This window comes from Pseudorasbora parva, chromosome 6, assembly GCF_024679245.1.
Source record: "Pseudorasbora parva isolate DD20220531a chromosome 6, ASM2467924v1, whole genome shotgun sequence".
Classification (NCBI taxonomy): Eukaryota; Metazoa; Chordata; class Actinopteri; order Cypriniformes; family Gobionidae; genus Pseudorasbora; species Pseudorasbora parva.
In genome coordinates, this window is record NC_090177.1 from 9,310,481 (window position 1) to 9,454,659 (window position 144,179).

Below are 144,179 nucleotides of genomic sequence, written 5' to 3' on the forward strand. Positions count from 1 at the left end.
AAAAACCTCAAAATACGACAGTGTATACAATGACATAAAAGTGAATTTATTCAATTATCACAAAAAGTAAAAATGGACAAAAACCTCAAAAAACGACAGTGTATACTATGACGTAAAAGTGAATTTATTCAAAAATCGAAAAATTCAAAATGGACAAAAACCTCAAAAAACGACAGTGTAAACTATGACGTAAAAGTGAATTTATTCAATTATCACAAAAAGTAAAAATGGACAAAAATCTCAAAAAACGACAGTGTATACTATGACGTAAAAGTGAATTTATTCAAAAATCTAAAAAATTCAAAATGGACAAAAACCTCAAAATACGACAGTGTATACTATGACTTAAAAGTGAATTTATTCAAAAATCAAAAAAATTCAAAATGGACAAAAAAACTCAAAATACGACAGTGTATACTATGACGTAAAAGTGAATTTATTCAAAAATCAAAAAAATTCAAAATGGACAAAAACCTCAAAATACGACAGTGTATACTATGACGTAAAAGTGAATTTATTCAATTATCACAAAAAGTAAAAATGGACAAAAATCTCAAAAAACGACAGTGTATACAATGACGTAAAAGTGAATTTATTCAATTATCACAAAAAGTAAAAATGGACAAAAACCTCAAAAAACGACAGTGTATACTATGACGTAAAAGTGAATTTATTCAATTATCACAAAAAGTAAAAATGGACAAAAACCTCAAAATATGACAGTGTATACTATGACGTAAACGTGAATTTATTCAATTATCACAAAAAGTAAAAATGGACAAAAACCTCAAAAAACGACAGTGTATACTATGACGTAAAAGTGAAGTAAAAATGGACAAAAACCTCAAAATATGACAGTGTATACTATGACATAAAAGTGAATTTATTCAATTATCACAAAAAGTAAAAATGGACAAAAACCTCAAAAAACGACAGTGTATACTATGACGTAAAAGTGAATTTATTCAAAAATCAAAAAAATTCAAAATGGACAAAAACCTCAAAATACGACAGTGTATACTATGACGTAAACGTGAATTTATTCAATTATCACAAAAAGTAAAAATGGACAAAAACCTCAAAAAACGACAGTGTATACTATGACGTAAAAGTGAATTTATTCAATTATCACAAAAAGTAATAATGGACAAAAACCTTAAAAAACGACAGTGTATAATATGACGTAAAAGTGAATTTATTCAATTATCACAAAAAGTAAAAATGGACGAATACCTCAAAAAACGACAGTGTATACTATGACGTAAAAGTGAATTTATTCAAAAATCAAAAAAATTCAAAATGGACAAAAACCTCAAAATACGACAGTGTATACTATGACGTAAAAGTGAATTTATTCAATTATCACAAAAAGTAACAATGGACAAAAACCTCAAAAAACGACAGTGTATACTATGACGTAAAAGTGAATTTATTCAAAAATCGAAAAATTCAAAATGGACAAAAACCTCAAAAAACGACAGTGTAAACTATGACGTAAAAGTGAATTTATTCAATTATCACAAAAAGTAAAAATGGACAAAAACCTCAATAAACGACAGTGTATACTATGACGTAAAAGTGAATTTATTCAAAAATCTAAAAAATTCAAAATGGACAAAAACCTCAAAATACGGCAGTGTATACTATGACGTAAAAGTGAATTTATTCAATTATCACAAAAAGTAAAAATGGACAAAAACCTCAAGAAACGACAGTGTATACTATGACGTAAAAGTGAATTTATTCAATTATCACAAAAAGGAAAAATGGACAAAAACCTCAAAAAATGACATACTATGACGTAAAAGTGAATTTATTCAATTATCACAAAAAGTAAAAATGGACAAAAACCTCAAAAAACGACAGTGTATACTATGAAGTAAAAGTGAATTTATTCAAAAATAAAAAAAAATCAAAATCGTCAAAAACCTCAAAATACGACAGTGTATACTATGACGTAAAAGTGAATTTATTCAATTATCACAAAAAGTAAAAATGGACAAAAACCTCAAAAAACGACAGTGTATACTATGACGTAAAAGTGAATTTATTCAAAAATCAAAAAAATTCAAAATGGACAAAAACCTCAAAAAACGACAGTGTATACTATGACGTAAAAGTGAATTTATTCAATTATCACAAAAAGTAAAAATGGACAAAAACCTCAAAAACGACAGTGTATATACTATGACATAAAAGTGAATTTATTCAATTATCACAAAAAGTGAAAATGGACAAAAAACTCAAAAAACAACAGTGTATACTATGACGTAAAAGTGAATTTATTCAATTATCACAAGAAGTAAAAATGGAAATTTGAGGTTTTTGTCCATTTTTACTTTTTGTGATAATTGAATAAATTCACTTTTACGTCATAGTATACACTGTCGTTTCTTGAGGTTTTTGTCCATTTTTACTTTTTGTGATAATTGAATAAATTCACTTTTACGTCATAGTATACACTGTCATTTTTTGAGGTTTTTGTCCATTTTTACTTTTTGTGATAAGTGAATAAATTCACTTTTACATCATAGTATACACTGTCGTTTTTTGAGGTTTTTGTCCATTTTTACTTTTTGTGATAATTGAATAAATTCACTTTTACGTCATAGTATACACTGTCGTATTTTGTGTTTTTTGTCCATTTTGAATTTTTTTGATTTTTGAATAAATTCACTTTTACGTAATAGTATACAGTCATATTTTGAGTTTTTTTGTCCATTTAGAATTTTTTTGATTTTTGAATAAATTCACTTTTACGTAATAGTATACAGTCGTATTTTGAGGTTTTTTTGTCCATTTAGAATTTTTTTGATTTTTGAATAAATTCACTTCTACGTAAAAGTATACACTGTCGTATTTTGAGTTTTTTGTCCATTTTGAATTTTTTTGATTTTGAATAAATTCACTTTTACATAATAGTATACACTGTCGTATTTTGAGTTTTTTGTCCATTTTTACTTTTTGTGATAATTCAATAAATGTAATAGTATACACTGTCGTATTTTGAGTTTTTTGTCCATTTTGATTTTTTTTGATTTTGAATAAATTCACTTTTACGTAATAGTATACACTGTCGTATTTTGAGTTTTTTGTGCATTTAGAATTTTTTTGATTTTTGAATAAATTCACTTTTACGTAATAGTATACACTGTCGTATTTTGAGTTTTTTTGTCCATTTTGAATTTTTTGGATTTTTGAATGAATTCACTTTTACGTAATAGTATACACTGTCGTATTTTGAGTTTTTGTCCATTTTTACTTTTTGTGATAATTCAATAAATGTAATAGTATACACTGTCGTATTTTGAGTTTTTTGTCCATTTTGATTTTTTTTGATTTTGAATAAATTCACTTTTACGTAAAAGTATACACTGTCATATTTTGAGTTTTTTTGTCCATTTTGATTTTTGAATAAATGCACTTTTACGAAATAGTATACACTGTCGTATTTTGATTTTTTTGTCCATTTTGATTTTTTTTGATTTTGAATAAATTCACTTTTACGTAAAAGTATACACTGTCGTATTTTGAGTTTTTTGTCCATTTTTACTTTTTGTGATAATTCAATAAATGCACTTTTACGTAATAGTATACACTGTCGTATTTTGAGTTTTTTTGTCCATTTTGAATTTTTTTGATTTTTGAATAAATGCACTTTTACGTAATAGTATACACTGTCGTATTTTGAGTTTTTTGTCCATTTTTACTTTTTGTGATAATTCAATAAATGTAATAGTATACACTGTCGTATTTTGTGTTTTTTGTCCGTTTTGAATTTTTTTGATTTTGAATAAATTCACTTTTACGTAATAGTATACACTGTCGTGTTTTGAGTTTTTTGTCCATTTTTACTTTTTGTGATAATTCAATAAATGTAATAGTATACACTGTCGTATTTTGAGTTTTGTCCATTTTGATTTTTTTTTGATTTTGAATAAATTCACTTTTACGTAATAGTATACACTGTCGTATTTTGATTTTTTTGTCCATTTTGATTTTTTTTGATTTTGAATAAATTCACTTTTACGTAATAGTATACAGTCATATTTTGAGTTTTTTTTGTCCATTTTGATTTTTTTTGATTTTTGAATAAATTCACTTTTACGTAATAGTATACACTGTCGTATTTTGAGTTTTTTTGTCCATTTTTAATTTTTTTGATTTTTGAATAAATTCACTTTTACGTAATAGTATACACTGTCGTATTTTGAGTTTTTTGTCCATTTTTACTTTTTGTGATAATTCAATAAATGTAATAGTTTACACTGTCGTATTTTGAGTTTTTTGTCCATTTTGATTTTTTTTGATTTTGAATAAATTCACTTTTACGTAATAGTATACACTGTCGTATTTTGAGTTTTTTTGTGCATTTAGAATTTTTTTGATTTTTGAATAAATGCACTTTTACGTAAAAGTATACACTGTCGTATTTTGAGTTTTTTTTGTCCATTTTGAATTTTTTTGATTTTTGAATAAATTCACTTTTACGTAATAGTATACACTGTCGTGTTTTGAGTTTTTTGTCCATTTTTACTTTTTGTGATAATTCAATAAATGTAATAGTATACACTGTCGTATTTTGAGTTTTGTCCATTTTGATTTTTTTTGATTTTGAATAAATTCACTTTTATGTAATAGTATACACTATCGTATTTTGAGTTTTTTTGTCCATTTTTACCTTTTGTGATAATTCAATAAATGTAATAGTATACACTGTCGTATTTTGTGTTTTTTGTCCATTTTGAATTTTTTTGATTTTTGAATAAATTCACTTTTACGTAATAGTATACAGTCATATTTTGAGTTTTTTTGTCCATTTAGAATTTTTTTGATTTTTGAATAAATTCACTTTTACGTAATAGTATACACTGTCGTATTTTGAGTTTTTTGTCCATTTTGATTTTTTTTTGATTTTGAATAAATTCACTTTTACGTAATAGTATACAGTCATATTTTGAGTTTTTTTGTCCATTTTGATTTTTTTTTTGATTTTTGAATAAATGCACTTTTACGTAAAAGTATACACTGTCGTATTTTGAGTTTTTTGTCCATTTTGAATTTTTTTGATTTTGAATAAATTCACTTTTACGTAATAGTATACACTGTCGTATTTTGAGTTTTTTGTCCATTTTTACTTTTTGTGATAATTCAATAAATGTAATAGTATACACTGTCGTATTTTGAGTTTTTTGTCCATTTTGATTTTTTTTGATTTTGAATAAATTCACTTTTACGTAATAGTGTACACTGTCGTATTTTGAGTTTTTTTGTGCATTTAGAATTTTTTTGATTTTTGAATAAATTCACTTTTACGTAATAGTATACACTGTCGTATTTTGAATTTTTTTGTCCATTTTGAATTTTTTTGATTTTTGAATAAATTCACTTTTACGTAATAGTATATACACTGTCGTAGTTTGAGTTTTTTGTCCATTTTTATTTTTTTTTATTTTTGAATAAATGCACTTTTACGTAAAAGTATACACTGTCGTATTTTGAGTTTTTTGTCCATTTTGAATTTTTTTGATTTTGAATGAATTCACTTTTACGTAATAGTATACACTGTCGTATTTTGAGTTTTTTGTCCATTTTTACTTTTTGTGATAATTCAATAAATGTAATAGTATACACTGTCGTATTTTGAGTTTCTTGTCCATTTTCATTTTTTTTGATTTTGAATAAATTCACTTTTACGTAATAGTATACACTGTCGTATTTTGAGTTTTTTGTCCATTTTGAATTTTTTTGATTTTTGAATAAATTCACTTTTTTTCGTAATAGTATACAGTCATATTTTGAGTTTTTTTGTCCATTTAGAATTTTTTTGATTTTTGAATAAATTCACTTTTACGTCATAGTATACACTGTTGTATTTTGATTTTTTTGTCCATTTTGATTTTTTTTGATTTTGAATAAATTCACTTTTACGTAAAAGTATACACTGTCATATTTTGAGTTTTTTTGTCCATTTTGATTTTTTTTGATTTTTGAATAAATGCACTTTTACGTAATAGTATATACTGTCGTATTTTGAGTTTTTTGTCCATTTTTACTTTTTGTGATAATTCAATAAATGCACTTTTACGTAATAGTATACACTGTCGTATTTTGAGTTTTTTTGTCCATTTTGAATTTTTTTGATTTTTGAATAAATTCACTTTTACGTAATAGTATACACTGTCGTATTTTGAGTTTTTTGTCCATTTTTACTTTTTGTGATAATTCAATAAATGCACTTTTACGTAATAGTATACACTGTCGTATTTTGAGTTTTTTGTCCATTTTGATTTTTTTTGATTTTGAATAAATTCACTTTTACGTAATAGTATACACTGTCGTATTTTGAGTTTTTTTGTCCATTTTGAATTTTTTTGATTTTTGAATAAATTCACTTTTATGTAATAGTATAGTCATATTTTGAGTTTTTTTGTGCATTTAGAATTTTTTTGATTTTTGAATAAATTCACTTTTACGTAATAGTATACACTGTCGTATTTTGAGTTTTTTTGTCCATTTTGAATTTTTTTGATTTTTGAATAAATTCACTTTTACGTAATAGTATACAGTGTCGTTTTTTGAGTTTGTCCATTTTGAATTTTTTTGATTTTTGAATAAATTCACTTTTACGTAATAGTATACACTGTCGTAGTTTGAGTTTTTTTGTCCATTTTTATTTTTTTTTATTTTTGAACAAATGTACTTTTACGTAATAGTATACACTGTCGTATTTTGAGTTTTTTTGTCCATTTTGAATTTTTTAGATTTTTGAATGAATCCACTTTTACGTAATAGTATACACTGTCGTATTTTGAGTTTTTTGTCCATTTTTACTTTTTGTGATAATTCAATAAATGTAATAGTATACACTGTCGTATTTTGAGTTTTTTGTCCATTTTGATTTTTTTTGATTTTGAATAAATTCACTTTTACGTAATAGTATACAGTCATATTTTGAGTTTTTTTGTGCATTTAGAATTTTTTTGATTTTTGAATAAATTCACTTTTACGTAATAGTATACACTGTCGTATTTTGAGTTTTTTTGTCCATTTTGAATTTTTTTGATTTTTGAATAAATTCACTTTTACGTAATAGTATATACACTGTCGTAGTTTGAGTTTTTTTGTCCATTTTTTTTTATTTTTTTGAATAAATGCACTTTTACGTAAAAGTATACACTGTCGTATTTTGAGTTTTTTGTCCATTTTGAATTTTTTTGATTTTGAATAAATTCACTTTTACGTAATAGTATACACTGTCGTATTTTGAGTTTTTTGTCCATTTTTACTTTTTGTGATAATTCAATAAATACACTGTCGTATTTTGAGTTTTTTGTCCATTTTGATTTTTTTTTATTTTGAATAAATTCACTTTTACGTAAAAGTATACACTGTCATATTTTGAGTTTTTTTGTCCATTTTGATTTTTTTTGATTTTTGAATAGATGCACTTTTACGTAATAGTATATACTGTCGTATTTTGAGTTTTTTGTCCATTTTTACTTTTTGTGATAATTCAATAAATACACTTTTACGTAATAGTATACACTGTCGTAGTTTGAGTTTTTTTTGTCCATTTTGATTTTTGAATAAATGCACTTTTACGTAATAGTATACACTGTCGTATTTTTATTTTTTTCCATTTTGATTTTTTTTGATTTTGAATAAATTCACTTTTACGTAAAAGTATACACTGTCATATTTTGAGTTTTTTTGTCCATTTTTATTTTTTTTTATTTTTGAATAAATGCACTTTTACGTAATAGTATATACTGTCGTATTTTGAGTTTTTTGTCCATTTTTACTTTTTGTGATAATTCAATAAATGCACTTTTACGTAATAGTATACACTGACGTATTTTGAGTTTTTTTGTCCATTTTGAATTTTTTTGATTTTTGAATAAATTCACTTTTACGTAATAGTATACACTGTCGTAGTTTGAGTTTTTTTGTCCATTTTTTTTTTTTTTTTTTTTGAATAAATGCACTTTTACGTAAAAGTATACACTGTCGTATTTTGAGTTTTTTGTCCATTTTGAATTTTTTTGATTTTTGAATAAATTCACTTTTACGTAATAGTATACACTGTCGTATTTTGAGTTTTTTGTCCATTTTTACTTTTTGTGATAATTCAATAAATGTAATAGTATACACTGTCGTATTTTGAGTTTTTTGTCCATTTTGAATTTTTTTGATTTTGAATAAATTCACTTTTTTTCGTAATAGTATACAGTCATATTTTGAGTATTTTTGTCCATTTAGAATTTTTTTGATTTTTGAATAAATTCACTTTTACGTAATAGTATACACTATCGTATTTTGAGTTTTTTTGTCCATTTAGAATTTTTTAGATTTTTGAATAAATTCACTTTTACGTAATAGTATACACTGTCGTAGTTTGAGTTTTTTTTGTCCATTTTGATTTTTTTTGATTTTTGAATAAATGCACTTTTACGTAATAGTATACACTGTCGTATTTTGATTTTTTTGTCCATTTTGATTTTTTTTTATTTTGAATAAATTCACTTTTACGTAATAGTATAGAGTCATATTTTGAGTTTTTTTTTGTCCATTTTTATTTTTTTTTATTTTTGAATAAATGCACTTTTACGTAATAGTATACACTGTCGTATTTTGAGTTTTTTTGTCCATTTTTAATTTTTTTATTTTTGAATAAATTCACTTTTACGTAATATTTACACTGTCGTATTTTGAGTTTTTTTGTCCATTTTTAATTTTTTTGATTTTTGAATAAATTCACTTTTACGTAATAGTATACACTGTCGTATTTTGAGTTTTTTGTCCATTTTTACTTTTTGTGATAATTCAATAAATGTAATAGTTTACACTGTCGTATTTTGAGTTTTTTGTCCATTTTGATTTTTTTAGATTTTTGAATGAATTCATTTTTACGTAATAGTTTACACTGTCGTTTTTTGAGTTTGTCCATTTTGAATTTTTTAGATTTTTGAATGAATTCACTTTTACGTAATAGTATACACTGTCGTATTTTGAGTTTTTTGTCCATTTTTACTTTTTGTGATAATTCAATAAATGTAATAGTATACACTGTCGTATTTTAAGTTTTGTCCATTTTGATTTTTTTTTGATTTTGAATAAATTCACTTTTACGTAATAGTATACACTGTCGTATTTTGTGTTTTTTGTCCATTTTGAATTTTTTTGATTTTTGAATAAATTCACTTTTTTTCGTAATAGTACACAGTCATATTTTGAGTTTTTTTGTCCATTTAGAATTTTTTTGATTTTTGAATAAATTCACTTTTATGTAATAGTATACACTGTCGTATTTTGAGTTTTTTTGTCCATTTTGAATTTTTTGGATTTTTGAATAAATTCACTTTTACGTAATAGTGTACACTGTCGTATTTTGAGTTTTTTGTCCATTTTGAATTTTTTAGATTTTTGAATAAATTCACTTTTACGTAATAGTTCACACTGTCGTATTTTGAGTTTTTTTTGTCCATTTTGAATTTTTTTGATTTTTGAATGAATTCACTTTTACGTAATAGTATACACTGTCGTATTTTGAGTTTTTTGTCCATTTTTACTTTTTGTGATAATTCAATAAATGTAATAGTATACACTGTCGTATTTTAAGTTTTGTCCATTTTGATTTTTTTTTTGATTTTGAATAAATTCACTTTTACGTAATAGTATACAGTCATATCTTGAGTTTTTTTGTCCATTTTGATTTTTTTTGATTTTTGAATAAATGCACTTTTACGTAAAAGTATACACTGTCGTATTTTGAGTTTTTTGTCCATTTTGAATTTTTTTGATTTTGAATAAATTCACTTTTACGTAATAGTATACACTGTCGTATTTTGAGTTTTTTGTCCATTTTGATTTTTTTTGATTTTTGAATAAATTCACTTTTACGTAATAGTATACACTGTCGTATTTTGAGTTTTTTGTCCATTTTGAATTTTTTTGATTTTTGAATGAATTCACTTTTACGTAATAGTATACACTGTCGTTTTTTGAGTTTGTCCATTTTGAATTTTTTAGATTTTTGAATGAATTCACTTTTACGTAATAGTATACACTGTCGTATTTTGAGTTTTTTGTCCATTTTTACTTTTTGTTATAATTCAATAAATGTAATAGTATACACTGTCGTATTTTGTGTTTTTTGTCCATTTTGAATTTTTTTGATTTTTGAATAAATTCACTTTTACGTAATAGTATACAGTCATATTTTTAGTTTTTTTGTCCATTTAGAATTTTTTTGATTTTTGAATAAATTCACTTTTACGTAATAGTATACACTATCGTATTTTGAGTTTTTTTGTCCATTTAGAATTTTTTTGATTTTTGAATAAATTCACTTTTACGTAATAGTATACACTGTCGTATTTTGAGTTTTTTGTCCATTTTGATTTTTTTTTATTTTGAATAAATTCTCTTTTACGTAATAGTATACAGTCATATTTTGAGTTTTTTTGTCCATTTTGATTTTTTTTTGATTTTTGAATAAATGCACTTTTACGTAAAAGTATACACTGTCGTATTTAGAGTTTTTTGTCCATTTTGAATTTTTTTGATTTTGAATAAATTCACTTTTACGTAATAGTATACACTGTCGTATTTTGAGTTTTTTGTCCATTTTTACTTTTTGTGATAATTCAATAAATGTAATAGTATACACTGTCGTATTTTGAGTTTTTTGTCTATTTTGAATTTTTTTGATTTTGAATAAATTCACTTTTACGTAATAGTATACACTGTCGTATTTTGAGTTTTTTGTCCATTTTTACTTTTTGTGATAATTCAATAAATGTAATAGTATACACTGTCGTATTTTGAGTTTTTTGTCCATTTTCATTTTTTTTGATTTTGAATAAATTCACTTTTACGTAATAGTATACACTGTCGTATTTTGAGTTTTTTGTCCATTTTGAATTTTTTTGATTTTTGAATAAATTCACTTTTTTTCGTAATAGTATACAGTCATATTTTGAGTTTTTTTGTCCATTTAGAATTTTTTTGATTTTTGAATAAATGCACTTTTACGTAAAAGTATACACTGTCGTATTTTGAGTTTTTTGTCCATTTTGAATTTTTTTGATTTTTGAATAAATTCACTTTTACGTAATAGTATACACTGTCGTATTTTGAGTTTTTTTGTCCATTTTTAATTTTTTTGATTTTTGAATAAATTCACTTTTACGTAATAGTATACACTGTCGTATTTTGAGTTTTTTGTCCATTTTTACTTTTTGTGATAATTCAATAAATGTAATAGTTTACACTGTCGTATTTTGAGTTTTTTGTCCATTTTGATTTTTTTAGATTTTTGAATGAATTCACTTTTACGTAATAGTATACACTGTCGTTTTTTGAGTTTGTCCATTTTGAATTTTTTAGATTTTTGAATGAATTCACTTTTACGTAATAGTATACACTGTCGTATTTTGAGTTTTTTGTCCATTTTTACTTTTTGTGATAATTCAATAAATGTAATAGTATACACTGTCGTATTTTGTGTTTTTTGTCCATTTTGAATTTTTTTGATTTTTGAATAAATTCACTTTTACGTAACAGTATATAGTCATATTTTGAGTTTTTTTGTCCATTTAGAATTTTTTTGATTTTTGAATAAATTCACTTTTACGTAATAGTATACACTATCGTATTTTGAGTTTTTTTGTCCATTTAGAATTTTTTTGATTTTTGAATAAATTCACTTTTATGTAATAGTATACACTGTCGTATTTTGAGTTTTTTTGTCCATTTTGAATTTTTTGGATTTTTGAATAAATTCACTTTTACGTAATAGTGTACACTGTCGTATTTTGAGTTTTTTGTCCATTTTGAATTTTTTAGATTTTTGAATAAATTCACTTTTACGTAATAGTTCACACTGTCGTATTTTGAGTTTTTTTTGTCCATTTTGAATTTTTTTGATTTTTGAATGAATTCACTTTTACGTAATAGTATACACTGTCGTATTTTGAGTTTTTTGTCCATTTTTACTTTTTGTGATAATTCAATAAATGTAATAGTATACACTGTCGTATTTTGAGTTTTTTGTCCATTTTTATTTTTTTTTATTTTGAATAAATTCACTTTTACGTAAAAGTATACACTGTCATATTTTGAGTTTTTTTGTCCATTTTGATTTTTGAATAAATGCACTTTTACGTAATAGTATACACTGTCGTATTTTGATTTTTTTGTCCATTTTGATTTTTTTTGATTTTGAATAAATTCACTTTTACGTAAAAGTATACACTGTCATATTTTGAGTTTTTTTGTCCATTTTGATTTTTTTTGATTTTTGAATAAATGCACTTTTACGTAATAGTATATACTGTCGTATTTTGAGTTTTTTGTCCATTTTTACTTTTTGTGATAATTCAATAAATGTAATAGTATACACTGTCGTATTTTGAGTTTCTTGTCCATTTTCATTTTTTTTGATTTTGAATAAATTCACTTTTACGTAATAGTATACACTGTCGTATTTTGAGTTTTTTGTCCATTTTGAATTTTTTTGATTTTTGAATAAATTCACTTTTTTTCGTAATAGTATACTGTCATATTTTGAGTTTTTTTGTCCATTTAGAATTTTTTTGATTTTTGAATAAATTCACTTTTATGTAATAGTATACACTGTCGTATTTTGAGTTTTTTTGTCCATTTTGAATTTTTTGGATTTTTGAATAAATTCACTTTTACGTAATAGTGTACACTGTCGTATTTTGAGTTTTTTGTCCATTTTGAATTTTTTAGATTTTTGAATAAATTCACTTTTACGTAATAGTTCACACTGTCGTATTTTGAGTTTTTTTTGTCCATTTTGAATTTTTTTGATTTTTGAATGAATTCACTTTTACGTAATAGTATACACTGTCGTATTTTGAGTTTTTTGTCCATTTTTACTTTTTGTGATAATTCAATAAATGTAATAGTATACACTGTCGTATTTTGAGTTTTTTGTCCATTTTGATTTTTTTTGATTTTGAATAAATTCACTTTTACGTAAAAGTATACACTGTCATATTTTGAGTTTTTTTGTCCATTTTGATTTTTGAATAAATGCACTTTTACGTAATAGTATACACTGTCGTATTTTGATTTTTTTGTCCATTTTGATTTTTTTTGATTTTGAATAAATTCACTTTTACGTAAAAGTATACACTGTCATATTTTGAGTTTTTTTGTCCATTTTGATTTTTTTTGATTTTTGAATAAATGCACTTTTACGTAATAGTATACACTGTCGTATTTTGATTTTTTTGTCCATTTAGATTATTTTTGATTTTGAATAAATTCACTTTTACGTAATAGTATAGAGTCATATTTTGAGTTTTTTTTGTCCATGTTGATTTTTTTTTTTTTTTGAATAAATGCACTTTTACGTAAAAGTATACACTGTCATATTTTGAGTTTTTTTGTCCATTTTGAATTTTTTTGATTTTTGAATAAATTCACTTTTACGTAATAGTATACACTGCCGTATTTTGAGTTTTTTTGTCCATTTTTAATTTTTTTGATTTTTGAATAAATTCACTTTTACGTAATAGTATACACTGTCGTATTTTGAGTTTTTTGTCCATTTTTACTTTTTGTGATAATTCAATAAATGTAATAGTTTACACTGTCGTATTTTGAGTTTTTTGTCCATTTTGATTTTTTTAGATTTTTGAATGAATTCACTTTTACGTAATAGTATACACTGTCGTTTTTTGAGTTTGTCCATTTTGAATTTTTTAGATTTTTGAATGAATTCACTTTTACGTAATAGTATACACTGTCGTATTTTAAGTTTTTTGTCCATTTTTACTTTTTGTGATAATTCAATAAATGTAATAGTATACACTGTCGTATTTTAAGTTTTGTCCATTTTGAATTTTTTTGATTTTGAATAAATTCACTTTTACGTAATAGTATACACTGTCGTATTTTGTGTTTTTTGTCCATTTTGAATTTTTTTGATTTTTGAATAAATTCACTTTTTTTCGTAATAGTACACAGTCATATTTTGAGTTTTTTTGTCCATTTAGAATTTTTTTGATTTTTGAATAAATTCACTTTTACGTAATAGTATACACTATCGTATTTTGAGTTTTTTTGTCCATTTAGAATTTTTTTGATTTTTGAATAAATTCACTTTTACGTAATAGTATACAGTCATATCTTGAGTTTTTTTGTCCATTTTGATTTTTTTTGATTTTTGAATAAATGCACTTTTACGTAATAGTATACACTGTCGTATTTTGAGTTTTTTGTCCATTTTGATTTTTTTTTTGATTTTGAATAAATTCACTTTTACGTAATAGTATACAGTCATATCTTGAGTTTTTTTGTCCATTTTGATTTTTTTTGATTTTTGAATAAATGCACTTTTACGTAAAAGTATACACTGTCGTATTTTGAGTTTTTTGTCCATTTTGAATTTTTTTGATTTTGAATAAATTCACTTTTACGTAAAAGTATACACTGTCATATTTTGAGTTTTTTTGTCCATTTTTATTTTTTTTTATTTTTGAATAAATGCACTTTTACGTAATAGTATATACTGTCGTATTTTGAGTTTTTTGTCCATTTTTACTTTTTGTGATAATTCAATAAATGCACTTTTACGTAATAGTATACACTGACGTATTTTGAGTTTTTTTGTCCATTTTGAATTTTTTTGATTTTTGAATAAATTCACTTTTACGTAATAGTATACACTGTCGTAGTTTGAGTTTTTTTGTCCATTTTTATTTTTTTTTATTTTTGAATAAATGCACTTTTACGTAAAAGTATACACTGTCGTATTTTGAGTTTTTTGTCCATTTTGAATTTTTTTGATTTTTGAATAAATTCACTTTTACGTAATAGTATACACTGTCGTATTTTGAGTTTTTTGTCCATTTTTACTTTTTGTGATAATTCAATAAATGTAATAGTATACACTGTCGTATTTTGAGTTTTTTGTCCATTTTGAATTTTTTTGATTTTGAATAAATTCACTTTTTTTCGTAATAGTATACAGTCATATTTTGAGTATTTTTGTCCATTTAGAATTTTTTTGATTTTTGAATAAATTCACTTTTACGTAATAGTATACACTATCGTATTTTGAGTTTTTTTGTCCATTTAGAATTTTTTAGATTTTTGAATAAATTCACTTTTACGTAATAGTATACACTGTCGTAGTTTGAGTTTTTTTTGTCCATTTTGATTTTTTTTGATTTTTGAATAAATGCACTTTTACGTTATAGTATACACTGTCGTATTTTGATTTTTTTGTCCATTTTGATTTTTTTTTATTTTGAATAAATGCACTTTTACGTAATAGTATACACTGTCGTATTTTGAGTTTTTTTTGTCCATTTTTATTTTTTTTTATTTTTGAATAAATGCACTTTTACGTAATAGTATACCTTGTCGTATTTTGAGTTTTTTTGTCCATTTTTAATTTTTTTGATTTTTGAATAAATTCACTTTTACGTAATAGTATACACTGTCGTATTTTGAGTTTTTTTGTCCATTTTTAATTTTTTTGATTTTTGAATAAATTCACTTTTACGTAATAGTATACACTGTCGTATTTTGAGTTTTTTGTCCATTTTTACTTTTTGTGATAATTCAATAAATGTAATAGTTTACACTGTCGTATTTTGAGTTTTTTGTCCATTTTGATTTTTTTAGATTTTTGAATGAATTCACTTTTACGTAATAGTATACACTGTCGTTTTTTGAGTTTGTCCATTTTGAATTTTTTAGATTTTTGAATGAATTCACTTTTACGTAATAGTATACACTGTCGTATTTTGAGTTTTTTGTCCATTTTTACTTTTTGTGATAATTCAATAAATGTAATAGTATACACTGTCGTATTTTAAGTTTTGTCCATTTTGAATTTTTTTGATTTTGAATAAATTCACTTTTACGTAATAGTATACACTGTCGTATTTTGTGTTTTTTGTCCATTTTGAATTTTTTTGATTTTTGAATAAATTCACTTTTTTTCGTAATAGTACACAGTCATATTTTGAGTTTTTTTGTCCATTTAGAATTTTTTTGATTTTTGAATAAATTCACTTTTACGTAATAGTATACAGTCATATCTTGATTTTTTTTGTCCATTTTGATTTTTTTTGATTTTTGAATAAATTCACTTTTACGTAATAGTATACACTGTCGTATTTTGAGTTTTTTGTCCATTTTGATTTTTTTTTTGATTTTGAATAAATTCACTTTTACGTAATAGTATACAGTCATATCTTGAGTTTTTTTGTCCATTTTGATTTTTTTTGATTTTTGAATAAATGCACTTTTACGTAAAAGTATACACTGTCGTATTTTGAGTTTTTTGTCCATTTTGAATTTTTTTGATTTTGAATAAATTCACTTTTACGTAATAGTATACACTGTCGTATTTTGAGTTTTTTGTCCATTTTGAATTTTTTTGATTTTTGAATAAATTCACTTTTACGTAATAGTATACACTGTCGTATTTTGAGTTTTTTGTCCATTTTTACTTTTTGTGATAATTCAATAAATGTAATAGTATACACTGTCGTATTTTGAGTTTTTTGTCCATTTTGATTTTTTTTGATTTTGAATAAATTCACTTTTACGTAATAGTATACAGTCATATTTTGAGTTTTTTTTGTGCATTTAGAATTTTTTTGATTTTTGAATAAATTCACTTTTACGTAATAGTATACACTGTCGTATTTTGAGTTTTTTTGTCCATTTTGAATTTTTTTTATTTTTGAATAAATTCACTTTTACGTAATAGTATATACACTGTCGTAGTTTGAGTTTTTTGTCCATTTTTATTTTTTTTTATTTTTGAATAAATGCACTTTTACGTAAAAGTATACACTGTCGTATTTTGAGTTTTTTGTCCATTTTGAATTTTTTTGATGTTGAATAAATTCACTTTTACGTAATAGTATACACTGTCGTATTTTGAGTTTTTTGTCCATTTTTACTTTTTGTGATAATTCAATAAATGTAATAGTATACACTGTCGTATTTTGAGTTTTTTGTCCATTTTGATTTTTTTTGATTTTGAATAAATTCACTTTTACGTAATAGTATACACTGTCGTATTTTGAGTTTTTTGTCCATTTTGAATTTTTTAGATTTTTGAATAAATTCACTTTTTTTCGTAATAGTATACAGTCATATTTTGAGTTTTTTTGTCCATTTAGAATTTTTTTGATTTTTGAATAAATTCACTTTTACGTAATAGTATAGTCATATTTTGAGTTTTTTTTGTGCATTTAGAATTTTTTTGATTTTTGAATAAATTCACTTTTACGTAATAGTATACACTGTCGTATTTTGAGTTTTTTTGTCCATTTTGAATTTTTTTGATTTTTGAATAAATTCACTTTTACGTAATAGTATACACTGTCGTTTTTTGAGTTTGTCCATTTTGAATTTTTTTGATTTTTGAATAAATTCACTTTTACGTAATAGTATACACTGTCGTAGTTTGAGTTTTTTTGTCCATTTTGATTTTTTTTGATTTTTGAACAAATGTACTTTTACGTAATAGTATACACTGTCGTATTTTGAGTTTTTTTGTCCATTTTGAATTTTTTTGATTTTTGAATGAATTCACTTTTACGTAATAGTATACACTGTCGTATTTTGAGTTTTTTGTCCATTTTTACTTTTTGTGATAATTCAATAAATGTAATAGTATACACTGTCGTATTTTGAGTTTTTTGTCCATTTTGATTTTTTTTTGATTTTGAATAAATTCACTTTTACGTAATAGTATACAGTCATATTTTGAGTTTTTTTGTGCATTTAGAATTTTTTTAGATTTTTAAATACATTCACTTTTACGTAATAGTATATACACTGTCGTAGTTTGAGTTTTTTTGTCCATTTTTATTTTTTTTTATTTTTGAATAAATGCACTTTTACGTAAAAGTATACACTGTCGTATTTTGAGTTTTTTGTCCATTTTGAATTTTTTTGATTTTGAATAAATTCACTTTTACGTAATAGTATACACTGTCGTATTTTGAGTTTTTTGTCCATTTTTACTTTTTGTGATAATTCAATAAATGTAATAGTATACACTGTCGTATTTTGAGTTTTGTCCATTTTGATTTTTTTTGATTTTGAATAAATTCACTTTTATGTAATAGTATACACTGTCGTATTTTGAGTTTTTTGTCCATTTTGAATTTTTTTTATTTTTGAATAAATTCACTTTTTTTCGTAATAGTATACAGTCATATTTTGAGTTTTTTTGTCCATTTAGAATTTTTTAGATTTTTGAATAAATTCACTTTTACGTAATAGTATACACTGTCGTATTTTGAGTTTTTTGTCCATTTTTACTTTTTGTGATAATTCAATAAATGTAATAGTATACACTGTCGTATTTTGAGTTTTGTCCATTTTGATTTTTTTTTGATTTTGAATAAATTCACTTTTATGTAATAGTATACACTGTCGTATTTTGAGTTTTTTGTCCATTTTGAATTTTTTTTATTTTTGAATAAATTCACTTTTTTTCGTAATAGTATACAGTCATATTTTGAGTTTTTTTGTCCATTTAGAATTTTTTTGATTTTTGAATGAATTCACTTTTACGTAATAGTATACACTGTCGTATTTTGAGTTTTTTGTCCATTTTGAATTTTTTTGATTTTTGAATAAATTCACTTTTACGTAATAGTATACACTGTCGTATTTTGAGTTTTTTTGTCCATTTTGAATTTTTTTGATTTTTGAATGAATTCACTTTCACGTAATAGTATACACTGTCGTATTTTGAGTTTTTTGTCCATTTTTACTTTTTGTGATAATTCAATAAATGTAATAGTATACACTGTCGTATTTTGAGTTTTTTTGTGCATTTAGAATTTGTTTGATTTTTGAATAAATTTACTTTTACGCAATAGTATACACTGTCGTATTTTGAGTTTTTTTGTCCATTTTGAATTTTTTTGATTTTTGAATAAATTCACTTTTACGTAATAGTATATACACTGTCGTAGTTTGAGTTTTTTTGTCCATTTTTAATTTTTTTTATTTTTGAATAAATGTACTTTTACGTAATAGTATACACTGTCGTATTTTGAGTTTTTTGTCCATATTTACTTTTTGTGATAATTCAATAAATGTAATAGTATACACTGTCGTATTTTGAGTTTTGTCCATTTTGATTTTTTTTTATTTTGAATAAATTCACTTTTATGTAATAGTATACACTGTCGTATTTTGAGTTTTTTGTCCATTTTGATTTTTTTTTATTTTTGAATAAATTCACTTTTTTTCGTAATAGTATACAGTCATATTTTGAGTTTTTTTGTCCATTTAGAATTTTTTAGATTTTTGAATAAATTCACTTTTACGTAATAGTATACACTGTCGTATTTTGAGTTTTTTGTCCATTTTTACTTTTTGTGATAATTTTTTTTATTTTTGAATAAATTCACTTTTTTTCGTAATAGTATACAGTCATATTTTGAGTTTTTTTGTCCATTTTTACTTTGGTATAATTCAATAAATGCACTTTTACGTAATAGTATACACTGTCGTATTTTGAGTTTTTTGTCCATTTTTACTTTTTGTGATAATTCAATGAATTCACTTTTACGTCATAGTATACACTGTCGTATTTTGAGTTTTTTGTCCATTTTTACTTATTGTGATAATTCAATAAATTCACTTTTACGTAATAGTATACATTGTCATATTTTGAGTTTTTTGTCCATTTTGAATTTTTAAAATTTTTGAATAAATTCACTTTTACGTCATAGTATACACTGTCGTATTTTGAGTTTTTTGTCCATTTTTACTTTTTGTGATAATTCAATAAATGCACTTTTACGTAGTAGTATACACTGTCGTATTTTGAGTTTTTGTCCATTTTAAATTTTTTTGATTTTTGAATAAATTCACTTTTACGTAATAGTATACACTGTCGTATTTTGAGTTTTTTTGTCCATTTTGAATTTTTTGGATTTTTGAATAAATTCACTTTTACGTAATAGTATACACTGTCGTATTTTGAGTTTTTTGTCCATTTTGAATTTTTTTGATTTTTGAATAAATTCACTTTTACGTAATAGTATACACTGTCGTATTTTGAGTTTTTTTGTCCATTTTACGAATTTTTTTGATTTTTGAATGAATTCACTTTTACGTAATAGTATACACTGTCGTATTTTGAGTTTTTTGTCCATTTTTACTTTTTGTGATAATTCAATAAATGTAATAGTATACACTGTCGTATTTTGAGTTTTTTGTCCATTTTGATTTTTTTTGATTTTGAATAAATTCACTTTTACGTAATAGTATACACTGTCGTATTTTGAGTTTTTTTGTCCATTTTGAATTTTTTTGATTTTTGAATAAATTCACTTTTACGTAATAGTATACACTGTCGTTTTTTGAGTTTTTTGTCCATTTTTACTTTTTGTGATAATTCAATAAATGTAATAGTTTACACTGTCGTATTTTGAGTTTTTTGTCCATTTTGATTTTTTTAGATTTTTGAATGAATTCACTTTTACGTAATAGTATACACTGTCGTTTTTTGAGTTTGTCCATTTTGAATTTTTTAGATTTTTGAATGAATTCACTTTTACGTAATAGTATACACTGTCGTATTTTGAGTTTTTTGTCCATTTTTACTTTTTGTGATAATTCAATAAATGTAATAGTATACACTGTCGTATTTTAAGTTTTGTCCATTTTGAATTTTTTTGATTTTGAATAAATTCACTTTTACGTAATAGTATACACTGTCGTATTTTGTGTTTTTTGTCCATTTTGAATATTTTTGATTTTTGAATAAATTCACTTTTTTTCGTAATAGTACACAGTCATATTTTGAGTTTTTTTGTCCATTTAGAATTTTTTTGATTTTTGAATAAATTCACTTTTACGTAATAGTATACACAGTCATATTTTGAGTTTTTTTGTCCATTTAGAATTTTTTTGATTTTTGAATAAATTCACTTTTACGTAATAGTATACACTATTGTATTTTGAGTTTTTTTGTCCATTTAGAATTTTTTTGATTTTTGAATAAATTCACTTTTACGTAATAGTATACACTGTCGTATTTTGAGTTTTTTGTCCATTTTGATTTTTTTTTTGATTTTGAATAAATTCACTTTTACGTAATAGTATACAGTCATATTTTGAGTTTTTTTGTCCATTTTGATTTTTTTTTGATTTTTGAATAAATGCACTTTTACGTAAAAGTATACACTGTCGTATTTTGAGTTTTTTGTCCATTTTGAATTTTTTTGATTTTGAATAAATTCACTTTTACGTAATAGTATACACTGTCGTATTTTGAGTTTTTTGTCCATTTTGAATTTTTTTGATTTTTGAATAAATTCACTTTTACGTAATAGTATACACTGTCGTATTTTGAGTTTTTTGTCCATTTTTACTTTTTGTGATAATTCAATAAATGTAATAGTATACACTGTCGTATTTTGAGTTTTTTGTCCATTTTGATTTTTTTTTATTTTGAATAAATTTACTTTTACGCAATAGTATACACTGTCGTATTTTGAGTTTTTTTGTCCATTTTGAATTTTTTTGATTTTTGAATAAATTCACTTTTACGTAATAGTATACACTGTCGTTTTTTGAGTTTGTCCATTTTGAATTTTTTTGATTTTTGAATGAATTCACTTTTACGTAATAGTATACACTGTCGTATTTTGAGTTTTTTGTCCATTTTTACTTTTTGTGATAATTCAATAAATGTAATAGTATACACTGTCGTATTTTGAGTTTTGTCCATTTTGATTTTTTTTTGATTTTGAATAAATGCACTTTTTTTCGTAATAGTATAGTCATATTTTGAGTTTTTTTGTCCATTTAGAATTTTTTAGATTTTTGAATAAATTCACTTTTACGTAATAGTATACACTATCGTATTTTGAGTTTTTTTGTCCATTTAGAATTTTTTTGATTTTTGAATAAATTCACTTTTACGTAATAGTATACACTGTCGTAGTTTGAGTTTTTTTTGTCCATTTTGATTTTTTTTTGATTTTTGAATATATGCACTTTTACGTAATAGTATACACTGTCGTATTTTGATTTTTTTGTCCATTTTGATTTTTTTTGATTTTGAATAAATTCACTTTTACGTAATAGTATAGAGTCATATTTTGAGTTTTTTTTGTCCATGTTGATTTTTTTTTATTTTTGAATAAATGCACTTTTACGTAAAAGTATACACTGTCATATTTTGAGTTTTTTTGTCCATTTTGAATTTTTTTGATTTTTGAATAAATTCACTTTTACGTAATAGTATACACTGCCGTATTTTGAGTTTTTCTGTCCATTTTTAATTTTTTTGATTTTTGAATAAATTCACTTTTACATAATAGTATACACTGTCGTATTTTGAGTTTTTTGTCCATTTTTACTTTTTGTGATAATTCAATAAATGTAATAGTATACACTGTCGTATTTTAAGTTTTGTCCATTTTGAATTTTTTTGATTTTGAATAAATTCACTTTTACGTAATAGTATACACTGTCGTATTTTGTGTTTTTTGTCCATTTTGAATATTTTTGATTTTTGAATAAATTCACTTTTTTTCGTAATAGTACACAGTCATATTTTGAGTTTTTTTGTCCATTTAGAATTTTTTTGATTTTTGAATAAATTCACTTTTACGTAATAGTATACACTATCGTATTTTGAGTTTTTTTGTCCATTTAGAATTTTTTTGATTTTTGAATAAATTCACTTTTACGTAATAGTATACACTGTCGTATTTTGAGTTTTTTGTCCATTTTGAATTTTTTAGATTTTTGAATAAATTCACTTTTTTTCGTAATAGTATACAGTCATATTTTGAGTTTTTTTGTCCATTTAGAATTTTTTTGATTTTTGAATAAATTCACTTTTACGTAATAGTATAGTCATATTTTGAGTTTTTTTTGTGCATTTAGAATTTTTTTGATTTTTGAATAAATTCACTTTTACGTAATAGTATACACTGTCGTATTTTGAGTTTTTTTGTCCATTTTGAATTTTTTTGATTTTTGAATAAATTCACTTTTACGTAATAGTATACACTGTCGTTTTTTGAGTTTGTCCATTTTGAATTTTTTTGATTTTTGAATAAATTCACTTTTACGTAATAGTATACACTGTCGTAGTTTGAGTTTTTTTGTCCATTTTGATTTTTTTTGATTTTTGAACAAATGTACTTTTACGTAATAGTATACACTGTCGTATTTTGAGTTTTTTTGTCCATTTTGAATTTTTTTGATTTTTGAATGAATTCACTTTTACGTAATAGTATACACTGTCGTATTTTGAGTTTTTTGTCCATTTTTACTTTTTGTGATAATTCAATAAATGTAATAGTATACACTGTCGTATTTTGAGTTTTTTGTCCATTTTGATTTTTTTTTGATTTTGAATAAATTCACTTTTACGTAATAGTATACAGTCATATTTTGAGTTTTTTTGTGCATTTAGAATTTTTTTAGATTTTTAAATACATTCACTTTTACGTAATAGTATATACACTGTCGTAGTTTGAGTTTTTTTGTCCATTTTTATTTTTTTTTATTTTTGAATAAATGCACTTTTACGTAAAAGTATACACTGTCGTATTTTGAGTTTTTTGTCCATTTTGAATTTTTTTGATTTTGAATAAATTCACTTTTACGTAATAGTATACACTGTCGTATTTTGAGTTTTTTGTCCATTTTTACTTTTTGTGATAATTCAATAAATGTAATAGTATACACTGTCGTATTTTGAGTTTTGTCCATTTTGATTTTTTTTGATTTTGAATAAATTCACTTTTATGTAATAGTATACACTGTCGTATTTTGAGTTTTTTGTCCATTTTGAATTTTTTTTATTTTTGAATAAATTCACTTTTTTTCGTAATAGTATACAGTCATATTTTGAGTTTTTTTGTCCATTTAGAATTTTTTAGATTTTTGAATAAATTCACTTTTACGTAATAGTATACACTGTCGTATTTTGAGTTTTTTGTCCATTTTTACTTTTTGTGATAATTCAATAAATGTAATAGTATACACTGTCGTATTTTGAGTTTTGTCCATTTTGATTTTTTTTTGATTTTGAATAAATTCACTTTTATGTAATAGTATACACTGTCGTATTTTGAGTTTTTTGTCCATTTTGAATTTTTTTTATTTTTGAATAAATTCACTTTTTTTCGTAATAGTATACAGTCATATTTTGAGTTTTTTTGTCCATTTAGAATTTTTTTGATTTTTGAATGAATTCACTTTTACGTAATAGTATACACTGTCGTATTTTGAGTTTTTTGTCCATTTTGAATTTTTTTGATTTTTGAATAAATTCACTTTTACGTAATAGTATACACTGTCGTATTTTGAGTTTTTTTGTCCATTTTGAATTTTTTTGATTTTTGAATGAATTCACTTTCACGTAATAGTATACACTGTCGTATTTTGAGTTTTTTGTCCATTTTTACTTTTTGTGATAATTCAATAAATGTAATAGTATACACTGTCGTATTTTGAGTTTTTTTGTGCATTTAGAATTTGTTTGATTTTTGAATAAATTTACTTTTACGCAATAGTATACACTGTCGTATTTTGAGTTTTTTTGTCCATTTTGAATTTTTTTGATTTTTGAATAAATTCACTTTTACGTAATAGTATATACACTGTCGTAGTTTGAGTTTTTTTGTCCATTTTTAATTTTTTTTATTTTTGAATAAATGTACTTTTACGTAATAGTATACACTGTCGTATTTTGAGTTTTTTGTCCATATTTACTTTTTGTGATAATTCAATAAATGTAATAGTATACACTGTCGTATTTTGAGTTTTGTCCATTTTGATTTTTTTTTATTTTGAATAAATTCACTTTTATGTAATAGTATACACTGTCGTATTTTGAGTTTTTTGTCCATTTTGATTTTTTTTTATTTTTGAATAAATTCACTTTTTTTCGTAATAGTATACAGTCATATTTTGAGTTTTTTTGTCCATTTAGAATTTTTTAGATTTTTGAATAAATTCACTTTTACGTAATAGTATACACTGTCGTATTTTGAGTTTTTTGTCCATTTTTACTTTTTGTGATAATTTTTTTTATTTTTGAATAAATTCACTTTTTTTCGTAATAGTATACAGTCATATTTTGAGTTTTTTTGTCCATTTTTACTTTGGTATAATTCAATAAATGCACTTTTACGTAATAGTATACACTGTCGTATTTTGAGTTTTTTGTCCATTTTTACTTTTTGTGATAATTCAATGAATTCACTTTTACGTCATAGTATACACTGTCGTATTTTGAGTTTTTTGTCCATTTTTACTTATTGTGATAATTCAATAAATTCACTTTTACGTAATAGTATACATTGTCATATTTTGAGTTTTTTGTCCATTTTGAATTTTTAAAATTTTTGAATAAATTCACTTTTACGTCATAGTATACACTGTCGTATTTTGAGTTTTTTGTCCATTTTTACTTTTTGTGATAATTCAATAAATGCACTTTTACGTAGTAGTATACACTGTCGTATTTTGAGTTTTTGTCCATTTTAAATTTTTTTGATTTTTGAATAAATTCACTTTTACGTAATAGTATACACTGTCGTATTTTGAGTTTTTTTGTCCATTTTGAATTTTTTGGATTTTTGAATAAATTCACTTTTACGTAATAGTATACACTGTCGTATTTTGAGTTTTTTGTCCATTTTGAATTTTTTTGATTTTTGAATAAATTCACTTTTACGTAATAGTATACACTGTCGTATTTTGAGTTTTTTTGTCCATTTTACGAATTTTTTTGATTTTTGAATGAATTCACTTTTACGTAATAGTATACACTGTCGTATTTTGAGTTTTTTGTCCATTTTTACTTTTTGTGATAATTCAATAAATGTAATAGTATACACTGTCGTATTTTGAGTTTTTTGTCCATTTTGATTTTTTTTGATTTTGAATAAATTCACTTTTACGTAATAGTATACACTGTCGTATTTTGAGTTTTTTTGTCCATTTTGAATTTTTTTGATTTTTGAATAAATTCACTTTTACGTAATAGTATACACTGTCGTTTTTTGAGTTTTTTGTCCATTTTTACTTTTTGTGATAATTCAATAAATGTAATAGTTTACACTGTCGTATTTTGAGTTTTTTGTCCATTTTGATTTTTTTAGATTTTTGAATGAATTCACTTTTACGTAATAGTATACACTGTCGTTTTTTGAGTTTGTCCATTTTGAATTTTTTAGATTTTTGAATGAATTCACTTTTACGTAATAGTATACACTGTCGTATTTTGAGTTTTTTGTCCATTTTTACTTTTTGTGATAATTCAATAAATGTAATAGTATACACTGTCGTATTTTAAGTTTTGTCCATTTTGAATTTTTTTGATTTTGAATAAATTCACTTTTACGTAATAGTATACACTGTCGTATTTTGTGTTTTTTGTCCATTTTGAATATTTTTGATTTTTGAATAAATTCACTTTTTTTCGTAATAGTACACAGTCATATTTTGAGTTTTTTTGTCCATTTAGAATTTTTTTGATTTTTGAATAAATTCACTTTTACGTAATAGTATACACAGTCATATTTTGAGTTTTTTTGTCCATTTAGAATTTTTTTGATTTTTGAATAAATTCACTTTTACGTAATAGTATACACTATTGTATTTTGAGTTTTTTTGTCCATTTAGAATTTTTTTGATTTTTGAATAAATTCACTTTTACGTAATAGTATACACTGTCGTATTTTGAGTTTTTTGTCCATTTTGATTTTTTTTTTGATTTTGAATAAATTCACTTTTACGTAATAGTATACAGTCATATTTTGAGTTTTTTTGTCCATTTTGATTTTTTTTTGATTTTTGAATAAATGCACTTTTACGTAAAAGTATACACTGTCGTATTTTGAGTTTTTTGTCCATTTTGAATTTTTTTGATTTTGAATAAATTCACTTTTACGTAATAGTATACACTGTCGTATTTTGAGTTTTTTGTCCATTTTGAATTTTTTTGATTTTTGAATAAATTCACTTTTACGTAATAGTATACACTGTCGTATTTTGAGTTTTTTGTCCATTTTTACTTTTTGTGATAATTCAATAAATGTAATAGTATACACTGTCGTATTTTGAGTTTTTTGTCCATTTTGATTTTTTTTTATTTTGAATAAATTTACTTTTACGCAATAGTATACACTGTCGTATTTTGAGTTTTTTTGTCCATTTTGAATTTTTTAGATTTTTGAATAAATTCACTTTTACGTAATAGTATACACTGTCGTTTTTTGAGTTTGTCCATTTTGAATTTTTTTGATTTTTGAATGAATTCACTTTTACGTAATAGTATACACTGTCGTATTTTGAGTTTTTTGTCCATTTTTACTTTTTGTGATAATTCAATAAATGTAATAGTATACACTGTCGTATTTTGAGTTTTGTCCATTTTGATTTTTTTTTGATTTTGAATAAATGCACTTTTTTTCGTAATAGTATAGTCATATTTTGAGTTTTTTTGTCCATTTAGAATTTTTTAGATTTTTGAATAAATTCACTTTTACGTAATAGTATACACTATCGTATTTTGAGTTTTTTTGTCCATTTAGAATTTTTTTGATTTTTGAATAAATTCACTTTTACGTAATAGTATACACTGTCGTAGTTTGAGTTTTTTTTGTCCATTTTGATTTTTTTTTGATTTTTGAATATATGCACTTTTACGTAATAGTATACACTGTCGTATTTTGATTTTTTTGTCCATTTTGATTTTTTTTGATTTTGAATAAATTCACTTTTACGTAATAGTATAGAGTCATATTTTGAGTTTTTTTTGTCCATGTTGATTTTTTTTTATTTTTGAATAAATGCACTTTTACGTAAAAGTATACACTGTCATATTTTGAGTTTTTTTGTCCATTTTGAATTTTTTTGATTTTTGAATAAATTCACTTTTACGTAATAGTATACACTGCCGTATTTTGAGTTTTTTTGTCCATTTTTAATTTTTTTGATTTTTGAATAAATTCACTTTTACGTAATAGTATACACTGTCGTATTTTGAGTTTTTTGTCCATTTTGATTTTTTTTTTGATTTTGAATAAATTCACTTTTACGTAATAGTATACAGTCATATTTTGAGTTTTTTTGTCCATTTTGATTTTTTTTTGATTTTTGAATAAATGCACTTTTACGTAAAAGTATACACTGTCGTATTTTGAGTTTTTTGTCCATTTTGAATTTTTTTGATTTTGAATAAATTCACTTTTACGTAATAGTATACACTGTCGTATTTTGAGTTTTTTGTCCATTTTGAATTTTTTTGATTTTTGAATAAATTCACTTTTACGTAATAGTATACACTGTCGTATTTTGAGTTTTTTGTCCATTTTTACTTTTTGTGATAATTCAATAAATGTAATAGTATACACTGTCGTATTTTGAGTTTTTTGTCCATTTTGATTTTTTTTTATTTTGAATAAATTTACTTTTACGCAATAGTATACACTGTCGTATTTTGAGTTTTTTTGTCCATTTTGAATTTTTTTGATTTTTGAATAAATTCACTTTTACGTAATAGTATACACTGTCGTTTTTTGAGTTTGTCCATTTTGAATTTTTTTGATTTTTGAATGAATTCACTTTTACGTAATAGTATACACTGTCGTATTTTGAGTTTTTTGTCCATTTTTACTTTTTGTGATAATTCAATAAATGTAATAGTATACACTGTCGTATTTTGAGTTTTGTCCATTTTGATTTTTTTTTGATTTTGAATAAATGCACTTTTTTTCGTAATAGTATAGTCATATTTTGAGTTTTTTTGTCCATTTAGAATTTTTTAGATTTTTGAATAAATTCACTTTTACGTAATAGTATACACTATCGTATTTTGAGTTTTTTTGTCCATTTAGAATTTTTTTGATTTTTGAATAAATTCACTTTTACGTAATAGTATACACTGTCGTAGTTTGAGTTTTTTTTGTCCATTTTGATTTTTTTTTGATTTTTGAATATATGCACTTTTACGTAATAGTATACACTGTCGTATTTTGATTTTTTTGTCCATTTTGATTTTTTTTGATTTTGAATAAATTCACTTTTACGTAATAGTATAGAGTCATATTTTGAGTTTTTTTTGTCCATGTTGATTTTTTTTTATTTTTGAATAAATGCACTTTTACGTAAAAGTATACACTGTCATATTTTGAGTTTTTTTGTCCATTTTGAATTTTTTTGATTTTTGAATAAATTCACTTTTACGTAATAGTATACACTGCCGTATTTTGAGTTTTTTTGTCCATTTTTAATTTTTTAGATTTTTGAATGAATTCACTTTTACGTAATAGTATACACTGTCGTATTTTGAGTTTTTTGTCCATTTTTACTTTTTGTGATAATTCAATAAATGTAATAGTATACACTGTCGTATTTTAAGTTTTGTCCATTTTGAATTTTTTTGATTTTGAATAAATTCACTTTTACGTAATAGTATACACTGTCGTATTTTGTGTTTTTTGTCCATTTTGAATATTTTTGATTTTTGAATAAATTCACTTTTTTTCGTAATAGTACACAGTCATATTTTGAGTTTTTTTGTCCATTTAGAATTTTTTTGATTTTTGAATAAATTCACTTTTACGTAATAGTATACACTATCGTATTTTGAGTTTTTTTGTCCATTTAGAATTTTTTTGATTTTTGAATAAATTCACTTTTACGTAATAGTATACACTGTCGTATTTTGAGTTTTTTGTCCATTTTGATTTTTTTTTTGATTTTGAATAAATTCACTTTTACGTAATAGTATACAGTCATATTTTGAGTTTTTTTGTCCATTTTGATTTTTTTTGATTTTTGAATAAATGCACTTTTACGTAAAAGTATACACTGTCGTATTTTGAGTTTTTTGTCCATTTTGAATTTTTTTGATTTTTGAATAAATTCACTTTTACGTAATAGTATACACTGTCGTATTTTGAGTTTTTTGTCCATTTTTTACTTTTTGTGATAATTCAATAAATGTAATAGTATACACTGTCGTATTTTGGGTTTTTTGTCCATTTTGATTTTTTTTGATTTTGAATAAATTCACTGTCGTATTTTGAGTTTTTTTGTCCATTTTGAATTTTTTTGATTTTTGAATAAATTCACTTTTACGTAATAGTATATACACTGTCGTAGTTTGAGTTTTTTGTCCATTTTTATTTTTTTTTTATTTTTGAATAAATGCACTTTTACGTAAAAGTATACACTGTCGTATTTTGAGTTTTTTGTCCATTTTGAATTTTTTTGATTTTGAATAAATTCACTTTTACGTAATAGTATACACTGTCGTATTTTGAGTTTTTTGTCCATTTTTACTTTTTGTGATAATTCAATAAATGTAATAGTATACACTGTCGTATTTTGAGTTTTTTGTCCATTTTGATTTTTTTTGATTTTGAATAAATTCACTTTTACGTAATAGTATACACTGTCGTATTTTGAGTTTTTTGTCCATTTTGAATTTTTTTGATTTTTGAATAAATTCACTTTTTTTCGTAATAGTATACAGTCATATTTTGAGTTTTTTTGTCCATTTAGAATTTTTTTGATTTTTGAATAAATTCACTTTTATGTAATAGTATACACTGTCGTATTTTAAGTTTTTTTGTCCATTTTGAATTTTTTTGATTTTTGAATGAATTCACTTTTACGTAATAGTGTACACTGTCGTATTTTGAGTTTTTTGTCCATTTTGAATTTTTTTGATTTTTGAATGAATTCACTTTTACGTAATAGTTCACACTGTCGTATTTTGAGTTTTTTTATCCATTTTGAATTTTTTTGATTTTTGAATGAATTCACTTTTACGTAATAGTATACACTGTCGTATTTTGAGTTTTTGTCCATTTTTACTTTTTGTGATAATTCAATAAATGTAATAGTATACACTGTCTTATTTTGAGTTTTTTGTCCATTTTGATTTTTTTTGATTTTGAATAAATTCACTTTTACGTAATAGTATATTTGAGTTTTTTTGTCCATTTTGAATTTTTGGGATTTTTGAATGAATTCACTTTTACGTAATAGTATACACTGTCGTATTTTGAGTTTTTTGTCCATTTTTAATTTTTGTGATAATTCAATAAATGTAATAGTATACACTGTCGTATTTTGAGTTTTTTGTCCATTTTGATTTTTTTTGATTTTGAATAAATTCACTTTTACGTAATAGTATACAGTCATATTTTGAGTTTTTTTGTGCATTTAGAATTTGTTTGATTTTTGAATAAATTCACTTTTACGTAATAGTATACACTGTCGTATTTTGAGTTTTTTTGTCCATTTTGAATTTTTTTGATTTTTGAATAAATTCACTTTTACGTAATAGTATATACACTGTCGTAGTTTGAGTTTTTTTGTCCATTTTTATTTTTTTTTATTTTTGAATAAATGTACTTTTACGTAATAGTATACACTGTCGTATTTTGAGTTTTTTTGTCCATATTTACTTTTTGTGATAATTCAATAAATGTAATAGTATACACTGTCGTATTTTGAGTTTTGTCCATTTTGATTTTTTTTTATTTTGAATAAATTCACTTTTATGTAATAGTATACACTGTCGTATTTTGAGTTTTTTGTCCATTTTGATTTTTTTTTATTTTTGAATAAATTCACTTTTTTTCGTAATAGTATACAGTCATATTTTGAGTTTTTTTGTCCATTTAGAATTTTTTAGATTTTTGAATAAATTCACTTTTACGTAATAGTATACACTGTCGTATTTTGAGTTTTTTGTCCATTTTTACTTTTTGTGATAATTTTTTTTATTTTTGAATAAATTCACTTTTTTTCGTAATAGTATACAGTCATATTTTGAGTTTTTTTGTCCATTTTTACTTTGGTATAATTCAATAAATGCACTTTTACGTAATAGTATACACTGTCGTATTTTGAGTTTTTTGTCCATTTTTACTTTTTGTGATAATTCAATGAATTCACTTTTACGTCATAGTATACACTGTCGTATTTTGAGTTTTTTGTCCATTTTTACTTATTGTGATAATTCAATAAATTCACTTTTACGTAATAGTATACATTGTCATATTTTGAGTTTTTTGTCCATTTTGAATTTTTAAAATTTTTGAATAAATTCACTTTTACGTCATAGTATACACTGTCGTATTTTGAGTTTTTTGTCCATTTTTACTTTTTGTGATAATTCAATAAATGCACTTTTACGTAGTAGTATACACTGTCGTATTTTGAGTTTTTGTCCATTTTGAATTTTTTTGATTTTTGAATAAATTCACTTTTACGTAATAGTATACACTGTCGTATTTTGAGTTTTTTTGTCCATTTTGAATTTTTTGGATTTTTGAATAAATTCACTTTTACGTAATAGTATACACTGTCGTATTTTGAGTTTTTTGTCCATTTTGAATTTTTTTGATTTTTGAATAAATTCACTTTTACGTAATAGTATACACTGTCGTATTTTGAGTTTTTTTGTCCATTTTACGAATTTTTTTGATTTTTGAATGAATTCACTTTTACGTAATAGTATACACTGTCGTATTTTGAGTTTTTTGTCCATTTTTACTTTTTGTGATAATTCAATAAATGTAATAGTATACACTGTCGTATTTTGAGTTTTTTGTCCATTTTGATTTTTTTTGATTTTGAATAAATTCACTTTTACGTAATAGTATACACTGTCGTATTTTGAGTTTTTTTGTCCATTTTGAATTTTTTTGATTTTTGAATAAATTCACTTTTACGTAATAGTATACACTGTCGTTTTTTGAGTTTTTTGTCCATTTTTACTTTTTGTGATAATTCAATAAATGTAATAGTTTACACTGTCGTATTTTGAGTTTTTTGTCCATTTAGATTTTTTTAGATTTTTGAATGAATTCACTTTTACGTAATAGTATACACTGTCGTTTTTTGAGTTTGTCCATTTTGAATTTTTTAGATTTTTGAATGAATTCACTTTTACGTAATAGTATACACTGTCGTATTTTGAGTTTTTTGTCCATTTTTACTTTTTGTGATAATTCAATAAATGTAATAGTATACACTGTCGTATTTTAAGTTTTGTCCATTTTGAATTTTTTTGATTTTGAATAAATTCACTTTTACGTAATAGTATACACTGTCGTATTTTGTGTTTTTTGTCCATTTTGAATATTTTTGATTTTTGAATAAATTCACTTTTTTTCGTAATAGTACACAGTCATATTTTGAGTTTTTTTGTCCATTTAGAATTTTTTTGATTTTTGAATAAATTCACTTTTACGTAATAGTATACACAGTCATATTTTGAGTTTTTTTGTCCATTTAGAATTTTTTTGATTTTTGAATAAATTCACTTTTACGTAATAGTATACACTATTGTATTTTGAGTTTTTTTGTCCATTTAGAATTTTTTTGATTTTTGAATAAATTCACTTTTACGTAATAGTATACACTGTCGTATTTTGAGTTTTTTGTCCATTTTGATTTTTTTTTTGATTTTGAATAAATTCACTTTTACGTAATAGTATACAGTCATATTTTGAGTTTTTTTGTCCATTTTGATTTTTTTTTGATTTTTGAATAAATGCACTTTTACGTAAAAGTATACACTGTCGTATTTTGAGTTTTTTGTCCATTTTGAATTTTTTTGATTTTGAATAAATTCACTTTTACGTAATAGTATACACTGTCGTATTTTGAGTTTTTTGTCCATTTTGAATTTTTTTGATTTTTGAATAAATTCACTTTTACGTAATAGTATACACTGTCGTATTTTGAGTTTTTTGTCCATTTTTACTTTTTGTGATAATTCAATAAATGTAATAGTATACACTGTCGTATTTTGAGTTTTTTGTCCATTTTGATTTTTTTTGATTTTGAATAAATTCACTTTTACGTAATAGTATACACTGTCGTATTTTGAGTTTTTTTGTCCATTTTGAATTTTTTTGATTTTTGAATAAATTCACTTTTACGTAATAGTATATACACTGTCGTAGTTTGAGTTTTTTGTCCATTTTTTTTATTTTTTATTTTTAAAAAATTCACTTTTACGTAAAAGTATACACTGTCGTATTTTGAGTTTTTTGTCCATTTTGAATTTTTTTGATTTTGAATAAATTCACTTTTACGTAATAGTATACACTGTCGTATTTTGAGTTTTTTGTCCATTTTTACTTTTTGTGATAATTCAATAAATGTAATAGTATACACTGTCGTATTTTGAGTTTTTTGTCCATTTTGATTTTTTTTGATTTTGAATAAATTCACTTTTCCGTAATAGTATACACTGTCGTATTTTGAGTTTTTTGTCCATTTTGAATTTTTTTGATTTTTGAATAAATGCACTTTTTTTCGTAATAGTATACAGTCATATTTTGAGTTTTTTTTGTCCATTTAGAATTTTTTTGATTTTTGAATAAATTCACTTTTATGTAATAGTATACACTGTCGTATTTTGAGGTTTTTTGTCCATTTTGAATTTTTTTGATTTTTGAATGAATTCACTTTTACGTAATAGTGTACACTGTCGTATTTTGAGTTTTTTGTCCATTTTGAATTTTTTTGATTTTTGAATAAATTCACTTTTACGTAATAGTTCACACTGTCGTATTTTGAGTTTTTTTGTCCATTTTGAATTTTTTTGATTTTTGAATGAATTCACTTTTACGTAATAGTATACACTGTCGTATTTTGAGTTTTTGTCCATTTTTACTTTTTGTGATAATTCAATAAATGTAATAGTATACACTGTCTTATTTTGAGTTTTTTGTCCATTTTGATTTTTTTTTATTTTGAATAAATTCACTTTTACGTAATAGTATATTTGAGTTTTTTTGTCCATTTTGAATTTTTGGGATTTTTGAATGAATTCACTATTACGTAATAGTATACACTGTCGTATTTTGAGTTTTTTGTCCATTTTTACTTTTTGTGATAATTCAATAAATGTAATAGTATACACTGTCGTATTTTGAGTTTTTTGTCCATTTTGATTTTTTTTGATTTTGAATAAATTCACTTTTACGTAATAGTATACAGTCATATTTTGAGTTTTTTTGTGCATTTAGAATTTTTTTGATTTTTGAATAAATTCACTTTTACGTAATAGTATACACTGTCGTATTTTGAGTTTTTTTGTCCATTTTGAATTTTTTTGATTTTTGAATAAATTCACTTTTACGTAATAGTATATACACTGTCGTAGTTTGAGTTTTTTTGTCCATTTTTATTTTTTTTTATTTTTGAATAAATGTACTTTTACGTAATAGTATACACTGTCGTATTTTGAGTTTTTTTGTCCATATTTACTTTTTGTGATAATTCAATAAATGTAATAGTATACACTGTCGTATTTTGAGTTTTGTCCATTTTGATTTTTTTTGATTTTGAATAAATTCACTTTTATGTAATAGTATACACTGTCGTATTTTGAGTTTTTTGTCCATTTTGAATTTTTTTTATTTTTGAATAAATTCACTTTTTTTCGTAATAGTATACAGTCATATTTTGAGTTTTTTTGTCCATTTAGAATTTTTTAGATTTTTGAATAAATTCACTTTTACGTAATAGTATACACTGTCGTATTTTGAGTTTTTTGTCCATTTTTACTTTTTGTGATAATTTTTTTGATTTTTGAATAAATTCACTTTTTTTCGTAATAGTATACAGTCATATTTTGAGTTTTTTTGTCCATTTTTACTTTGGTATAATTCAATAAATGCACTTTTACGTAATAGTATACACTGTCGTATTTTGAGTTTTTTGTCCATTTTTACTTTTTGTGATAATTCAATGAATTCACTTTTACGTCATAGTATACACTGTCGTATTTTGAGTTTTTTGTCCATTTTTACTTATTGTGATAATTCAATAAATTCACTTTTACGTAATAGTATACATTGTCGTATTTTGAGTTTTTTGTCCATTTTGAATTTTTAAAATTTTTGAATAAATTCACTTTTACGTCATAGTATACACTGTCGTATTTTGAGTTTTTTGTCCATTTTTACTTTTTGTGATAATTCAATAAATGCACTTTTACGTAGTAGTATACACTGTCGTATTTTGAGTTTTTGTCCATTTTGAATTTTTTTGATTTTTGAATAAATTCACTTTTACGTAATAGTATACACTGTCGTATTTTGAGTTTTTTTGTCCATTTTGAATTTTTTGGATTTTTGAATAAATTCACTTTTACGTAATAGTATACACTGTCGTATTTTGAGTTTTTTGTCCATTTTGAATTTTTTTGATTTTTGAATAAATTCACTTTTACGTAATAGTATACACTGTCGTATTTTGAGTTTTTTTTTGTCCATTTTGAATTTTTTTGATTTTTGAATGAATTCACTTTTACGTAATAGTATACACTGTCGTATTTTGAGTTTTTTGTCCATTTTTACTTTTTGTGATAATTCAATAAATGTAATAGTATACACTGTCGTATTTTGAGTTTTTTGTCCATTTTGATTTTTTTTGATTTTGAATAAATTCACTTTTACGTAATAGTATACACTGTCGTATTTTGAGTTTTTTTGTCCATTTTGAATTTTTTTGATTTTTGAATAAATTCACTTTTACGTAATAGTATACACTGTCGTTTTTTGAGTTTGTCCATTTTTCTAATTTTTTAGATTTTTGAACGAATTCACTTTTACGTAATAGTATACACTGTCGTATTTTGAGTTTTTTGTCCATTTTTACTTTTTGTGATAATTCAATAAATGTAATAGTATACACTGTCGTATTTTGAGTTTTGTCCATTTTGATTTTTTTTTTATTTTGAATAAATTCACTTTTATGTAATAGTATACACTGTCGTATTTTGAGTTTTTTGTCCATTTTGAATTTTTTTGATTTTTGAATAAATTCACTTTTTTTCGTAATAGTATACAGTCATATTTTGAGTTTTTTTGTCCATTTAGAATTTTTTTGATTTTTGAATAAATTCACTTTTACGTAATAGTATACACTATCGTATTTTGAGTTTTTTTGTCCATTTAGATTTTTTTTGATTTTTGAATAAATTCACTTTTACGTAATAGTATACACTGTCGTTTTTTGAGTTTGTCCATTTTGAATTTTTTTGATTTTTGAATAAATTCACTTTTACGTAATAGTATACACTGTCGTAGTTTGAGTTTTTTTGTCCATTTTTATTTTTTTTTATTTTTGAACAAATGTACTTTTACGTAATAGTATACACTGTCGTATTTTGAGTTTTTTTGTCCATTTTGAATTTTTTTGATTTTTGAATGAATTCACTTTTACGTAATAGTATACACTGTCGTATTTTGAGTTTTTTTGTCCATTTTGAATTTTTTTGATTTTTGAATAAATGCACTTTTACGTAATAGAGTGAATAAACAAACTCGAGCCGAAGCTCTCGCCGTGCTAGAAGCGCTGCGGACAGAGTTTTTCCTCACGCTTCCAATTCTCTCGTTCAGTCGCGCTGTCGCCGCGGACAGAGAATACTAGAGTGAATAAACAAACTCGAGCCGAAGCTCTCGCCGTGCTCATTCTACCGCCGCCGTGCTGAAGCGCTGCGGACAGAGAATACTAGAGTAAGTTAGACGAGCGAGCTCGGGCTGTTGGTTATGTCAAGAACAATGTCGCTCCGCAATGTGCCCCTTCCACAGCGCGTTGCTGACTAGAGCGCGGCTTACGTCATAGCACGCGCTCACTGTCAGAGCATAAGGGCGTCGGAAAATGGCTGCCAAGCTAAGCCCTTTTTTCACTCTATCACTTCCAGTCCCCTTTATTCAGGCGGCTGGAAAGGTTTTTACACTGTAGACAAAGTGTCCACTACACAGTGTGCACCCCTACATAAGCACTGTTAATTCAGCCTCACAAAATCACAAATAAATCCCGCCGCGGCCGGATTACACCATATAAAGTCAACTAGCCTTATTGCAGTCAACTAGCCTGTGGTCAAACACGCTTGTCTGCATGCGTGCTTTCAGTCTAGACTAGAGCATAACGGCATTGTGGAATGGCTCACATACCACCCGCACTTCCTTACATTCTCCCAGTTCCCTTAAGTTAAGTGACTGGAGATGAAATATTGCAGTCAACTAGCCTGTGTTAAACACGCTCGTCTGCACACTAATGCTGTGTGCGTTTACCCCTGTGGATTTGCTCACTGGTTTGCACCGTGGGTATTCTACGTAGGTTGTGCGCCACTGCACATTGTTTACACTACACACAAAAGAGCTTTCTATGTAGGAAATGTGCCCACTTTACAGTCTGCACTCCTGCACCCAAGCACTTTTCACAAAGTTCACTCTCGCACACACAATATAAATGTGAGGCGCGCGCCCACTGCAAAGCCTGCACCGCCAAAACTAACACTATCCCCACAGTGTTACAAGCAGTGTTACAGCACAAGCAACCCGGCTAACAGGCCCCTATTACTAAGCGGCCAGCCCCCGAATCTAATTCAACCCCTGGCTTTACGAGCCCAGGCCTGGCAGGCCATTCCTGGTATATAATATTGGGTGTTGAACATATAAAACGAGGTTCTCGCTACAGTTTTGCTCGCAGACCCCGCGATTCTAGCCGTGGTCGAGCCCTCTGTAAGAAGCAGTGTCAGTCACGTGCTTCTCGCTGAGGCATTGAGACTGTTAAAAGAGAGAGCGGCGGAAACAGTACACCCGACGCTAGCGAGTCAGGTTTTTACTGTCGCTAATTCCTCATGCCGAAAATGGGTGGCGGTCTCAGGCCCATTTTCCAGGCATCTGAACAAAGCACTTATGACACGCTCGTTTCAAGGTGCTGACGGTGAAACAAATCCTCGCGCACATTCGCCCCGGGGATAGGGTTTTCTCAATAGATCTGAAAAACGCATACTTCACGTTACGATAACCCCCCACCCCCACTACAGGCCATTCTTGAGATTCGCCTTCGAGGGGCAGGCTTATCAGTACAGTCATTGTCATAGACTCAAGACTCAACGAGCGTCTTACGGCATAAGAACCACCACGTCTTGATAATGTACATAAAATCGCTAGGGCAGCCGAGATCAGACTCTCTTCACTGCATGGCTAAGCATCTCCTTTTATGGGCAGAGCACAATCTGAGCTCCCTAAGGGCGGCTTACGTGCCAGGTATTCTGAATCAGGGTCCGGACATGTTATCCAGAGGACCCATGTCCCCAGGGGGATGGTCCCTTTACCCGCAAACGAGTCAGCTCGCACAGCACACGCTGCCCAATATTTTTTCTGCAAACGCAGGGATGCCCTGGCCCATGTTGGCCCAGACTCCCTCTATATGTTCCCTCCGATCGCGATCCAGCTGCAAGCCTGTGCTTTTTAATAGCCCCACTTTGGAAGAACCGCTAATGGTTCTCCAAACTGTTTCAGCTGTCAGACACAGCCCCATGGCCTTTTCTCTGACAAGTTATGAACACTATTTCGGAAGCTAGAGCCCCTGCTATCTGGCAGCTCTGCTTTGAAGTGGTCAGTGGTTTTCTAACCAATGTGCTACGCGAAACATCGACGCACACTCATGCGAACTGGCGGAACTGCTCGCTTTCTCCAAGAGCTAATGGATGCGGGTCGTCCCCCCTCCATACTCGGGGTGTGTGTCTCCGCCATAGCAGCTAGCCACGCTCCGATCGCAGCACATTCACTAGGGAAAAGTGATCTTATTGTGTGTTTTCTTAAAGGGGCCAGGAGATTTAGCCCGCCTTGCCCCTACCTCGGTCCCTATTTGGGACCTCGCCATGGTTTTGGAAGCCGTGAAGGGTTCCCCCTCCTAACCACTTCAGAACACGAGCTTGAAGCACATATCACTCTAAACCGTTTTTCTGCTGGCTGTGGCCTCGGTTAACCGAGTGGGTGGCTTACCTGCACTCTCCGTGAGCCCTTCCTGTCTTGAGTATGGGTCCAGCAACTTCAAGGTTGTGCTCAAACCGAGGCATGGTTTTATGCTGAAAGTGCTATCAACCCCTTCAGTATGCAGGTCTTTTCACTGCTTAACCCGCGTCTCAGAGAGAATAAGACGCAAACCTATTCTGCCCAGTCAGAGCATTGAGATTGTATCTAGAGCGCTCTGCCCCCTTCAGGCAGTCGGATCAGCTCTTCATTGCTTCGGTGGCCGCACTAAAGTTTGTGCTGTCATGAAACAGTCTCTCACACTGGATAGTGGATGCAGTCCCACTAGCATATAGGTCTAGGACCTAACCTGTCCTACAGGCATTTAAGCCCACTCCTCTAGAGGCATGGCCTCATCTTGGGCTTGGTCGTGTGACATTTCTTTGGAAGATATCTGTGCGGCGGCAGGCTGGGCCTCTCCGTCCACTTTTATCAGATTCTACAAGTTGGAGGTTCCAGCTCTACAAGCAGGGCTTCTCTCCATCTAGGCTCTATCTTGACCCTGGCAAACAGATTGCCTTACGTTTTGGCCTGTACACATTAGTCCTTAAGCACTATTCATTCATCATAAGATCCGACTATGTCCGATCAGCTGTTCAAACGAACCGACTCTTCCGGTTCTTCATTCCCCTTATAAGCCGCCTCTGTCGGTGTCTCGGGGGTTTATAACATGTGCTTTGGGTATACTGGGTCAGTCAGCACACACGGCGCTTTACATTGTGTTCCCATACGTAATACGAGGAACCTCTCTCGAAAGGGAACGTACTCGGTTACTTTCGTAACCTCGGTTCCCTGAGAGAGAGGAACGAGTATTACGTTCCGTGCCGTGTTTATGCTTCTCAGGTATCGCTTCAGTCGATCTTAAAACCTGACACCTATGGCGAATTAGGGTCTTATATAGCCTCCTGTATGCAAATATAAGCACCTTTTTCGGCGGGCTTCTGGAACGCCCCCCATTGGTTCGTTCCTCTCAGCCGCCTCACCATAGGTTCCTGCAGTTGCCGCGGCCCGGCCAATCAGAGCGCTCCTCGCGCTGGGCTATGGCCGTGCAGCTCACTGCGCTTTACATAGATACCTTTATTAAAAGTTTTGCTTCACATTCTCGAGAAAAGGAGTTTTTCCCATACGTAATACTCGTTCCTCTCTCTCAGGGAACCGAGGTTACGAAAGTAACCGAGTACGTTTGTCCATTTTGAATTTTTTAGATTTTTGAATGAATTCACTTTTACGTAATATACACTGTCGTATTTTGAGTTTTTTGTCCATTTTGATTTTTTTTTATTTTGAATAAATTCACTTTTACGTAATAGTATACACTGTCGTATTTTTAGTTTTTTGTCCATTTTGAATTTTTTTGATTTTGAATAAATTCACTTTTACGTAATAGTATACACTGTCGTATTTTGAGTTTTTTGTCCATTTTGAATTTTTTAGATTTTTGAATAAATTCACTTTTTTTCGTAATAGTATACAGTCATATTTTGAGTTTTTTTGTCCATTTTGAATTTTTTTGATTTTTGAATAAATTCACTTTTACGTAATAGTATACACTGTTGTATTTTGAGTTTTTTTGTCCATTTTGAATTTTTTTGATTTTTGTATAAATTCACTTTTACGTAATAGTATACACTGTCGTATTTTGAGTTATTTTGTCCATTTAGAATTTTTTTTAATTTTTGAATAAATACACTTTTACGTAATAGTATACACTGTCGTATTTTGAGTTTTTTTGTCCATTTTGAATTTTTTTGATTTTTGAATATATTCACTTTTATGTGATAGTATACACTGTCGTATTTTGAGTTTTTTGTCCATTTTGAATTTTTTTGATTTTTGAATAAATTCACTTTTACGTAATAGTACACACTGTTGTATTTTGAGTTTTTTGTCCATTTAGAATTTTTTTGATTTTTGAATAAATTCACTTTTTTTCGTAATAGTATACACTGTCATATTTTAATCAATTTTTTTTTGATTTTCAATAAATTCACTTTTACGTAATAGTATACACTGTCGTATTTTGAGTTTTTTGTCCATTTTGAATTTTTTTGATTTTTGAATAAATTCACTTTTACGTAATAGTACACACTGTTGTATTTTGAGTTTTTTGTCCATTTAGAATTTTTTTGATTTTTGAATAAATTCACTTTTTTTCGTAATAGTATACACTGTCATATTTTAATCAAATTTTTTTTGATTTTCAAGAAATTCACTTTTACGTAATAGTATACACTGTCATATTTTGAGTTTTTTTGTCCATTTTGAATTTTTTTGATTTTTGAATAAATTCACTTTTACGTAATAGTATACACTGTCATATTTTGAGTTTTTTTGTCCATTTTGAATTTTTTTGATTTTTGAATAAATTCACTTTTTTTCGTAATAGTATACACTGTCATATTTTAATCAAATTTTTTTTGATTTTCAATAAATTCACTTTTACGTAATAGTATACACTGTCATATTTTGAGTTTTTTTGTCCATTTTGATTTTTTTTGATTTTTGAATAAATTCACTTTTACGTAATAGTATACACTGTCGTATTTTGAGTTTTTTGTCCATTTTGAATTTTTTTGATTTTTGAATAAATTCACTTTTACGTAATAGTATACACTGTCGTATTTTGAGTTTTTTTGTCCATTTTGAATTTTTTTGATTTTGAATAAATTCACTTTTACGTAATAGTACACACTGTCGTATTTTGAGTTTTTTGTCCATTTTTACTTTTTGTGATAATTCAATAAATGTAATAGTATACACTGTCGTATTTTGAGTTTTTTGTCCATTTTGATTTTTTTTGATTTTGAATAAATTCACTTTTACGTAATAGTATACACTGTCGTATTTTGAGTTTTTTGTCCATTTAGAATTTTTTGGATTTTTGAATAAATTCACTTTTACGTAATAGTATACACTGTCGTATTTTGAGTTTTTTTGTCCATTTTGAATTTTTTTGATTTTTGAATAAATTCACTTTTACGTAATAGTATACACTGTCGTAGTTTGAGTCTTTTTGTCCATTTTGATTTTTTTTGATTTTTGAATAAATGTACTTTTACGTAAAAGTATACACTGTCGTATTTTGAGTTTTTTGTCCATTTTGAATTTTTTTGATTTTGAATAAATTCACTTTTACGTAATAGTATACACTGTCGTATTTTGAGTTTTTTGTCCATTTTGAATTTTTTGGATTTTTGAATAAATTCACTTTTACGTAATAGTATACACTGTCGTATTTTGAGTTTTTTGTCCATTTTGAATTTTGTTGATTTTTGAATAAATTCACTTTTACGTAATAGTATATATACACTGTCGTATTTTGAGTTTTTTTGTCCATTTTGAATTTTTTTGATTTTTGAATGAATTCACTTTTACGTAATAGTATACACTGTCGTATTTTGAGTTTTTTGTTCATTTTTACTTTTTGTGATAATTCAATAAATGTAATAGTATACACTGTCGTATTTTGAGTTTTTTGTCCATTTTGATTTTTTTTGATTTTGAATAAATTCACTTTTACGTAATAGTATACAGTCATATTTTGAGTTTTTTTGTGCATTTAGAATTTTTTTGATTTTTGAATAAATTCACTTTTACGTAATAGTATACACTGTCGTATTTTGAGTTTTTTTGTCCATTTTGAATTTTTTTGATTTTTGAATAAATTCACTTTTACGTAATAGTATATACACTGTCGTAGTTTGAGTTTTTTTGTCCATTTTTTTTTTTTTTGAATAAATGCACTTTTACGTAAAAGTATACACTGTCGTATTTTGAGTTTTTTGTCCATTTTGAATTTTTTTGATTTTGAATAAATTCACTTTTACGTAATAGTATACACTGTCGTATTTTGAGTTTTTTGTCCATTTTTACTTTTTGTGATAATTCAATAAATGTAATAGTATACACTGTCGTATTTTGAGTTTTTTGTCCATTTTGATTTTTTTTGATTTTGAATAAATTTTCTTTTACGTAATAGTATACACTGTCGTATTTTGAGTTTTTTGTCCATTTTGAATTTTTTTGATTTTTGAATAAATTCACTTTTTTTCGTAATAGTATACAGTCATATTTTGAGTTTTTTGTCCATTTTGATTTTTTTGATTTTTGAATAAATTCACTTTTACGTAATAGTATACACTGTCGTAGTTTGAGTTTTTTTGTCCATTTTGATTTTTTTAAATTTTTGAACAAATGTACTTTTACGTAAAAGTATACACTGTCGTATTTTGAGTTTTTTGTCCATTTTGAATTTTTTTGATTTTGAATAAATTCACTTTTACGTAATAGTATACACTGTCGTAGTTTGAGTTTTTTGTCCATTTTGAATTTTTTGGATTTTTGAATAAATTCACTTTTACGTAATAGTATACACTGGCTACAGCTGCCGGGACTGTCCCGCTGGGTCGCACGGACCATCCGGCTCGGCTATGCGATTCAGTTCGCGCGAGCTCCTCCCCGCTTCCGGGGTGTCCGGTACACCATGGTGGGGTCCAATGCCCCAGTCATGCATGCGGAGATCGCGGCCCTACTGGCGAAGGGCGCGGTCGAGCTCGTCCCTCCAGCCGAGATGAAGTCCGGCTTTTACAGCCCTTACTTCATTGTACCGAAGAAATCCGGTGGGTTACGACCGATCCTGGACCTTCGCGTCCTGAACCGATCCCTGTACAGGCTTCCGTTCAGGATGTTGACTGCAAAACGCCTTTTCGAATGCGTTCGTCCATGCGATTGGTTTGCAGCGATCGACCTGAAGGACGCGTACTTCCATGTGTCCATCCTTCCGCGACACAGACCGTTCCTACGGTTTGCGTTCGAAGGGCGGGCATATCAGTATGCCATACTACCATTCGGGCTAGCTCTGTCCCCTCGCGTCTTCACGAAGAGGCAGCCCTTGCGCCCCTCAGGCAGCAAGGGGTTCGCATCCTGAACTATCTGGATGACTGGCTCATACTGGGCCACTCTCGGGACCGGGTGTGCGATTACAGAGATCTGGTTCTCCACCACTTAGCTCGTCTGGGCCTTCGGGGAGAAGAGCAAACTCTGCCCAGTGCAGAGGATTTCTTTTCTTGGTATGGAGATCGACTCGGTTGCCATGTGTGCGCAGCTTACCGGCGTGCGCACGCAGTCACTGTTGACTTGCCTCCGTCAGATAGAGAGCAAGAGCGCGGTTCCACTGAAACTGTTTCAGAGGCTCCTGGGGCATATGGCATCTGCAGCCGCGGTGACGCCGCTCGGATTGCTTCATATGAGAGCGCTTCAGCACTGGCTTCGCGATCGAGTCCCGAGATGGGCATGGCAGTCTGGCACGCTCCGGGTCCCAGTGACTCGGGCCTGCAGACAGACACTCACCCAGTGGTCGAACCTCAGCTTTCTACTGGCAGGTGTGCCCTTAGAACGAGTTTCCCGGCATGTTGTTGTGTCAACAGATGCGTCCACCACGGGCTGGGGTGCCATGTGCAATGGACATGCAGCCGCCGGCTCTTGGTCAGAGAGCCAGAGCCGCCTGCATATCAATTGCCTCGAGTTGCTGGCAGTTCGGTTTGCCTTGCACCGCTTCCTAGCGTTGTTGAAGGGCCAACACGTTCTGGTCAGATCAGACAACACGGCCGTAGTAGCGTACATCAACCACCAGGGAGGTCTACGCTCCCGCCGCATGTCTCAACTCGCCCGCCATCTCGTCTTATGGAGTCAGAAGCGCCTGAGGTCCCTTCGTGCTGTCCATATCCCGGGGATCCTGAACCGTGCAGCCGATGAGCTCTCACGGATTCAGTCAATCCCTGGGGAGTGGAGACTCCATCCCCAGTCGGTCCAGCTGATCTGGGATCAGTTCGGGGACACACAGGTAGATCTGTTTGCCTCCCACGACTCGTCCCATTGCAGCCTGTACTATTCCCTGACCGAGGGCACGCTCGGCACGGATGCACTGGCGCACAGCTGGCCGCAGGGCCTACGCAAGTATGCGTCTCCCCCAGTGAGCCTTCTTGCACGTGTTCTGTGCAAGGTCAGGGAGGACAAGGAGCAGGTCATCTTGGTCGCCCCGTACTGGCACGGCCGGACCTGGTTCCCAGAACTAGTTCTCCTTGCGACAGCCCCTCCCTGGCCGATTCCTTTGAGAAAGGATCTACTCTCTCTGAGACGGGGCACCCTGTGGCACCCGCATCTTGGAACCCGATCTTTGGAACCTCCACGTGTGGCTTCTGGACGGGACGCGGCAGGTTTGAGTACCCTACCACCTCCAGTGGTGGCTACCATCACTTCCGCTCGGGCCGAGTCCATGAGACAGGCCTATGCGTCAATTGGTGCTCTTCTCGCCAAGAAGACCCCTGGAAATGCCCGATCGGGTCTGTGCTCTCTTTCCTCCAGGAAGGGTTGGATTGAAGGCTGTCTCCATCCACCCTGTAGGTTTATGTGGCCGCTATCGCCGCCTACCATGACCTCTTGGACGGGAAAACGGTAAGTAAGCACGACCTGGTCATCAGGTTCCTGAGGGGTGCGAGGAGACTACATCCTCCTCGTGCTCCTCTCGTACCCTCTTGGGACCTCTCAGTAGTTCTAAGTGCTCTGCAGAGGGCCCCATTTGAGCCTTTGCGGTCAGTAGATGTTAAGTTCTTGTCTGTTAAGACAGCGCTCCTGACCGCACTGGCCTCCATCAAGAGGGTAGGGGACCTGCAGGCATTTTCGGTTGACGAAGCGTGCCTGGAATTCGGGCCGGCTGACTCTCACGTTATCCTGAGACCCCGGACTGGGTATGTGCCCAAGGTTCCCACCACTCTGTTCAGAGACCAGGTGGTGAACCTGCAAGCGCTGCCTTTGGAGGAGGCAGACCCAGCCTTGGCATTGCTCTGTCCAGTACGCGCCCTTCGAGCTTACGTAGACAGGACGCAGTGTTTCAGGACCTCAGACCAGCTCTTTGTCTGTTATGGTGGGAAGCTGAAAGGGAAGGCTCTCTCAAAGCAAAGGCTGTCTCACTGGATAGTGGACACCATTGTTTTGGCTTACCAGCAGCAGGGACGCCCATGTCCCCTTGGGGTCAGGGCCCATTCCACCCGGAGTGTGGCCTCCTCTTGGGCTTTAGCACATGGCGCTCCGCTGACAGACATCTGCAGAGCTGCAGGATGAGCGACACCAAACACATTCGCCAGGTTTTATAAGTTCCGAGTGGAGCCTGTATCCGACTATGTACTCGCCTCTACAAGTGGGTGGTAATGGATTGGCTCAGGTGTCTTCGCTTGCTCGCCATTCCACTCCACGGACTGGATACATGCGATATTCTTCACAGGTGAGTTCCCTGAGAGCCCTGAGCTCCTCCAGCACTGACGACGCCGACGCCAGTAAGTCTACCCTTAGCCCAGACACTCGTGTCCGGCCAGGTGCCCCATGTGCATGGTTCCCCTTCGGCGACCCCCACATGTGTATTTCCACCGTAAGCCTCCCTGAGCGGGTGTATTCCCTTGGCAACCTTGCCTGGGGTTAAAAATCCACCTGCGGCTGGTACCCCAGTGATCTTCCGTATGCAGCCCCCCGGGGTCATACGTGTATTCCTAAGTCCTCCCTACGGGTAGGCATCTTGGTGCATATCTCCTCCTGGAATATGCCTCCCAGTGTACCTTGGTATTCCTGCGTTAAGTATAGGCCTTTGACCGTCCTAACTTGCATCAGGGTTCTCACGCTTGCACAGGGCACTGGAAGACAGCCGAGTGGCGTTATTGCATTGGGACCCCCATTCGTCAGTCACTGACGTTACGTCGGAGTGACTGAACGAAAGGGAACGTCTCGGTTACGTATGTAACCCTCGTTCCCTGAGGAGGGAACGGAGAAGTAACGTCCCGTTGCCACATCCGCTGTACCGCTGGAACGGAGTTCAACTTGGCTCCTCAGCAGGTAAAACATAATGCGATGATGCCAGCTACTTCCTTATATACCCACGTGGGTAGGCGGAGTTACGCATGCAATCTCGCATGCCCATGGCATTGGCACTGCCATTGGGCGCTTTCTAGTCTCGGAGATGATAGGCTTCTAAGCGAAACCCCCATTCGTCAGTCACTGACGTTACAGTATTGTTCAAAATAATAGCAGTACAATGTGACTAACCAGAATAATCAAGGTTTTTAGTATATTTTTTATTGCTACGTGGCAAACAAGTTACCAGTAGGTTCAGTAGATTGTCAGAAAACAAACAAGACCCAGCATTCATGATATGCACGCTCTTAAGGCTGTGCAATTGGGCAATTAGTTGAAAGGGGTGTGTTCAAAAAAATAGCAGTGTCTACCTTTGACTGTACAAACTCAAAACTATTTTGTACAAACATTTTTTTTTCTGGGATTTAGCAATCCTGTGAATCACTAAACTAATATTTAGTTGTATGACCACAGTTTTTTAAAACTGCTTGACATCTGTGTGGCATGGAGTCAACCAACTTGTGGCACCTCTCAGCTGTTATTCCACTCCATGATTCTTTAACAACATTCCACAATTCATTCACATTTCTTGGTTTTGCTTCAGAAACAGCATTTTTGATATCACCCCACAAGTTCTCAATTGGATTAAGGTCTGGAGATTGGGCTGGCCACTCCATAACATTAATTTTGTTGGTTTGGAACCAAGACTTTGCCCGTTTACTAGTGTGTTTTGAGTCATTGTCTTGTTGAAACAACCATTTCGAGGGCATGTCCTCTTCAGCATAGGACAACATGACCTCTTCAAGTATTTTAACACATGCAAACTGATCCATGATCCCTGGTATGCGATAAATAGGCCCAACACCATAGTAGGAGAAACATGCCCATATCATGATGCTTGCACCTCCATGCTTCACTGTCTTCACTGTGTACTGTGGCTTGAATTCAGAGTTTGGGGGTCGTCTCACAAACTGCCTGTGGCCCTTGGACCCAAAAAGAACAATTTTACTCTCATCAGTCCACAAAATGTTCCTCCATTTCTCTTTAGGCCAGCTGATGTGTTCTTTGGCAAATTGTAACCTCTTCTGCACATGCCTTTTTTTTTAACAGAGGGACTTTGCGGGGGATTCTTGAAAATAGATTAGCTTCACACAGACGTCTTCTGACTGTCACAGTACTTACAGGTAACTCCAGACTGTCTTTGATCATCCTGGAGGTGATCATTGGCTGAGCCTTTGCCATTCTGGTTATTCTTCTATCCATTTTGATGGTTGTCTTCCGTTTTCTTCCACGTCTCTCTGGTTTTGCTCTCCATTTTAAGGCATTGGAGATCATTTTAGCTGAACAGCCTATCATTTTTTGCACCTCTTTATAGGTTTTCCCCTCTCTAATCAACTTTTTAATCAAAGTACGCTGTTCTTCTGAACAATGTCTTGAACGACCCATTTTCCTCAGCTTTCAAATGCATGTTCAACAAGTGTTGGCTTCATCCTTAAATAGGGGCCACCTGAAAGTGTTTAGGCGAACCCGATACAGAAGCTTGGTTACATAAATATAATCTATTATGAAAACACCCAACATGGCATAAAGAACACAGACAAAACATATATTCTCATGATTGTTTGTTTATTTTCTTCAAATCTACATGTTATATCGATTTCTGGAATCTTTTTTTATGTCAGGGAGTTCATGGAATGTTACATGGTCTGCCTGTTCTGACTAAATGTGCATCAGTGCACCCTCAGGCTGTCTGCATGCACTTTTTCTGAATGTGAACAGCTGACGCTCATATTTTAATCAAAAGGTACCGATACCGGTTTTCATATTCATAACTCCTGACACATATTAACAAATTATGGTCACTATAAGATTTTGAGAATAAAACAGAGGTAAAAAAAAAATGAAAGTCTTAATAATGTATAGTTGGTCAAAGTAATTACTTAAGTAATTTTGAATTTAATCAAAGAAAGTCTAAGTGCGTCGACATCCTCGCAGGTTAACAGGTTAAAAAAATCTAGTTTGAATCAGACGACTGCCTCTTTTCTTTGGGTTCTTTGTAATCTGAAAGAAAAAAGCATGATGTTACTTAATAACATCAATTCAGTTGTCATAGTCACATTCAAGCATGTTAATATAGTACTAATCACAGAAAGTGATTCACTTAAAAATTATTATAGTACCATTAAATTAAGTATGTATTCTAGTTCTCTAAAATCTATTAATGCTTCTATGTCCATGTCCACACTAATATCTTTTCCTTTGAAAACGCAACTTTTTCTCTCCGTTTTGGCCTTCTGTCCACACTGAGACACCGTTTTAAGTCAACAAAAACTTTTTAAGACGTATTTTCATCGTAGCGTGGAATGTGAAGTTATTTGAAAACAACAATGCATGTTTAGTCATGTGATGCATATTGTACCAATAAATATGTATGTTTATACCGCTATTGTGCCAGTTATGAGCTATTCACTTTCCCACAGTTACTAAAATATGTTACTTTGAGCCCCACAGAGATTTCCATCACTGCTGTTCTGCATGACCCGCTCAGTGACTATTAGATAACACTGGGAAAGTGTGCCCTGGTGAAAGGGGCAACAGCGGAGCCCACATCGTACCCCGAAGGAGTTATGTGGAGTACAAAGCTGAGCCGAGGCCTGTCGAAGTGCGGGTGCCCTATCCCAGAGAGGGGAGGGCTCTCTCAAGAGAAAGTTTCCGAGAGGAGCAACCGTGCAAAAATATGTGGGATCCACGCAGGGTCACTCACATAGCCCAAGCCCAAAACCGGTTCTCAAGGATTCAGCGGCAAGGGGCCTGATGCCAGACACTCCGCCACGCCTGGCACCGAGGTGGAGGACTCACAGATTTTGTTTCTGGAGAGAACATAAGGTGCAGTGTCTGTGTAAAGGCTCACTGGGGAAACGCATATTTGCGCAGGCCCCAAGAATAACTGTGTGCAAGTGCATCCAGGTTGAGTGTGTCCTCGGTCAGCGAATAAAACCACTGCCAGTCAGATGTTTCTGGGGAGGCAAACAGGTGATGGTTGATGTATGCAGTGGTCACAGTTTTGTCCATACGGACCAATAGATCTTTGCCCTGTAACCGGCCTTCGAGGCAGCTCAGAGCACGATGTGCTAGCAACTCGAGGCAATCGATGTGCCAATGCAGGTGGCACACCTGCAGAGGCATCCGTGAAAACCACAGCATGCCTGGACATCTGTTCTAGAGGCACTCCGGCCTAAAGGAATGAGGGGTCTATACACGGGCTGAAGGTTTGGCGACAGGCCGGTGTGATGCTGACCCAGTGAGTGTCGCGTTGCTACGCCCATCTTGGGACTCGGCCGTGAAGCGTGAAGCCAAGGCTGAAGCGGTCTCATATGAATCAAGCCGGCGCTGCAGCCGGAAGACTCTGACCCTCCCTCCGATGCAGCAACGGACATCTCCTCATCGCGGGGAGCCCCGAAGGATACAAGGACGGCCTCGTATCCTCGTATGCACATCTCGAGGACGGCCTACCACGTTCCAATGGCAGCTCTACTGGCTGCGGAGTGCGGAAGGGGTGAGGGTTCCCCGGGGGTTGGTTCCCATCGAGGAGTAATGTCTGGCATAACCCTATACCACTCATCTCCGAAGCAAAAGCATAATTTTATGCAATCCCCTGTGTCTCATTTATACCTGCAGTACGTGGCATGAGCACTCGGTGCAATCATTGCATGCCAATGTGTATTTAGGGCCCTATAATTTCCGCGATCACGGAATCGCGGACGGAATCACGGAATTGGCATATTAACGCGGAATCTGCATATAAACACGGAATCTGGTGTTAACGCAGATTTCCCCGGAATTTTACATATTTGTAATGAAATTCTGTGTCGTGTGGGTTAAGAACGTATGTCTGAGGAAAGTGCAGACGGGGGGGAAGCAAATCTCCGCAACACAACCCCTCCCGTCATTTCAGCTCGCCCTTCAAAACAATGAAAGTATGGCGAAGTTGGTCTCCACGGCTCTGCTTTCGGCAGCGAAAAAGTTAAGAAACTCGACGCTAACGGCGGTTTCACACTGCACGCGCAGGCGGCGCAGAAGCTTTGCGTATGGAGAGTGGGAGCCGCGCGCTCGTTGTGCTCAGGCAGCATTGGTCACGCGCGCACCTGAACCGCGGCTCGTGTATTTGCCATATTGTCCATTCTGTCAGATTTTCCGATGTTCTGCTCGACCCCTGTCATCTCGTGCTTTGATTTATAATGAGCACATTAGGCAGCAATGCATATCTGCTGCAAATTGCATATGCATATCTGCCGTTTTCCCCTCTGTTAGTATGTTCCAAACATGCATTTAACATGCTGTAGCCTATGGGTAGTTTACATGATAAGTAACCTTAAAGTTAAAATTAAGCATCTAGTTTTAATAATTTAAAGGGGCCTTTGAAGTTGGGGGAAAAAACTTCAGGCAGTGTTGTGTTTTCGTGTATTTTTATTTTTCACAGCTCTGGATATCATAATGGTGATTGTTAAACACACAGAACAATTCACTAGGCTACATGATTTCATGGTGAAATGTGTTATTTTTTAATGTTAATTTTCAGCTTTAAATGTTTTACTTAATAGTTCTGTATGTAAAAGTAAAAGTACTGTATGTTCTTTTTAAAAAAAATTACTTGAAAGAAAAAGCTACTGGAGCACTTTCATTTTAACTTATATAAACTATTATCATTTATTTTACCGGAAAGTTTAAAGCTAATAACCATTAATATTTGAAGTACTTGAAGTGCAGTGTTATGTCAAATATCATATTTGTCCTAAAAAGTAAATGTGATGTTTGTTACCTCAATAAATTTAAGGTCATTCCTATTTTTTGTTTTATGTTCTATTATATTAACATTAAAAGCACAGTCTTTTTTCACCAAAATAACAGTAAAGGGTAAAAAAAAACCTGAATTGCCAAACATTTTAACGGAAAAAAAGGAATCTGCAAAAATTAAAACGGAAAAAACGGAATTTGCAAAAATTAAAACAGAAAAAACGGAATTTGGGAAAAAATAAAACGGAATTTGGGAAAAAATAAAACGGATTTTATAGGGCCCTATGTATTGGCTCATTGTTATACTCAAAGTAGATTGGCTCTCGTGAGTAAAATTCCTATTTGTCTGTACTCTGATGTGGCGTCGAGAGTGACCGACTTAATGTCGACTTAATGGAACTGAACATGTCTGTTCAAATTTTGAGTGAACTGCCAAGTGAGTGTCATGGCACAAACGCAGCAGGAGTCAGATTACATTTATCGTGATGAATGAGCTGAATGAGCTCTGGTGAAGAGAGCTGAGGTAATCGCGTCCGCAGCATAAATTCACAGCGCGCGTTCAATCTGGAGCTGTCTTTTATTTGTTTTTATTGGATTTTGACATGCTTCAAAGCCTGCAAAGATGGGAAACTGGACCATACACTAAATATAGCCCAAGGTTAAATATTTAATCATTACCAACTATTTGTTAACAGTTTATTTCTTATGTTAAATGTAACTGTTACAATATTTTTTTACATTTATATATTTACGTCCAAGTCTTTATTTAATTACTTTCAGGGCTCGACCTTCATGGGCTTTTCAGGCCTCGTTCTTGTGCTTGTCTGAGTAAATAATGTACTTGTCCATAAAAAAGTTAGATTTTTTTTGTGTGTAAATGTAATTTATTCTGAAGCAATATTTTCGCCAGTTTTCAATCAGCTTTGGCATAATTAAATCTGCATATTTGTGATTTTTGTGCGGCCTTAGGAAGGTGCAGCTTTCAAATTGGGACAGCCTTCATTGCGCCGCTGTGACGCAATCACACTTTATGCAGCCTTCACACTGAGATAGCCGTCATAGTGCCACTGTAATGTAATGTAAATGCTTCACATTGGGACACAGCTATTGTCTCTACCCATGAGTGCTGTTGATTTCATCACAATGTTTATGCTGATCCAACATACTTTAAACATTGAAATGTCAATCTTATCTAAAATGATGTTTTGGATCAAAACTCCACATTGTATCAATGTCACCATGCTATCTGAGAGGTCATCAGAGTACATTTTCCCCAACTCTTTTATGAGTACTGTGAATTCTTCTGACTGTTTTTAGCCTTAGGGAAGTGTGCGATTTCAGATGCAGTGTGAAAACAGCCTAAATTACCTTAAAGGCAACACTCAGGCAAGTGCGACCACTGGCCATCTGGTCCACATGTGACCACTGATGAGCCAACCAGAGTATATCCCTTACTGCAGATGATGGTTACTGTCTCTTGGGGTTTGTACTGTGTCTTCTCTCCAGATTTTACCCACCGGTTTGCCACAGAAGGTGCTGGACAGAAGATATCTAAACCAGGAGAAAAAAACAATTCATAAAGCCAAAAACTTCCATGCTTTACCCCTAATTATATTACACTTTTAAAAGCAAGTGTTCATGCAAGTTCTCGTTTTTCACCCATCTTATCATCTACAAGTGAAAATCACATCTCATAAAAAGTAATACATTTTAGATAAAAAGTACAAATAAATAAATTAAAAGAATTACATAAATAAAGAGGAACAAAAACATATTACGGGCAATGAACAAAGAGTGCTTTCAGTTTTTAAGAGAAATTGAATGTGCACTGTTTTGATGAACATGATTCCCAATTATTTATTATTTATATTCATGATTTGATAATATTTGTACACACTTTCCATTTTTATTTTAATGTTGTAATTTCATTTTTAATTCAATTTGAAGCAGATTTGTTATGTGACAATATTAAAGCTGCTGTCCGTAACATTTTTGTGTTCAAGATTTACAAAAATTATATAATGACAATGTACAACATGAATCCATTTTCCAAACCGTTTTTTTTCGTCTTACCCTGAATCATTATGGTACACTTATAATAAGTATTTATATTGGGACTATTTCAGTCCAGACTGATAGGTACCGCTGCGGAGGAGCACAGTCCCTGCGTGATCCCCCATAGACATAAACAGAGAGAAGTAGCTCCGGCTGCAATGTTCTTCCGCAAGATGCACGCAGTTCTGTTTATTAACCACTAGAGTGCAAAACGTTGCGGACTGCAGCTTTAATGAAAGTTTCTTAACGGTCAAGATCAAATTATCTGCACCTCTTGAGCTGCATCAAGCCATCCCATATTATCAGTCATCACTCACATTAATACACGACAAAGATTAACTGCACAATGTGTGTAAACCTCCAATACATCTATAAAGTAATCATTCCATCACAATTCACAAATAAATCTCTCAATCAAGTGACTGTGTCTATAGTATTATACGCAAATTTTACACAACATTAAAATACTATTTTCAAATAAACTTTTATATTTATTATTATTTTAAATTATTATTGCCCGTGGTTCAGTAATGAACTCTTGTAATAAAGTAGCAGTGGCTGGGACAGATTTTAAGTATCACCTCAAGATGCAATCTAATCCTGTTTACATGAAATAAGCTCTCGAGCAGGTTTAAACTAACGGACCTGTTGCTATGACAGCAAGTCCAGGATGAGCTTCGAAGAACCAAACAATCCGAGATCAAGCCAAATCATCAACAATCAAATACAGCTAACTGAGTTAGCAACGTACGAAGAACAGGTCCCAGGGCTGTAATTACACAATCTCTTTGTTTTTATAAGGACGACCGCTAAAAAAGTAAGCTCTGTATGTAACCCATCCTGTTTGAACCACCCGCTTCTAGCAGGACTCGAAACCAGGTACGCCAGCATGAGAGTTGGATGCTTTAATAAGGAAGCTAAATGCTGCAACTTCTAGCATCAGTTGCAAGAGCATCTCTTGAGATCAGAGGAGTGAGGTTTACTCGCACAGAATCTACTTGCTAGCCTCCGTTACATATATGTTATCCGAACATACTACATATTAAACATATCCGCCATGTTGACATAATTTCCTGACCTACCAGTGTCAGTTACGTCATTTCACCACCATTAACAAAATCTCACTCATGGCATCATGGGATAGTAAAATGTAATATCTCACCGGAAATTGTAGGTCATCAAAGTACATTTTGTCAACTTTTTTATGAGTACTGTGAATTGTTTTTGTCACAGACTAATTTTAGCCTTAGGGAAGTACGTGATTTCAGATGCAGTGTGAAAACAGCCTAAATTACCTTTATGGCAACACTCAGGCAAGTTCAGCCACTTGCCATCTGATCCACATGTGACCACTGATGAGCCAATCAGATCAAATCCTTTACTGCAGGTGATGGTTACTGTCTCTTGGGGTTCGTACTCTGTCCTCTCTCCACGTTTTACCCATCGGTTTGCCACAACAGGTGCTGAACAGAAGATTTTTGGCTCTAAACAAGGAGAAAAAAACAATTAATAAAGCCAAAAACTTGATCTTCCATGCTTAACCCCTAATTATATGACAGCATTAAAAATAAGTGTTTATGCAAGGTCTCCTTTTTCACCCATTTTATCATCTACTAGTTAAAATCACAACTCATAAAAAGAAATATGATTTACATAAAAAAAGTACAAATAAAAAATAAAAAATATAGAATAACACTAAGAATAACATTTTAGGTACAGTAACCAAAACCCAACATCTGATGGTTTTCATAATAACAACATCTCATGGCATCATATTAACGTCAAATATCAACATTTTAGCTATTGTAACCAAAACCTGCTAAATATCAATGTTAACACCCACACAGCATTTAAAGTATAAAATGACAGGGATTCCATGTCTATCCAATGTTGGAGGTTGATATCAAGTCAATGTTGGGTTTTGACATCAACCTGATTTCACCAAGAGTTCAATGTTGGAGTCCAGTGTCTTTCTGATGTTAGATTTAGAGCAAGAAACTACCTTTAGTGAGCAGCATGCATTCTTCATATCACTTGAAATATGGGAGGTAGGGCTGAATGATTTGTGAAAATAGTCTTATTGCAATTAAAAAAAAAAAAACTATATTGTGTTTGCAATTTAATACGCAATTATTTTTTTCAGCTATTTATCTTCTGTACTATTCAACAAAGATAAGCAATTTTCTCGTCTTTACTGTTGTTTGATTATTTTAATGACATCATATACAGCAGGAGATTTGCATTCACACTAATGCATAGATCTCCTTTAAAATATAAGATATAAGATGTGGTTTGTCCTGTCTATTTAATCCCTTAAAACATTAACTGTGTTTACATTAATTTTGCGTTATAAAAGCAATCTGAGATGCACATGTACGCATGCGTGAGCACTTTTCACAAAGCGCGGCGCGAACATTTGAAACTGAAAAACTTCTGTCAGGTTTTCTATTTTTAATATATAAGCACACTGCATTACAAACGACACAAATAAAGCCTTCATAGTGCATTTGTAAGGAAAATATGGCTGGGCAACACACTGTAAGCGTAACATCAAGCAAAGTTTCTCACAGCGCATATTCTGTGTAATGAAGCCTACGAAAAATGAATTTGTGATTCACATCAACCTTTCTAAATTATGAAATGTTATTTTATGATTTGTATGTGTGTGTAAGAGAGAGAGAGGGGAATTAGAAGCAAGCAAAATACGGGTGTTTCTAAAACAAACGCAGTGCCATTATCATGGTCCAGTATTATTAGAGAGAGGATATTTTCTCCCTCCCCAATTGTATGACCAACACAATATTAGACTGATTAAAAACAAACTGTTCTTCCCTGTAGGCATATCATGCAAAGTTGATGCTTCTTGCTTGCGTGTAACTTGACCAGACTGTAATCGCAGCCTTTGCGGTTAAAAAATTGTGTTTTATCATACTGCGATATTATCGCAAATGCCCTATTGGGAGGTAGCCGAACTCAGTTTTTTTAAATTAAGTATTCAAACTAGGGCTGCATCTAAAATCACACACTCTCTTGAGTAATTACTTATTTTCAACAAAGACGACCACTAAAAAAGTACATTCTATGTGTAACCCATCCTGTTTGAACTAACCGCTCTTAGCGGGACTCCTACCCCGGTACGCCAGCATGAGAGCTGGATGCTTTAATATGTATAGATATATATATATAATCCGAACATACATACTAACATATGACATAATCTCCTGACCTACCAGTGACAGTTACATGGTTTCACCGCCATTAACAAATTCTCTCCTGTGGCATCATGGGATAGTAAAGTGTTCAATCTCGCCAGAAGTAGTAGGTCATTTTGCCAAGAAAAGTAAATTTTGCCAACTCTTTTATGAGTACTGTGAATTATTTTGTCACAGACTGTTTTTAGCCTTAAGGAAGTATGTGATTTCAGATGCAGTGTGAAAACAGCCTAAATTACCTTCAGGGCAACACTCAGGCAAGTTCAGCCACTTGCCCTCTGATCCACATGTGACCACTGATGAGCCAATCAGATAAAATCCCTCTTTGCAGGTGATGGTTACTGTGTCTTTGGGTTCGTACTGCGTTCTCTCTCGACGGTTTACCCATCGGTTTGCCACAACAGGTGCTGAACAGAACTTTGGCTCTAAACCAGGAGAAAAAACAATTCATAAAGTCAAAAAGTTGACCTTCAGTGTTTGACCCCTAATTATATGACGTCATTAAAAATAAGTGTTCATACAGCATGCCAGCATGAGAGTTGGACGCTTTAACAAGGAGGCTAAAGGCTGCAACCTCTAGTGTCAGTCACTAGAGCGTCTCTTGAAATCAGAGGAGTGAGGTTTACTCACACAGCAACTACTAGCTGGCCTCCATTACATATATGTAATCCGAACATACTACATACTAACATATTCAACATGTTAACATAATCACCTGACTTACCAGCGTCAGTTACGTTGTTTTACCACCATTAACAAATTATCTTCCATGGCATCATGGGACAGTAAAGTGTCCAATCTAGCTAGAAATAGTAGTAGGTCATCAGAGTACATTTTGCCAACTCTTTTATGAGTACTGTGAAATATTTTATTCTATTTGTTTTTAGCCTTATGGTGTGTTCACACTAGACGCAAATAAAGCAATAAAATTATGCGCAAGTCATTTACATATTAAGTCAATGCAAAACGCTAATAGACACTGTGCGGCGCGATTTGTGCAAAGTTGAAAAATCTGCACTTGGCAGATATTCACGCCGCGTTAACCAATCAGGAGCCTGCTTGCTGTTGTCTTGGAGTTTGTACTGCATCCTGTCTTCACGTGTACCCATAGGTTTGCCACAGCAAGTGCTGAGCAGATGATATTTAGACCAGGAGAAAAAAAATCATAAAGGCAAAAACTTGATCTTCCATGCTTGACTCCTAATTATATGACATCATTAAAAGAAGTGTTAATGCAAGCTCTCTTTTTCACCCATCGTATCATCTACTAGTAAAAATTGCAGCTCATAAACGGTCATATAATTTACATAAAAAAGTACAAATAAATAAATTAAAAGAATAACACTGAGAAGTTTAATACCTAACCAGCAGGTCACAGGCATCATAAGGCACATAAATATAGGTTTTAGGGTGACCAAAATTGATTGTCAGGACGATGTTTAATGCCATCATCAATTTGACATTGAATACTGACAGCAGATAACCTTGATATTTACTGGTTTTGAGTGAACGCCAAATTCACATTAATGCCAAAGGCCAACATTTTAGGTACAGTAACCAAAACCCAACATCTGATGGTCGTCATAATGATAACATCTTATGGTATAATATTAAAGGGTTAGTTCACCCAAAAATGAAATTGATGTCATTAATGACTCACCCTAATGTCGTTCCACACCCGTAAGACCTTCGTTCATCATCGGAACACAGTTTAAGATATTTTATATTTTAGTCTCAGAGCATAATGCTGTCAATGCCCACTTCACTGTCCATGTCCAAAAAGCTAATAAAAACATCATCAAAGTAGTCCATATGTGACATCAGTTGGTTGATTAGAGTCTCTTGAAGCATCGAAAATACATTTTTGTCCAAAAATATTAAAAACTACGATTTTATTCAGCATTGTCTTCTCCTCCATGTGCCTCCAAAAAGAATCAAACGGCTAATGAATCAGTGAATCGATCAAAGATTCGGGTCGGCAATGTCACGTGATTTCAACAGCGAACTGCTGAAAGTGCTGAAATCACGTGACATTGGCGACCCGAATCTTCAATCCGATGATGAACGAAGGTCTTCTGCTATGTATTCCATTCAATTTACATTTACATTTAATCATTTAGCAGACGCTTTTATCCAAAGTGACTTACAAAAAAGGGGAGAGTAATAGAAGCAACAAAACAGACAAGGCCAACAACCTGTAAGAGCTGTAAGAAATCTCAATTTATTAGCACAGTACACAATTTTTTTTTTTTTTAAATAGACATCTACAACAAAAACTCACGTACCCAAAATGCCGAACACTGGATTTTGATAGCTATGATAACAACCCATTAGGACTAAGGCTGTTGCCCCAGCTGTTGTCGTTAATGCAGATTCAGTGGCCCAATGGGTTGGTTTTGTATGGCATTCTAGCTAAACGCGCAGCAATAGCCATCTACAACAAAAACTCACGTACGCAAAATACAGAACACTGGATTTTGATAGTTATGATAACTATGTAACACACCCGCCTGAAGGCACAAATCCGGATGAGAGACGTAGATATGATCCAGGAGTGTGCGCTTTTTGGTCGTTGCTGTGGTGATCAGTAAGTGCTATTCTGTATTGGTCAGGTGCAATTGGAAAAGATGTGTCTTAAGATGTTTTTTAAAAATGGCTACAGACTCGGCAGCACGAATTGAGATCGGCAGGTCATTCCACCAGGTGGGAACGGTCCAGGAAAATGTCCGTGAGATCGATTTCATGCCTCTTTGGGATGGAACCACGAGGCGCCGCTCGCTCGCAGAACGCAAGCTTCTGGAGGGTGTGTAAGTCTGAACAAGTGAGTTTAGGTATATTGGTGCAGAGCCAGTGGTTGTTTTGTAGGCAAGAACTAGTGCCTTGAATTTGATGCGAGCAGCCATTGGCAGCCAGTGCAGTTTGATGAAGAGAGGCGTAACATGCGCTCTCTTCGGCTCATTAAAGACCACTCTCGCCGCTGCATTCTGGATAAGCTGCAAGGGTTTGATAGCACATGCTGGAAGCCCAGCCAGAAGAGCATTACAATAGTCCAGTCTGGAGAGAACAAGAGCTTGAACCAGGAGTTGTGCAGCCTGTTCTGATAGGAAGGGTCTAATCTTTCTAATGTTGTATAAAGCAAATCTGCAGGACCGGGCTGTTGCAGTAATGTGGTCAGTGAAGTTTAACTGGTCATCAATCACAACTCCAAGGTTTCTGGCTGTCCTTGATGGAGATATGGTCGATGAACCAAGCTGAATGGAGAAATTTTGATGAAGTGCTGGGTTGGTTGAGAAAACAAGTAATTCTGTCTTTGCAAGATTGAGTTTAAGATGATGCTCTTTCATCCAGTCAGAAATGTCTGTCAGACAGGCAGCGATACGAACACTGACTGTAGGATCATCTGGTTGAAATGAGAAGTAGAGTTGAGTGTCATCAGCATAGCAGTGATAGGAGAAGCCGTGTTTCTGAATGACAGAACCTAAGGATGACATGTAGATGGAGAAGAGAAGTGGTCCAAACACTGAGCCCTGGGGAACCCCAGTAGCTAGATGATGTGACTTAGACACTACACCTCTCCATGACACCCTGTAGGACCTACCAGAGAGGTAAGACCTGAACCACTGGAGAGCAGTTCCTGAGATCCCCGCCTTCTTAAGTGTTGACAGGAGGATCTGGTGGTTAACTGTGTCAAAAGCAGCAGACAGATCCAGCAGAATGAGCACTGAGGATTTGGAAGCTGCTTTTGCCAGTCTCAGTGCCTCAGTTACCGAGAGCAAGGCAGTCTCAGTCGAATGGCCGCTTTTGAAGCCGGATTGGTTGTTGTCTAGGAGGTTCAAGAAACATAGAGAGTTGATTGAACACAACTCGCTCAAGGGTCTTTGCAATGAAAGGCAGAAGGGATACCGGTCGGAAGTTTTCTAAAAGTGCTGGATTCAGAGAGGGTTTCTTAAGCAGTGGGGTTACCCGAGCCTGCTTAAATGCTGTGGGAAAGGTTCCCGTGTGAAGAGAAGTGTTGACAATGTGAGTGAGTGCAGGAGTGATTGAAGAAGAAATAGCCTGAAGGAGGTGAGTGGGTATAGGATCAAGTGGAGAGGTAGTAGGGTGATTGGAAAGGACGAGTTTAGAAATATCTGCCTCGAAGAGCGGAGAGAAGGATGGAAGCGTGTTCGTTTTTGTGGTTGAGATGTGCGGGTCAGTTTGTGGTGAGGAGAACTGGTTGCTAATGAGAGCTGTTTTGTTTGTGAAAAATGATGCAAAGTCATCAGCTGTAAGAGTTGATGAAGGAGGGGGAGGAGGAGGACAAAGGAGAGAGGAGAATGTTTTAAAGAGTTTGCGAGAGTCAGAGCAATTGTTGATTTTGTTGTCGTAGTATGTTGTTTTAGCAGTGGAGACATTTGTAGAGAAAGAAGAGAGAAGAGACTGATACAAGGTAAGGTCAGTATAGTTTTTAGATTTCTGCCATTTCCTCTCTGCCGCCCTGAGTCCAGAGCGATGTTCACGGAGAACATCAGACAGCCAGGGGGCATATGGGGTGGGGCAGGCTGGTCTGGATGAAAGGGGGCAAAAACTGTCTGAGGATGTTAGAGTGGAGCAAAGAGTGTCAGTAGCACTGTTAGTGTCCAGTGCTGAGAACTGAGCAGGTGGAGGGAGTGAAGATGATACGATAGTGGATAGGTGAGAGGGAGAGAGTGAGCGTAGATTACGCCGAAAGGTAATCTGTGTAGGAGTGTGTGTTGTATCAGGAGTCAGTATGAGGTTAAGAGTGATGAGAAAGGGGTCTGAGGTGTGTAATGGAGTAACTAAAGTGTTGTCCGTGGAGCAGTTGCGTGTGTAGACAAGGTCTAATTGGTTACCTGATCTGTGAGTAGCCATAGTATATACTAACTTAAGGTCAAATGAAGTCAGTAGAGTGCTGAAGTCTGCAGCTAGGTGTTTATCAAGATGGATGTTGAAGTCACCAAGCAGAATCAGAGGAGTGCCATCCTCAGGGAAGCTAGAAAGTAACACATCCAACTCCTCCACAAAGTTACCGAGGTGACCTGGAGGACGATAGACCACTACCACATGGATTTTAACAGGGTGAGTAATAGTGATTGAGTGCGATTCAAATGAATTGGCCAGTAGAGACGGTAATGGATCAAATTTCCAATCATTTGAGATAAAACAAACCAGTACCCCCACCCCTCCCAATAGGCCGAGGAGTGTGTGAAAAAGTATAATTGGTTGAGAGGGCTGCAGGAGTGGCAGTGTCCTCTGGTTTGATCCAGGTCTCAGGTAGGGCCATGAGGCTGAGCTGAGAATGAGTCCCAATAGATGAAATAAAGTCTGCTTTGTTTACAGCCGACTGGCAATTCCAGAGACCAATTGGAATAGAGAGTAAAGTAGCAGAGGATGTTAGGATATAGCGCAAATTATTAGGATTGCGGCGTCTCGTGCGTACAGAGCGTGATTTACGAGTGCTAGTAGTAATAGTTGAGATTTGAAAGCACATGGTGAATACAGATCAGAGAAAAGGCCAAATAGAAATTAGAAAAGAACCGAACACAAATAATGAAAAAGAAGAGGATACTCAAGTGCCTTGCCGGGGTCCTTGTTCGGGCGGAGTTGCGCTGGGAAGAGTTGAAGTCTTTACACTCGTTGGTCTTGCGCTGGGAAGAGTTGAAGTCTTTACACTCGTTGGTCTTGCGCTGGGAAGAGTTGAAGTCTTTACACTCGTTGGTCTTCACACAAGGAGGGCTTCACACTGCCGCTTCCGCTGCCGCGGACTATCATGCTATTTATACTCACTTGAGAATCGTTATTGAAAGCAGCTGGGAACGCCCCCAACAAACTCACTCCCAACGTGGCAATGACCAAACAAATGCTAACTCAACAATTGCTAACTCCCACACACACCAAAACTAGTAATACACACCACTGCACTACACAGACACACTTATTCAACAACAAATGAACAAACAATCAAATGAGAAAAGTTACAAACACTTACAGAGTAGCTGTCTATCAGTCAATTAATTGCTCCTCTCTAGTCTCTAGTCCTCTCAATTAATTTAAGACGCAGACGAGGCGTAGACGCGACGTAGACGTCACGTAAATCACGGGTGGCAGTGAAGTGTCCTCTCAGACGTTACGCGTCATTTACGTGTAGCAGTGAAGTAATATATGTTTTCGCTAACACGTAGTATAACACGCTACTCAACACGGCTCAGTGCAGTGTGTCAGCGAATGCACTAATTACTTTCTCTTCACTCATTTCTCTCAATGAACATTTGCTTCTGTCTTATGCCGTGAGGTCTGCGATTTTATGTGAGTGTGTGAATTCTTGTTTAATCCCACAAAGACAATATGTGGGGAAACGTGTGTATATATATATATATATATATATATATATATATATATATATATATATATATATATATATATATATATATATATATATATATATAGAGGTGAAGCATTGATTGACTGATAGACAACTACTGTGTAAGTGTTTGTAACTTTTCTCATTTTTGATTGTTAGTTCATTTGTTTGTTGGATAAGTGTGTCTGTGTGGTGCAGTGGTGTGTATTAGTAGTTTTGGTGTATTCTTGCGGTGTGTGTGGGAGTTAGCATTTGTTGAGTTAGCATTTGTTTGGTCATTGCCACGTTGGGAGTGAGTTTGTTGGGGGCGTGGCCAGCGAGGTATTAAAAGCCTCGTGTGTTTGTTAGCAGTTGGCTAGAGGTGAAGCATTGATTGACTGATAGACAACTACTGTGTAAGTGTTTGTAACTTTTCTCATTTTTGATTGTTTGTTCATTTGTTGTTGGATAAGTGTGTCTGTGTGGTGCAGTGGTGTGTATTAGTAGTTTTGGTGTATTCTTGCGGTGTGTGTGGGAGTTAGCATTTGTTGAGTTAGCATTTGTTTGGTCATTGCCACGTTGGGAGTGAGTTTGTTGGGGGCGTGGCCAGCGAGGTATAAAAAGCCTCGTGTGTTTGTTAGCAGTTGGCTAGAGGTGAAGCATTGATTGACTGATAGACAACTACTGTGTAAGTGTTTGTAACTTTTCTCATTTTTGATTGTTTGTTCATTTGTTGTTGGATAAGTGTGTCTGTGTGGTGCAGTGGTGTGTATTAGTAGTTTTGGTGTATTCTTGCGGTGTGTGTGGGAGTTAGCATTTGTTGAGTTAGCATTTGTTTGGTCATTGCCACGTGGGGAGTGAGTTTGTTGGGGGCGTTCCCAGCTGCTTTCAATAACGATACTCAAGTGAGTATAAATAGCGTGATAGTCCGCGGCAGCGGAAGCGGCAGTGTGAAGCCCTCCTTGTGTGAAGACCGACGAGTGTAAAGACTTCAACTCTTCCCTGTGCAAGACCGACGAGTGTAAAGACTTCAACTCTTCCCTGTGCAAGACCGACGAGTGTAAAGACTTCAAATCTTCCCTGTGCAACTCCTCGCGAGCAAGGACCCCGACAAGGCACTTGAGTATCATCTTCCTTTCATTATTTGTGTTCGGTTCTTTTCTAATTACGATCTGGCCTTTTCTCTGATCTGTATTCACCATGTGCTTTCAAATCTCAACTATAACTACTACCACTCGTAATTCATGCTCTGTACGCACGAGACGCCGCAATCCTAATAATTTGCGCTATATCCTAACATCCTCTGCTACTTTACTCTCTATTCCAATTGGTCTCTGGAATTGCCAGTCTGCTGTAAACAAAGCAGACTTCATTTCATCTATTGGGACTCATTCTCAGCTCAGCCTCATGGCCCTAACTGAGACCTGGATCAAACCAGAGGACACTGCCACTCCTGCAGCCCTTTCAACCAATTTAACTTTTTCACACACTCCTCGGCCTATTGGGAGGGGTGGGGGTACTGGTTTGCTTATCTCAAATGATTGGAAATTTGATCCATTACCATCTCTACCGGCCAGTTCATTTGAATCGCACTCAATCACTATTACTCACCCTGTTAAAATCCATGTGGTAGTGGTCTATCGTCCTCCAGGTCACCTCGGTAACTTTGTGGAGGAGTTGGATGTGTTAATTTCTAGCTTCCCTGGGGATGGCACTCCACTGATTCTGCTTGGTGACTTCAACATCCATCTTGATAAACACCTAGCTGCAGACTTCAGCACTCTACTGACTTCATTTGACCTTAAGTTAGTATCTACTACGGCTACTCACAGATCAGGTAACCAATTAGACCTCGTATACACACGCAACTGCTCCACGGACAACACTTTAGTTACTCCATTACACACCTCAGACCACTTTCTCATCACTCTTAACCTCATACTGATTCCTGATACAACACGCACTCCTACACAGATTACCTTTCGGCGTAATCTACGCTCACTCTCTCCCTCTCACCTATCCACTATGGTTTCATCTTCACTCCCTCCACCTGCTCAGTTCTCAGCACTGGACACTAACAGTGCTACCGACACACTTTGCTCCACTCTAACATCCTCCTTAGACAGTTTTTGCCCCCTTTCATCCAGACCAGCCCGCCCCACCCCATCTGCCCCCTGGCTGTCTGATGTTCTCCGTGAACATCGCTCTGGACTCAGGGCGGCAGAGAGGAAATGGCGGAAATCTAAAAACTATACTGACCTTACCTTGTATCAGTCTCTTCTCTCTTCTTTCTCTACAAATGTCTCCACTGCTAAAACAACATACTACCACAACAAAATCAACAAATGCTCTGACTCTCGCAAACTCTTTAAAACATTCTCCTCTCTCCTTTGTCCTCCTCCTCCCCCTCCTTCATCAACTCTTACAGCTGATGACTTTGTATAATTTTTCACAAACAAAACATCCCTCATCAGCAAACAGTTCTCCTCATCACAAACTGACAAGCACATCTCAACAACTAACACTCCATCCTTCTCTCCGCTCTCCGAGGCAGATATTTCTAAACTCATCCTTTCAAATCACCCTACTACATGTCCACTTGATCCTATACCCACTCACCTCCTTCAGGCCATTTCTTCTTCAATCACTCCTGCACTCACTCACATTGTCAACACTTCTCTTCACACGGGAACCTTTCCCAAAGCATTTAAGCAGGCTCGGGTAACCCCACTGCTTAAGAAACCCTCTCTGAATCCAGCACTTTTAGAAAACTACCGACCGGTATCCCTTCTGCCTTTCATTGCAAAGACCCTTGAGCGAGTTGTGTTCAATCAACTCTCTATGTTTCTTGAAAGGGACAACCTCCTAGACAACAACCAATCCGGCTTCAAGAGCGGCCATTTGACTGAGACTGCCTTGCTCTCGGTAACTGAGGCACTGAGACTGGCAAAGGCAGCTTCCAAATCCTCAGTGCTCATTCTGCTGGATCTGTCTGCTGCTTTTGACACAATTAACCACCAGATCCTCCTGTCAACACTTAAGACGATGGGTATCTCAGGAACTGCCTTCCAGTGGTTCAGGTCTTACCTCTCTGGTAGGTCCTACAGGGTGTCATGGAGAGGTGTAGTGTCTAAGTCACATCATCTAGCTACTGGGGTTCCCCAGGGCTCAGTCCTTGGACCACTTCTTTTCTCCATCTACATGTCATCATTAGGTTCCGTCATTCAGAAACATGGCTTTTCCTATCACTGCTATGCTGATGACACTCAACTCTACTTCTCATTTCAACCAGATGATCCTACAGTCAGTGTTCGTATCGCTGCCTGTCTGACAGACAATTCTGACTGGATGAAAGAGCATCATCTTAAACTTAATCTTGCAAAGACAGAATTACTTGTTTTCTCAACCAACCCAGCACTTCATCAAAATTTCTCCATTCAGCTTGGTTCATCGACCATAACTCCATCAAGGACAGCCAGGAACCTTGGAGTTGTGATTGATGACCAGTTAAACTTCACTGACCACATTACTGCAACAGCCCGGTCCTGCAGATTTGCTTTATACAACATTAGAAAGATTAGACCCTTCCTATCAGAACAGGCTGCACAACTCCTGGTTCAAGCTCTTGTTCTCTCCAGACTGGACTATTGTAATGCTCTTCTGGCTGGGCTTCCAGCATGCACTATCAAACCCTTGCAGCTGATCCAGAATGCAGCGGCGAGAGTGGTCTTTAATGAGCCGAAGAGAGCGCATGTTACGCCTCTCTTCATCAAACTGCACTGGTTGCCAATGGCTGCGCGCATCAAATTCAAGGCTCTAGTTCTCGCCTACAAAACAACCACTGGTTCTGCACCAATATACCTAAACTCACTTGTTCAGACTTACACACCCTCCAGAAGCTTGCGTTCTGCGAATGAGCGGCGCCTCGTGGTTCCATCCCAAAGAGGCATGAAATCGCTCTCACGGACATTTTCCTGGACCGTTCCCACCTGGTGGAATGACCTGCCGATCTCAATTCGTGCTGCCGAGTCTAGGGATGGGTACCGAAACCCGGTATTAAACGGGCAAAGAGCAAAACGACAGCCCTAATGAGATGACGGAGGACAGAACAGAACTAAACATTCAAACATAGCCTGGTTATACTTTACATTAGATTGTGATAATGTGATTTTATTTTAGATTTTGGCTTTAGATTTTGGCAAAGAATATAATTTTAATATTTATGTCTAGCCCAACTTAATTCCATTTGCAGCAGTAGCCTACGCTGTCATTTCTCCCTATAACTCAAACGCAATGACAGAATCAGCACGACTGATGATTGTTGTAAAATACAGTCTAGCTACTGCTGGTAAATTGTGGGATGCGTTTAATAATAAAAAGAGCGATTAAAAGCACAAACATGTCCGCAAGAGATTGTTCCCAAGTCGGCGCGCGCTCCGAAACAGCCCGCAAAGTGACGAGCAAATTACACTTTCGGTTTCACACTCGCGTCGAAACGATCAAATGAACACAAACATCTGTGTCAAAATGACCGGCTTGGAGAGTCTCTTAAACACAGTTTGTGTCTAAAATGGACGTTGTTGTTATGAATAGTCGGGAGAAAATGAAGTGCATCTGCCTAGTATCAGTCGCCTATAGATCTGCACATCTGTCTTAAAGAGGCAGCAGTGTAAATAAACATGCTGATGAATTACTGCGAATTAAACAACCAAATGCAAAGAGCAAATCACTCACAGCTCTTGAATTAATAACTTCAGCTTTAATAAGCATTCATTTATCCTATCTATGATAAACTATGCAGTGTTATTTTACATTTGATTACTAGAATTCTTCCTGAAATTAAAGCACTGTGTAGGCCTTTATAATGTGTATCTTTGTTAATTGTGTGTGTTTGTGTGTGTATGGGATATATATATATATATATATATATATATATATATATATATATATATATATATATATATATATATATATATATATATATATATATATATATATATAGTAAATCTCAAAAAGTACCGATAAGAATACCGTTAAAGTACCGGACCGATAAGCAGTATCGTTAAGAGTAGTAATACCGTTAAAACCTTAACGATACCCATCCCTAGCCGAGTCTGTAGCCATTTTTAAAAAAACATCTTAAGACACATCTTTTCCAACTGCACTTTTCCTATTGCACTTGACCAATACAGAATAGCACTTACTGATCATATCTACGTCTCTCATCCGCATTTGTGCCTTCAGGCGGGTATGTTACATAGTTATCATAGCTACCAAAATCCAGTGTTCTGTATTTTGCGTACGTGAGTTTTTGCTGTCGATGGCTATTGCTGCGCGTTTAGCTAGAATGCCATACAAAACCAACCCATTAGGCCACTGAATCCGCATTAACGACAACAGTTGGGGCATCAGCCTTAGTCCTAATGGGTTGTTATCATAGCTATCAAAATCCAGTGTTCTGTATTTTCCGTACGTGAGTATTTGTTGTAGCTGGCTATAAAAAAAAAAAAAAAAAGTTGTGTACTGTGCTAATTAATTGAGATTTCTTACAGCTCTTACAGGTTGTTGGCCTTGTTTGTTTCGTTGCTTCTATTGCTCTACCCTTTTTTGTAAGTCGCTTTGGATAAAAGCGTCTGCTAAATGATTAAATGTAAATGTATATATATATATATATATATATATATATATATATATATATATATATATATATATATATATATATATATATATATATATATATATATACGTATATATTTAGATATTAGTTTTTGAACAGCTAATTTATTTAGCTTATTGTTCAATTACAGTTACGAAGGTTTTACTCAGTATACCGTCGCAAGGACTGTGCAAGAACACACAGGGCCTCGCGCAAAGTGAAGTGACAGCTGACTTGATGTTAAAAGTAGTTAAAGTTTGCTTTTTGTCCTTTAAAATACTATAATAGTTAAAATACATAGACATAGCTGAAATGTGTACCGTGATGCTGTATTATTCTAGTACTTGTTCAAATTGTATTATCTTGAATAACTTGCAATATTTTTCTTTGTGAGGAAGTGATTAATGGGCATATGTCACTCAGCGCGGCATCGCACTTCAGAGAGCTTTATTCGGGCCAATCAAATTCTGATATATATATCCATCCAGCTCGTCGGTAGCAGCTGGGGTTAGGTTCAAGTTCAAGTTCAATTTTATTTATATAGCACATTTCCCACAGCCCCCAGGCTGACCAAAGTGCTTTACAGAAGGTCAAGAATAGCATACATACATAAAAATAAAACCAGAAGAGAGTAAAAAATAAAAAACACAACTTTTAAAAGTCAAACACATCAGGGTAATCAGTACACTAAAGAAAATAGAAAAGTTTTTAACAACAGGTGTCACTCAAGGACACCTCGACACTTGGTCAGGTGGAACCGGGGATCGAACCACCAACCTTTCGGTCTGTAGACAATCCGAATAGAATAGAATAGAATAGAATAGAATAGAATAGAATAGAATAGAATATAATAGAATAGAATAGAATAGAATAGAATAGAATAGAATAGAATAGAATAGAATAGAATGTCTGATATCCGATAGTAGCCTACATGCAATAACTAGAGCTATTATAAACACAAAACAGTTTATGTCCTATATGCCTCGCTACTTACTGCATAGTTTGTCGATTGTTTATTTCTTTAGGCATATTTTACTTTATTTAATTTTATTTAATTTTTCAGAGAGCTTAATTCTGATTGTGGCTGCCTCTGAAACCATAGATATTAGACTAACAAAGTTCAAGTAAATAGGGTACACTAGAAATCAGCGCTCATTGAAAAACTAAACGAAATTCAATTTTAAATTTAAATGCCTGACCCACTCCATGTCTTCAGACATATGCGCATCTTATGTATAATATATCTCACTCATGCTGTTTTTTGTTTTGTTTTATTAATGAACATATGAAATAAATAAAAAATATATTATAGGCTAATATTTAAACATAGCCTATTTAAATAGGCTACGTTTTCTTTAACCCATGGGGACAAAGTTGCCGGCGCATTCTGATGGACATTGTCCTTTATGGCAGCGGATATAACTCACAATACAATATACATTTTTAGCCATGCAGATGTAACATAAACACGCCTATATGTCTCCTTTCTTTAAAAATAATGGCTATTGCAGTGCTTGGATATACATAAACTTACCAACATAAGTTTCATACTTTTTGGAATTACTTTCATGAGAGGGAAAAAAACTTTTAGAAGCATAACAGTGGTTAATGGAAACATTCATTGAACATAATTTAAGCATCAAAATGTGCGCACTGTGCAGTTCAGTTTCAAACTTCTTGAACCCAATGCTGTTAAACTGAATATACGATTTTTTATATTATTTTTAAATATCCACATAAACAACAATTGTTTGTCAATATAGATCCCCTTTAATGTAGCTACCCCTGAGCCTCACACATCACAGTATTATAAGACTTAGGCTATTTTATCATCCAAACTGTCCTGCCCATGGCCGGCCCTGACCAATTTGCTGCCCTAGCCAAAATTTTACTTGCTGCCCCATGTATCAAGGTTTAGCACTAAATGTTATTGCAGTTGTGGAAAAACTTGTACTGTTTTATTTTTGTAATACATTAATGTTTTTATTTTATTTTTTATTGTTGTTGATTTAAATGATGTCCAGTCCATTCTACCCCATCATTATATTTATATTATTTATTTATTTAATTATTTATTTATTAAGGCTGATGATAGTTAAACTATACAAAAATAGCACTTATGCCACATTACAGCCTAAACCCAAATAGCAAGAGTAATTGCATCTCATGCATGGAGAAACTATTCATTGAGAAGTGTTTGTTTTCCAGTAGATGGCTAGCCTGACAAGCCAGATCCACATCAAGATGTTTGGTCTGGAAACTCACCATAGACAATCTTAATCCGAGGGGCGGGATAAACGGCTGTCTTTCAAACTCCCTCTGCACGTGATAGGATAGCGCTACAACCAACCAGAGCAACAAAGGTTAAACAGAGTTCGCTGATAGATTAAACATTCGCTGTATCCGGTCGGCTAAACTCCGAACACATCTTCCCTTTTAAAGAATGACTTCAGTGCCATTCTTTGTTCTTTTCTCAGAGAAAAGCTTAACTCCAAGTCTTTCAGAGTCGCGGAAAGAGCTGATTCGAAAGACCGCCGCCGTTCGCCAGTTTCTGTGTTAACTAGAAGCACGCAAACCCAACTCGGCCGTCGTCATTATGGCCCCGCCCGCCGACTCTATACATGATGTGATTGGGCCGTCCAGATTTTGAGGAACACAGCTCAGAATGGTATTGAGAGTGCCTAGACGACACTTGCGGGCAAATTAAATTTGCTGCCGCTAGGGTGCGTCTAGATTTCTAGGCTAGTAGATGGCAGCAATCTTCCACTAAACTACGCACATTCATGTTTTCACCACGAATTAAACAGAGAAATTTAGATATTTGGATATAATGCTGGGTTTAGACTGTTGGGTAATTTTTGTTGGTTTATTTGATCACATTTTAAACACCATTGGGTAGTTTCAGTCTATTTAGTTTCAATAGTAGGGTAGTTTCAATTTCCAGTCGTTGGGTTAAACCTGCTGGGTCGCAATGCTTGGTTGATTCTACCCAGCGCTTGGCTGTTTCACTTGCTTCCCGCCTTGATTTGTTTAAATTCGCTCCCAAACTGTCATTTTGAAAGGACAATGCAAAAGGCAAAGCCACTGGTTGCAGATGTTTTAAGATAAGTTCATATATTTTCATTAATAATCATTTTAATTAGCATAATTATAGTTTTTGTTTTCTTCGCGGCAACAATTCTTAAGCTTACATGACGTTAAGACGACAAAAGTTTTACCTCAGAATCCGATGCAATGTAAGTTACTGACTCGTGTTAGTTTAGGTAAGTTAGGCATGTGAGACGATAGATTAATACAGTTTGTGATTACACAGAACCATGATCCCCTTACGAAAATTAAACATGGTTTTATGTAGGGATGTCACCGGTACTTTGATAAGTACATACTGAAATGTTAAAAATGTGACGATAGTATCTGTATAGCATCGACTCACAAGTAACCTATATTCGGTCCCACAAATGCGTTCAGTCGCGTCACGCAGGTCTCCAGACTAGCCGAAAATATCTGTGTATATTAAATACTATTTAAATATTAGTCTTCCATGTTTTGCGTCTCTGTGTGAATGACGGGGGCGCTTGTCATATCATAAACACAGAGACAAAAAGTCACGGCAACCCGTCAAAATAAAAGTTTGATTTAAACGTGAATAAATTGACGGAATATATTAGGTTTGTAGTTGTCATTGTTGCCAATTTTAAGACATTTGTGTGTTGTACCATTTGTCAAGCAATACAAATTATTGTTTTAACAGTCATGCATGCATCCTTTATTTGTTCTTTCATGATTGTCTAGTTTTACAGTATAATGCACAGGAGATTTTTTAAGAACAACCCAGCAAGAATAACCCAGAATAGCAAATCTATTAATGGGAAAAAATTGACTACATTTTGGGTTTTCTCAACAGCCCAGCCGGCTGGGTTAAAATGCCACTGGGTTAATTTAACCCAGCATGTGTTCTGTCCAATATTTACCCAGCACTGGGTTGCCAATTGGGTTGTTTTTAACCCAGCCATTTTTAGAGTGTATATATGCTGTTTCATGCATACTGAGCTTTTTACACTGTTAAAGACTTGGATTCCCATCCTAAACATAGACAAAGTTTCAAAAACTAATGTTGGACGTTTGATGGAGTATTTCTTTGTCAAAAATACTCCTTCCGGTTTCTCACAAGTTTCGGAGAGTTTTTTTTTGAGTATGGCTCGGCTTGACGTTAAATATCGAGCGGAAGGTCCTTGTATGGGCCGTACGGGCTCTTCTCCCAGAAGGGTGCGCGCGCGCGTGACTAGAGCAAGAGAGGAAATGCACGCCCATAAACACTCCCCACCTCGCTCCACTTTATTCCTATGGGTGACATCAAGCGACTTCAACGCTTCAGCACAGCATTCCGGGAAGGCAGCGCTGCATTTGAACCGATTTGAATGCAGAAATGACGGGAAGCTTCACAACATCGCGGATCTCTACAGTCACTGCTGTCAGAACTTCACCAAATCATACCAAAGAAGTGTGTTTTTGACGGAGCGGTCCCAGCGATAAAGACCTCAGACCAGCTCTTTGTCTGTTACGCAGGCCAGCAGAAGGGGAAGGCTGTCTCCAAGCAGAGGATGGCCCACTGAATAGTAGATGCCTTAGTCTTGGCATATGAATCATAAGATGTGCCCTGCCTGCTCGGGGTTAGAGCCCACTCCACCAGGGGTGTAGCCTCTTCCTGGGCGCTGGCTCGTGGCGCCTCACTGACAGATATTTGTAGAGCTGCGGGCTGGGCGACACCCAACACGTTCGCTAGATTCTATAGCCTACGTGTAGAGCAGTGCGCCTGTATGCTCCAGTCGAGTTCCCTAGTATGGTGAACCCTGTAGAATCCTCCGCGGCCCGCGGCAGTCAGACGTGGCGGAGCGTCTGATGCCAGGTCTAACACTCATATGCAATTGTGGAACTTGTGTAAGGCTGGGTTCCATATGTTGCAACCCCCACGACGGTCCCATATGTGTACAGTGCAGCTCCCTACGGTGAGGTTGTGTCTTTCCCGTGTCTCAGTTAGGTGTTGCTCCCCTGCCTACAATGGCTGGGGCCACCCCTGGGACTCCGTATGTTGTACTGCCTGTGGCCAGTCCATACGTGTATTCTCCACATGTTAACTTCCTCTGGGCACGAATTGGCTTCCGCAGCGTTATCCAATAGTCTGCTGAGTTGGTCTTGCGGAACAGCAGGGTGACTCTCCCTGTAGGAATTTCCCCGCCCGGTACAGACGGGGTCTGAGGGTCTCTAGCAGGACACTGGAAGTGGTAGTAACTGTGGCATTTTCCAAAGGGAATGTGACCGACTGAAAGGGAACATCTCGGTTACGTATGGTAACCCTCGTTCCCTGAAGGAGGGAATGGAGACGTACGTCCCATCGCCACAGTTTCTGTAGCATCACTGCAGGCCGAGTCACTAGTTCGGTTCCTCAGTGAAAAACAACAGTGCGTGCCGATCACTTCCGCTTTATACCCGCGCCACGGGGCACGATATGCAAATGTTCATTGGCCCGTTTTCTATATCTCAATGCTTATAGGGCTCATAGAAGTGATCCCAATTTGTCAGTCAGTCTGACATACGTCTCCGTTCCCTCCTTCAGGGAACCATGTTTACCATACGTAACCAAGACGTTTGATGGAAATAGCAAGTTTGACAAAAAGGTTATTGAATATATGGAAATCTGAGGAAACTATGATGAGTAAAAATGGGTTTAACGAAGGTTCTTGAGTAAAAATCAGGGAATAGTGATTGAAATGGATGCTATGGACATGTTTGAGAAAGAAATTAATGAGATGTGATGTCATTAAGATGATACGTATATGTAGACTGTAAACTGAAGTATGTTTTATGTAGAGACTGAATGTAATAGACCCTTTTCACATTTCCAGGTTTCTTAGAGCGGAAGTCGTCATAGTTGGGTTAACTTTTATAGTGGTGAATGAGAGAATACATTAGTACTTTGAGATTTTGTTAAATATAAAATAATAATAATGTGGCGAGGTGAACGAGCGAGGGACATGGGAGGAGCAAGTGAGGAGCGTCATCTGCAAGCCACACCGGTCTCAAGTCCTCTCAGGAGAGAGCTCGGAGGCATTTAAGGATGAGTGACACCAGTCAAGGAGAGAGAGGACCAGACCTGGAATTTATGTTATGTTTTGTTTACGTTTTGTTATGTGTGTGCGGGCAGCCGTCCGTGAGGGGCTACCCGCGGTTTACTTTGGTTTTGTTTATTTAATAAAAGTTGTTGAATGTTCGCCGGTTCCCGCTTCCTTCCTTCCCATCTACAAACGTTATTACAGTCACGTGTATTCTCCACGGTAAGTCTCCTTGAGTGCCACTCCTGGGGTTGAAAAACTTTTCCACCTGCGGCTGGACACTCCAGGTTCTTCCGTATGCATCCCATATGGGTCAAACGTGTATTTCTAAGTCCTCCCTACGGGTAGGCGCTGTGATTGCATTTCTCCAAGTTTTGCATTTTGCCATGTGCTCCTCAGCAGGTAACATAAATGCGTGACTGCAATGCAATGCCGTTTATACCCACGCAGTGGGGCGGGAGATTATATATATATTTAATCTCAAAAAGTACTGATAAGAATACCGTTAAAGTACCGGACCGATAAGCAGTATCGATAAGAGTAGTAATACCGTTAAAACCTTAACGATACCCATCCCTAGTTGTCACCCATTTTTTGTGTAATCCGTCACCCTAAATGTGTATATATCCTACGGTCTTACTGTTCAAGTCCGACTTGAAGACTGCATCTACCAAAAGCATGTGTTCTTAATAGAGAATTCTGGTAAAGATATATCCAAAAGTACTTCGTATCCATTCTAAGTTTACAACAATACTACATACTAACATATCCGCTATGTTGACATAATCACCTGACCTACCAGCGTCAGTTACGTTGATTCACAACCATTAACAAATTCTCTCATGTGGCATCATAGGATAGTAAAATGTCCAATCTCACCGGAAGTAGTAGGTCATCAGAGTACATTTTGCTAACTCTTTTATGAGTACTGTGAATTATTTTGTGAAAGACTATTTTTTAGCCTTAGAGAAATATGTGATTTCAGATGCAGTGTGAAAACAGCCTAAATTACCTTTATAACAACACTCAGGCAAGTTCAACCATTGGCCATCTGATCCACATGTGACCACTGATGAGCCAATCAGATCAAATCCCTCACTGCAGATGATGGTTACTGTCTCTTGGGGTTCGTACTGCGTCCTCTCTCGCCGTTTTACCCATCGGTTTGCTACAGCAGGTGCTGAACAGAAGATCATTGGCTCTAAACCAGGAGAAAAAAATAATAATAACAATAAAGCCAAAAACTTGACCTTCCATTCTTGACCCCTAATTATATACCTTTAAAAACAAGTGTTCATGCAAGATCTACTTCTACTACATAGATCTATTACAAGTTCGCCTTTTCACCCATCTTAGTGAAAAAGTAATACAATTTAAATAAAAAGGTACAAATAAAATAATTACCATTAGAAGTTTAATACCTAACTAGCGGGCCACAGGCATCATAAGGCATATGGATATAGGTTTTGATGAAGGGTGACCAAAATTAAATGTCAGGGCGATGTCTAATGCCATCATCAATTTGACATTGAATACTGACAGCAGCTGACCTTGATTTTTAGACAACATCAAATTCAATGTCTACCAAATGTATCATGGCAATTTCACATTAATACAAAAGGCCAACATTTTAGGTACAGGGACCAAAACCTAACATCTGATGGTCATCATAATGATAACATCTTATGGCATCATATTGACGTCAAATATCAACATTTTAGCTATGGTAACCAAAACTCAACATTTGCTAAATGTCATAATGTTAATATCCACACAACGTTAAAATATAAAGTGTCAGTAATTCAATGTCTATCCAATGTTGGAAGTTGATATCTCCAAGGCGGTTCGAGGTTTATTACACATTTAAATGTGGTACGTATTAGATTAATGTAGAACCACACTTTACAAAATACACATTCTCGTGAGATCACGTTGCAGCATAACTGCTAAACAATAAGAACTTATCTTTAGAATAGGGGGTCAAATTGCCTTTATTAGTACTGTATTAATGGTAGTTGAGCAAATTTGCTTTATTACACTATTTTAGCCATTTATAATGGCAAAATTCAAGTAATTAAACATAACTACTAGCTTATTGTTCAGTTATAACAGAAATATAATTACATCACTACACAAAAATAATATATGGCTTATTAAGTTGTAAATAATGGGTAATATACCCTTTCTATTATCTTAAGTTAATCATTAATTACTATTGTGTTCATGCTTAACTAATGCTTAATTGTGAACAAGTTAATCATTCATTAATCCTTAACTAGTGCATTATTCTGGACCCTTAAAATAAAGTGTTACCGTAAAGTGTCCAATCTCGCCGGTAGTAGGAGGTCATCTGAGTATATTTAGCCAATTATTTTATTAATACTGTGAATTATTTTGTCACAGACTATTTTTAGCCTTAGGCTAATTACCTTCGGGGCGACACTCAGGCAAGTCCAGCCACTGGCCATTTGATCCACATGTGACCACTGATGAGCCAATCAGATCAAATCCCTTACTGCAGATGATGGTTACTGTGTCTTGGGGTTCGTACTGCGTCCTCTCTCCACGTTTTACCCATCGGTTTGCAACAAAAGGTGCTGAACAGTAGATCTTAATCTCTAAACCAGGAGAAAAAACAATACATAAAGCCAAAAACATGACCTTCCATTCTTGCCCCCCTTATTATATGACACCATTAAAATCATGAAAGTGTTCATGCAAGATCTCCCTTTTCATCTATCTTCTACTATAACTCTACTAATCTCAACTCATAAAAAGTAATAGAATTTACATAAAAAAGTACAAATGCATAAATTCAAAGAATTACAATTAGAAGTTGAATACCAGCAGGCCACAGACATCATACGGCATTTTGATGAAGGGTGACCAAAATTTAATGTCAGGATGATGTCTAATGCGATCATCAATTTGGCATGAAATGCTGACAACAGCTGACCTTCATATTTTACTGGTTTTGAGTCAACGCCAAATTCAACATCTACCAAATGTATAATGGCGGTAACACTTTACTTGAAGGGGTGTGCATAAGACTGACAAGACACCTTCATAATCATAACATGACACTTGTCATGAATATGAAGGAGTGTTTATGCATGTTTATGACAACTGTCATTAAGTGTCATTCGCTTAATTATGTCATTTTTAATGCAATGATGACATTTCGGAGTTGTCTTTGTTATGACAACTTGACATAAACCAATACATCATAACCTGTCAGTGTCTTTGTCATGACAACTTGACATTACCAAGACAACATAACCTGTCATAAACAGACATGAAATGACATAGCAGATTAATTATCAAATTTAAGAAACTACTTAGCTTTTTGGGTTTACATTACATTAATTGCTAGGCAACGTGGGGGAGAGGATGCTGGCGTTGTCTGTTCGCCGCTTCTCCACCCACAAATCATGTTAACTTTCCTATTAAATTTAGATTTTATTATATTTTCTTATGTTTGTGACTAGTCTAACAGAGCTACTATTGGGACTGTTGCTGATTGCTGGCAGCCACTGAGAGGACGTTGTTTCCCGTTTTTTCACCGCTTCTCTTCTGTTTTTGTTTGAATTTGTGGTTGGTTTTGGTTTGAAGGACATTTGATGTTGCTCGCTGCGGCTGCTCTCTCTTCTGGGTGTCGGCTGCTCACTGGTGGTCTCCCTCGGGCTTGAACTGCATGGTGGCTGAAGTTTGCACCAGGCTAGCATCATCAGCGTCCGGCATGATGTTGAGATGTAATTTTTACTTGTTATTCATGTATTGTTATTTTTTCCCTTTGTTGCACTTTGAGATTCTTCGGAATGAAAAGTTTGTTATAAATAAAATCTATTACTATTATTATTATTATTATTATTAAACTGTCATGTGGTTGGTTTTGACGTTGGCTGTCATTAGGCTATTATAATGTCATGATTTTTTTATAAATTTAATTTGTCATTTACGTCATTAAGTGTCAATACTCTGTCAAAATATTTTATAACATTGTCATGAATATATTTCTTGACCTAAACTACAGTGGTACAAGTTGAATTTGTCATTAACATGTCATTAAGTGTCAATACTATGTCAAATTATTTCATAACATTGTCATGAATATATTTCTTGACCTAAACTACAGTGGTACAAGTTGAATTTGTCATTAACATGTCATTAAGTGTCAATACTGTGTCAAATTATTTCATAACACTGTCATGAATATATTTCTTGACCTAAACTAGTGGTACAAGTTGAATTTGTCATTAACATGTCATTAAGTGTCAATACTCTGTCAAATTATTTTATAACAGTGTCATGAATATTTAGCTTGACCTGAAATATGGCATCATAGAGGAAATCGTACAGAGTCATTAAAAACTATAAATATAACTCAAAATGATAGAGTGGCATAGACATATACACCTATGATGTCTATGGTGGCACCACTGGTAATGTGTACGCTGTAACAGTTGTTGACAGAGCCTCAGTCAGGTTAGTTTGTTTAGGTGTTTAATGTCAATTTAGTTTGCAGTAAGTAAAAACAATTCACAACAACGTTATTTTGGGTTTAATATACTTTATTTAAACTTTCGCTCACTCTTTAACGAATAGTTTGAGTTTATTCTTACCATTCCGTTTGTTATGGAGGAGTCTCGTGTGCTGGTGCACCGTCAAAAGGGGTTCGCGGACGGAAACGTTGGCCCTATATATAATGTTCCGGCCTAGGCTCTAGCCACAACCATTCCTTGTTCAGCCCGGGGTGGGGCTCTAAAGACTATTTCTCTTATTTTTATACATCGGAAGATAATTTATAAAGTGAAGTCATTTGACAAAGTGTTATTTTTCTGTGTTCGTTTATGTGTGTATATGATGTTGATATATATATGTTTATTTTTTGTAATGGCCATTATTTGTGTACGTGTTTTCCCCTTTTTGCGTTAATTGGTGCTGGTCACCTGTGTATAAATTCATGCCTTGTGTTTTTAAGAGTCAGTTCTGTGAGAGGGCAGGTCTTAAAAATTAAATGATTGATTTTATTTCTCAAACTCCTTTTTATATTTTTAAGACATTTGAAATTGTCTATTATCTAACCTTTTGTTGAAGCTGGTGGAGGAAACTTAAAAAATAAAATAAAACATTGTGAACTGAAAAATATTAATGATGCTGTTATTAAAAAATAATTTGACAGCGTATTAACACCTAATTGCATTTTAATGACAAATTAAACTTGTGCCACTGAAAAAAATTTATGACATTATAATGGCCTCAGTCAACATCAAAACCAACCACATAACAGTTTAAGTTTAACCCTATAAGCTAAGTAAGTTTCTTAAATTTGATAATCTGTTGTCATGTTTATGACAGGTTATGTTGTCTTGGTAATGTCAAGTTGTCATGACAAAGACACTGACAGGTTATGATGTATTGGTTTATGTCAAGTTGTCATAAAGACAACTCCGAAATGTCATCATTGCATTAAAAATGACATAATTAAGCGAATGACACTTAATGACAGTTGTCATAAAGATGCAGAAAAACTCCTTCATATTCATGACACGTGTCATGTCATGATTATGAAGGTGTCATGTCAGTCTTATGCACACCCCTTCAAGTAAAGTGTTACCAAAAAAGGCAACTTGATCCCAAAGAATTAGTCAATTACAGGACAATCTCGCATCTACTGTTTCTATAAAAATACTAGTAAAGGCAGTGTCTTCACAATTATGTTGCTTTTTAGAAAGAAATGGTATATGTGAGGATTTCCAGTCAGGATTTAGACCGTATCATAGTACTGAGACTGCTCTAATTAAGAGTTACAAATTATTTACTCTTATCATCTGATCGTGGTTTTATCTCTATTAGTATTACTCGATCTTAGCGCTGCATTCGATACTATCGATCACAATATTCTTTTGAATAGACTCGAAAATTATGTTGGTATTAGTGGAATTGCATTGGCATGGTTTAAATCGTACTTATCTGACCGTTATCAGTTTGTAGCAGTAAATGAAGAGATGTCACACCGATCACAAGTTCAGTATGGAGTACCGCAAGGCTCAGTGTTAGGACCGTTGCTCTTCACCCTGTATATGCTACCACTGGGAGATATCATTAGGAAGCATGGCGTTAGTTTTCATTGTTATGCTGACGATTCTCAGCGCTATATTTCTTCACGCCCTGACAAAACTTACCAATTCACAAGATTAACGGAATGCATAGCTGATATAAAAAATTGGATGAATAATAATTTTCTGCAACTTAATTCAGATAAAACAGAATTTTTAATTATTGGACAGAAAAACTCCATAAGCAGTAACCGAGAATACTGTCTATAACTTGATTACAGCTCTGTCAAGCCCTCCGCGTCAGTTAGGAACCTGGGTGTGCTCTTTGATACCAATCTTTCATTTGAAAGCCACGTTTCTAGCATCTGTAAAACTGCATTCTACCATCTTAAAAATATATCTAAACTACGGCACATGCTTTCAATGCAAAATGCTGAACAGTTAGTACATGTGTTCATGAGCTCAAGGCTAGATTATTGTAATGCTCTACTGGGTGGTTGCCCTGCTCGCTTAATAAACAAACTCCAGCTAGTCCAAAATGCAGCCGCTCAAGTTCTTACTAGAACCAGAAAGTGCAATCATATTAGTCCAGTTCTGTCAACACTGCACTGGCTCCCTATTAAACATTGCATTCATTTTAAAATCTTGCTTATTACTTACAAAGCACTAAATGGTTAAGCTTCCTAGTACTTAAGCGAGCTCTTAACACATTATACTCCATCACATCTATTGTGGTCTCAAAACTCTGGCCAGTTGATAATATATCAACTAAATCTATATCTAAATCAACTGCAGGCGGTTGATCCTTTTCCTATTTAGCACCTAAACTCTGGAATAATCTTCCTAGCATTGTTCGGAAAGACACACTCTGTCAGTTTAAATCAAGACTAAAAACGCATCTCTTTACTATGGCATGCATAGAACATTTTTAACTTTCATTATTTAAATAAATTAATTGATTTTTAGGCTGCATTAACTAGGTCAGCCAGAACCGGGAACACTTCCCATAACACCTGATGTACGTTACATCATGAAAAGAGTGGCATCTACACTAATGTTAGTCTCTCTGTTTATCCCGAGGTTTACTGCAGTCGGCCGGATCCAGGCTGTGTCTGGATCAGAAGTTGGATCTGCATCTGGACATGACCAACATATCCATCTGTTGAGACTGTGTCAATTGGTGTCTCCTCTGAATTTGCCTCACCGGCCCGCCATCCTCAATAAACCCGTCTCCAGCGCAATAACTCCGATCTTTCAAGTATTCATATTCTTGTGTAATTGACGCACCATCCCAAATGAACTCGTCTCTTGCGTGATACCAAGAAATTTTAAATAGTCCTATCTAATGACCTGTAAGGTTGCCAGAATAATAATTATACACTGTTTGATAATAGGCCAGAGGAGAACTGGTACCCCGACTGAGTCTGGTTTCTCCCAAGGTTTATTTTTCTCCATCATGCTCATATGGAGTTTTGGTTCCTTGCCACTGTCGCCTTTGTCCCTTGCTCAGTTGTGGACACTAAAATTATGATCCAAGTTACTCAACTAAATATACAACTAAAATGAATTTATTAGATTATATGTAATTCTATAAACTATAATAATGATCTGCCAACATTGTCGCTATATGATACATTTACATTTAATCATTTAGCAGACACTTTTATCTAAAGCAACTTACAAAAAAGGGGAGAGCAATAGAAGCAACGAAACAAACAAGGCCAACAACCTGTAAGAGCTGTAAGAAGTCTCAGTTAAGGCTACACAATTTTTTTTTTTTTTTGGACAAACAAACAAAATTTAATGGATAGTTAAGTGCTATTCTTTATTGGTCAGGTGCAGTTGGAAAAGATGTGTCTTAAGATGTTTTTTAAAAATGGCTACAGACTCGGCAGCACGAATTGAGATCGGCAGGTCATTCCACCAGGTGGGAACGGTCCAGGAAAATGTCCGTGACAGTGATTTCATGCCTCTTTGGGATGGAACCACGAGGCGTCGCTCACTCGCAGAACGCAAGCTTCTGGAGGGTGTGTAAGACTGAACAAGCGAGTTTAGGTATATTGGTGCAGAGCCAGTGGTTGTTTTGAAGGCGAGAACCAGTAAAATAAGCTGATAACATCACTTAGCTGATAACATTTTAATGATAAATTAAAATAAGCTGATAACATAACTCTGTTTTCTTCAGAACGACTATACAGCCAAATCAAATTTTGTTGCAATTTTGTCCTGTTTAACACTGTGAAGCTGCCTTGAAAAAATCATCATTGTAAAAGCGCTATATAAATAAAGTTGATTAATTGATTGAACTCAGATTTCAGATTAAGTATTCAAACCAGTAATGCATCTGAAATCACACACTCTCTTTTAAATAAGGACAGCCGTTTAAAAAGCATATTCTATATATAACCCGATATGTCCATCCGTTTATTTCAAGTGGAACTCAAACCCAGGTTGGTCAGCATGAGAGTTGGATGCTTTAACAAGAAGGCAAGGGCTGCATCTTCTGGCATCAGTCACTAGAGCATCTCGAGATTAGAGGAGTGAGGTTTACTCACACAGCCACTACTAGCTAGCCTTCGACACGTATATGTAATCCGAACATACTTCATACTAACATATCCGCAGAGTTAACATAATCTCCTGACCTATCAGCACCAGTTATATTGTTTTATTGCCGTTAACAAATTCACTCCCACTGTATCTTGGGATACTAAAGTGCCAATCTCACCGGCAGTAGTAGATCATCAGAGTATATTTTGCAAACTCCCTTCACAGACTTTTTTTAGCCTTAGGGAAGAATGTAATTTCAGATTCAGTGTGAAAACAGCCTAAATTACCTTCAGGGACACACTCAGGCAAGTTCAGCCACTGGCCATCTGATCCACATGTGACCACTGATGAGCCAATCAGATCAAATCCCTTACTGCAGATGATGGTTACTGTCTCTTGGGGTTCGTACTGCATCCTCTCTCTACGTTTTACCCATCGGTTTGCCACAGCAGGTGGTGAACAGAAGATATTTGGCTCTAAACCAGGAGAAAAACAATTCATAAAGCCAAAATAATTACCTTCCATACTTGACCCCTAATTATATGACATTATTAAAAATTAAAAAAGTGTTCATGCAAGTTCTCCTTTTTCACCCATCTTATCAACTAGTGCAAATCACAACTCATAAAAAGTAATACAATTTAAATAAAAAATTACAAATTAATTAATTAAAATAATTACACGTAGAAGTTTTATACCTAACCAGTGGGCCACACATATCATAAGGCACATTAATATAGGTTTTGATGAAGGGTGACCAAACTTGAATGCCAGGACGATGTCTAATGCCATCATCAATTTGACATTGAATACTGACAGCAGCTGACCTTGATATTTTACTGTTTTTGAGTCAACATCAAATTCAATGTCTAACAAATCTATCACGATAATTTCATATTATTGCCAAAGGCCAACATTTTAGATACAGTAACCAAAACCTATGTAAAAATGTAAAATAATGTAAAATATGTAAAAAAAATTAAAATAATGTAAAAATGTGTACCTTGAATATGATGTAAGTCGCTTTGGATAAAAGCGTCTCCCAAATGCATAAATGTAAAATGTAAATGTAAAACCTAACATCTGATGGTTGTCATAATGATAACATCGCATGTCATCATATTAACGTCAAATATCAACATTTTCGCTATGGCAACCAAAACACAATATATACTAAATTTCATAAAGTTAACATCCGCACCGTGTAAAATTATAAAATGACAGGAATTCAATGTCTTTCCAATGTTGGAGGTTGATATCAAGTTAGTGGTGGGTTTTGACATCAAGCTGATTTCACCAAGAGTCCAATGTATTTCTGGTGTTAGATTTGGAGCAAGAAACTACCTTTATTGAGCTGCCTGCATTCTTCATATCACTTGAACGTTGAACTCAGTTTCAGATTAAGTTTTCAAACCAGTGATGCATCTGAATTCACACACTTCTTGAGTAGGTACTTATTTGAATAAGGACAACTGTTTAAAAAGTATATCTATCTATATGTAAGCCCTCATGTCCTACAACCCGCACACTCCAAGCAGGACTCAAACCCGGGTCTGCAAACATTAGAGTTTGATGCTTTAACAAGGAGGCTAAAGGCTACAACCTCTAGTGGTAGTCACTATAGCATCTCTTGAGATCAGAGGAGTGAGCTTCTCACACAGCAACTACTAGCTGGCCTCCGATACCTATATGTAATCCGAACATACTACATACTAACATATCCACCAAGCTGACATAATCTCCTGACCTGCCAGAGTCAGTTACGTTGTTTTATTGCCGTTAACAAATTTACTCCCACTGCATCTTGGGATAGTAAAGTGTCCTATCTCTGCAGTAGTAGTAGATCATCAGAGTATATTTTGTCACCACTTTTCACAGACTATTTTTAGCTTTAGGGAAGTATGTGATTTCAGATGCAGTGTGAAAACAGCCTAAATTACCTTCAAGGACACACACAGGCAAGTTCAGCCACTGGCCATCTGATCCACATGTGACCACTGATGAGCCAATAAGATCAAATCCCTTACTGCAGATGATGGTTACTGTCTCTTGGGGTTCGTACAGCATCCTCTCTCGACGTTTTACCAATCGGTTTGCTACAACAGGTGCTGAACAGTAGATCACTGGCTCTAAACCAGGAGAAAAAACAATTCATAAAGCCAAAATAATTACCTTCCATACTAGACCCCTAATTATATGACATTATTAAAAACAAGTGTTCATGCGAGTTCTCCTTTTTAACCCATCTTATTATCAACTAGTGAAAATCACAACTCATAAAAAAATAATACAATTTAAATAAAAAAATAATAAATTAAAATAATTACACATAGAAGTTTAATACCTAACCAGTGGGCCACACGTATCATACGGCACATGAATATAGATTTTGATGAAGGGTGACCAAACTTGAATGCCAGGACGATGTCTAATGCCATCATCAAGTTGACATTGAATACTGACAGCAGCTGACCTTGATATTTTACTGGTTTTGAGTCAACATCAAATTCAATGTCTAGCAAATCTATCACGATAATTTCATATTATTGCCAAAGGCCAACATTTTAGATACAGTAACCAAAACCCAACATCTCATGGTTGTCATAACAATAACATCTAATGGCATCATATTAACATCAAATATCAACATTTTAGCTATGGTAAAAAAACAAAACAAAACAAAAAACTGCTAAATAATAAAGTGACAGGGATTCAATGTATATCCAATGTTTAAGGTGGATATCAAGATAGCGTTGGGTTTTGACACCAATCTGAATTCAATAAGAGTCCAATGTTGGAGGCCAATGTATTTCTGATGGTAGATTTAGAGCAAGAAACTACCTTTCATGAGTAGCATGCATTCTTCACATCACTTGAAATTTAGGAAGAAGTTGAACATAGTTTCCGATTAAAGGGGTACTTCCGCGCTGGGAAGATGAATCTGTATTTAAACTGGGTCATCAATGTAGTAGAAATGTGAAATTATTTTTTAATTTGGTGCCTTCTAGACTGAGAAAAGACAGAAAATGTATTTTGGCTCATGGGGATGAAAGACTACAATTCCCAGAATGCTTCGCTGCCCCGATAGGCCATTCCCAAAACCACCAACTTGATTACTGTGACTGAGTTGGAGAAGACACTACAATTAAAAACTGAACGTGTCTGTTCAATATAATGAGTGAGTCACCGCACGGGTGTCACAGCACTGAGCACTGACTGCAGGAGTGAGATAAATGAGCTGATGAGCTCTCGTGATGAGAGCTGAGGTAATTTTGACTACACTCACAACATACATTCACATCGCAAGTTCAGTCTGGCAGATTCAGTTCATGCCTTTGCAAGCTTAACTTTCATAGAAATTAATTGGAGAAGTTAAAAGACTTGCATTGCTCACCATAGCTCTGTTTAAATGAGTGCCTGTAGCTGCGAGGTGAGCTCTGAGTGTGATCTCCATCCCCCATGTGCGGGTTCAAAACATGTGGAAATGGCTCCCTCTGCTGGCTATAATCTTTAGCCAAACATTCCTCCTATGATGCAAATATCATCAATTTGCATCATAGGAGGAATTTTTCCAGAAATAAAATGCATAAATCTCTTGTCTCAGGGGGATATGAGGGGGGAAAGCACATTTATTTGAATATACTCCAGGGTTTCTACTGATACAAAGCCATATGCTAATCTCTGAAGTAACCCTTTAAGTATTCAAACCAGGGCTGCATCTAAATATCACACACCCTCTTGAGTAGGTACTTATTCTGAATAAGGTTAACAATCTCCTGACCTACCAGCACCAGTTATGTTGTTTCAAATTTACTCACGTTGCATCTTGGGAAAGTAAAGTGTCCAATCTCGGCAGTAGTAGTAGATCATCAGAGTATATTTTGCCACCTCTTTTCACAGACTATTTTTAGCTTTAGGGAAGTATGTGATTTCAGATGCAGTGTGAAAACAGCCTAAATTACCTTCAGGGACACACTCAGGCAAGTTCAGCCACTGGCCATCTGATCCACATGTGACCACTGATGAGCCAAACAGATCAAATCCCTTACTGCAGATGATGGTTACTGTCTCTTGGGGTTCGTACTGCGGCCTCTCTCGACGTTTTACCAATCGGTTTGCCACAGCAGGAGCTGAACAGATGATATTTGGCTCTAAACCAGGAAAAAAAAATCATAAAGCCAAAAACTTGACCTTCCATGCTTGACCCCTAATTATATGACGCCATTAAAAACAAGTGTTCTTGAAAGTTATCCTTTTCCTCTCTTCTTATAATTTACTCATTTACCTATCTAAACTCATAAAAAGTAATATAATTTACATAAAAAGTACAAATAAATTATTTAAAAGAATTACACTTAGAAGTTTAATACCTAACCAGTGGACCACATGCATTATACGGCACATGAATATAAGTTTTGATGAAGGGTGACCAAAATTAAATGTCAGGACAATGTTTGACATTTAATACTGACAGCAGCTGCCTTTGATACTTAACTGGTTGAGAGTCAACTCCAAAGTCACTGTCTACCAAATGTATCCTGGTAATTTCATATCAATACCAAAGGGCAACATTTACAGTAGGCAAAACCCAACATCTCATGGTTGTTATAATGAAAACATCTCATGTCATCATATTAACATCAAAAATCAACATTTTAGCTATGGCAACCAAAACACAATACTAAATTTCATAATGTTAACATCCGCACCGTGTAAAATTATAAAATGACAGGAATTCAATGTCTATCCAATGTTGGAAGTTGATATCAAGATAGTGTTGGGTTTTGACATCAACCTGATTTCACCAAGAGTCTAATGTATTTCTGGTGTTAGATTAAGAGCAAGAAACTACCTTTATTGAGCAGCATGCATTCTTCATATCACTTGAACGTTGAACTCAGTTTCAGATTAAGTTTTCAAACCATAGATGCATCTGAATTCACACACTTCTTGAGTAGGTACTGATTTGAATAAGGACAACTGTTTAAAAAGTATATCTATCTATATGTAAGCCCTCATGTCAAACAACCCGCACACTCCAAGCGGGACTCAAACCCAGGTCTGCCAACATAAGAGTTGGATGCTTTAACAAGGAGGCTAAAGGCTACAACCTCTAGTGGCAGTCACTATAGCATCTCTTGAGATCCGAGGAGTGAGGTTTTCTCACACAGCAACTACTAGCTGGCCTCCGATACCTATATGTAATCTGAACATGCTACATACATATCCACCAAGTTGACATAATCTCCTGACCTACCAGAGTCAGTTACGTTGTTTTACTGCCATTAACAAATTCACTCCCGCTGTATCTTGGGATAGTAAAGTGTCCAATCTCACCGGCAGTAGTAGATCATCAGAGTATATTTTGCCAACTCTTGTAACAGACTTTTTTTAGCCTTAGGGAAGAATGTAATTTCAGATTCAGTGTGAAAACAGCCTAAATTACCTTCAGGGAGACACTCAGGCAAGTTTAGCCACTGGCCATCTGATCCACATGTGACCACTGGTGAGCCAATCAGATCAAATCCCTTATTGCAGATGATGGTTACTGTGTCTTGGGGTTCGTACTGCATCCTCTCTCTACGTTTTACCAATCGGTTTGCCACAACAGGTGGTGAACAGAAGATCATTGGCTCTAAACCAGGAGAAAAAACAATTCATAAAGCCAAAAACTTGACCTTCCATACTTGACCCCTAATTATAAGACATTATTTAAAAACAAGTGTTCAGGCAAGTTCTCCTTTTTCACTCATCTTATCATCGACTAGTGAAAATCACAACTCATAAAAAGAAATACAATTTAAATAAAAAATTACAAATTAATAAATTATAATAATTACACTTAGAAGTTTAATAGCTAACCAGTGGGCCACATATATATATATAATGGCATCACGTCTATTGCGGTCTCAAAACTCTGGCCAGTTGATAATACCTAGAATATCTAAATCAACTGCAGGCGGTCGATCATTTTCCTATTTAGCTCCTAAACTCTGGAATAGTCTTCCTAGCATTGTTCGGGAGGCAGACACACTCTGTCAGTTTAAATCTAGACTAAAAACACATCTCTTTACTATGGCATACACATAGAACATTTTTAACTTTCATTATTCAAATCAATTGACTGATTGTTAGGCTGCATTAACTGGGTCAGCCGGAACCGGGAACACTTCCCAAAACACCTGATGTACTCGTTACATCATAAAAAGAGTGGCATCTACGCTAATGTTAGTCTCTCTGTTTATCCCGAGGTTTATCCCGGATCTGGGCCCTGTCCGGATCGGATGGTGGACCTGCCTGGACATGACCAACGCATCCTGGAGTGTCTGCTGAGCCGTGTCAAATGGTGTCTCCTCCGAATTTGCCTCACTGGCACAACATGCTCAAAACCCGTCTTCGGCGCAATAATTCCGATCTTTCATGTATTCATACTCTTGTGTAATCGACGCCCCATCCTAAATAAATCCGTCTCTTCCGTGATACCCTGAAATTTTGAATATTCCAATCTAATATGATTTCTGACCTGTAAGGTTGCCAGAATAATAATCTTACACGGTGTGTTAATAGGCCAGCGGAGAACTGGAACCCCGACTGAGTCTGGTTTCTCCCAAGGTTTATTTTTCTCCATCATGCCCTGATGGAGTTTTGGTTCCTTGCTACTGTCGCCTTTGGCTTGGCTTGCTCAGTTGGGGACACTAAAAATATGATTAAAGTTATTCAACTTATTATACAAATAAAATGTATGAATTAGGTCTTATTTAATTCTATAAACTATAATACTGATCTGCCAACATTGTCGTTATATGATAAATTAAAATAAGCTGATAACATCACTGTTTTCTCCAGTACGACTGTACAGCCAAATCTAATTTTGTCGCAATATTATCCTGTTTGACACTGTGAAGCTGCTTTGACACAATCGTGATTGTAAAAGCGCTATATAAATAAAGTTGATTGATTGATTGACGTATCATAAGGCACATGAATATAGATTTTGATGAAGGGTGACCAAAATTGAATGCCAGGACAATGTCTAATGCCATTATCAATTTGACATCAATATATACTCTGATGTAGTAGATCATCAGAGTATATATTGCCACCTCTTGTTACAGACTATTTTTAGCCTTAGGGAGTGTTGTGGCAAAATGCAAATCTTGGTATAACCATATGTTTACCTTCCCATGGTGTGAGATATGCAGTACAGGACATACGTGTACTATGAGCTATGGATGGGCTACGTGACATCCTGACTTAAACAACGGCCTGTATGGAAATGTACTGAGGGGGGAGGATGCTGCCAACAGTATAAGAGATCGTCACTTCTGTTATGACTTCAGTGTACGCTTGGTGTGGCTTTGTGGTTGCATCAACCGTGCCTCTTTCTTGCAAGAAACTTTTTTATTAAATAAACCTTAATAATTATAATTGGCTAATGTTTGTCTCTTATTCAGTGAAGCGACGGAGTTAATTATTTTGCCATTACAGGAAGTATGTGATTTCAGATGCAGTGTGAAAACAGCCTAAATTACCTTCAGGGAGACACTCAGGCAAGTCCAGCCACTGGCCATTTGATCCACATGTGACCACTGATGAGCCAATCAGATCAAATCCCTTACTGCAGATGATGGTAAATGTGTCTACGGGTTCGTACTGCGTCCTCTCTCGACGTTTTACCAATCGGTTTTCCACAGTAGGTGCTGAACAGTAGATCATTGGATCTAAACCAGGAGAAAAAACAATTCATAAAGGCAAAAAATGTACCTTCCATACTTGACCCCTAATTATATGACATTTTTAAAAACAAGTGTTCATGCAAGTCCTCCTTTTTCACCCATCTTATCATCGACTAGTGAAAATTGAATGCCAGGACGATGTCTAATGCCATCATCAATTTGACATTGAATACTGACAGCAGCTGACCTTGATATTTTACTGTTTTTGAGTCAACATCAAATTCAATGTCTACCAAATGTATCATGGTAATTTCATATTAATGACGAAGGCCAACATTTTAGGTACAGTAACCAAAACCCAACATCTCATGGTTGGCATAACGATAACATCTAATGGCATCATGTTAACAACAAATATCAAATGGTAAATGGTAAATGGACCGCATTTATATAGCGCTTTCAACAGACCCTATGGCCATCCAAAGCCATACATGTTTGGCTCACATTCACCCATCCATACACTCATTCATACACTGACGGCGCCATGCAAGGCGCCATCCAGCTCGTCGGGAGCAGTTGGGGCTTAGGTGTCTTGCTCATGGACACCTCGACACTTGGTCAGGAGGAACCGGGGATCGAAGCACCAACCTTCTGGTTTGTAGACAATCTACATGAACCACTGAGCCACTGCCGCCCCCTAAAATCAACATTTTAGCTATGGTAAAAAAAAATAAAAATAAAAAAAAACATCTGCTAAATTATAAAGTCACAGAGATTCAATGTATATCCAATGTTGAAGGTTGATATCAAAATACTGTTGGGTTTTGAAACTATATGTATATATCTATATGTAACCCCTCATGTCCGACCTCCCGCTCCAAGCAGGACTCAAACCCGGGTCATTAATAAGGAGGCTAAAGGCTGCAACCTCTGGTGGCAGTTGCTAGAATGTCTCGAGATCAGAGGAGTGAGGTTTACGGACACAGCAACTACTAGCTGGCCTCCGTTACATATATGTAATCCAAACATACTACATACTAACATATCCGCTATGTTAACATAATCCCCTGACCTAGCAACACCAGTTACGTTGTTTCACTGATGTTAACAAATTGACTCACTTTGCATCTTGGAATTGTAAAGTGTCCAATCTTGGCAGTAGTAGTCAGTGATGGGAATAACGGCGTTATAGATAAACGTCTTTACTAACGTCGTTATTATTTTCAGTAACGAGTAATCAAACGAATTACGGTTTCCTCCGTTACAACGCCGTTACCGTTACTGAGAAGAAAATGCGGCCTTACTATAATTACGCTCACTGAAGCTGCGCGCTCTGTCAGCGGACCTGCAGCTATGTGTGTGTGTGTGTGTGTGTGTGTGTGTGTGTGTGTGTGTGTGTGTGTGTGTGTGTGTGTGTGTGTGTGACACACACTGGCGCGCATGCGACCAGCGATCAGGAGTCAGAGCGATGGCATGTCCAATGACTTCAATGGTAGCTTTCGCAAATTGGAAGTATAAGCACTACATTTCCCCGCGTTGAGGTGAAAGGTAAGAATGTTGTAACGTGCAACTTATGCCCAGAGGAGTCTCTCCTCGTCGGTGAACGCAAAAGATAACGTGAGCTCCGCTATCAAAGGATTAGACAGAACCACGATATTAAAGACACCAAAACTAGGTTTCTCGCGAGAAAGTGGATAAGCCCGCCATACAAACAAGACTTGAGAGCACTTCACTTCTTGTTAAACTATTTACTTTTGTGAGGAAGAAAATACTTCAAGCAGGCTACAGTATGTCTACCAGTTGTGTGACAGTTTTAGAATTTTAATGTGCACTAAAAAGAGTCTAGTCTATGTAAATTAAGCTAATATATTTATTATTATTATTGTTTTTATTTTTTTGTATACTTTTCTTAAGGAGCATCATTTATTTTTAGACTTATTTGATGGCCAGTTGGGGTCTGTGCAATAAATATTACAGTTCTAAAAAATATATTTTGTTTTATTGTTCCACTATAATAATGTATTGAATTTGATAGGTCTTTCACATTGTCATACAGCAACATTAAAATAGTGTAGATTAGTGTACAATATTTTATAATAATAATTGATTATATTTAGTGTCCATTTCATTCATTTAATTTTGGGGGCATCCAAGTTATTTTACATATTTGAAATTTAAAAAAGAAAAAAAGTTATAAACACTTGTCTGTTCTACTCATTTCAACTGACTTGTGAAAACTGGTTAAAAAAAATTATATGACTTATAGCAATTTTTTTTTTTTTTTTTTTTTTTTACAGTAACGCTAAATAGTTACTTTCCCTGGTAACGAGTTACTTTTATCATAGAGTAATTCAGTTACTAACTCCATTACTTTTTGGAACAAGTAATGAGTAACTATAACTAATTACTTTTTTAAAGTAACGTTCCCAACACTGGTAGTAGTAGATCATCAGAGTATATTTTGCCACCTCTTGTAACAGACTATTTTTAGCCTTAGGGAAGTATGTGATTTCAGATGCAGTGTAAAACAGCCTAAATTACATTCAGGGACACACTCAGGCAAGTCCAGCCACTGGCCATCTGATCCACATGTGACCACTGATGAGCCAATCAAATCAAATCCCTTGCAGATGATGGTTACTGTCTCTTGGGGTTCGTACTGCGTCCTCTCTCCACGTTTTACCAATCGGTTTGCCACAACAGGTGCTGAACAGTAGATCGTTGTCTCTAAACCAAGAGAAAAAACAATTCATAAAGCAAAAAAAATTACCTTCCATACATGACCCCTAATTATATGACATTATTAAAAGCAAGTGTTCATGCAAGTCCTCTTTTTTCACCAATCTCATCATCGACTAGTGAAAATCACAACTCATAAAAAGTAATACAATTTAAATAAAAATGTACAAATTAATAAATTGAAAGAATTACACTTAGAAGTTCAATACCTAACCAGTGGGCCACAGGCATCATAAAGCACATTAATATAGGTTTTTGATGAAGGATGACCAAAATTGAATGTCAGGACGATGTCCAATGCCATCATCAATTTGACATTGAATACTGACAGCAGCTGACCTTGATATTTTACTGTATTTGAGTCAACATCAAATTCAATGTCTACCAAATATATCACAGTAATTTCATATTAATGCTGAAGGCCAACATTTTAGGTACAGTAACCAAAACCCATTATCTCATGTCATCATATTATCGTCAAATATCAACATTTTAGGGCAAGAAACTACCTTTCATGAGTAGCATGCATTCTTCACATCACTTGAAATTTAGGAGGAAGTTGAACGTAGTTTCAGATTAGGTATATATATATATATATATATATAAAACCCCTCATGTCCGACCTCCCGCTCCAACCAGGACTCAAACCCGGGACTTTACTAGAAGGCTAAAGGCTGCAACCTCTAGTGGCAGTTGCTAGTATAGCTCTAGAGATCAGAGGAGTGAGGTTTACGCACACAGCAACTACTAGCTGGCCTCCGTTACATATATACAACCCGAACATACTACATACTAACATATTCGCTATGTTTACATAATCTCCTGACCTACCAGCACCAGTTACGTTGTTTCACTGATGTTAACAAATTCACTCACGTTGCATCTTAGGATAGTAAAGTGTCCAATCTCGTCACTAGTAATAGATCATCAGAGTTTATTTTGGCACCTCTTGTCACAGACTATTTTTAGCTTTAGGGAAGCATGTGATTTCATATGCAGTGTGAAAACAGCCTAAATTACCTTCAGGGCGACACTCAGGCAAGTTCAGCCACTGGCCATTTGATCCACATGTGACCACTGATGAGCCAATCAGATCAAATCCCTTACTGCAGATGATGGTAAATGTGTCTTGGGGTTCGTACTGCGTCCTCTCTCGACGTTTTACCAATCGGTTTTCCACATCAGGTGCTGAACAGTAGATCATTGGCTCTAAACCAGGAGAAAAAACAATTCATAAAGCCAAAAACTTGACCTTCCATGCTTGACCCCTAAATATATGACGCCTTTAAAAACAAGTGTTCATGCAAGTTCTCCTTTTTCACTCATCATATTATTTACTCATTTACTTATCACAACTCATAAAAAGTAATACAATTTACATAAAAAAGTAGGAATAGATGATATAAAAGAATTACAGTTAGAAGTTTAATACCTAACCAGTGGGCCACATGCATTATACAGCACAAGAATATAGTTTTTGATGAAGGGTGACCAAAATTGAATGCCAGGACCATGTTTGACATTGAATACTGACAGCAGCTGCCTTTGATACTTTAGTGTTTAGAGTCAACTCCAGTGTGTGTCAGAAATACGGATAATTTCTTCACTTAACCGAAACTGGCCACCGCCTTACAGGCCAAGAAGACCAGCCTGGTTGGCACTATTGGAAAAAGTAAGCGCGATTTGCCCCCTTTTTGCAAAAGAGCAAGCAGAGTTGTATAACACAAAAGTGCTAAAATGTGTGGATGCGACGCTCATGATATTCATAGCACAGAGTAATCAGGAAGAGAGAGATCTGATGGTGCCTCTTTAAGAAAATTTCTCTATGAAGTCATGGCTATTGTCAACAGCAGACCCTTAACCAATGAGTATATGAATGATCCATCTGGTCCGCCGCCTCTTACACCTAACCATATCCTGACAATGAAGTGTTCAATAATTTTACCACATCCTGGAGAGTTTGTCAATGAAGACCTTTACCTACGTAAGAGATGGCATAAGGTGCAGTATTTATCGAATGTGTTCTGGTCACATTGGAGAAAAGAATATCTTCTAAACCTGCAACACCAGCAGAAATGGCATAAAAGTAGTAGAAATGCAATCACATTGTCATTCTGAAAGATGACACGGCTCCACACAGTCATTGGAAGTTAGCAAAGGCAACAGAAGTGCAGAGTGGCACAGATGACTGTGTGAGAACTGAAGTTGTTGATCAGTGATTCAACACTGGATAAAAGCGGCAGACATGTAACTAAACTGACTTACCTTGAAAGGCCTATCCAGAAAATACTTACCCTGATTAAAGCTGATTAAGAACTTACCTTTTGTCTACACTCTAAAAATGCTGGGTTAAAAACAACCCAAGTTGGGTTGAAAATGCACCAACCCAACAATTGGGTTGTTTTAACCCAATGGTTGAGTTGTTCTTACCCATCAATTGGGTTGTCTTAAGCAACATTTAACCCAACCACTGGGTTAAAACAACTCAACCATTGGGTTAAAACAACTCAATTGTTGGGTTTGTGCATTTTCAACCAAACTTGGGTTGTTTTTAACCCAGCATTTTTTAGAGTGTACAGTTTCTTGAGTTAGTCCATAATACTTTGATTAAAGATTATATAACCAAGTTTAAAAATCACAAGAATGTGCTTTGGTGGGAGTGTAACTAACAGAGAAATAAGTTCATATTTCATGCTTATTTAATTATTTTGTTTAAGACTTTTAATTTGAAACTGTTAAAGAACTGTTAGAGTGGAGACTTTTATTATGAAAAAGAAGCACAGAGTAATCTGGAAGAGAGAGATCTGTACTGCATCAAAAGTTGAATCGTATTCCACATTAACGTTATATTCTACTCACCTGAAGTTAAAAGGGACATCAGATGCACTACAGTGAAGTTTACTTACACATCAACCACTAGCTAGCCTCTGATATGTAATCTGAACATACTGCATACTAACAGATCCACCATGTTGACATAATCTCCTGACCTACCAGCGTCAGTTAAGTTGTTTTACTGCCGTTAACAAATTCACTCCCGCTGCATCTTGGGATAGTAAAGTATTCAATCTCACCAGTAATAGTAGTCGATCATCAGAGTACATTTTGGTAACACTTGTCACAGACTATTTTTAGCCTAAAGCCTGGTGCACACTGTGCGATTTTGGCCACGAGTTGGCCGTCTGAGACAAATTTAGCAAATCCTAAAAGATTCCTCTGATCCTAGGCTAAAATCTGACGTCTTTGGTCGTTAGTTTGACATGTTCAGCAGCCGATTAATGAGCGCTGCGATCAAATTTTACCTCAGACGAAATTCTGGCAGTGTCAGAAGATTTGGCACACAATCCTGCAATGTGACTTCTACGACGACAGTCAAATATCTCCGTTTTTCAAGACAAACTATGACCAAAACGAGAGCTAGAGATTTCTTTGTAGCCAGCATTTCAGTCCTGCGTGTAATGCAGCTCACCGTCACCGAATGCATCATTGATTGATGATATAAAACTCCGGACCAGTTTTCTTGTGCGCGCCCGTTTTTAGCACACCTTCACTATCGTGCAGTCTGACATTAATGCCAACTAAGGTCTACAGTGTGACATGGCCTACATTGGGGGTCATGTTCGTACAGTCTGACAAGTGACATTCGCAAAGGATTTTGAAAAATTGCACAGTGTGCAGGACCCATTAGGGAAGTATGTGATTTCAGATGCAATGTGAAAACAGCCTAAATTACCTTCAGGGAGACACTCAGGCAAGTTAATCCATTGGCCATCTGATCCACATGTGACCACTGATGAGCCAATCAGATCAAATCCCTTACTGCAGATGATGGTTACTGTGTCTTGGGGTTCGTACTGCGTCCTCTCTCGAAGTTTTACCAATCGGTTTGCCACAGCAGGAGCTGAACAGATGATATTTGGCTCTAAACCAGGAAGAAAAAAAAATCATAAAGCCAAATAATTGACCTTCCATATACATGACCCCTAATTATATGACACCATTAAAAACAAGTGTTCATGCAAGTTCTCCTTTTTCACACATCTTATCATAGACTAGTGAAAATCATAACTCATAAAAAGGGTACATGAATATAGGTTTTGATGAAGGGTGACCAAAATTGAATGCCAGGATTATGTCTAACGCCATCATCAATTTGACATTGAAAACTGACAGCAGCTGACCTTGATATTCTACTGGTTTTGAGTCAACATCAAATTCAATGTCTACCAAATGTATCACAGTGATTTCATATATTAATGTCGAATGCCAACATTTTATGTACAGTAACCAAAACCCAACATCTCATCGCTGTCATAATGATAACATCTAATGGCATCAAATTAACATCAAATATCAACATTTTATCCATGGTAACCAAAACCCAACATCTGTTAAATTATAAAGTGACAGAAATTCAATGTATATTCAATGTTGGAAGTTGATATCAAGATAGTGTTGTGTTTTGACATCAACCTGATTTCAATAACAGTCCAATGTTAGAGTCCAATGTCTTTCTGAAGTTAGATTTAGAGCAAGAAACTACTTTTCGTGAGCAGCATGCATTCTTCACATTACTTGAAATTTAGGAGGAAGTTAAACTTAGTTTCACATTAAGTATTCAAACCAGGGCTGCATCTAAATATCATAAGTATCACACACTCTCTTGAGTAGGCACTTATTCTGAATAAGGACAACCATTTAAAAAGTATGTATATATATATATAAAATATGTATATATATATTTAAAAAAAAACTCATGTCCGACCTCCCGCTCCAACCAGGACTCAAACCCGGGTCTTTATTGAGAAGGCTAAATGCTGCAACCTCTAGTGGCAGTTGCTAGTATAGCTCTAGAGATCAGAGGAGTGAGGTTTACGCACACTGCAACTACTAGCTGGCCTCCGTTACATATATACAACCCGAACATACTACATACTAACATATTCGCTATATTTACATAATCTCCTGACCTACCAGCACCAGTTACGTTGTTTCACGGATGTGAACAAATTCACTCACGTTGCATCTTGGGATAGTAAAGTGTCCAATCTCGTCACTAGTAGTAGATCATCAGAGTTTATTTTGTCACCACTTTTCACAGACTATTTTTAGCCTTAGGGAAGTATGTGATTTCATATGCAGTGTGAAAATAGCCTAAATTACCTTCAGGGAGACACTCAGGCAAGTTAAGCCACTGGCCATCTGATCCACATGTGACCACTGATGAGCCAATCAGATCAAATCCCTTACTGCAGATGATGGTTACTGTGTCTTGGGGTTCGTACTGCGTCCTCTCTCGACGTTTTACTAATCGGTTTGCCACATCAGGTGCTGAACAGTAGATCACTGGCTCTAAAGCAGGAGAAAAACAATTCATAAAGCCAAAAAATTGACCCCTAATTATGTGACGCCTTTAAAAACAAGTGTTCATAAAAGTTCTCCTTTTTCACTCATCATATTATTTACTCATTTACTTATCACAACTCATAAAAAGTAGTACAATTTACATAAAAAAGTAGGAATAGATGATATAAAAGAATTACAGTTAGAAGTTTAATACCTAACCAGTGGGCCACATGCATTATACGGCACATGAATATAGTTTTTGATGAAGGGTGACCAAAATTGAATGCCAGGACCATGTTTGACATTGAATACTGACAGCAGCTGCCTTTGATACTTTAGTGTTTAGAGTCAACTCCAGTGTGTGTCAGAAATACGGATAATTTCTTCACTTAACCGAAACTGGCCACCGCCTTACAGGGCAAGAAGACCAGCCTGGTTGGCACTATTGGAAAAAGTAAGCGCGATTTGCCCCCTTTTCGCAAAAGAGCAAGCAGAGTTGTATAACACAAAAGTGCTAAAATGTGCGGATGCGACACTCATGATATACATAGCACAGAGTTATCAAGAAGAGAGAGATCTGATGGTGCCTCTTTACGAAAATTTCTCTATGAAGTCATGGCTATTGTCAACAGCAGACCCTTAACCAATGAGTATATGAATGATCCATCTGGTCCGCCGCCTCTTACACCTAACCATATCCTGACAATGAAGTCTTCAATAATTTTACCACAGCCTGGAGAGTTTGTCAATGAAGACCTTTACCTACGTAAGAGATGGCATAAGGTGCAGTATTTATCGAATGTGTTCTGGTCACATTGGAGAAAAGAATATCTTCTAAACCTGCAACACCAGCAGAAATGGCATAAAAGTAGTAAAAATGCAATCACATTGTCATTCTGAAAGATGACACGGCTCCACGCATTTATTGGAAGTTAGCAAAGGCAACAGAAGTGCAGAGTGGCACAGATGACTGTGTGAGAACTGAAGTTGTTGATCAGTGATTCAACACTGGATAAAAGCGGCAGACATGTAACTAAACTGACTTACCTTGAAAGGCCTATCCAGAAAATAGTTACCCTGATTGAAGCTGATTAAGAACTTACCTTTTGTCTACAGTTTCTTGAGTTAGTCCATAATACTTTGATTAAAGATTATATAACCAAGTTTAAAAATCACAAGAATGTGCTTTGGTGGGAGTGTAACTAACAGAGAAATAAGTTCATATTTCATGCTTATTTAATTATTTTGTTTAAGACTTTTAATTTGAAACTGTTAAAGAACTGTTAGAGTGGAGACTTTTATTATGAAAAAGAAGCACAGAGTAATCTGGAAGAGAGAGATCTGTACTGCATCAAAAGTTGAATCGTATTCCACATTAACGTTATATTCTACTCACCTGAATTTAAAAGGGACATCAGATGCACTACAGTGAAGTTTACTTACACATCAACCACTAGCTAGCCTCTGATATGTAATCTGAACATACTGCATACTAACAGATCCACCATGTTGACATAATCTCCTGACCTACCAGCGTCAGTTAAGTTGTTTTACTGCCGTTAACAAATTCACTCCCGCTGCATCTTGGGATAGTAAAGTATTCAATCTCACCAGTAATAGTAGTCGATCATCAGAGTACATTTTGGTAACACTTGTCACTGACTATTTTTAGCCTTAAGCCTGGTGCACACTGTGCGATTTTGGCCACGAGTTGGCCGTCTGAGACAAATTTAGCAAATCCTAAAAGATTCCTCAGATCCTAGGCTAATATCTGACGTCTTTGGTCGTTAGTTTGACATGTTCACCGGCAGCCGATTAATGAGCGCTGCGATCAAATTTTACCTTAGACGAAATTCTGGCGGTGTCAGAAGATTTGGCACACAATCCTGCAATGTGACTTCTACGACAACAGTCAAATATCTCCGTTTTTCAAGACAAACTATGACCAAAACGAGAGCTAGAGATTTCTTTGTAGCCAGCATTTCAGTCCTGCGTGTAATGCAGCTCACCGTCACCGAATGCATCATTGATTGATGATATAAAACTCCGGACCAGTTTTCTTGTGCGCGCCCGTTTTTAGCACACCTTCACTATCGTGCAGTCTGACATTAATGCCAACTAAGGTCTACAGTGTGACATGGCCTACATTGGGGGTCATGTTCGTACAGTCTGACAAGGGACATTCGCAAAGGATTTGGAAAAATTGCACAGTGTGCAGGACCCATTAGGGAAGTATGTGATTTCAGATGCAATGTGAAAACAGCCTAAATTACCTTCAGGGACACACTCAGGCAAGTTAATCCATTGGCCATCTGATCCACATGTGACCACTGATGAGCCAATCAGATCAAATCCCTTACTGCAGATGATGGTTACTGTGTCTTGGGGTTCGTACTGCGTCCTCTCTCGACGTTTTACCAATCGGTTTGCCACAGCAGGAGCTGAACAGATGACATTTGGCTCTAAACCAGGAAGAAAAAAAAATCATAAAGCCAAATAATTGACCTTCCATACATGACCCCTAATTATATGACACCATTAAAAACAAGTGTTCATGCAAGTTCTCCTTTTTCACACATCTTATCATAGACTAGTGAAAATCATAACTCATAAAAAGGGTACATGAATATAGGTTTTGATGAAGGGTGACCAAAATTGAATGCCAGGATTATGTCTTTAGAACGCCATCATCAATTTGACATTGAAAACTGACAGCAGCTGACCTTGATAGTCTACTGGTTTTGAGTCAACATCAAATTCAATGTCTACCAAATGTATCACAGTGATTTCATATATTAATGCCGAATGCCAACATTTTATTTACAGTAACCAAAACCCAACATCTCATCGCAGTCATAATGATAACATCTAATGGCATCATATTAACATCAAATATCAACATTTTATCCATGGTAACCAAAACCCAACATCTGTTAAATTATAAAGTGACAGAAATTCAATGTATATTCAATGTTGGAGGTTGATATCAAGATAGTGTTGTGTTTTGACATCAACCTGATTTCAATAACAGTCCAATGTTAGAGTCCAATGTCTTTCTGAAGTTAGATTTAGCGCAAGAAACTACTTTTCGTGAGCAGCATGCATTCTTCACATTACTTGAAATTTAGGAGGAAGTTGAACTTAGTTTCACATTAAGTATTCAAACCTGGGCTGCATCTAAATATCACAAATATCGCACACTCTCTTGAGTAGGCACTTATTCTGAATAAGGACAACCATTTAAAAAGTATCCATCCATCCATCCATCCATCCATCCATCCATCCATCCATCCATCCATCCATCCATTCATCCATATATATATATATATATATATATATATATATATATATATATATATATATATATATATATATATATATATATATATATATATATATATATATATTATATATATATATAAAACCCCTCATGTCCGACTGCCCGCTCCAAGCGTGACTCAAACCCGGGACTTTAATGAGAAGGCTAAAGGCTGCAACCTCTAGTGGCAGTTGCTAGTAGTATGGCTCTAGAGATCAGAGGAGTGAGGTTTACGCACACTGCAACTTCTAGCTGGCCTCCGTTACATATATACAACCCGAACATACTGCATACTAACATATTCACTATGTTTACATAATCTCCTGACCTACCAGCACCAGTTACGTTGTTTCACTGATGTTAACAAATTCACTCACGTTGCATCTTGGGATATTAAAGTGTCCTAACTCGTCACTAGTAGTAGATCATCAGAGTTTATTTTGGCACCTCTTGTCACAGACTATTTTTAGCTTTAGGGAAGCATGTGATTTCAGATGCAGTGTGAAAACAGCCTAAATTACCTGCAGGGAGACACTCAGGCAAGTTAATCCATTGGCCATTTGATCCACATGTGACCACTGATGAGCCAATCAGATCAAATCCCTTACTGCAGATGATGGTCACTGTGTCTTGGGGTTCGTACTGCGTCCTCTCTCGACGTTTTACCAATCGGTTTGCCACATCAGGTGCTGAACAGTAGATCACTGGCTCTAAACCAGGAGAAAAAAAAATTCATAAAGCCAAATAATTGACCTTCCATCCATGACCCCTAATTATATGACACCATTAAAAACAACTGTTCATGCAAGTTCTCCTTTTTCACACATCTTATCATAGACTAGTGAAAATCATAACTCATAAAAAGTAATACAATTTTAATAAAAATTAAAGCTGCGAGCAGCGATGACGGGCCCAAGCCGGTGGCACCGCCACCCTGGTGGCTTCAGGCAAATTGTGCACGACAGGCAATATGCATTTAAACAGGAGAGTATTTTAAAATCGCTCAAATATGCCACATTTACCGCAGTAGCTGGTGCCACTATGACCACAAGCCACACCCATGATGTAATTTAAATATAGATGAATTGTAATGTAATATGATATAATAGGTAATTTTCAAATATGTGCAAAGTTATCTTTTAAGTCCAGAAGGCCAGTATTTAATTCAAGGTCTTTTTTATTTATTTTATTAACACAATTATTAAACTAATTATATAAAACTATATTGTTAGTGCCCTACAAATAAAGTTGAATTCACCACATTAACTGCAGCAGTTGGTGCTGCTATGACTACAAACAACAACAGTCACATCTATGAGACCAATTAAATTTAATGAATCAATTTGATTATATATATATATATATATATATATATATATATATATATATATATATATATATATATATATATATTTTATGCGTCTGTCTGTGGGGTACGATCAGAAAGAGGCTCGTGCCAATAACACGAAAGCTGATTGGCTGCAATATAAGTGGCATGCTTGTCTTTGCCATAGCAACGGTATTTAAAATATCAGGAATCCATTCGTATGTCTATATCTGTCATGTTTTCACATTATACTGATGAAGTTTGAAGTAAATCGGGTGAAAGTAAGACAGTGATTCAAAACATTTTCAAAAAGTGACACACATCCTGCTGCCAGTTGGTTGCGCCATAACTTTGACTGTATTTTGGAATGTAGATGTCTTCAGGCCAGGACTCTTGTCAAACATGCAAAGTTTGAGGCATATTGGACATTGTATGCCTAAGTTACAACAACTTCCTGTGTCATGGCGAAACATCAATATTTGTGAGGCCGCCACGGACACACCCTTCAGGGAAAACTCGAAATCTTCCCAATTTAACGCCACAAAGGCCCTTAGATTAGACTTTACAAATACAATGTTGATATGATTAAATCTCTAGGAGGAGTTTGTTAAAGTACAACGTCTGGCAATGGCAAAAACTGCACCAATTTACCAAAGAAAATTCAAAATATCTCACTTCCTGTTGGTTTTTCAGGTTTGGCGCCCAGGGTCTTTTTTGTAGGTATTGGGCTGCCGAATTTTCATACTCATACATGAAATGTAGCGCGAATGATGCTTAATTAAAATTTTGTAGGTGGCGCTATTGAACCATTTTGCCACACCTAATTCTGAAACCCATATCAGATGTGTATTTTCACCACTTCTGATGCATGTGCAAAGTTTCATGAGTTTTCATGCGTGTTTAGGCCCTCAAAAATGTAATTCATTTGGGAGAAGAAGAATGATGGACTCAGCAATTACAATAAGGTCCTCAATCAATTAATCAATCAACTTTATTTATATAGCGCTTTTACAATCACGATTGTGTCATATTAGATTGGAATGTTCAAAATTTCAACCCCTACACACTTCAAGCCCTAAATATCTGACTTCCTGTTGGTCGGAACTAATGACTGTAAATTAGAAAGTTGTCCAGTTCAAAGAGAACAATATATATACAGAGTTTGGTGATTGAAGATAAAACTAACCCCCCCACTTTTGACAAAAGATTGCATTACTTTTGTCAAAAGATGGCGCTACTGAGCTCCTCCCTCACGCCCGTTTTTAAGTCTTTGCCCATATCTACTGTACAGCATGTCTGATGTGTCTGTCGAGTTTCATGTCATTTGTGGCAACAGTATTTACAATATCAAGAAGTGCTTACCAGCTTTTTATCTGCTATGCTTTGACATTATACTGATGAAGTCTGAAGTAAATCGGGTAAAAATAAGATGGTGATTTCAAAGCATTTTGAAAGTGACACACTTCCTGCTGCAAGTTGGTGGCACTATAACTTTGACTCACAATAGTCACATCCATGTGATCGTCCTCTTACAACAAACACACAGCTGAAGTTTCATCAAAATTAATTAATGTATGCAGAAGTTATAATACACTTCCTGTTTCCCTTTTCCTGCCATAAATTCATCTCCTCGCCACGGCCAAGCCGTTTGAGAAATCAAAAAAGTTACTCGCAATTTACCATCCTCAGTGTCTTGACTTCATGCTGACAGAGTTTGGTGCTGATCGGCTGAATTGTCTAGGAGGAGTATGTTAAATTCCAGAGCCTGCGTTTTTCGAACAATCCATTATAGCTCACTTCCTGTTGGGCTGACACATAACTTAGAGCACGAAAGTTGTTCGGCCCGATGAGATCTATATGTGTACCGAGTTTCATATATGTACGTGCAAGTGTGTTTGATATATGGACCACGTTTTCAGACCCCACTTTAGGGGGCGCTGTCGAGCCCCCCTGCCACACCCAGGTACTAGCTTTGGTCCGGCCCTGATGGCCGCAGATTCCGATGTGTGTGCAAAGTTTCAAGAGTTTTCGAGCATGATAAGAGCCCCGAAAGTGCCCGAATAGTCGAAAAAACGAAATTGTTCTTAGAAGAACAATAGGGCTCTGCGCCCTTTCAGGGATTGGGCCCTAAAAAGTACAAATTAATAAATTAAAAGAATTACACTTAGAAGATTACTACCTAACCAGTCGGCCACACATATCATACGGTACATGAATATAGGTTTTGATGAAGGGTGACCAAAATTGAATGCCAGGATTATGTCTTTAGAACGCCATCATCAATTTGACATTGAAAACTGACAGCAGCTGACCTTGATAGTCTACTGGTTTTGAGTCAACATCAAATTCAATGTCTACCAAATGTATCACAGTGATTTCATATATTAATGCCGAATGCCAACATTTTATTTACAGTAACCAAAACCCAACATCTCATCGCTGTCATAATGATAACATCTAATGGCATCATATTAACATCAAATATCAACATTTTAGCTATGGTAACAAAAACCCAACATCTGCTACATTATAAAGTGACAGAAATTCAATGTACATTCAATGTTGGAGGTTGATATCCAGATAGTGTTGTGTTTTGACATCAACCTGATTTCAATAACAGTCCAATGTTAGAGTCCAATGTCTTTCTGAAGTTAGATTTAGAGCAAGAAACTACTTTTCGTGAGCAGCATGCATTCTTCACATTACTTTAAATTTAGGAGGAAGTTGAACTTAGTTTCACATTAAGTATTCAAACCAGGGCTGCATCTAAATATCATAAATATCACACACTCTCTTGAGTAGGCACTTATTCTGAACAAGGACAACCATTTAAAAAGTATATATATATATATGTATATAGATTAGACTTTATGTCTCGAGATCAGAGGAGTGAGGTTTACGCACAACGCAACTACTAGCTGGCCTCCGTTACATATATGTAATCCAAACAAACTACATACTAACATATGCGCTATGTTAACATAATCTCCTGACCTACCAGCACCAGTTACGTTGTTTCTCTGATGTTAACAAATTCCCTAACATTGCATCTTGGCATAGTAAATTGTCCAATCTCGCCAAGTAGTAGTAGATCATCAGAGTATATTTTGCCACCTCTTGTCACAGACAATTTTTATCCTTAGGGAAGTATGTGTTCCCTTTCAGTCGGTCACTTCGACGTACGTCGGAAGGAACGACGCATTGGGATCACTTCTGGGAGCCCCTATCAGCTTTGAGATATAGAAAACGGGCCAATGAACATTGCAGAGCGTGGTGTTCGCATCCCCAACTGCCTCGACGACCGGCTGATCCTGGGGAGGCAGTGGCTCAGTGGTTCATGTAGATGGTCTACAAACCGGAAGGTTGGTGGTTCTATCCATGGTTCCACCTGACCAAGTGTCGAGGTGTCCATGAGCAAGACACCAAACCCCAGCTGCTCCCGACGAGCTGGATGGCGCCTTACATGGCTGACATCGCCGTCGGGGTATGAATGAGAGAGTGAATGGGTGAATGTGAGGCAAGACGTAAAGCGCTTTGGATGGCCATAGAGTCTGATAACAGTGCTATATAAATGCAGTCCATTTACCATTGTGCGAACACAGTGACATGGTGCTCCGGCACCTCAGCCAGTTGGGGCTTCGGGTCAACTGGGAAAAGAGCAAACTCTGCCCCATGCAGAGGATATCTTTTCTTGGTATGGAGCTGGATTCGGTCGCCCTGACAACGCGCCACACCGAGGAGCGCGTCCAGTCGGTGTTGAATTGCTTGAATTCGTTCAAGCACAGGACAGCGGCCCCACTAAAACAATTTCAGAGGCTCCTGGGGCATATGGCATCCGTAGCTGCAGTCACGCCGCTCGGATTACTCCATATGAGACCGCTTCAACGCTGGCTACACGGCCGAGTTCAGAGGTGGGCGTGGCACAGCGGGTCCCTCCGTGTCTTAGTTACACCGAGGTGCCGCCAAACCTTCAGCCCGTGGTCGGACCCTGTATTTCTACGGGCGGGGGTGCCCCTAGAACAGGTATCCAGGCATGTGATTGTCTCCACGAATGCCTCATCCACCGGCTGGGGTGTCATGTACAATGGGCTTGCAGTTTTGGGTCTGTGGACGGGGCCTCAACTGCAATGGCACATCAACTGCCTGGAGTTGTTAGCAGTTCGTCTTGCCCTGAGCCGCTTCAAGACAGCACTGCGGCCAAAGCATACATCAACAAATAGGGTGGTCTACGCTCCCGTCGCATTTCAAAACTCGCCCGCCACCTCCTGTTACAGAGTCAGAAGTAGCTGAGGTCACTTCGTGCCACTCACATTCCGGGCCTGCTCAATCGTGCAGCCGATTAGCTCTCACAACAGATAGTGCTTCCGGGAGAGTGGAGACTCCATCCCCAGGGGGTCCAGCTGATTTGGGATTGCTTCGGGGCCACACAGGTAGACCTGTTTGCCTCCCCGGACACAGCCCATTGCCAGTTGTTTTATTCCCTGACCGAGGGGACCCTTGGCACAGATGCTGTGGTGCACAGCTGGCACCAGGGCCTACGCAAATATGCGTTTCCCCCAGTGAGCCTTCTTGCACAGACATTGTGCAAGGTCAGGAAGGACGAGTCAGGTCCTGTTGGTAGCTTCGTGTTGGCCCAACAGGACGTGGTTCCCGGAACTAGTGCTCCTTGCGACAGCACTTCCTTGGCCCATTCCTCTGAGGAAGGACCTCTGACCTCCTCATCGAGAAGACCCCCGAAGATGTTCTGTCGGGGGCGTGCTTTCCTTTCTGTAAGATGGGTTGGAGAGAAGGCTGTCTCCCTCCACCCTCAAGGTGTATGTGGCCGCAATTGCTGCCCATCACGAGCTTGTAGAAGGTAAGTCCTTGGGGAAACACGACCTGATCGTCAGGTTCCTGAGGGGCGAGAGGTGATTAACCCCCCCCCCCCCCCCCCCCATACCCTCTTGGGACCTGTCTCTGGTGCTGAGTGCACTGCAGAGACCTCCCTTTGAGCCTCTGCAGTTAGTAGAGTTAAAAATCCTGTCTCTAAAGACGATACTCCTGACTGCATTGGCCTCTGTCAAGAGGGTAGGGGACCTGCAAGCATTTTCGGTTGACGAATCGTGCCTGGAATTCAGGCCGGAAAACTCTCACTTAATCCTGAGACCCCGGCCAGGATACGTGCCCAAGGTTCCCACCACTCCCTTCCGGCACCAGGTGGTGAGCCTGCAAGCACTGCCTTCGGAGGAGGCAGACCCAGCCCTGGCTTTTCTCTGTCCAGTCCGAGCCCTTCGGACTTACGTGGACAGAACACAAAGCTTTAGAACCTCAGAGCAGCTCTTCGTCTGTTACGAAGGCCAGCAGAAGGGAAAGGCTGTCTCCAAGCAGAGGATGGCCCACTGGATAGTGGATGTCATCGTCTTGGCGTATGAATCCCAAAACGTGCCCTGCCCGCTCGGGATTAGAGCCCACTCCCTCAGGGGTGTAGCCTCGTCCTGGGCGCTGGCTCGTGGCACCTCGCTAACAGATATTTGTAGAGCTGCGGGCTGGGCGACACCCAACACGTTCGCTAGATTCTATAGCCTACGTGTAGAGCCGGTATCTTCCCGTGTACTCACTTCCCATAGTCGGTAGCACCGGAGTGCCCGTTCTAGTGTCGGCTTGCTGCGTCACTCCCTTCCTCATGGAACGGATGCGTGCGCTTATATGCGCTGGAAAATGGTAGTAACTGTGGCGTTTTCCATAGGGATCCCAATGCGCCGGTCCTTCTGACGTATGTCGAAGTGACCGACTGAAAGGAAACGTCTCGGTTACGTATGTAACCCTCGTTTCCCTGAAGGAGGGAACGGAGACGTACATCCCGTCACCACAGTTGCTGTATCCTCACGGCAGGCCGAGCCACTAGTTCAGCTCCTCAGTGAAAAACAACAGTGCGTGGCGACCGCTTCCGCTTTATACCCGCGCAGCGGGGGCGGGGTACGATATGCAAAGCACGCATGCCATTGGCCCGTTTTCTATATCTCGAAGCTGATAGGGGCTCCCAGAAGTGATCCCAATGCGTCGGCCCTTCCAACGTACGTCTCCGTTCCCTCCTTCAGGGAACGAGGGTTACATATGTAACCGAAGCAATTTCAGATGCAGTGTGAAAACAGCTTAAATTACCTTCAGGGAGACACTCAGGCAAGTTCAGCCACTGGCCATCTGATCCACATGTGACCACTGATGAGCCAATCAGATCAAATCCCTTACTGCAGGTGATGGTTACTGTGTCCAGGGGTTCATACTGCATCCTCTCTCGACGTTTTACCAATCGGTTTTCCACAGCAGGTGCTGAACAGAATATCTTTGGCTCTAAACCAGAAGAAAAAACAATTCATAAAGCCAAAAACGTGACCTTCCATGCTTGACCCCTAATTATATGTCACCATTAAAAACAAGTGTTCATGCAAGTGCTCCCTTTTTTACCCATCTTATCATCTGCTAGTGAAAGTAGTACTAGTGAGTGCTAATGAAACTCATAAAAAGTTATACAATTTACATAAAAAAATTACAAATAAATAAATCAAAAGGGTGGTAAAACACATTCTTTCAAAGGCTTGATTGTTTTCATGGGGTGCACTGTAACATTTGTTTATGCGTTGTTTAAAAAAAAATTGCAAAATTTTTCATTTATTTTACCTTTATTCTGCACTGCTCTGTCCCTCCTTGTAAAAATGGTCTGATGGTTTTCTTGGGTTTTATGAAGCCAGTCTCTCAAAAAAACCGCAATGGGCTCAGATTGGTTAGCTGAATTGTATGTTTTGATTCGCTAATCACCTAGTGCACGTGTTTGTTGATCTGTAAGCTATCACAGGCTGTGGGCGGGGTGGGGCGCCGCTATTATATGTTTTCAACACTAACAGGGAGTCGGAGCCTGCTGGATTTACAACACAAGATCATCCATTTCTTCTGATATAGGGTGAATTTAAGGTGATTGGGACACATTTTGGCATTGAGATGACTTGGGAAAAGTGTCCCAAACACACTGAATTCACCTTATGTGACTTTACGTGAAGGAACAGGGTAGAAAATGAATGTGTTAGTTTATCGGTAAAGTTATCACAGGCTGTGGGCGTCCGCACCACCGTTATGTGTTTACAACACTGACAGAGATGGGGCCTGCTGGATTTACAACCTAAGATCACCCACTTATCCTGATATACGTGACATTTTTGTGATTGTGTAATGTAAATTGAAGTTTATGAAACCTAAAATATACATTAAAAGACACTAAGCTCACATAGTCTCCTACTCAGTCTCTGGCTCAGCGTCAATCAATGCACTAAAGCAGATTTACATTTTTGAATTTGGCAGTTGATTACTGAACGTTCTAATCACATATGTAATCGTATGCTCCAGGAACCATCCTAGAATGTGATTGTGCATGCCAAAGCATTAAAAAAATGGTTTGCAGAGCCAAACAGTGTTGTCATTTGTTTACTTCCTTGTTACAACAAACAATTTACAATACAAACTATTACAGGAAAACACATTGACGAAAAATAAATCATAATAGGTTGTGGCCTGTAAACATTTTCTGTTTTTAAAGTTGGAACTGCTCCATCTTTCAGGAAGCCATTGTGCCAATCCTGCATTGAACTTGTGACGATTGTAAGCTTTCCGCCTTAAAATTTGCAGCACAGAGAGTGAGATTTGGGTAATAATTATGAGGGGCCGAGATAAAAATACATTTTAACCATTCATCCCTAAGTCCCCCATCCCTAGGAAGGCGTAACAAAGTGGACATGCAATCCGGATGAAAATAATAGCATTTCGTATGCATTGTGGCAACAACACTCCAGCCTACTATTCCAAAGCAATAAAAAATGGCCTTCCCCCCTTATTTAATATTCTCGGAGGAGGGGTTTATGTAAATTTTGGGGCTGGTGATGTCCGCAACCCTGCAGAAAAAAGTCTGTAGTCTCTACCGGCGGTTTGCTGTAGTCATTAGAAATGTATTTCTTTAAAAGCAAATATCTCCCTTTGCTTTAAACTTTGAACGTTGTAATTTTGCAGATGTTGTTTATGCTCACACATCAACATTACACAATAGCTAAAGTTAGACAAGTGACATTGTGTTTTACCACCCCTTTAAAGGAATTAAACTTTGAAGTAACTGATGCCCTGTAAAGTGTAAACTTAGAAGTTTAATACCTAACCAGTGGGCCAAAATATATATTTTGATGAAGGGTGGCAAAAATTGAATGTCAAGGTGATGTCTAATGACATCATCAATTTAACATTGAATACTGACAGCAGCTGACCTTGATATTTTACTGGTTTTGAGTCAATGCCAAATTTAATGTCTACCAAATGTATCAATGCAATTTCACATTAATGCCACTGGCCAACATTTTAGGTACAGTAACCAAAACCCAACATCTGATGGTCATCATAATAATAACATCTAATGGCATCATATTAATGTCAAATATCAAGATTTTAGCTATGGTAACTAAAACCCAAAATCTGCAAAATGTTATAATGTTAACATCCACATAGCGTTGAAAATCCAATGTCTTTCTGGTGGTTAATTTAGAGCAATAAACTACCTTTAGTAAGCAGCATGCATTCTTCATATCACTTGAAATATAGGAGGAAGCTGAACTCAGTTTGAGATTGAAATGACATACTTTCTTGAGTAGATACGTATTCTGAATAAGGACGGCCATTTAAAAAGTATATTCTATCTGTAACCCCACATGTCCGTCCGTCTGCCCACACAAAGCGAGACTCAAACCCGGGTCTGCCAGTATGAGAGTTGGACGCTTTAACAAGGAGGCTAAAGGCTGTAACTTCTAGCATCAGTCGCTAGAGCATCTCTTGAGATCAGAGGAGTGAGATTTACTCACACAGCAACTACTTGCTGGCCTCCGTTACATACATGTAATCCAAACATACTTCATTCTAACATATCCGCCATATTGACCAGCGTCAGTTATGTTGTTTCACTGCCATTAACTAATTCTCTCCTGTGGCATCATGGGATAGTAAAGTATCCAATCTCACCAGAAGTAGTAGTTCATCAGAGTACATTTTGCCAACTCTTTTATTAGTACTGTGAATTGTTTTTGTCACAGACTATTTTTAGTCTTAGGGAAGTATGTGATTTCAGAAGCAGTGAGAAAACAGCCTAAATTACCTTCAGGGCGACACTCAGGCAAATCCAGCCACTGGCCATCTGATCCACATGTGACCACTGATGAACCAATCAGATCAAATCCCTCTTTGCAGATGATAGTTACTGTGTCTTGGGGTTCGTACTGCATCCTCTCTCGGCGTTTTACCAATCGGTTTGCCACAGCAGGTGCTGAACAGAAGATCATTGGCTCTAAACCAAGAGAAAAAACAATTCATAAAGCCAAAAACTTGACCTTCCATGCTTGACCCCTAATTATGTGACACCAATATAAACAATTGTTCATGCAAGGTCTCCTTTTCACCCATGTTATCATCTTCTAGTGAAAAAAGCACAAATAAAATAATTACACTTAGAAGTTTAATACCTAACCAGCAGGCCACAAGCATCATAACGCACATGGATATAGATTTTGATGAAGGGTGACTAAAACTGAATGTCAAGACGATGTCTATTTCCATCAGCAATTTGACATTGAATACTGACAGCAGCTGACCCTGATATTTTACTGGTTTTGAGTCAATACCAAATTCATTGTTTACCAAATGTATCATCGCAATTTATTGCCAAAGGCCAACATTTTAGGTTCAGTAACCAAAAACCCAGTATCTCATGGTCGTCATAATGATAACATCTAATGGCATCATATTATCATGAAATATCAAACTTTTATCTATGGTAACAAAAACCCAACATCTGCTAAATGTCATAATTTTAACATCCACACAGCGTTAAATTATAAAGTGACAGAGCCTGGCTACACCCTCTCATCTTTAGCGTTTGTCCAAGGCACTTTTTACTTTAACTGCGCCTGACATAAACATTTATTTTTCTGAGATGATTATTACAATTTACAACAAATAAATAGCCTAGCGACGCTCATGGTCTATCCAATGTTGGAGGTTGATATCAAGTCAATGTTGAGTTTTGACATTAACCTTATTTTACCAAGAGTCCAATGTAGGAGTTCAGTGTCTTTCTGATGTTAGATTTAGAACATGAATCTACATCTAGTGATCAGCCTGCATCACTTTAAATCACTTTAAATTTAGGAGGAAGTTGAACTTATAGTTTCAGATTAAGTATTCAAAGCAGGGATGCATCTGAAATCACACACTCTCGAGTAGGTACTTATTTTGAATAAGGACGACCATTTAAAAAGTATATTCTATATGTAACCCCACATGTCTGACCGCCCACTCCAAGCGGGACTCAAAACCGGGTCAGCCAGCATGAGTGTTGGACATTTTAACAAGGAGGCTCTTGAGATCAGAGGAGTGAGGTTTACGCACACAGCAACTACTAGCTGGCCTCCGCTACATACATGTAATCCAAACATGCAAACTAACATATCCATCCAGTTGATATAATCTCCTGAGCTACCAGTGACTGTTTCATCATTTCATATAAACAAATTCTCTCTTGTTGTATCTTGGGATAGTAAAGTGTCCAATCTCGCCGGTAGTAGTAGGCAATCAGATTACATTCTGCCAAGTACTGCAAATTATTTAGTCACAGACTGTTTTTAGCCTCAGGCAAGTATGTGATTGATGTTAACAAATTCACTAATGTTGCATCTTGGGATAGTAAAATGTCAAATCTTGTAAGTAGTAGTAGATCATCAGAGTATATTTTGCTACCTCTTGTCACAGAATATTTTTAGCCTTAGGGAAGTATGTGATTTCAGATGCAGTGTGAAAACAGCCTAAATTACCTTCAGGGCGACACTCAGGCAAATTAATCCATTGGCCATCTGATCCACATGTGACCACTGATGAGCCAATCAGATCAAATCCCTTACTGCAGATGATGGTTACTGTGTCCAGGGGTTCGTACTGCATCCTCTCTCTGTGTTTTACCAATCGGTTTGCCACAACAGGTGCTGAACAGATTTTTGGCTCTGAACCAGGAGAAAAAACAATTCATAAAGCCAAAAACTATATCTTTCTAATTATATGACATCATTAAAAACCAGTATTCATGTACGTTCTCCTTTTTTACCCATCTTATCTAGCCTGACAAGCCAGACCCACATCAAGATGTTTGGTCTGGAAACTCACCATTGACAGGGCTCAGTCCGAGGGGCGGGATAAACGGTTGTTTTTCAAACTGCCTCTGCACGGCGTGCACACAATTGGATAGCGCTACAACCAACCAGAGCAACGAAGCTGAAGCAGAGCTAGTTGAAAGATTAAACTTTCGCCGTATCTGGTCGGCAAAACTCAGAACACATCTTCCATTTTTAAGAATGACTTCAGTGCCGTTCTTTGTTCTTTTCTCAGAGAAAAGCTTAACTCTAAGTCTTCCAGAGTCGCGGTCAAAGCTGATTCGAAAGACCGCCGTTCACCAGTTTCTGTGTTTACTAGAAGCACGCAAGTGCAACTCGGCCGTCATTATGTTAAGCCCCGCCCACCGACTCTATACACGATGTGATTGGCCCGACCAGAGTTTGGCGTTTACAGCTCAGAAGTGTATTGAGAGTTGCTAGACGACACTCGCGAAAGATTAGATTTTCTGCCGCTAGGGTGCGTCTAGATTTCTAGGCTACATCTTATCTACTAATAAAAATTGCAACTCATAAAAAGTAATACAATTTATATAAAAAGTACAAATAAATTAATTCAAATAAGTTTAACTCTTTCCCCGCCAAACACGGAATTTTCCATTATTTGTGAGAAGCGATTCAAGGCCAAACACATAATTTTCCGGGTTTCCGTGTTTTAACTGTCGGATGCTAGGGGGCTCTGTTGTGCATCTTCTGAATAAGTACAGAATCTCCTGATCAAAACACATGTGAGTAAGATGCAGTAAAACAAGCGATTACATGTAATCATATGCAATTGTCAAATAACGTGATCATCATCATTAAACAGCATATGAATCAAAACTATCGAATGTTACTGAATGAAATGTGGACCCAGGATGAGGTACAGGACTGTGCAAGCATTAGGAGTGCTGATAATAATAATAATAATAATTCATTACATTTATATAGCACTTTTCTAGACACCCAAAGCGCTTTACATATAGAAGGGGGGAATCTCCTCAGCCCCCCCCCAATGTGCAGCATCCACCTGGATGATGCGACGGCAGCCATATTGCGCCAGAACGCCCACCACACACCAGCTGATTGGTGGAGAGGAGACCGAGTGATTAAGCCAATCAGGATAGGGGGAAGATTAGGAGGCCATGATGGACAGGGGCCAGTGGGCAAATTTGGCCAGGATGCCGGGGTTACACCCCTACTCTTTTATCGACAGACATCCTGGGATTTTTAACGACCACAGAGAGTCGGGACCTCGGTTTAACGTCTCATCCAAAGGACGGAAGATGGACTTGATCTACTCCGTCTGTGTTTGATCATCACTCTGAAACTGATCTGGAAACAGTCTTTCACAAAAAAAAAAACCTTGATTTCTCAGCTTTTTGTTCAAAATATTAGCCTGACAAGCTGGACCCACATCAAGATGTTTGGTCTGGAAACTCACCATTGACAGGGCTCAGTCCGAGGGGCGGGATAAACGGTTCTCTTTCAAACTCCCTCTGCACGGCGTGCACGCAATTGGATATTGCTACAACCAACCAGAGCAACGAAGGTGAAACAGAGCTCGCTGATAGATTAAACTTTTACCGTATCCGGTCGGCAAAACTCAGAACACATCTTGACAACAGTGCCGTTCTTTGTTCTTTTCTCAGAGAAAAGCTTAACTCCAAGTCTTCCAGAGTCGCGGTCAAAACAGATTTAAAAGGCCGCCGTTCACCAGTTTCTGTGTTTACTAGAAGCAGAAGCATGCAAGCGCTCAGCATTATGTTAAGCCCCGCCCACCGACTCTATACACGATGTGATTGGCCCAACCAGAGTTTGGCGTTTACAGCTCAGAAGTGTATTGAGAGTTGCTAGACATAACTCGCAGCAATTTAGATTTGCTGCCACTAGGGTGCATCTAGATTTCTAGGCTATCAAAATATTGTTTTTCTAATGAAACCTACTCATATTCAAGTGTTGATAAAAAAGAATGCATGAAGCTAGAGTAAAAGTTTTTGCTTTTGTTGTTTAAAAGAAGAGGGCCAGCTCTTTATTTTAATTTATTACACGGCTCTGTGAAATACTTGATTCTGATTGGTCAATCGCGCATCCTAGCCGTACGTTATTTCCAGATAACACCCGCTCATACGGGTACTACGAGTTATCTTGACCGGTACTACTTCTATGCTTAACGCTGGCGCCATCTTGTGGCTTAAACAGCTGTGGGTTACAATGGAAGACTTCAAGGCAGGTTTCCTTTATAACGTTTTTAATATAGATCTTTTTCTTACACAAACGCATCGATTCGAATCAGAAGGCTCTATTAACCCATCGGAGTCGTGTGGAGCACGTTATTTGACGGACAGCTGCATTTTTTATGGACTTCAAACACAACTACAACTACTGCTTGGATTAACGTTAGCCTGGACTTTTTAAATATAACTCCGATTGTATTTGTCTGAAAGAAAAATGTCATACACCTACGATAACTTGAGGGTGAGTAAATCATAGGCTTGGTTTCATTTTTGGGTGAACTAACCCTTTCAGCATTCATTTTCAACATTTAGCAGCAATAGATAAAGGCTTAAAGCAGGTTGGAACTGTTTTCCTTCGCGGAAGCCAAGCGTAAGAGCTAATAAAATATTTAATCTCGAGACAATATTTTGTGTCTAATAATTATTTATTTGAGACTAGTAGCCGTGTAATAAGCGGGATAATGTACACCCAGCCGGTTTTTATCGCAGAATAAACCCCTTCAGAGTGAAGCAAGATCCCTCCGCTTCGCGTCGGGGTCCTGATCACTCTGTCTGGGTTTATTCTGCGATGACAACCGGCTGGGTGTACATTATCCCTTACATATTGCATGCTCAGATATTCATTAAACTAAATATTCTATGGGCTATTACATTTTTGTCAAAAACCCCTTTCAGTGTCAAAAACGGTCAACTTTTTTCAAAAATGCTGGCGGGGAAAGAGTTAATACCTAACCAGCAGGCCACATGCATCATAAGGCACATGAATATAGGTTTTGATGAAAGTTGACTCAAATTGAATGTCAAGACTATGTCTAATGCCATCATCAATTTGACACTGAATTCTGACAGCAGCTGACCTTTATATTTTACTGGTTTAAATTCAACGTCTACCAAATGTATCATGGCAATTTTTTATATTAATGTCAAAAGCCAACATTTTAGGTAAAGTAACCAAAACCCAACATCTCATGGTCATCATAATGATAATATGTCATGGCATCATATTAATGCCAAATATCAACATTGTTAGCTATGGTAATGTGATAATGTTAACATCCACACAGCGTTAAATTATAAAGTGACAGGAATTCAATGTCTATCCAATGTTGGAGGTTGATATCAAGTCAGTGTTGGGTTTTGACATCAACCTGATTTAATCAAGAGTCCAATGTTGGAGTCCAATGTCTTTCTGATGTTAAATTTAAAGCAAGAAACTACCTTTAGTGAGCAGCATGCATTCTTTATATCACTTGAAATTTAGGAGGAAGTTGAACTCAGTTTCAGATTAAGTATTCAAACCAGGGTTGCATCTGAAATCACACACTCTCTTGAGTAGGTACTTCGAATAAGGACGACCATTTAAAAAGTGCAGCTGCTGGTCATATAATTAGAATATCATCCAAAAGTTCAATTCCATTCAAAAAGTGAAACTTGTATAATATTCATTCATTACTTCCTACTTAGCTACTATTCAGACACTCTTGCTTACTGCTCCGTGCTTCGCTCTATCGCATCTATATTTTATCTCATAATTTCAAACAACAAAGCTTGACTTTAATGATAAAACTAGAAACTCTGGTGACTGGATTACAAAAAAAAACAAAAAACAAAAACAACTGAATATTTCATCCGACCAGCCTCCCAATTCCATCCACTTATATTCAGGAACAGACACACAGCTGCCTACATTCTAAAATGCCCCAACTGGTTCAAGAATCTACTTACTGCACAAACTGCCACTTTTACAATGGATTCAATGGCAGTTCTTGAAACAAAGTTACTTGTGGAACCACCAAATCAGACAAATTACATAGCAGAGCTTTATCATGAATGCCCTCTGCACACAGCTGGTGAGTCCCAAACATGTAGTGCTACTCAAAAGGTAGAGAAACAAGTAACTGATCAACACACTAATCGTTGGCAAAAAAGGATCACCTATTGCCACAGTAGCATGCTCTACCCCAGACACAAGGATTTCAAACATTGGTTTCCTACCACCACCTATACATCTTGAAAACAGATTTGAAGTATTAATGAATGTGGGTGAGGAATCCCCAAACATGATGAAAGTCTCCAGTAATCTACATACAACTACTTAGTCTGGATGACAGGATAACTTTAAAGTAATTTTTCTCAGTTCTACCCAGTGGTGTAGTCTACGTGATACGCAGGTATACGCCGTATACCCACTAGGAAAGGACAAGGATTTCCGTATACCCACTTAAATAGCGTGAGGATACGTAACAATATAGTTTTGTGACAGAACTTTCATTCATAAATTCACCACGTCTGTGTTACTTTTCTAAACAAAAGCGCTCCAAGTCCGTGTTTCTCACACTGTTTGTGTGAATCGCGGCACAGTTCTGCACACACACACAAAATACTGGCAGTTCAATGGGGAACGCGCATCTCTTAAAGGGGCCGCGCTATATTCCTCCTCCAGGTATGGTGTGGTTCTGGTGCGCTCCCTGGTCCGCATAACAGCTTTCACATTACCAATTTTTCATAAGACCTGTGCCCTGCTCTGAACTAAACTGCCAGTGTAAAAACACCGAAACTCAGAAGACAACAATCTTCAAGATACAGTAAAGCTCCCATGTATAATGGATTGGTGTGTGTGTGTGTGTGTGTGTGTGTGTGTGTGTGTGTGTGTGTGTGTGTGTGTGTGTGTGTGTGTGTGTGTGTGTGTGTGTGTGTGTGTGTGTGTTGGGTAAGTTTAGGGGTGGGGGAATTGTGTGTGTGTGTGTGATGGGTAGGTTTAGGGGCAGTGTAACGGGATAGAATGTACAGTATAAAAAACATTATGCCTATGGAGAGTCCCCACAAAGATAGTGAACCAGGTGTGTGTGTGGTAAACAGAATACAATTTTATAACTCCTTGTTATTTCAGATGATGAGAGAAATTAGAACTTCTGACCAGCCTTGTCGACAGAAAGTCAGGCTAGGGAATTTAAAAACAAACATCCTTGGTAAGAGTGGAGGCTGGAGGGACAGTAAGTTAGGTAGATAACCGCTGATAAAACCTGTGTTTCAGGTACCATTTTCATATAACATTTAAGGCTAAATGTAGCTCTTAAAGGTATAGATCACCCAAAAATGAAAATTGTGTTATTTCCTCAACCTCAATTTGTTCCAAAACTGTGTGAGTTTCTTTCTTCTGTTTAATGCAAAAGATGATATTTTGAAAAATGTTGGTAATCAGACAGTTGGCAGCATGCATTGACTTTCATAGTCTATATTTTTTCCTACTGTGGAAGTCACTGGGTGCTGCCAACTGTCTGATTACCAATATTTATCCTTAAATGTTATATGAATATGTCACTTGGAGCACAGGTTTTTGCTTAAAATGAGCAAAATAATCTGCCAAAGGGGGGAACTTAATTCAAACAGAAAACATGATTATTTTTCTTACCCCATTGGCAGATTATTAATTATTTTAAGCAAAAACTTCTCTAGTAAATGTTTCTTAATGTAAGAATTTTTATATATTTTGACTAGAAACAAGACAAAAATACTAAGTAAGAAAAGCATTTTTGTGCAGTGCATAATATTTTTTGTCTGTTGCAATTACGCGATTTTTACTCCTAAAATCGTGTCGTGTCCTGAGCAAGAAACATGTCAGACTACATGCTGCTACTCTACCAATCATTGCTTGTTGCCACAGCGTTTTGTTCCTGGTTTTACAATGTTTCATCGAGGGACTACCACAACTGAATAATAAAGAAAAATGCTGACGAACGATAGCGGAATCCCTTCAGCAACCCAGGGAGTAACGTTACTGGAATGTAAGCTTATTAATAGATGGTTTAGAAATAACGTTATGTTTGAACTACTGAATATGCATATGAACGCATGCAGTAACTGCAGTAAGCACACACTGCAAAAAATGCTCTTCTTACTTAGTAATTTTACATAAGCTGTCTTTAATAATGCTCTCAATTACATGTAGATGCATACTGCATTAGTGAGTGTGGTAGTGCCTGTTGTGTGTCGCTCTGGGATGGATGCGTATGAGGAAAAAAAATAAAATAAAATTCACAGTATACTCACTACAAAAATCTAGACTACACCACTGGTTCTACCCTCTGCATAGTTACTGCCTTTTTGCTTTGTAGGGAAGAGTACACCATTTGTTTTGTTTCTAGCAGTAAATAAACTTAAGAAACCCATGTCAGGCAAATCTTTTGTAACATTGAACTCAACATCGGGACATTCTTCTCAAGGATGTTAAATTGTTCGGTTAAAAAGTGATTTAATTTCGTGATGGAAGCCTACATATATTTTGCTTGTAATGAATGACACTTTTTTTATTATTATTATTATTCTCTGACACTCTTCCTTTGTTGATAGCAAAATTTTACGAATTTTGTATTTGACAATCTTGACAAGGTGAATAAAATAATAAATATTTTTGTGCAGACGACATTTTTACTTTCTCTGTGGAAATTTAAATGTGCAATTCTGGAAACGAGATCTAAATTTAACGGGATGGTCGGGAAGAAAATTATTCTAAGCAGACAGCGGGTGAAAAAAAATAAAATAAAAAATTATATATATATATATATATTATATATATATATATATATATATATATATATATATATATATATATATATATATATATATATATATATATATATATATATATATATATATAATTATATATATATATTTTTTTTTTATGTATATATATATATATACATTCTTCCCTTTTTAAGAATGACTATTGTGTATTTGACCATATTATTGTTTTTGTTTTTTTTATTCTCTTTACAACCGTTTTAATTATCCTTCTTATTTATCATGCACATATTATCACTATTTTAATTAATTTCTATGTAAAGTACTTTGAATTGCCATTGGGTATGAAATGTGATATATAAATAAACATGCCTTGCCATTACACATGGACTAATATATTTCCAATGTTTATTTATTTAAATCTTGATGATTATAAATGACAACTAAGGAAAATTCTAAATTCAGTATCTCAGAAAATTAGAATATTCTGAAAAGGTTAAATATTAAAGACACCTGGTGCCAAGCTCTAACCAACTTAAAACACCTGCAAAGGCCTTTAAATGGTCTATCAGTCTACTTCTGTAGGCTACATAATCATAGGGGAGGACGGCTGACTTGACATTTGTCCAAAAGACGACCATTGACACCTTGCACAAGGAGGGCAAGACACAAGAGGTCATTGCAAAAGAGGCTGGCTGTTCACAGAGCTCTGTGTCCATGCACATTAATAGAGAGGCAAAGGGAAGGAAAAGATGTGGAGAAAAAACGTCTACAAGCAATAGGGATAACCGCACCCCGGAGAGGATTGTGAAATAAAACCCACATTCAAAAATGTAGGGGAGATTCACAAAGAGTGGGCTACAGCTGGAGTCAGTGCTTCAAGAAATACAGACATATAGAAGACATGGGTTTCAGCTGTCACATTCCTTGTGTCAAGCCACTCTTGAACAACAGAGAGTGTGAGAAGCATCTCACCGGGGCTAAAAATTACTGGACTGCTGCTGAGTGGTCCAAAGTTGTTCTCTGATGAAAGTAAATGTTGCATTTTCTTTGGAAATCAGGGTCACAGAGTCTGGAGCAGGGCTATTCAAATCTTACCCTGGAGGGCCAATGCGGTGCAGAGGTTAGCTCCAACCCTAATGAAACACACCTGAACATGCTAATCAATGTCTTCAGGATCATTAGAAAATCACAGGTGGGTGTGTTTGATCATGGTTGGAGCTAAACTCTGCTGTGCATTGGTAGCCTGACAAGCCAGACCCACATCAAGATGTTTGGTCTGGAAACTCACCATTGACAGCTCAATCTGAGGGGCGGGATAAACGGTTGTCTTTTAAACTCCCTCTGCACACGATAGGATAGCGATACAACCAACCAGAGCAACGAAGGTGAAACTCTAAACTCTGAACACATCTTCCCTTTTTAAGAATGACTTCAGTGCCGTTCTTTGTTCTTTTCTCAGAGAAAAGCTTAACTCCAAGTCTTCCAGGATCGCGGTCAAAGCTGATTCGAAAGACCACCGCCTTTCGCCAGTTTCTGTGTTTACTAGAAGCACGCAAACGCAACTCGGCCATCGTCCTTATGGCCCCGCCCGCCGGCGCTATACATGATGTGATTGGCCCGTCCAGATTCTGAGGAACACAGCTCAGGTGTGTATTGAGAGTTCCTAGATGACACTTGCGGGCAAATAAAATTTGCTGCCGCTAGGGTGCGTCTAGATTTCTAGGCTAGCGCATTGGCCCTCCAGGGTAAGATTTGAATAGCCCTGGTCTGGAGGTAGAGAGGAAAGGCACACAATCCACATTGCTTGAGGTCCAGTGTAAAGTTTCCCCAGTCAGTGATGGTTTGTGGTGCCATGTCATCTGCTGGTGTTGGTCCACTATGTTTTCTGAGGCCCAAGGTCAACGCAGCCATATACCAGGAAGTTTTAGAGCACTTCATGCTTCTTGCTGCTGACCAGCTTTATGGAGATGCAGATTTCATTTTCCAACAGGACGTGGCAACTGCACACAGTGCCAAAGCAACCAGTACCTGGTTTAAGGACCATGGTATCCCTGTTCTTAATTGGCCAGCAAACTCACCTGACCTTAACCCCATAAAAAATCTATGGGGTATTGTGAAGAGGAAGATGCGATATGCCAGACCCAACAATGCAGAAGAGCTGAAGGCCACTATCAGAGCAGCCTGGGCTCTCATAACACCGGAGCAGTGCCACAGACTGATTGACTCCATGCCACGCCGCATTGCTGCAGTAATTCAGGCAAAAGGAGACACAACTAACTATTGAGTGCTGTACATGTTCATACTTTTCAGTTGGCCAAGATTTCTAAAAAAATCTTTTTTGTATTGGTCTTAAGTAATATTCTTATTTTGAGATACTGAATTTGGGATTTTCCTTAGTTGTCAGTTATAATCATCAAAATGAAAAGAAAAACATTTGAAATATATCAGCCTGTGTGTAATAAGTAAGGGATAATGTCCACCCAGCCGGTTGTTATCGCAGAATAAACCCAGACAGAGGGATCAGGACCCCGACGCAAAGCGATAACAAAAAAGCCTTTATCTATTGCTGCTAAATGTTGAAAATTAATGCTGAAAGGGTTAGTTCACCCAAAAATGAAACCAAGCCTATGATTTACTCACCCTCAAGTTATCATAGGTGTATGACATTCTTCTTTCAGAGAAATACAATCGGAGTTATATTTAAAAAGTCAAGGCTAACGTTATTTCCAAGCAGTAGTTGTAGCTGTTTTTGAAGTCCATAAAAAATGCAGCTGTCCATCGAATAACGTGCTCCACGTGACTCCAATGGGTTAGTAGAGCCTTCTGATTCTAATTGATGAGTTTGTGTAAGAAAAATATCTATATAAAGGAAACCTGTCTTGAAGTCTTCCATTGTAACCCACAGCTGTTTAAGCCACAAGATGGCGCCAGCGTTAATCATAGAAGTAGTACCGGTCAAGCTAACTCATAGTACCCGTATCAGCGGTTGTTATCTGGAAATAACATACCACTGGAATTCACGATTGACCAATCAGAATCAAGTATTTCACAGAGCGGTGTAATAAATGAATAGGCTTGTTTGAGATGCGCCTTGCCTCGCTTGAAATAAAGGCGAGACTAGGCGGCTGCAGTGAGGGGAGGAGTGAAAAAAGTGCAGGCAAGCCGGACAGTTCTCTCCTCTCGTAGTGGATCAGACACCTGCGAGATCAGTTGCGGATATCGCGGGATTCACACTCGTGCGCTTTGATGCTGATAAAGACATCGGTTCAGCGAGGTCTGCAGCGGGACGAGCGGTAAGTGAGTGGGTTGGACGCAGATTGATAACACCTGTCTCTTGTTCCAGTAATGGGCGTGGAGAGAGGTTAAAACGCTGGCGGAATCGGAAGCCGGGGAGAGAGAGACGGACTGCTGACGCCCCCCCTGAGACTCTGAGATTGACCCGGAAGCCGGAAGTGTCGAGACCCGGAAGTGAAACTGTTCTTGAGTGAATAAGAAAGAGAGTCACACTGAAGTGTGCGAGTGATTATTTGAGTTTAAATAAAAGACATCAGCAGTCCAAAGCCGACCCCTTTGTCCTCTTCCTTCCTTCTTTATCAAACTGTATTACACTGGTGCCGAAACCCGGGAAGGAAGTAGGACCGAGCCGCCGCCATGCAAACACCGTCCTCCACCCCACTTGCGGAGATCATCTCGTCCCTCGCGGTCCTACACCGCGAGCAACATCAGGCACTGCTGGACCTTAGGACGGATCAGGAACGAAGATTCGCGGCGATCGTCCAAGGCCAGCAGGAGGACCGCGAGAGGTTCCGGAGCTGGCTCGACCGGGAGGCTCAGGCCGAGGCCGCCGGGCAGACCGGCGCACCGGTGCACCGGTTGCACAAGATGGGGCCACAGGACGATCCCGAGGCCTTCCTGGAATTATTCCAAAAGACTGCGGAGGCCTGCGGGTGGCCCCGTGCACAATGGCCGGTGCGCCTCATCATTCTACTATCCGGAGAAGCCCAGGCGGCTGCCCAACAACTTCCGGTGGCGAACCTCCTGGTCTATGAAGATCTGAAGAAGGCCATCATCCAGCGGGTCGGTCGGTCTCTCCGGAGCAGCACCGTCAGCGCTTCCGCTCCCTGGACTGGGGCGAGACCGGCCGGCCCTTCGCGATGGCCCAGCAGCTCCGGGACTCCTGCCGCAAGTGGCTATTGGCCGGCGGAAGCGATGTGGACCACGTTGTCGATCTGGTGGTGCTGGAGAAGTTCATCGCTCGGCTCCCCAAGAGAACAGCCGAGTGGGTGTTCCCCCTCTAACATCTGTCTCTCTCTCTCGCCCTGTCCCTCTCCCTAGGTCCCGCCCACCGGGCCCCCCTCGTATTCCTCCCCGAAGCCGGGGAGGTATGGGCCCGGGGCAGTTCGGGAATTCGAGGGCCCCGCCCAGGGGGGCGGGGCTGATAGGGGCGGGAGGGGACCATGCTTCCAGTTCCTCCTTCTCTCCACGTCCATTGTCCAACCCACTCCCCGCCACTGGGGCGGCGGGTAGGCCTGGGCTGGCCTGCTGGTGTTGCGGGGACCCGGATCATTTTGTGGACCGGTGTCCGATGATGGACATCGGGACAATGATCCGGGTTCCGGACGTCCCGCAGGCCACCCCCGATCAGGCAGGAGAGTACCAAATACCCGTGAGTATCAAGGGGGTACATATCAGGCCTTGTTGGATTCAGGATGTAACCAAACCTCGATCCATCAAAGCCTGATGCAGCCGGGGGCATTGGATACAAGCCGCGTGGTTAAGGTGCGGTGTGTGCACGGGATGTGGTGGAGTATCCGGTTGTCCCAATCACGATCCAGTTCAGGGGAGAAAAGCATAGCGTAGAGGTGGTGGTTAGTCCCCACCTCTGGCATCCGCTAATTTCGGTTTTATTGGGGTCGTTATGTGCGGATGCTGCTTGGGAACTGGGAACGGCTCCAGAGGAACTGAGCGGGGTCGAGAGACTGATTCTCTCGGACCGCGATGACTTTCCTCTGGAGCAGTCCCAGGATGAGACCCTCAAACATGCCTTCCAACAGGTCCGATCCATCGACGGCCAGTCTCTCCAACCCGCATTGCCCGTCACCTACCCGTATTTTGCCATATTAAAATACCGGTTGTATCGAGTGACCCAAGACACTCAGACAAAAATGGATACAACCCAATTGTTAGTTCCTAAGAGCCGCAACATTTCGGCAAAGAGTGTTGCGGACGCACTATTTCGCCTTATCTCCCGGGTGGGGGTTCCGAAAGAAATCCTCACCGACCAAGGCACGGCGTTTATGTCACGTACATTACGCAAACTGTACGGATTATTGGGCATTAAATCCATTCGAACAAGCGTCTATCACCCACAAACGGACGGCTTGGTCGAGCGGTTTAATCGCACCCTTAAATCCATGATCCTTAAGTTCGTACAGGAAAATGCCAAAAATTGGGACAAGTGGTTAGAACCCCTCTTATTCGCCGTGCGGGAGGTCCCGCAAGCCTCCACGGGGTTTTCCCCCTTCGAGCTTCTCTACGGACGCCAGCCTCAGGGGGTGCTGGATGTCCTGCGAGAGACTTGGGAGGAGGGACCTTCTTTGGCGAAAAACGAAATTCAGTATGTACTGGACTTGCGAACAAAACTCCACACACTGGGGCGGCTATCCAGGGAGAATTTTTTGCAAGCCCAGGACCGCCAGAGCCGGTCGTATAACAGGGGTACTAAACTACGCAAATTCACACCGGGAGAGAAAGTACTTGTATTACTCCCTACATCGAGCTCCAAATGAATGTCAAAGTGGCAGGGGCCGTTTGAGGTCGCACGACGCACGTGTTCTCGCCCCTACCGGGAGGTACCGACCTGATTCAGCACCATATCGAGACCGAGCCGGGCGTGGTAGTTCATAGCCGGCCGTATAGATTACCTGAACACAAGAAAAAGGTGGTTCAGGAAGAATTGGGTGCAATGCTTGATATGGGAGTAATAGAGGAGTCCAACAGTGACTGGGCGAGCCCGATAGTTTTGGTTCCTAAAACCGACGGCTCGGTCAGGTTCTGCGTGGACTATCGCAAGGTGAATGCTGTGTCGAAATTCAACGCCTATCCAATGCCGCGGGTTGACGAGTTGCTTGATCAGCTGGGCACGGCTCGATTTTATTGGACATTGGACTTAACGAAGGGCTATTGGCAGATCCCCTTGTCTCCATTGTCCAGAGAAAAGACAGCTTTCACCACGCCGTTTGGATTGCACCAATTTGTCACACTTCCATTCGGGTTGTTCGGGGCTCCTGCCACCTTTCAGCGGCTCATGGACAGGATTTTGCCTCCCCATGCCGCATATGCTGCTGCCTATCTGGATGATATCGTGATTTACAGTCACGATTGGCAGCGGCATATGCAGCATGTCAGGGCGGTCCTGAGGTCCCTGAGAAGAGCGGGGCTCACGGCCAACCCGAAGAAGTGTGCAATTGGGCGGGTGGAGGTAAGGTATCTGGGCTTCCACTTGGGCCATGGACAGGTGTGTCCCCAAATTGATAAGACCGCTGCGATTGCGACCTGTTCGTGGCCCAAGACCAAAAAGGAGGTAAGGCAGTTCTTGGGGCTGGCGGGATATTATAGGCGGTTTATTCCCAATTATTCGGACCTCACCAGCCCTCTGACTGACCTTACTAGAAAGGGGCTACCAGATACGGTCCAGTGGACGGAGCCGTGCCAGCAGGCCTTCACCCAAGTTAAGGCTGCTCTGTGTTGCGGGCCGCTTTTACACTCCCCTGACTTTTCTCTCCCTTTTGTGTTGCAGACTGAAGCGTCGGACAGGGGGTTGGGCGCAGTCCTGACCCAGGAGGTGGAGGGGGGAGAGCGGCCGGTGCTGTACATTAGCCGCAAGCTCTCCAAGAGAGAGGCTAAGTACAGCACCATAGAAAAGGAATGCCTTGCCATCAGGTGGGCCGTTCTCACCCTCCGCTACTACCTCCTGGGGAGGGAGTTCACCCTTTGTTCGGACCACGCTCCTCTCCAATGGCTCCACCGCATGAAGGATACCAACGCGCGGATCACCCGTTGGTATCTAGCTCTCCAGCCTTTTAAGTTCAAGGTGGTCCACAGGCCGGGTGCTCAGATGGCTGTGGCCGACTTCCTCTCCAGAAATGTGTGTGTGTGTGTGGGGGGGGGGGGGGGGGGGGGTTGCAGGCCAGACGGCTCCCCGGCCTGAGTCGGGCGGTGGGGGTATGTGGCAAGGGGGGCGTGGTTCAGCGAGGTCTGCAGCGGGAGAGAGAGCCGCGGGACGAGCGGTAAGTGAGTGGGTTGGACGCAGATTGATAACACCTGTCTCTTGTTCCAGTAATGGGCGTGGAGAGAGGTTAAAACGCTGGCGGAATCGGAAGCCGGGGAGAGAAAGACGGACTGCTGACGCCCCCCCTGAGACTCTGAGATTGTCCCGGAAGCCGGAAATGCCGAGACCCGGAAGTGAAACTGTTATTGAGTGAATAAGAAAGAGAGTCACACTGAAGTGTGCGAAAGCCGACCCCTTTGTCCTCTTCCTTCCTTCTTTATCGCACTGTATTACAGCCATAAACTTTATATAATACATTGACACCTTGTATTCGTCCCAAAGCGGAGTTGGGCTGGTAATCCGGCATACCGGGCCTTTTACCGGTGGGCTGGCACACTTTTGGGTGGATACAAGGTTATTTGTTTTTTGGGTTTTTTTGCCATGGACTGGCCCATCATGCAGGGACAGTGGCCCATTTGTTTGTCTTCTGAACTGATAGGCCAAAGTGAGAGAGACCTCCCCCTTAAGAAAAAGAAGCATCTTTTTTTTAATTGGACTGTATGGGAAACTACAAAAGGCTTGTATCAGCACAGCGCTTTGGGAAGTGATAAACAGCAATTTTCATTCATGAAAAGTCACTTTTCATTCAGATTTGACTCCATATTTTGTTTATACAGTCGTGTGATATGGGAACATAACAGGTTATTTGATTAATCTAGCTGAAAACAGCTGCGACAATGTCGGCTAAATACATGAGGTAAAATGGAAAACGCCAATTACACACAACTACAAGCTTGTCAATCCAACACGCCCAACTTCATAGAAATTTACCTTGCAGATTCTAACAGTGAATAAATATGGTGGCTTGGACAAAATATATTTATTATAATATATTTGTCCACAACTCGCAGGCCTGATATATCATGTGGTCTCCAGAGGGAAAGAAGATCATCTTGGTGGAGTTGACAGTGCAGTGGAAAGAGGGCTGTGGGGAAGCTCCAGAGAGGAAAAGCCCCAAATACCAGCAACATGTCCAAGACTGGTGGGACAAGTGGTGTACAACATGGCTGATGACGGGGGAAGTCGGATGTCGAGGATTCCCAGCTCAATCTGTGTGGAATCTATTGACAAAGTTTGGACTGAGAGGCCACTTGAGGAAAGCAGGCGTTCATAGGCTGGGAGAAGCATCAGAGAGAGCCTCCTGTTGGCTCTGGCACAAAGAGCACACAAGTTGGAAACCTGGTGGAGAGGGGCATTGACCTGGCCAGTCACTGCTGACCCGCCAACTGGAGGGTGTTGTGGTAAAGGGTTGAAACACCCAGTGAAGGTTGGGGACCACCTGACGACCTCTCTTCCAGGCCAAGGCTTCATCCATTTGAAATGGGTTTATGTTAGCATCGCAGATGTATTATACAGCATTACAAATGTTGCTATGATTACGGTAGGCCTACATTAGGTTTATTAGTTATTGGGGAATATAAATCAAATTAAAAAAGGTTGTTTTCATATATTTTCTACATGTGTTTATTATACTATAGTTTATAATTATTTATTTATTTTAGAAACAATTTACTCATGGTAATGATGAGCATGGTTTGACCTGTGTCTACCATGATCTTACAGTTAGCTTACCTTTAGTGAGCAGCATTCTTTATAACACTTGAAATTTAGGAGGGAGTTGAACTCAGTTTCAGATTAATTATTCAAACCAGGGATGCATTTGAAATCACACACTCTTTTGTTTATTTTAAATAATATTTTGAAAAAGTTTTATATGCAATCCAAACATACTACATACTAACATATCCGCCATGCTGTCATTATCACCTGACCTACCAGGGTCAGTTTCTCTCCCGTGGGATAGTAAATTGTCCAGTCTTGTCGGAAACAGTACTATGTCATCAGAGTACATTTTGCTAACTCTTTTATGAGTACTGTGAATTGTTATTGTCACAGGCCGTTTTTAACCTAACGTAAGTATGCAATTTCAGATGCAGTGTAAAAACAGTCTAAATTACCTTTATGGCGACACTTAGGCAAGTTCACCCAATGGCCATCTGGTCCACATGTGACCACTAATGAGCCAATCAGATCAAATTCCTCACAGCAGGTGATGGTTACTGTCTCTTGGGGTTTGAAATATCTCTTCTCTCCGTGTTTTATCAATCGGTTTGCCACAGCAGGTGCTGAACAGAAGAACTTTGGCTCTAAACCTAGAAAAAAAAAAAAAATCATAAAGACAAAAACTTGACATGATAAACTTGTATCCGCACCAAAGCAGGGCTGAGCTGGTAATCCGGCATACCTGTATACCACCATGCAGGGAAAGCAGCCCATTGGTGTGTCTTCTGAACTGACAGGCCAAAGTGAGAGAGACCTCTCCCTTAGGCGGCGGATTGAACAAAAAAAGAAGAAACATTTTTTACATTGGAGTGTATGGGAAACTGCAAAAGGCTTGTATCCTCAACAAACAGATAAACAGCACAAGTCACGTGATCCATTCAGATTTGACACCAAATTTTGGTTCATATGGTATTTTGTTATGGGAACATAACAGGTCGGCTAAATACATGACGAGATAAATTGGAAAACGGCAATTACACACTAATAACTATACAATTACACTACTAGCTTGTCAATCCAGCACCACCACCTTTATAGAAATTTACCTTGCAGATACTAACAGTGAAAAAACATTATTTTTTTTTTGGCTGAAATATATTTGTTACAAATGTTGCTATTATTACGTTAGGCCTACATTAGGCTCGTTATTACAGAATATAAATCAAACTTTTCATATTTTCTACATGTGTTTATTATACTGTAGTTTATAATTACTTATTTATTTTAGAAACCATTTACCCATGGTAATGATGAGCATGGCTTTACTTGTGTCTATCATGATCTTACAGTCAAAACATGGTATTTCACCGGGGCAATTAAAGAATCATTTAACAAAACAGCTCTAAAGCCTGGATCCCATGAATTAAGGACAATATGTTTTATGACATTTTTTATAGTTCTAATTAATATTCATTGAAGTAAAATGTTAATTAATTGAGAGCCTCATTAAAGAGAGATATCAATGTTTTGCATAAATTAGGTTTTAACTCTTTAAAAGCTATTATTGTTTCTTTAACTGATTTCTCAACCGTACTTTTTTTTAAGTGTGATGAAGTTGAGACAGAAATCTTCTACTGCTGTATTGCTCCACCCCCTGTATGGTTTTGGCATGGATGTTTTCCATAAAGTTCTAAATGTATTTGTGACTGTACGGTTGATATGTCTGTAAAGGGATAAAATAGCCAGATAGACAGACTGAAGTGTGACAATAGGGCTTTCTGAGAGTGAATTATGAGGATGCCCATTAGGATAGTTTTTTTTTTTTTTTTTTCACCAAGCAGACATAAAAAGAGGATTTTAAAATACAATTTCAATAATGTTACTAGCACATAGAAGTATGAGGCATAGCATTATGACCACTTACAGATGAAGTGAATAACACTGATTATCTCTTCATCTCCGCTCCTGTTAGTGGGTGGGATATATTAGGCAGCAAGTGAACATTTTGTCCTCAAAGCTGATGTGTTTGAAGCAGGAAAAATGGGAAAGCATAAGAATTTGAGCGAGTTTGAAAAGGGCCAAATTGTGATCGCTGGACAACTGGGTCAGAGCATCTCCAAAACTGCAGCTCTTGTGGGGTGTTCCCGGTCTGCAATGATCAGTATCTATCAAAAGTGCTCCAGGGAATGAACAGTGATGCACTGGCGACAGGCATGGGTGGCCAAAGCTCATTGGTGCACTTGGGGGGCGAAGGTTGTTTTCTGTTTTCTTTTACATCATGCGAATGGCTGGGTATTTGTGCATGGTTTACCTGGGGAACACATGGCACCAGGATGCACTACTATGGGACGAAGGCAAGCCGACAGAGGCAGTGTGATACTTTGGGCAATGTTCTGCTGGGAAACCTTGGGTCATCCATCCATGTGGATGTTACTTTGACATGTACCACCTAACTAACAGACGATTGTTGCAGACCATGTACACCACTGATCTAACAGATGTCCATTAAACTAGGCAATTAAAGATGTTTAAATACATTACCAATAAAATTAATAACCATCATCCCACACATACAATATGTGGGGAAAAAAAGTGTTTTTATGATCAATAAAGTGACTAGAATAGCGACTTGTCAAATATATTACGTCATGATGCGTCAGCGTGCCCCGTCAGAGCGTGCAGTGTCTCCAGCTTTCTTTCAAAACTTTTATAAAGCGTTTGATATAATTGAACACATTTTTTTTTTTTTTAACTGACGCTTTTTGGATTTGGAAATACATTTTTGAATGCAGTTAAAACGTTTTACAACTTTATTAATAGCTCTGTAATAATTACTTCCCGCTCTAAAAGATTTAACATTCATCGTAGGCCTACATTTACCCCTTTTTATTTTTATTGGTAGGCTGGGTGAATTATTATCCATTGGTATCGTTAATAATGAACTAATTCAATGTCTCCACATGTTTGGTAAGTAGGATATCCCAATTAGCAGATGACATAACCCTTTTTTAAGAATATCTATTTTGTTCCTAATGCCATCTCCTTTATCAATACTTTCTCTAAGGATTCTGGATTAACTTACCCTTCTTTTACACAGTTTAAATGATAAAGTTGTTTATAACATTCCAGTGAAACCCTCAGTTAAATAGCTAGGAATTCTTGTAACAAAGTAGCCTATGCCCTAGAAAGACAAAGCTTAAACTTCTCCTCTAAATTAAAAAGTATAAAAAAATAAAAATAAAAAAAGACCAAAGCGTAGTTAAACTGTTCGTTGAAACGTGATCTTTCTGTTTAGGGTTGTGTCCTATTGTCTAAAGCAGAAGGATTGTCTCAATTTGTCTATCCCTCCTTATCGTTATATATTAAAGTCTCAGTGAACCGGAAGTTGCAAGTGATTTTATTTCAGTGCTATGAAGTATTTCCAAGGGAAACAGAATATTGAATAGAGGGCAGGGTTTGACTTCAGCGATCATCCTCTCCAAACAAACTAACGGCTGGAGGGGAGAGGCCGTGAAACTGCGCTCATCGGAAAGGGAACGTCCTTCCAGACCATAAATAACTTATTAGATTTTGAAAGATTTTTTTTCTTCGGTGTATTTACTTGCACACATTAATTGTTCACGCTAAGACCTGTTATGTGCTAACAATGTAAATCAGTAAATAAGTAATTTTAATGAGAAATCGATTCTTAGATAGCAATAATTTGTTTTACTGTTTTATTTGAAGAAACAAATCCCAAAAAACTGAAGAAAAGGGTTCTTACTTATATGAAAGCTAAACGGTGGTTGTTAAACTTTATTTTGAAGATGTTTATATAACTTTTAAAATCATTTGATTAATCGGAACTCAGTCGATTTAACCAACTAGGTGGTCAACTTGTGACTGTAATATTTTGATTTGATATTTCTTAAATCGTCCATATTCCACCAGCAAGTACTTTTAGCCTGGAAACTTTGCTATTCACACAATTTGTCCCCTCAAATTCCCTTAACTTGGAATAATGCCAATAAATAGGCTACATATTTTTAAGGGATTGGTTGAACAGGGAATTAATCATCTTATGAATATGTTTGATAATTGTGGAAATATTTTAACTTACAAACAATTCATGCGAACCCTTTTTGAGTTTCCCTTTGCATTTTAAGTAGCTAATTTAATTCTGTTGATAAATCTATTTCTCCTATTCTGGTTCAACTTGTTAGAATTAATATTTAATAATATTGATTAAAAAAAATCAATATTAAACGGCGTTGAATTGATTGATAAAAAAATGCAACATCAAACATTTGTTCAATATTTAAAAACAAAATAAAATAGCACCTTGAGGAAACATGTTTTGGATCTCTATTATTGATAATATTAATTGGAAGGTAAGCTTGGTTAATCCCCTTTAAATATCGTAGCCTATTAATAATAAAACTAAAGAAATACATTTTAATATTTTGCATACCATATATAGCCTGTTAAACTACCATGTTAATTTCGAGATACTTTGCTATTTATGACTAATGTTCCTTTTGTAAAATTGAAAACGAGTTGTTGACAGAACTTGACACGTTTATTTTTCGACTGTAAAATGGTCCAAAGCATTTGAAAGGATTTGACAAACTTTATCTTTAATTTAGTGTAAATAAATTATTATTTTACATTAAAAGATATCGTTGTATGATATGAAAACAATGTTAACAAAGATCTTAAATACATTAATATATTTATATTGCTGGAAAAAATATTATATAGCCTACATAAACAAAATTATGTAATTCCACCCCCAAACTTTAAGGTACGTGTTTATTGTGGAATTTGATTATTTTATGTCTTCTTTGAAATTTAAAAAAATAAAAAAATAAATAGTCATTAACATTAAAATATTAATATTGAATTCCCTGTTTCGAATTAATGCCACATTGTTGTGCTGTTTTTGTTCCTTCTTCAATAAAACAATAATAATAAAATAAAATGTCGCCAGCTTTAAAGATGTTGATTATAATAAAGCGATCTTGTTTTGTCTCGTAGACATTTAATGTAACCTTATATTTAAAATATACTCACCTACAAAGTGCGCAAACACAAGTATGAGTATTTTCCCCCAAACAGTCGCCATATTCACGGATTTCTCCAGAAGAAGTGAAGGGGAAATCTTAAACCGAAAAATAATAATGCGTTCAAATTACACTTGCAAAGTTCTTATAACGACGGCTGTCGTGACGAAAGCTCAAACCCTGCCCTCATTTCAGTGTAAATCCACATAACCCTTATCAAAAAAATTGATTTCACTTTGTCCAGGATCATATTTGATTAGAATCCTATTGGACATTAAGAATTATTTTAATGGAATTTCACTTCGTCATGTGATGTATTTTTTCATTATTACTTTTTATTATAGCCTATAACTAAATTATTAATCAATTAATCACTTTTTATGGAAGCCCGTAATATAAAATAAATAAAAATAAAAAAATAAAATAAAATGAGTAATTGCGAGTTATATAGTCACAATTCTGACTTTTTTTCTCTCATAATTGCGAGTTATATTCATAATTCTAAAATATATGAACTCGATAGTGCGTGATATAGTCAGAATTCTGAGTGAAAAGTTAGAATAGTGTCTTTATTTCACACAATCGCGAGTTTACATCTCAGAATCCTGACTGTATAACTCGCAATTGTGAGATAAAAAGTCGCAAATAACCTTTTTTTTTTATTTAGTGGCGGATAAGGGCTTCGATACTTTTTAGAGTAATGTGTGTGTGAATGTGACGAGAGAGAGGGAGAGAGAGAGAGAGAGAGAGAGAGAGAGAGAGAGAGAGAGAGAGAGAGAGAGAGAGAGAGAGAGAGAGAGAGAGAGAGAGAGAGAGAGAGAGAGAGAGAGAGAGAGAGAGAGAGAGAGAGAGAGAATTCCCACATAATCCAGGAATCAGATGTGAATCTTATCGGACAAGACATAGTAATTAGTTAGTTTTGATGGATAAATGAAAATGTTGATTTTATTTGAACAAGTCAGTAATTTATTGTTGTTTCTACCAAAATATAAAAGTGTTATAGAAAATGTAGCTATAGAAAATGAATAGTCTCATTAAAAGTACTGCATTAATGTCAATGCAGCAGTTTCATCAAGTCAAGTCAACTTTATTTATATAGCGCTTTTTTTCAATGTCAATTGGTTCAAAGCAGCTTCACAGTGTTAAACAGGAAAATAATGCAACAGAATTTGATTCGGCTGTACAGTCACTCTGGGGTGCGTTTTCCCAAAAGCATTGTTAGCCAACTAGTTGCAAGTCCCGTCCTTATCAATGTAGTTCAACCAGTCAGTGTGTCCCGAAACCATAGTCCCAATGAACATTCACAAACTTGTGGTTGCAACAACAGCTCTCAACCTGTAGTTAGAAGCATATAGTTTCTTGTTTGCATGACATGTGGACTTAATAAATACTAATCTTGAGTAAAATAAGCAAGCTGACATTAAATACAATCTATATAATTTATTTTGAATACATACAAATGTCTTTAAGTTTGTCAAGAGATTTAAAGGGGTGGTAAAACACATTCTTTCGAAGGTTTGATTATGTTTGCGGGGTGCACTGTAACACGTGTTAATGCTTCGTTTAAAAAAAAAAAGCATAATTTTTCATATATTTTACCTTTATTCTACACTACTCTGTCCCTCTTTGTAAAAAAAACATTCTGATGGTTTCCCTCAAAATACGCAATGGGCTCAGATTGGCTTCTAATTCACTAACCGCCCACGTGTTTGATGATCAGTAAGTTTTCACAGGCTGTGGGCGGGGCGCCACCATTACATGTTTTTAATACTGACAGGGAGTCGGCGCCTGCTGGATTTACAACACAAGATTATCTACTTCACCTGATATATGTAATGTGACATTACATGAGCAAACAGGGTACAAAATAGATGTGTTAGTTGATCGGTAAATTTATCACGGGCTGTAGGCGTCCGCGCCGTCATTATATTACAACACTGATGGAGCCTGCTGGATTTACAACACAAGATTATCTACTTCTCCTGATATAGGGTGAATTCAAGGTGATTAGGACACTTTTGGCATTGAGATGACTTGGGAAAAGCGTCATAATCATCCTGATTTCACCCTATGTGACATTACTTTGGGAACAGGGTAGAATTTGCGTTAGTTGATCTGTAAAGTTATCACACTTCTCCTGATAAGATCATCCACTTCTCCTGATATGGGTGACATTTTTGTGATTGTGTAATGTAATTTGAAGTTTATGAAACCTAAAATAAACATTAAAAGATGCTGAGCTCAGTCAGTCTCACTCACTCAACTCACGTCTCTTGCGCAGTGCCAGTCAACGCTAAAGCAGATTTACATTTTTGAATTTGGCAGTTGATCACTGAACGTTCTAATCATATACAGGTCCTTCTCAAAAAATTAGCATGATAAAGTTCATTATTTTCCATAATGTAATGATACAAATTAAACTTTCATATATTTTAGATTCATTGCACACCAACTGAAATATTTCAGGTCTTTTATTGTTTTAATACTGATGATTTTGGCATACAGCTCATGAAAACCCAAAATTATCCTAACCCAAAATTAGCATATTTCATCCGACCAATAAAAGAAAAGTTTTTTTAATGCAAAAAAAGTTAACCTTCAAATAATTATGTTCAGTTATGCACTCAATACTTGGTCGGGAATCCTTTTGCAGAAATGACTGCTTCAATGCGGCGTGGCATGGAGGCGATCAGCCTGTGGCACTGCTGAGGTGTTATGGAGGCCCAGGATGCTTCGATAGCGGCCTTAAGCTCATCCAGAGTGTTGGGTCTTGCGTCTCTCAACTTTCTCTTCACATTATCCCACAGATTCTCTATGGGGTTCAGGTCAGGAGAGTTGGCAGGCCAATTGAGCACAGTAATACCACGGTCAGTAAACCCTTTACCAGTGGTTTTGGCACTTTGAGCAGGTGCCAGGTCGCGCTGAAAAACCAAATCTTTGTTTCCATAAAGCTTTTCAGCAGATGGAAGCATTAAGTGCTCCAAAATCTCCTGATAGCTAGCTGCATTGACCCTGCCCTTGATAAAACACAGTGGGACCAACACCAGCAGCTGTCATGGCACCCCAGACCATCACTGACTGTGGGTACTTGACACTGGGCTTCAGGCATTTTGGCATTTCCTTCTCCCCAGTCTTCCTCCAGACTCTGGCACCTTGATTTACGAATGACATGCAAAATTTGCTTTCATCCGAAAAAAGTAATTTGGACCACCGAGCAACAGTCCAGTGCTGCTTCTCTGTAGCCCAAAAGTGGCTTGCACCTGTAGCCCATTTCCTGCACACGACTGTGCACAGTGGCTCTGGATGTTTCTACTCCAGACTCAGTCCACTGCTTCCGCAGGTCCTCTAAGGTCTGGAATCGGTCCTTCTCCACAATCTTCCTCAGGGTCCAGTCACCTCTTCTCGTTGTGCAGCGATTTTTGCCACACTTTTTCCTTCCCACAGACTTCCCACTGAGGTGCCTTGATACAGCGCTCTGGGAACAGCCTATTCGTTCAGAAATTTCTTTGTGTCTTACCCTCTCGCTTGAGGGTGTCAATGAGGGCCTTCTGGACAGCAGTCAGGTCGGCAGTCTTACCCATGATTGCGGTTTTAAGTGATGAACAAGGCTTGTAGTTTTTAAAAGCCTCAGCAATCTTTTGCAGGTCTTTACGGTTAATTAGTTCATTCAGATGATTAGGTTAATAGCTTGTTTAAAAAACCTTTTCATGATATGCTAATTTTTTGAGAAAGGAATTTTGGGTTTTCATGAGCTGTATGCCAAAATCATCAGTATTAAAACAATAAAAGACCTGAAATATTTCAGTTGGTGTGCAATGAATCTAAAATATATGAAAGTTTAATTTTTATCATTACATTATGGAAAATAATGAACTTTTTCACAATATGTTAATTTTTTTAGAAGGACCTGTATGTGATCGTACGCTCCAGGGACCAGCCTAGAATGTGATTGTATGTGTCAAAGGGTTAACAAACTGGTTTGCAGAGCCAACAGTGTTGTAATTTGTTTACTTCCTTGCTACAAGATACAATTAACAATACAAACTAAAAACACATAGACAACAAATAAATCATACTTATAGGTTGTGGCCTGTAAACAGCTTCTGTTTTTAAAGTTGGAACTGCTTCATCTTTCAGGACAAGCTGTTGTGGGAATCCTGCATTGAACTTCTTCTTTCTGCTTTTCCCTTCAGGGGTCGCCACAGAGACTCATCTGCCTCCATCTAGTCCTATCCTCTGTATCCTCTTCTCTCAGACCGACTACCTTCATGTCCTCCTTCACTACATCCATAAACCTCCTCTTTAGTCTTCCTCTTGACCTCCTGCCTGGCAGCTCTAACCTCAGCATCCTTTTACCAATATATTCACTCTCCCTCCTCTGAACATCTCCAAACCATCTCAGCCTGGCCTCTCTAACTTTGTCTCCAAAACATCTCACATGTGCTGTCCCTCTGATGTACTCATTCCTTATCCTATCTATCCTCTTTACTCCCAAAGAGAACCTAAACATCTTCAGCTCTGCTACCTCTAGCTCTTCCTCCTGTCTTTTCCTCAGTGCAACTGTCTCCAAACCATACAACATTGCTGGTCTCACTACTGTCCTGTACACCTTTCCTTTTTAATTCTTGCTGGTATTCTTTTATCACACAACAGACCTGACACTTTTCTCCACCCATTCATTTCCAACCTGCCTGCACATGCTTCTTCACCTCTTTTCCACACTCCCCATTGCTCGGGACTGTTGACCCTATCAGAAATTGATTTCTTTTAAAAGCAAATATCTCCCTTTGCTTTAAACTTTGAAAGTTGTAACTTTGCAGATGATGTTTATGTCCAAACAGCAACATTACACACAAGCTAAAGTTAGAAAAGTGAAATTGTGTTTTACCACCCCTTTAAAGCACCCTTTTTGAAGAGTGTGCATGTGCGAAAGTGCTGTAGTATGTAAGAATGAGCCTATTTGAATCTGGAAATAGGCCTAAAGCAAAATAACAGAAAAATAAGAATTAGTCCTCAGGTGCCATGTCCATAATTTATAGCAAAACAATCTAGCATGAATTTGATCTCAAAATAATTAATTAAAAGCGGTTATTACTCCACCATCTGCATGACATCATTACCCAACGTGGATGAACGACAGATTTCCGACAATACGGTTTCGGGAAACAGTCGTGACTAGCTAGTTACGAGTTGCGTCGTTGTATGGGAAACGCACCCTTGGACAAAACAGTGCACTGTAAAAAATATGTAATTTACTGGTCTTTATTTCTCCCCCAGAATTTTCATTATGCAATGCCTGTTGTTTTACAGATATTTGCTTTAATTTAACATTTTGACTATTAAATTTACATGAAATGCTTGTATTTTGGAATTACATCAAGTTTAATTTTTTTAAAGAGGAAATTCCTGTATTTTTACAGAATATTATGTCACTATACATAAATGTTTGATTAATATTTTACAGATTTTGTTCTTTAAAAAAAGAAAAAGGAAACAAATGTACAGGTCCTCAAAAAATTAGCAAATTGTGATAAAGTTCATTATTTTCCATAATGTAATGTGTGGCGGAGGGGGTGTGGTTTCGCGAGGTCTGTAGCAGGAGAGAAGGTACGGGGCAGAGCGGGGAGTAAGTAGTTCAAGTGCAAATGAATAACACCTGTGTCTAATTGCAGTAATTGGCGTGGAGAGACAGCACAAAAGCCGCTGCGGGAGGAGAGGAAGAGAGAGAGAGAGAGTTTGGACTGGGACTAGACGCACAGCCTGAGCCTGAGACGTGATCTGGGAGAGTTTATGAGTTGTGAGAGTGTGTTGGAGAGACAGAGTTTTACGCCCTCATGCGTGTTTATGTTTACCAGTTGTGTTGTGAAAAATAAAGAGTTACTAGTCCCAGTCATACCGACCCTGCCTTCGTCCTTCCCTACCCAAGAGAGTTAAGAGCCACAAACCTCGTTACACTGGTGCCGAAACCCGGGAGCGAAGAACGCCGCCACCGTTATGGAGACCCTGTCAAGAACACCACTTGCGGACCTGGTACAATTGCTCGCTGGTCTTCATCAGGAAACCCACCAAGATCTGCGGGCCATAGGGGAGGAGCAGAACAAGAGGTTCGAGGCACTCCTCCAGGCCCAGCATGAAGACCGCGAGCTGTTCCGTAGCTGGATGGACCGGGAGATTCGGGCCGTCCCCTCCTGCACCACCGACTCGGCGGCGGCCGTACCGCTAGCCAAGATGGGGCCTCAAGATGATCCGGAGGCCTTCGTAGATCTCTTTGAGCGGACCACCGAGCTCCGGGGATGGCCCAAGGCGGACTGCCAATGCGGCTCCTGCCGCTGCTGTCCGGAGAGGCGCAGGTAGCCACCCACCAACTGCTAGTCCAGAATCTCCTGGTCTATAAAGACCTGAGGCGGGTGATTCTCCAGCGGGTCGGCCGGACCCCGGAACAACATCGTCAGCGGTTCCGGTCCCTGGCCCTCCATCTTCGCCCAACAGCTCCGGGACTCGTGCAGCAAGTGGCTGATGGCCGGCGACAGCGCCGTCGAGGAAGTCATCGATCGAGTGGTACTGTAGCAGTTCGTTGCGCGGCTTCCCCGGGAGGCCGCGCAGTGGGTACAGGGCCACCGCCCAGCGTCGCTAAACCAGGCCATATAATTGGTGGAGGACCAGATGGTGGCGTGCTGCGGGGCCGGCGAGCCCTTACCAGCGGCATCTCTCTCTCTCTCTTCCCCTGTCTCTACCCCGCCCCTCTCTAAACCTGTCCCCCTTCCTAGGTCCCAAGGTGGGCTCTCGCCCCGGCCAGCGCCACGCTGGAGGACGGGGGGCGCGGCCAAGACTCCAGCCACTCCCAGACCAGGGCGCTTCCTCACCCCAGCCTCTCTCTCCACGGCAATTCTCTGACCTACTTCCAGCCACTAGGGCGGCGGGAAAGTCTGGGCCGGCTTGTTGGCGCTGCGGGGACCCGGGACACTTCATTGACCGGTGTCCCGTTATGGAGGTGGGGACGCTGATCAGGGTCCCGGATGCGCCACAAGCTGCCCCCGATCAAGCTGGCCTGTACCAGATACCAGTGAGTATCAAGGGGGATACGTATAAGACTTTGGTGGATTCAGGTTGCAACCAGACCTCGATACATCAAAGCCTGATCCATCTTAGGGCATTGGGTAATAGCCGCATGGTTAAGGTGAGGTGTGTGCACGGGGAAGTGGTGAACTATCCGTTGGTGCCCGTGGATATTCAATTTCGGGGACAAACGCATAGTGTGGAGGTAGCAGTTAACCCGCACCTCCAGCATCCAATAATTTTGGGAACGAATTGGCCTGCATTTAATAAATTATTGGAACACTTGTATACGGATGCCTCTTGGGGGAAGAGGGGAGGGAAGGTGACGG

General features: G+C 36.3%; 1 protein-coding gene across 1 annotated transcript; it reads right to left on the minus strand.

Moving 5' to 3' along the window:
• Positions 1-49,429: 49,429 nt before the first annotated feature.
• Positions 49,430-104,692, minus strand: LOC137079146 (sushi, von Willebrand factor type A, EGF and pentraxin domain-containing protein 1-like). The gene is made up of 18 exons (XM_067447111.1): positions 104,653-104,692; positions 104,152-104,340; positions 102,585-102,773; positions 100,129-100,317; positions 98,699-98,887; positions 95,986-96,174; positions 94,768-94,953; positions 92,083-92,271; positions 89,997-90,185; positions 88,513-88,701; positions 86,491-86,679; positions 84,838-85,026; positions 78,371-78,559; positions 76,954-77,142; positions 58,075-58,260; positions 55,919-56,107; positions 53,937-54,119; positions 49,430-49,835 (listed from the first exon to the last, which is right to left on the minus strand). The coding sequence occupies exons 1-17, from the start codon at positions 104,690-104,692 to the stop codon at positions 53,938-53,940; spliced, it is 3,051 nt and encodes a 1,016-aa protein (XP_067303212.1). The 3' UTR covers positions 49,430-49,835; position 53,937.
• Positions 104,693-144,179: the final 39,487 nt, after the last annotated feature.

Bases quoted from the DNA above. Each gene is read 5' to 3' on its own strand.
- LOC137079146 (XM_067447111.1), bottom strand. From the start codon at position 104,692: ATGGGTGTGGCTTGTGGTCATAGTGGCACCAGCTACTGCG. The intron at 94,954-95,985 runs GTAATTTAGGCT...CTCTTGGTTTAG, and splicing joins GCCTGAGTGTCGCCCTGAAG to AGACAACGATCTACTGTTCA. The intron at 88,702-89,996 runs GTAATTTAGGCT...TTCCTGGTTTAG, and splicing joins GCCTGAGTGTCTCCCTGAAG to AGCCAAATATCATCTGTTCA.